Source organism: Barbus barbus (assembly GCF_936440315.1).
Source record: "Barbus barbus genome assembly, chromosome: 20".
NCBI lineage: Eukaryota > Metazoa > Chordata > Actinopteri > Cypriniformes > Cyprinidae > Barbus > Barbus barbus.
The window spans coordinates 9,914,982-10,059,160 of NC_136748.1; the positions used below are offsets into that span (position 1 = coordinate 9,914,982).

The 144,179-nt window shown below is 36.4% G+C and overlaps 8 protein-coding genes and 1 long non-coding RNA gene across 15 annotated transcripts in view; 3 read left to right on the forward strand and 6 right to left on the reverse strand.

The window, feature by feature from the left end:
- The window catches only part of LOC306886233 (uncharacterized protein), a 30,121-nt gene extending 27,674 nt beyond the window's left edge, over positions 1-2,447 (forward strand). For both annotated transcript variants that reach the window (XM_079443182.1, XM_079443181.1), the window contains one exon: positions 1-2,447. This exon is cut by the window's left edge and continues 1,032 nt beyond it. The gene's annotated coding sequence lies outside the window, so the exon portion shown is untranslated.
- LOC306886234 (transmembrane protein 179-like) lies at positions 2,270-6,570 on the reverse strand. 2 transcript variants are annotated; one of them, XM_079443184.1, is made up of 4 exons: positions 6,208-6,570; positions 5,071-5,208; positions 4,662-4,740; positions 2,270-4,415 (listed from the first exon to the last, which is right to left on the reverse strand). In XM_079443184.1, exons 1-4 carry the CDS (start codon positions 6,507-6,509, stop codon positions 4,233-4,235), a joined length of 702 nt encoding a protein of 233 aa, XP_079299310.1. In that variant the 5' UTR covers positions 6,510-6,570; the 3' UTR covers positions 2,270-4,232. The 2 variants fall into 2 exon arrangements, with proteins under 2 accessions (XP_079299310.1, XP_079299309.1); XM_079443183.1 differs by having other exon boundaries at positions 4,662-4,758; positions 6,208-6,558.
- A 3,546-nt stretch (positions 6,571-10,116) lies between these two features.
- LOC306886364 (uncharacterized protein) lies at positions 10,117-15,999 on the reverse strand (the record flags this gene model as incomplete). Its single annotated transcript, XM_079443399.1, has 7 exons — positions 10,117-10,699; positions 11,836-12,008; positions 12,454-12,569; positions 12,954-13,044; positions 14,711-15,020; positions 15,128-15,296; positions 15,914-15,999. 7 exons carry the CDS (start codon positions 15,997-15,999, stop codon positions 10,190-10,192), a joined length of 1,455 nt encoding a protein of 484 aa, XP_079299525.1. The 3' UTR covers positions 10,117-10,189.
- A 410-nt stretch (positions 16,000-16,409) lies between these two features.
- On the reverse strand, positions 16,410-16,996 carry LOC306886104. Its single transcript, XR_013785606.1, has 3 exons — positions 16,860-16,996; positions 16,579-16,769; positions 16,410-16,474 (listed from the first exon to the last, which is right to left on the reverse strand). It is a non-coding gene; the product is annotated as an uncharacterized lncRNA (long non-coding RNA).
- An 8,878-nt stretch (positions 16,997-25,874) lies between these two features.
- On the forward strand, positions 25,875-31,776 carry LOC306886330 (photoreceptor outer segment membrane glycoprotein 2-like). 2 transcript variants are annotated; one of them, XM_079443368.1, is made up of 4 exons: positions 25,875-26,204; positions 26,474-27,466; positions 27,752-27,998; positions 29,170-31,776. In XM_079443368.1, exons 2-4 carry the CDS (start codon positions 26,886-26,888, stop codon positions 29,434-29,436), a joined length of 1,095 nt encoding a protein of 364 aa, XP_079299494.1. In that variant the 5' UTR covers positions 25,875-26,204; positions 26,474-26,885; the 3' UTR covers positions 29,437-31,776. The 2 variants fall into 2 exon arrangements, with proteins under 2 accessions (XP_079299494.1, XP_079299493.1); XM_079443367.1 differs by having other exon boundaries at positions 25,937-26,110; positions 29,170-30,682.
- LOC306886329 (E3 ubiquitin-protein ligase UBR1-like) lies at positions 26,335-75,584 on the reverse strand. Of its 4 annotated transcripts, XR_013785623.1 has the most exons (49): positions 75,530-75,579; positions 71,779-72,044; positions 70,411-70,489; positions 70,115-70,225; positions 66,768-66,895; positions 66,534-66,672; positions 66,392-66,454; positions 66,167-66,290; positions 62,866-62,973; positions 62,667-62,755; positions 62,483-62,581; positions 60,710-60,867; positions 60,524-60,623; positions 60,321-60,449; positions 56,678-56,858; positions 54,228-54,289; positions 54,028-54,138; positions 53,574-53,639; positions 53,352-53,453; positions 51,653-51,716; positions 51,387-51,511; positions 50,707-50,759; positions 50,481-50,583; positions 50,343-50,391; positions 49,850-50,004; positions 49,538-49,637; positions 48,430-48,533; positions 48,270-48,350; positions 48,002-48,183; positions 46,790-46,992; positions 46,493-46,586; positions 46,248-46,400; positions 46,060-46,157; positions 45,874-45,955; positions 44,481-44,629; positions 44,161-44,216; positions 43,982-44,078; positions 43,832-43,899; positions 42,317-42,464; positions 42,141-42,228; positions 41,928-42,061; positions 41,280-41,388; positions 40,224-40,280; positions 40,054-40,131; positions 39,778-39,948; positions 39,304-39,405; positions 34,552-34,736; positions 27,783-27,902; positions 26,335-27,477 (listed from the first exon to the last, which is right to left on the reverse strand). XR_013785623.1 is itself a non-coding variant. In XM_079443364.1 (47 exons), the coding sequence occupies exons 1-47, from the start codon at positions 75,563-75,565 to the stop codon at positions 34,595-34,597; spliced, it is 5,196 nt and encodes a 1,731-aa protein (XP_079299490.1). In that variant the 5' UTR covers positions 75,566-75,584; the 3' UTR covers positions 33,156-34,594. The 4 variants fall into 4 exon arrangements, 3 of the variants coding, with proteins under 3 accessions (XP_079299490.1, XP_079299492.1, XP_079299491.1); XM_079443364.1 differs by lacking the exons at positions 26,335-27,477; positions 27,783-27,902 and having other exon boundaries at positions 33,156-34,736; positions 75,530-75,584; XM_079443366.1 differs by lacking the exons at positions 26,335-27,477; positions 27,783-27,902 and having other exon boundaries at positions 33,156-34,736; positions 48,002-48,174.
- An 823-nt stretch (positions 75,585-76,407) lies between these two features.
- LOC306886331 (putative G-protein coupled receptor 132) lies at positions 76,408-82,145 on the forward strand. The gene is made up of 2 exons (XM_079443369.1): positions 76,408-76,506; positions 81,045-82,145. The coding sequence occupies exon 2, from the start codon at positions 81,058-81,060 to the stop codon at positions 82,015-82,017; it is 960 nt and encodes a 319-aa protein (XP_079299495.1). The 5' UTR covers positions 76,408-76,506; positions 81,045-81,057; the 3' UTR covers positions 82,018-82,145.
- Positions 82,146-86,076: 3,931 nt separating this feature from the next.
- Positions 86,077-90,936, reverse strand: LOC306885971 (uncharacterized protein). Its single transcript, XM_079442809.1, has 6 exons — positions 90,825-90,936; positions 89,272-89,773; positions 89,005-89,153; positions 88,060-88,201; positions 87,831-87,899; positions 86,077-86,839 (listed from the first exon to the last, which is right to left on the reverse strand). Exons 2-6 carry the CDS (start codon positions 89,476-89,478, stop codon positions 86,717-86,719), a joined length of 690 nt encoding a protein of 229 aa, XP_079298935.1. The 5' UTR covers positions 89,479-89,773; positions 90,825-90,936; the 3' UTR covers positions 86,077-86,716.
- A 2,436-nt stretch (positions 90,937-93,372) lies between these two features.
- LOC306886468 (bifunctional glutamate/proline--tRNA ligase-like) lies at positions 93,373-114,847 on the reverse strand. The gene is made up of 34 exons (XM_079443580.1): positions 114,696-114,847; positions 112,943-113,027; positions 112,759-112,858; positions 112,514-112,670; positions 112,296-112,429; positions 112,000-112,100; positions 111,748-111,874; positions 111,334-111,526; positions 111,078-111,249; positions 110,758-110,991; positions 110,580-110,664; positions 110,123-110,182; positions 105,173-105,283; positions 104,920-105,056; positions 103,326-103,533; positions 102,589-102,701; positions 102,371-102,488; positions 101,896-102,285; positions 100,929-101,141; positions 99,460-99,702; positions 99,122-99,373; positions 98,761-99,041; positions 98,416-98,467; positions 98,124-98,333; positions 97,067-97,139; positions 96,893-96,972; positions 96,707-96,808; positions 96,432-96,587; positions 94,827-95,024; positions 94,572-94,745; positions 94,330-94,490; positions 94,163-94,241; positions 94,011-94,075; positions 93,373-93,825 (listed from the first exon to the last, which is right to left on the reverse strand). Exons 1-34 carry the CDS (start codon positions 114,736-114,738, stop codon positions 93,675-93,677), a joined length of 5,058 nt encoding a protein of 1,685 aa, XP_079299706.1. The 5' UTR covers positions 114,739-114,847; the 3' UTR covers positions 93,373-93,674.
- Positions 114,848-144,179: the final 29,332 nt, after the last annotated feature.

A 144,179-nucleotide genomic window follows, 5' to 3' on the forward strand; every position in this document is an offset into this window, starting at 1 on the left:
CATGGCTGGATCATTTCCTGCTAGTGCTGTTCTTTGTGTTAATTTGCTTTATATAATATTTCGTTTTGTATCAAAAATGGTTGATTTCTGAAGCGCTATTTTTGTCTTAGGATATAAATAGCAATATAAGGGCTTTCTGATTCAAAGAGTGAATTTAGGAAACTGCTGAAATAATAAATTTACTGTATTACAAAAATAAAGACAGGATTGAGTTGGAAATATGTTTATCCTCAGACATATCCAAGAATGGATTTATTTTCATCCAGCTTCAAAACATCTTAATATTTTTATTTTGGTGCAACTATGTCATTTAATTTGAATTTAAATATTAAAGACATGATCCTCATTTTTATTGAGGATTCTCCTGAAATTTAAGTTATTTAATAATATATTTAAAATGTTATATTGTTATTAGTAAAATGTCATGTGGTGCAACTCCCCAAAAACTTAATTATAATTTACCAAATTTTATAAAAGATTATTTTCTTCTCTTTACCGTGAACACTCTTATGTCGTTGACTCATTCTTGGATCAGACCCAAAATCAGTCGGGCTTTACAGATTGTGCACACTTTATTCTCTATGAACCGATGTATCACATTATATGACAATTTTAATGTCAAATAATATTTCATTTATTCAATGCTTTATTTTTAATGCACTTGCTGTACATTATGTGGTTGAATGTGTCTGTGGAATGCAAGACAATGCTATTTATTTTACTAATAATCAAATAGGTTTAGAATACAAATATGCGTTTTATGCATTTATCAAACATGTAAATGACACTAATCATTGTTAAAGAATATAGTTCAATGTAAATGAGAAAAGAGAACTGGCACAATGACGTCACTTTTAGCATTTATCTACTTTACAAGAAACGAAGGGCAAAGCTGTTCTAAGCACAAATCTTTCCATTCTCTCAGAAAGAGATATAAGACTGTTGAAGGATGAGTTGGCCATATATTGTGTCATGCACTGCCTGATTTAACTGGCAAATGAAAGAATGCCATTTTAAATAGCTGAATGCGTTATGATACTCGCACTATTTAAGTTTATATTTTACATAAACCTGTACCAGGCTTAAGCCTAATAATGGTGCATTCATTTGTTTTACTGTGTTTTATAAGAATTTTATTTTACTGTTCTACTCAAGTTTTACTCCGTTAGTCTCTTAATCTTTCTTTAAAGCAGCAGCTGTTCAGTATCTATTTTTCTAGTTTTGGGCAAGCATTTTCTATCAAATTATATCAGCCTTTGGTTTCTAGTGTCAAAAATAGCTTATTTCCATTAGCACACAAGCTGGCATGCATTGCTTGAATTAAAGAGACAGTACACCCAAAATTGAAAACTCTGTCATCGTGAAGAGATATTACACACACACGTATATGTTTGGGGTCAGTTAGAATTTTTTTCTGAAATAAATGAATATTTCTATTCAGCATGGATGCAATAAATTGATCAAAAGGGACAATAGAGACATTTAAAATCTTACAACAGATTTCTATATCAAATTAATGCTGTTCTTTTGAACTTTCTATTCATTATCCTGAAAAAATATATATTATGTATGTATGTGTGTGTGTATATATATTTATTTTTTCTCATCATTGGTAAAAATCAGCAAATCAGCCTATTAGAATAATTTCTGAGTCATGTGACACAGAAGACAGGAGTAATGATGCTTTAATATCACAGGAATAAATTACATTTTCAAATATATTAAAATGTAAAACTGATATTTTACTGTATTTTGAATCAAATAAATTCAGCTTCGTCAAGAGCTTTCTTTAAAAATCTTACTGACCCCAAATATTTAATATTTATTAAAAATGCAGTTGAATTAATCTCCATCAATACAACTGATTAAGAGAAATAAGTTAAAGTTGCACAAATGATTAACAAAACTACCGTGACCTGCATCAAATCACTGTGAGTGAAAATGTCAAAACACAAAACAAATGTTTGATTATATCAGAATATTTTGTGCACTATATGTCTATTAAATGTATGCAACACATAATTAGCACACTTGCTTACTATACCCATTTCAGGGGAATTCGGATGACAAAAGGGAAATAAACTAAATATGTTGTACTGTTGAGCTAGCCATTCGCTGAAGCAATAAAATTGCCCCAGGACAAGTACACATTCTCTATGTTTAGTCTTTCTGTAATATGTATTTCAATAGAGGTGCTTTATGGCAGTATATTCACTGCATTTCTTTTGTTTCAAATACTCAAGACCAAAAAGAGCTCTAAATCATCACTATAGTTTAAAGACTGAATTTTATTTATTTCATGATCAGAAAAATCAACAATTGCTTTGTATTTTCATCATCATTGCTGTTTATACTGCTATTACTGCTTTTATTAAATAAAAAGCCCTATAATGTTGAAAGTTGCAGAGATGTGTTCACACTATTACACAATAAATAAAATGATGCACAAAACAATCTTATGCATAATGTTTTATACTCGGAAACGTGGGCCTGAGTGTGTTACAGAGTTACAGTGAATCACGACTCATGCTCACACATCATAAAACTAGCTAAACTAAAACAGAATCCTTTAGGGTCAGGAGGACTAGTTATCATAAGATGCTTGAACCAAAATAGCCATACATCAAATTTTATTGCAACATGCGCAACAATATTTCAGAACATGGTGAACTATGACATAATCTTTATATCACATATCTCATCAACTTATGAGGTTATATCCTGAAGACTGAAGATTAGTCACTTCAGTATTTTTAAAGAGCCTAGATTTCCTCTTCGTCTGTCTGAATTAATTAATAGCCTGTAATATGTATGTACATGCAAGCATGTTTTCAAGAGCAATCCCTTTACATAGGAAGGATACTACCACAGTCATAGTCATCATTATATATGTCTTACACATAGAGGCAGTACTGGAAGTAAAGAAAACCAGACATGGATCACACACACTTCAAATAGTGTTTAAAACAAGTATTACCTGAGCTACAATGTATGCACTAAGTCCAACTCCTCAGCTAATGTATAGAGCACTGATGGAATAGAGACTGACTGGAAGCTGTTGCTCTAGCGCTGCTTTAAATAGGCTTTAGAAGGAAAGAATCATTTAGTTGAGTAAAAACATAAATGGCAATAAGACGTTGATTGTATGTCACACAGGATTATTTATGCAGACTTCCTTAAATATCCCCATAAATAAATAATATCCCAAATATCCATATCGTTCCAAATTTGTCATTTTTTAATAAACCTGACAAATTTCCATCCCTCCAAGAAAAGTTAATTCCACCAAAAATGAAAAAAGATGCTCAAGTATGCTTGCACGAGAGCCAACGAGGTTTGTTCTTGCATGTGACTCAAGCATGTTTACAATATTTAATGTGCTCTGTGTATGTGCATTGATCAATGTCTATATTAATTCACATATGAAGTTACCATGTCTCTTCGGAAGACGTGGATTAAATCGCTCAATTCATACGGATTATTTACAATGTTATGAACTTTTGAAAGCTATTGTGGAATTGACTCATTGAAGGGACAGAAATTTAAGGAAGCTTGGGGAAAAAAACAGCGACTTGCAAGTTTGTATCTCATCATTTCTGTTCTAAACCTCGCAATAGCGCGTTTACATCTAGCGATTCTGAAATAGTTTGAATTGCAAGATACAAACTCAGAATTGCGAGAAATTAAGTCAGAGTTGCAAGATGTAACTTAAAATTACGAGATATGAACTCAGAATTGTGAGATATAAACTCGCAATTGCTATATTTAAACTCACAATTCTGTGAAGTCTGAATTGTGATATAAAAAGTCGCAATTTTTTTTATTCTGCGGTGGAAATGGGCTTCCATGGAAATCTCACAGGTTTCATTGAAAATATCTTCATTTTGTGATTTGAAGATGAATGAAATTCTTACAAGTTTGGGACAGCATGAAGTAGTAAAAGAAATCAATTTTTCTTAAACTATCCCTATAAGTTATTGATGTTCACTGTTTATCTTGTGTTTCAAGCTCAACACAAAAACTGTTGCGAGTAAATGATCTATGACCTCTGTCCGAACATTTGAGTGCACGTGAATGTCTATGTCGAATGTCAAATAAAATGTTATTCGGAAGCATTTGGTTCAGTTAAACTCAGTTTAGGTCAATCTAAAGTTGAGAAACACCAAATTTAGAAGCTTATTAACCCAATTTACTTGACAGTACATCTCAATGCGTTGAAAATGTTGAGTTGATCATATCATGCCACTTTTCTCATCTACCACATCAGAGCGCCGGCGTGACGAACGCCCAATTAGGAACTCTTTCTCGTGGATCAAGCTGTCAACCAGATCCTCTTGACGGTAGTTGTGATAGACCTTCAGAAAGGCCATGACGGTGATACCGAGCCAAGTCAGCCAGGCTGCCCACAATCCAAACTAGAGGAAGCAGAGGAGGATTGACTGTTATATTCATGATACAAACTGGTAATGAGCAGTGTGAAACAGAAACTAGAAAAGGAAAATTCAAGACAGAGTTTGAATGTTGTCTAATGTTGAAGGTTGGTAAAGTGCTGTAGGGCTGAAATTAGTTTTTTGGTTGAACTATCCCTTTAAGCCAACACAATGATTAATATAAAACACTCGTGTAGTTATCACACACACTTTTATTTTTAACTGACCAACCTGTGCTATGGAAAACTGGTCATAAAAAGCAGAGTTGTCCAACCCTAGTTCAAGATCAGTGTCCTGAAGATCCTCACAGCTAGAAATGAACAGCAGTCTGTTAGAAATGATTCACAGACTTTATCAAGTAGATATTGCTCATAAAAACTAAGAACAAAGCTGCTTATCAGACACATTCAGAGTTTATATTCAAACAATGTAGTAGTCTGTGGACACTTAAACAAGCCAAAAGCCTCTGGCTAATTTCAATGTCACCAAACCCTCTCTGACAGAGGAAAAAAGGCCTATCCAATTAAACGTGGCTCTTATAAAAGCAGTCTAAAAACAACAACTATCTGTCATAGTTTTCAGTTTCTTATATACATTGTAGTGTTTATATGCAAGTGGGATACCTGAGTGTCACGCTTACCTGCTGGGCATACTGCCTCCTTCTGTGATAGCATCACACCATAGATTGAAACCCACACTGACTATTGTGCTGGACAGGAACACAGCAAACACTACGAATGTGCTGATGAGCAAGTTCAGGAAGGCATTGAAGATTGAGCTGTATAAATAATAAAGACAATTTTACAGAAGTCACCATTTTCACTCTCCAGTTGTTCCAAACCCCTACTGTTTTCTTTCTTCTGTGGAACACAAAAGAAGATATATTGCAGAATGCTGAGCTGCTCTCTTCCATAAAATGACAAAGGACATTGATTCAATGTTTATCCTCCAAAACGCTGTGTATAGTTATCTGTGTAGTTTTTTTTTATTAATTAGGGATGCAAAGCTGGTTGAAAAGCAATACAAATATGTGACAGTTCACCTAAATCTAATTTTGTATAATAAAAAAAAAAGAGAGAAAATCGCATCACATTGTGAGTGGAGTAAATCGTTACGTCTCTATTATTAATATTTATTTCAGTTTTAGTTTGAATTATTTTAGTACATCGTTAAACTAAATTAAAATGAGTAATGAAATGAGTAATGAGGGATGAAATAACCCTTTTGAATGGTTTTCAAAATTATTCAAATAAAATTGTAGTTTCATAATACAAATAATTAAATAATAGCTGCCTATACTGCTTTTCATAGTGTCTTATCCTGAGAATTGGCTGATTTAGTTGCATACTAAATATTAAAAGAGTAGAATGTCTATTAAATGAAACTGGCCTTTGATTTCAGGCTGGACAGACTATAATCATAGAGCAATGATTAATAATCAATCTCATTATTCAAAATTCATTCCATGATTTCAAACTGTTCTAAACCCTTCAGTATAACCACTGATGCCAGCTGATTTATACTTTATATTAGGCCACATTCTTCTTTAAAACAATGAAACTACTTAATCACAAACTGTGTCACAGTTTATTGTAATTGAACATGTTTCCCATACAAAATCGAATTTAAAACTAAATATTTAACGAATATAGTAGCTCATCTGTGCTGCTGTATGACATAACTGCATCCATGAATCCCATCCACCGCACTGGCACGGGTCTAATGCATGTGAGGCATCAAATTCACAAGCAATACGATGAAAGAAGCAATCACTCACTCATCGTGGCCTTTGCAGATGAAGAGCAGCAGCCTCCAGGCTTGTACTGCGGACAGGATGAGCGACGCGATGCCGACAGCGGTGATGAAGCTGCAGGAGGTCTGTGGTCCCCACTCCTCAATGATGAAGCGCTGCTTAGACACCGTGATGTTCTCGTTCTGCCACATCCCCCGCGTAAAAAGCAGACATTTCCCGCGAAAATCCTCCGTGTTCTCCGACAGAGGTACTATAGCTATAAAGCCAAAAACGAAGGCTAAAAAATAAAGGATGCATTGCGCGAATATGAAATGATCCATAGGCATTTTGTCTGTGCTGCGCTGTCGCTGCGGCTCTCGCTCTCGCTGCAGATGCGCAGTCAGGCTCTGCAGCAGAGCACAGAAATACAGCTCAAGGCATTTATTCCTGGAAAAAAGCATCAGAAACCCACTACACTTAATTAGATGTAGTTTTATGGAAGGCTAATCCATACAAAAGCGGGTAACACTTTTAATTAGTAAGCCATTAGTTCATTAGTGGCAAATCTGATAAGAGTAGGGGAGAATATTCAGTCAAGTTTGTTGTATTTGGCTTTTAGGCCTAATATTCTTTTATATATATATATATATATATATACACACACACACACATATACATATATATATTTCTCTCCTGATTCAGACAAGACAACCTTTTCACTGGAGGAAGCAATATTATGACTTGAGGACTCATATTTTAGCCAAAAAGCAACAGTTTGAAGTTAAAAAAACATCTTAATGATGATTTGTTTCTTATAAACACACAGCTTTTCACTTTGCATGATGTTAATTGGTGGACTGTAGTCATGTGGATTACTTGAGGATTATTGTGATATCTTTATCAGCTGTTTGGACTCTCATTCTGACGGCACCCATTCACTGCAAAGGATTCATTAGTGAGAAACGAATTAATGCTAAAGTTCTCAAAATCTCTTCAGATGAAGAAACGAATTTATCTTAGGATGAGTCCATTTTCAATAATTTTTTGGCTGAACTATTCCTTTAAAATAAAAATGTCAACACTGTGGTATGTGAATATATGTGTAAAAATATATAAAAAATATATGTGTCTTTTCTGTTATGCATGCAGCAGCTCATTTGAGGTATAAAAAAAATGAATATGCGTGTAAATTTAAGGAAGTGTTTCCAGGAAAGATATACTCTGGTCAAGTTCAAGCACTTATAACTTTAATCTGCATAACAGGTTTACATAACTTCCAGCTTGAAGTTATTGAAATATGACAGAATTCATCAAATCCACTGATAATACTTACTCATGTTTGTTGATGCCCCTCTAAAAAATGATGTTGCCTCCTACATGATGATAGGATTGGCTTTTGTTAGTTATAGAGACAGAATGGATAACAGAGTTGAATAATGGGATGAAAAGTGATATTGGTGACATAAGAAAACCTTGATTCAGTTAAAACAGATTTCAAAAGAAAACATTTTGGTCTGAAATGATCTGAAAACCTATTTTATTTCTAAATACGCATCCAGGCTTTTTTTATTATTATTAAAAGTAGGCAAAATGGCGATAACTGACTCAAAGATGAAAAGTCATTAAATTTATGTTATATTATTAATAATAATATTTTATCCAAGACAGGAAAATGTACTGCATAACAGTACATACTGTACATAAAGCTTTCTAAAGTGCAGAAGGAAATCCATTGAGCTGCTTGCTCAGCATTTAGGAGTCATTCAGCACTACATACCGTACACGCTTCAGCTATTTTCTGCGAAGTGGTTTTGTGAGGCGCAGAGCAGCCAAGAAACCATTCTTACGGAACGGCAACAAGCCGAGGAAATTACAGTATGTGGGTCCATTTACCTTTGAGTAACAACCAGTGCCAGAAAGTCCATTGAAGCAATGAGTGCACATTTGAAACAGTTGGTTACAAAGACGCCTTCTGTAAAGCAGCCTCTGTCATGACCTGTACAGCAGGTGCATCATAACACAACCGATATTGTGTTAGATAACTTGGACAAGACAAGACGTGATCATATTATATAGTGTTTTATAAATAACAATAGCAAAAACATGAAAATCTCGAGTTTTCAAATACCTTGCATTGAACAGCAGAGCCATCATTCTCATAACATTTGTAATTCCAAGCATAGAAACTCTATTTATAATTTTAACTGTGTGTGTGTATGCATGTGTGTACATAATGTTTTATACATTAATTTATTGTGATCTACTATAACTACCTTTTAACTAATTTATAATATGCTGATGATTACAACTCGCCATGTTACAACACTCATTTTGTCTTCTATATATGCTAAATGTATTTTTGTTTAAGCTCATTTGGTTCGTTTACTCTTTTTTCCTTGACGTCCTCGATGTGAAGTTGATCCGTGATCCATCTGATTAATGGTCACTTTAAGAGATCCTCTCTGGCCTGAGAAGTCACCCTTCACAGCCTGAACACAAAAAAAAGCACATAAAATAACATTAAATTAAATTTACATAAAATAAAATAATATAGCTGTTTTTAAATTATATGGATAGAATGAGAGAATCAATATCCTCGTACCATTAATCAGTGCATGAAGTAATAGGATAAAAGCAGCTGATAAAGGCTATAATTAAATGTCTATGACAGGTTTTTCGCCATTCTCATTTGTCACAACAAAAAATGGTCCAGGTGGAAGAAAAAAAGGTTATACATTATTTGGCATAACCTTCATACTGTATGTGTATTCACTTAACAGTTCCAAGAAGAACAAATATCATAGTTCTTGAATAAATTGAGAGACAAGTGCTGGCTTGGCCACAATTAATGATGGAACCATTGTATGGTCACTGAAATACTGAGAACATTTACATTTACTCATTTAGCTGATGCTTTTATCCAAAGCGACTTACAATTGCTATATATGTCAGAGGTCGCACGCCTCTGGAGCAACTAGGGGTTAAGTGTCTTGCTCAGGGACACATTGGTGTCTCACAGTGGATTCGAACCCGGGTCTCTCACACCAAAGGCATGTGTCTTATCCACTGCGCCATCACCACCCGAGAAGTCATATACGGTATCAAAAATGCCCCTTTGTGGACTGATTATGTAGAATAAAATATTGACTTTTACAGAAACTGAGAGCATGTTTGAAGTTGCATAATAACCACAGAGCATGGTATATTAATTGCATTAAATAAGATGATATTGTGAAACTGATTAGTAAAGCTCTCACCAACTTTCACTGTTTGTACAGCAGCAAACCATTTAAACCAAGTTCTTGTGAAAAGCCTCCATGTGTCCATTTATAGCAGTCTAAATTCTACGGGCAGCTTTTACCATCAATCGATGGTGCTGAAATGATTCTGCAATGCAAAAATCAGCTCGCTTTCCTGATGCAATACTGCCCCTGTGTGGTCAGAAGTCTAGGCTGTATTCTATATATTCATTTAAACAAATCATAGGTAAATATGCATACCTGTTTGACCTCTCGTTTTTCCACTCTTGGATTGGATGGAGGATCTAAGAAGCTTCCAAGGACATGAGGTTGGGGACGTCGTGGGACAGGGGATGTCCGTTTTTCTGTAGAGGAAGCTAAGAGGATTGGTTATTAAATCAGTGGATTGATTTATCCACATGGACCAGAGAAATTAAAAACACTGCAAAGTTGGATAACTAATAGCAACCATTGTTTATTGATTGTTACATTTGCCTACATTGTTAAACATTCATTTTATGAACAGTTTTACGTAATTCTATTTATTGGTCAATATTTAATTAAAAAAAAAAATATATATATATTTATACTGTTTTTCTCATCACAATAACATTGAATGTTCCACTAAAATTTGACAACTAAAAGTGTCTAAAAAATATTTTTTTCAACAGTATATGTAATGTTTAATTGTAATTTTTTTTGTAATTAATTTTTTGTAAAATGTTTTGAAATTGTTTTTGTGTGTGAGCTATCAATCCTATTGTAAATATTATAAGGCTTGATACTCTTTAGGTCACAGTACATGTCTTACCTTGTGTGACGGGAGAGACCTGCTCTAAAGCAGGAAGCAGCCCGCTTGAAGCCCTTCGAGTTTCCAGCGCCTGTTTCCACCAGCTGCCCAGCTTACAGTGACCCACCCGGTCTGAGGTGGTCCGGAAACACACCGCTTCTTTTGTGCTGGTGACCCTGGACTCACTGGAGGACCGGTGTCTGGTCTGCTGAGAGACACTGAGCTGCTGGCTGTGGACGGGGCTGGAGCGGGAGCTGATAGGATTCTGGAGCTGACGGGATCGTTGGGAAAGGTGGATGAGGCTGAGGTCCATGATGGAGCTTTTAAGGGCACTTAAGGAACAGGCCTGGTAGAGTTTTCGGTCAGTGTGTTGGAGATGATCCAGGAGGTCGTGCATGGTATCCGTGAGGGTGCAGGAAGTGAGGATTTCTGGCTGGTCTACAGCATCCTCAGAGTCATGGCAGAAGTCTTCCTGACATTCCTCCACCCGTGAAGGAGAAAACGCACGCTTGACACAAGACCGACAGTCAGAGATCAGTCAAAGAGGCAAAACGGTTATGGTATATCCATCTGTTATATACAGTTTAAACATACATACATACAAAAACAGAATCTGATACAAATCCCATTTGTTGATGCTGTAATACATGGCCATTATGAATACTGCTATAAGATATATTTTTAAACAGTATTGTATATTAAGAATATTATAAGAATTCTATCAATATACAAATAGATAAATAAGAACATTTCATTAACTTGTTCATATTAAATAAATGAATGAATTAATAAACTAACTTAATTGATCATTTCATGAAACCTGGTGCTCATATTGAATGAATGATGTAATAAATTAAATGAGCTAATCAATTAATTAATCAATCCAATTTACATCAGTTGGTGCTGCAATACATGGCCATGTTTTATGAATGCCATTTTATGAATAAGAATATCACAATTAAGAATATTTTAAGAATAATAGAAATTAATGAATGAATAAGCATTTCATGAAACCTGGTGTTCATATAAAATTAATGAATTAATTAAATTAATTAATCATTTCCTGAAACCATATTGAAAAAAATAATGAATAAATTAAATCAACTAATCAATTAATCGATCCAAATCATGTTGCAATTCATTTGAATTAATTCAATTGTTGGGGATATTTCAGAAACACTAAAGCTGATGTTTATATTAAATTAATAAACATACAAATAAATATTTTTTATAACTAAATCCAAATCACATTTATTGATGCTGCAGGATTTTATGAATACTATTCATAATATATATTTATAACAATATCATATTTTCTTTATATCCTATATCACATAAAAATATAATATTTTAAGAATACAATCAGTCAGTCAACCAATCAATCAATCAATAAATTAAGCATTTTAAGAGAAATAAATAAATACATAATTTTTTTAAGCACCTGATCAAATTCACATTATTGATGCTGCAATACACAATCAGAATTTTATGAGTACATTTGTTTTATTTTTTTTTTTATTTTTTTTTTTACAATATATAAGGTATGCCATCAATGCATACTGTATTTTAAATTTAAGGGGTTAGAGGTGAAGTTGGCAATCTAAACTTCAAACTAAAATCTGCAATATGGTCAGTATCACTCACCCTTAAAGGCTTTAGCTGCAGAAAGCTGGAGGTTCCTGACGCCTCAGAATCCTGCAGGCGAACAAACTCTGTTTTTGGCTCACGGGGTGAAATGATCCACTCTTCAGTCTCAGTCAGATTCTTGGGCTTGATGCTAACAGCATCCTCCACTGTTTTATAGTAAGTAAACTTCTCTGTGAAAAAAAAGTGTGATCAGTGTCATCCCACAGTAGTTGCGTTACTATATGTGTTTTGTAAGTATTAAGTAAATCTATACAGCATATCTTGTATTATTTAGACTTTGAGACATTGAGTGTTTGAGAAAATATAAATCCATATTAAAATCTCTGACTTTTGATTACGCAGGTGAGTTTGTGAAATTGAGATGATCTCTGAAACTATAGGTCATAACATAAGATGCTATTGTGGGAAAAAAAAAAATCTCAGATGCTGAAAACTAAGAAAAAGTCTCCACTTGCACTCAATCTCACTGCTGTCAAAGGGGAAACGATTCAGATGTTATATCTTCTGTGATTAACCTGTCCTGTGGGCCGAGTATTCCTCTTTAACTAGATTCTAAATTACGAGGAAAAACTCAGCTGATTAGAAAACTACCAGTCATAAATGTTATTGACTCACCATGATTGGGTGATAAAAAGTTATGACTCTCCGCCGGGATCTCGGGAATTGAGCACACTGATTGATTGTCCTCATTACTGTAGCAGTTAGGGTGAAGGTTAAGTGTGCGCAAGAGCCTAAAACAGCAAAATAACTGTAGAGTACTAATAATAATACTACTGTAGAGCATGACTATATACAGTGCTATAAAACGTACAAAACAGAATGTTTAAACCATAACCAACTGACAAAATCATCCCAAAATTACCTGAATGACAATTCTAGTAACATGAAATCATCCCAACTCAACAGAGCGACAAAATTAATGTCTATCATGATTTTATGACCATTTTAACTGTAATGTAAAACGACCTAGTGTTTACTTTCACTTCACATTTTTCTAGTCAGTGATGAGCATTTCATTAAAGTTAATGTTCATATTTGTTTATAAACCCATCTGTCCAGGTTCCTTAAAATGCTGTTCATTTTCAGAGTTTGATGTGCGATGAATAGTGGCTCACCTCCTCTCTGCATGTGTAGCTTCTACTGCGTCGCCCTCAGCTGAGTGTGAGATGATTCCAGATACCACACTAGGTAAGATCTTCTTTATAACTACGGTATATAAAAGAGGTGCTATTAACGTTAAGCATATCATAACAGTATGGAAGCTTTATTTTGCATCACAAGATAAATAAATAATAGAAAAAAGTCAGAATTGCAAGATATAACTTAGTATCTAGCAGTTGTGAGTTTACATCTTACAATTCTGTGTAAACTCAGTTGTGAGAAGAGAAGTCAAGACTTGTGAGATATGAACTCACAATTGTGAGAAAAAAAAAGAATGCAAAAGACCTTTTTTCAGAATTGCGAGATGTAAATTTCGAGAAAAAAAAATTTGAATTGTGAGATGTAAAAATTTAGAGGGAAAAAATTGCTCGAAAAAAGTATTGCAAATTGCATGTTAACTCAGAATTGTGAGGGAAAATAAAGAATTGTGTGATGTAAAGAATTGTGAGGCAAAGTCATAATTGTGATATGTAAACTCAGAATTGCAAGAAAAAAGTCAAGATCGCCTTATGTAAACTCAGAATTGTGAGGAAAAAGTCAAAATTGTGAGATGTAAACTCAGAATTGCACGAAAAAAAGTTATGATTATGTGATGTACACTCAGAATTTAAATGAAAAAAATCAGTATTGCGTGATGTAAACTCGGAATTAAGAGAAAAATTAAGAACTGCATAATGTAATCTCAGAATTGCGAGATGTAAACTCGGAATTTAGAGAAAATACATAAGAACTGCGTAAAGTAAACTCAGAATTTAGAGAAAAATTTGAATTCTGTAAACTCAGAATTGCGAGAAAAAAATGAGAATTGCGAGATGTACGTAAACTCAGAATTTACTGTAGAATAAAAAATCTGAATTGCAAAATGTAAACATAATTTAGAGGAAAAAAATAAGAATTGCGTAATGTAAACTAAAAATTGTGAGAAAAAAGTAAGAATTGCAAGATGTAAAGTAAATTTAGAGAAGAAAAATAAGAATTGTAAGATGTTCAGTCTTGCAAGAATTGCAATATGTTAGGAATTGCGAGAAAAGTCAGAATTGCATAATGTAAGCTCAGAATTTAGAGAAAAAAAATAATTGTGAGATCTAAACTCAAAATTAAAAGAAAAATAAGAATTGCGTAATGTAAACTCAGAATTGCGAGAGAAAAAATGAGAATTGCAAGATGTAAACTCAGAATGTACTGTAGACGAAAAAACCTGAATTGCAAAATGTTAAGTCTTGCAAGAATTGCGATATATTAAGAATTGCGAGAAAAGTCAGAATTGCATAATGTAAGCTCAGAATTTAGAGAAAAAAAATAAGAATTGCGTAATGTAAACTAAAAATTGTGAAGAAAAATGTAAGAATTGCAAGATGTAAAGTGAATTTAGAGACGAAAAATAAGAATTGCAAGATGTTAAGTCTTGCAAGAATTGCAATATGTTAAGAATTGCGAGATGTGCAACATGTTAAGAATTGCGAGAAAAGTCAGAATTGCATAATGTAAGCTCAGAATTTAGAGAAAAAAAATAATTGTGAGATCTAAACTCAAAAAGTGAAGGGAAAAAGTCTTATTTCCGAGTTTATTATCCCATAATTCAGATTTTGAATTTGAATTATAAAAATAAGTCTCAGTTACCTTTTTATATTTCTTCCTGTGACAGAAACGGGTTTCCATATTACAGAATTATTACTATGAAATAATTCGATTCAGCAGTCTACAATCTCACCTACGCTTTCCCTGCTCAGGCTGTTGATGGATAGTGCCTCTGTTGTGCCTTCTAGAGTGAGAGTTAGATCAGGACAGCCAGAGATCATGTCTGCAGAGGTTTTGTCCTCATATGTGACGTGGTCTTCCTCTTCTTCAGGCACAGCAGAAGAGTTATTCTGCTTCAGGAGGATAGGTTCCTGTGCAGAGGGGGCTTCAGAGTAGACAGCTGATGGTGAAGAGCAGGCAGATGTGAAGAAGCCAACAGACTCCATGCTGTCAGGAGATGTGGAGCGAGAGGAGAACACTGGCAGTGAATCACACATCTCCTCCTGTGTGGACGGATGGATAGAAACAATGATTACTAGCTTGATGGATAGATGGATGGATGCTGCATACATTGTAAATGAACATGGTTGTTATCTGTGAGTCAGTGCACCTCTGGCTGCAGAGGCAGGTCTTCCTCACGCTCTTCCTCATCAGCGCTTTGCTTGAACTTACAATGAATGTCAACTGATATGCTGTTAGCAACATGACATAAGGCCTGGGATGAGAGCTGTGCACTATTTACACTGTTCTCCATGTACTTTGGCAGCAGCAGCAGCACCCTAAAAAGCAGAAAATAAACAACAGTAAATCCAGTCTTCTTTTACAAATAGCATAATGCTATTCAAAAGTTGTATTATTATTTTTAAGAATTTTTTTTTTTTTTCAGCAAGGATGCATTAAACTGATAAAAAGTGACAGTAAAGGCATGCATAGTAATATAAGATTTCTATTTAATTTTTTAAAAATAATTTTATATAAAAAACTGGAATTTACATTATAAACAATATAAATATAAATATTTATGGATTTTAATGATAATTTGTAAATTGTTGTTTATAATAACAACATTATTATTATTAACAAAAAACAACCACAACAATAATAATAATAATAATAAATGCTTCTTGAGCAGCAAATCAGCATATTAGAATGATTTCTGAAGGATCATGTGACACTGAAGACTGGAGTAATAGCTGCTGAAAAGTCTGCTTTGCCATGTCAGGAATAAATTACATTTGAAAAAAAATAAATAATAATAAAATAATAATATTTTTTAAAACATTGTTTTTACTGTATTTTTGATCAAATGAAACATTACAATTTTTTTTTTTTTTTTATTGACAGCACACTTATGAATGATGATGGATGGATGCTAAAAGGTGAGTCTGTTTCTTACCTTCTTTTCTTTGGTAGTGGACATATCTCAGAAATAGTTTGCCTGAGGATCTTAACAAAATCTCTTGGAGCCAATGGGTCATCCATGTGGTACAGCCATGCAGACAGTGGATGGGGAGTTTGTCCTTCATGTCCATCACCCACACAGTGAAATCACATAGTTTATATAGAACCTGAGGACTATATAATTTCAGCTAACATGTATGTTTGAGATGAATGCAGCTGTAGTTTACCTGCTTCAGTTCTTGGCTGGTGACCTGCTGTTTCTTGCATTAGCATTTGTTCCTCATTGGACTCCATATTTTTGCTTTCTATCAGCTGGAGATGAGCCATACCCTGCCACAAAAAATAAATGGATGACAGAGAACAAATTTGTTTATTCCATAATTTTTCCAATTATGCCAGGGAGAAAATCATTACAGCATCTAGAATCACCTCGCATAGAGAGGCCAACATATTTCTACAAATCCCACGATTCTCACAGACATGAATGAAGTGTTTGAACAGGTGAACATCTTCAGTTTGGAGTCCTCTAATACAAGCCCAGGCCTCAGATATACATCTGAAACATAAACCATAACCCATAATTATAACTGTATACTCCGGTATATGACAATTACAAAAACACCAAATAACTTAAGATTCCTCAGAAAGATTGTAATTTACTTGTTGTTTATTAAGATATCCACACGGAGTTTGATGTCTTGAATGTTCTCCATTGCTGGTGTGATGCTGTACAGATACTTCAGTGCTGCTCGATTCGCTCCTGTCTTCAATAACGTCTTCAGAACAGCACAGTGGTGCCATGACAGTGTTGTAGAACAAGTTCTTGGACTCAATAAGACATTCATTGATTCCTGGGAATAAAAATGTTCAGAGCTCAATTGGTTTAGACCAATGAAATAAGATACCATACAATTTGTGTGATGGTATTGAAAACATCTCACTGTTACTAATCCGTGATCTAGAAGCCAGAATCCATAAATCTGTTGAGAAAATGAAGATGGGATACTGAAAACATTACAGAATGACTGCAGGAGATCGTCTTTCCAGTGCAGGAAGATAGACACATCCAGTACAAAGTACATTATCTGGAGAGGATTTGTTAAAGAGAGTTATCCTCCAACCACAAGAGAGCAACCAAAGCTAAGAATGTAAATTATTTGCAAATCATTATATATTATATACACATATATATATATATATATATAAATCCACACACATACACACACATTACAGTTCAAATTCAAATGTTTGGTTGGTGTCATTATGATTTTTCATGCTTTTGAAAGAAGTATCAATAAAAGAATATTATTGTTAAATATTAATAAAGTTTAAAATAACCGTTTATCCATAAAAACTAAATTTATTTATATATCTTTTTTTTCTTTTTGGCAACATTATTATGGAAGACGATTAGGGCCAAGCAATAATAAAAAAATAAAATAAAACCATCCCGAGATTTAAGTCATTATAATGCAAGATTTAACTCGTTTAATTTTGAGAAATATGTTGAAATAAAATGTTGAGAATAAAATTGTTAAATTACGAGAAAAAAAGTTGTTGTGTTTTGAGAAAAAAAAACATAAAATTTCAAGTAAAAATATCCAGATAAAATGTTGAGAAAAAAGTCATACTTTGACAATGAACTCATTGTGTTTCGAGAAAAAACTTCAAGATAAAATAAAATGCTGAGAATACATTTTTGAAAAATAAAATGAATGAGAAATAAACATCTCACTGACCCCAAACTTCTGAATATTAGAATGAAATATACCCTTAGTATTTAAATTGTATTAAGGCTATTTAATAGCTCTCTCTCTCTCTATATATATATATATAGGAAATAACTGGAAAAATCGGCAGTGTATTAAATACTTATTTGCCCCATTGTATGTATATATATATATATATATATATAGATAGATAGATAGATAGATAGATAGATAGATAGATAGATAGATAGATAGATAGATAGATAGATAGATAGATAGATAGATAGATAGATAGATAGATAGATAGATAGATAGATAGATAGATAGATAGATAGATAGATAGATAGATAGATAGATAGATAGATAGATTTACATACAGTGGGGCAAATAAGTATTTAATACACTGCCGATTTTTCCAGTTTTCCCACTTACAAAGAATGGAGAGATCTGTCATTTTCATCGTAGGTACACCTCAACTGTGAGACAGAATATAAAAAAAAATCCAGAAAATCACATTGTATGATTTTTGAATAATTAATTTCCATTTTATTGCATGAAATAAGTATTTAAACACCTACCAACCAGCAAGAATTCTGGCTCTCACAGACCTGTTAGTTTGTCTTTAAGAAGCCCTCCTATCCTCCACTCATTACCTGTATTAATTGCACCTGTTTGAACTCGTTACCTGTATAAAAGACACCTGTTCACACACTCAATCAATCAGACTCCAACCGCTCCACTATGTGCAAGACCAAAGAGCTTGTCTAAGGACACTAGAAACAAAATTGTAGACCTGCACAAGGCTGGGATGGGCTACAGGACAATAGGCAAACAGCTTGGTGAGAAGGCAACAACTGTTGGTGCAATTATTAGAAAATGGAAGAAATTCAAGATGACTGTCAATCTCCCTCGGACTGGGGCTCCATGCAAGATCTCACCTCGTGGAGTATCAATGATCCTGAGAAAGGTGAGAGATCAGCCTAGAACTACACGGGAGGACCTGGTCAATGACCTGAAGAGAGCTGGGACCGCAGTCTCAACGGTTACCATTAGTAACACACTACACCTTCATGGATTAAAATCCTGCAGTGCGCGCAAGGTCCGCCTGCTCAAGCCATGTCCAGGGCCATCTGAAGTTTGCCAAAGACCATCTGGATGATCCAGAGGAGGCATGGGAGAAGTTCATGTGGTCAGATGAGACCAAAATATAACTTTTTGGTATAAACTCCTCTCGCCGTGTTTGGAGGAAGGAGGAGGATGAGTACAATCTCAAGAACACCATCCAAACCGTGAAGCATGGGGGTGGAAACATCATGCTTTGGTGGTGCTTTTCTGCAAAGGGGACAGGACGACTGCACAATATTGAGGGGAGGATGGATGGGTCCATATATCGTGAGATTTTGGGCAACAACCTCCTTCCCTCTGTAAGAGCATTGAAGATGGGTCGTGGCTGGGTCTTCCAGCATGACAATGTCCCCAAACACACAGCAAGGGCAACTAAGGAGTGGCTCTGTAAGAAGCATTTCAAGGTCCTGGAGTGGCCTAGCCAGTCTCCAGACCTGAACCCAATAGAAAATCTATGGAGGGAGCTGGAACTCCGTGTTGCCCAGCGACAGCCCCAAAAGCTGAAAGATCTGGAGAAGACCTGTATGGAGGAGTGGGCCAAAATCCCTGCTGAAGTGTGCAAACCTGGTCAAGAACTACAAGAAACTGTCTGACCTCTGTAATTGTAAACATAGGTTTCTGTACCAAATATTAAGTTCTATTTTTCTATTGTATCAAATGGAAATTAATTATTCAAAAATCATACAATGTGATTTTCTGGATTTTATTTTTTTATTCTGTCTCTCACAGTTGAGGTGTACCTACGATGAAAATTACAGATCTCTCCATTCTTTGTAAGTGGGAAAACTTGAAAAATCAGCAGTGTATCAAAAACTTATTTGCCCCACTGTATGTATATATGTATATATGTATGTGTGTGTGTATACATATATACACACACACACACACAAATATATATTTAACCATTATACTGGGATATTATTCTGGAACTTAAATGTACATTAATGAATAACATAACATGAAATAAGTGTACAAAAATAAATATATATAAACAACTATAATAATAGAAATAAGGAGGATACAATGGCTTGGGCAGACAGGATGTCAATATTAGGCAGCAGCACTAGCTTTAGCAAAGCTTCTAGAGATGGTGGTGGGTATGTCTGATAGGCACAATCTTCTGAAACCCATATAGGTCCATAGTCTTTGTCCATATGAGCTACCATGCCCTGAATAAGGGAGCTCCACCGGTACTTATCCTCAGCATAATCACTGATGATAGAATATTAGTTATTAATATTTCAAATTATCATTAAATATGAATAAAAATACAGGTGCATCTAAAACAATTAGAATATTGTGTAAAAGTTCATTTTTTCTTGTAACTTGTTTCAAAAAGTGAAACTTACATATATTTTAGATTCATTACATGTAAAGTAAAACATTTCAAAAGTTGTTTTTGTTTGATGATTAGAGCTTACAGCTCATGAAAGTCAAAAATCAGTATCTCAAAATATTGGAATATTTACTTTTGAGTTTCAATAAATGACCATCCATACAGTATACTTCCCTACATCCCTATTTCCGGGTATCTCTTGTTCTTTGAAACCACAATAATGGGGAAGACTGCTGACTTGGCACTGGTCCAGAAGACAATCATTAGCCCCTTTCACACAGTAATACCAGTAAATTGCCGTAAAATGACCGGAACGACTTTAGTCAGTCTTTTTGTTGATTTAATTTTTGTTTCAAACTTTTGCATTCATGCAGCTGCTTTTGTCCCAGAGACATCGTAATAGACGACTACAAACCAGTGCCCGGAACAAAGCGGGGTGATGGATCCGGCATGTGGTTAGAGGAGGGAGAGGTAACGGAGCATTCAGCCGATTACATTGGTGGGCAGCTTAAGTGATTAACAGCCTGCATCAGTTGCTTTTATTCAATTTTGAAAACAGCAATTCCCAGGCCTGGGGGAAAAAAATACTCAAAAATAATGAAATGTTATTTCTAATTTTAGTTATAATTAATCATGTCCAGAATTTTTGTGGATTGTGTGTATATTACATAGTTTTACTCATCCCCGCAGCTTTCAAGTTTATAATGAGGGAAATTCCTGCAAACATTTATTCAAGATAGCAAGTAGGTTATATGAGTAAATAAAAACTCACAAACACAAACAGATTAAATCAGTAATTTGAAAACAGCGTGAGTGATTGAACGCGTCTTCTCTCCTTCACTTTATCAAAGCGGCTTCACATCAGCGTATCTCGTCTGCAACAAGCTGCTGCACACCGATCCAAGACTTTCGCTCAGATGTCGGGACAGTTGACAAAATTGTAACTTGCTTAATCGGGTCATTGTTGCATCGTCACAAAAATGTATAATTTGCACGTCTTTTTAAGCCAATCGGTACTCGCGCGGCCCAGAGGCTGTTTCAAGGCTGAGTGCTCACAGTCACGTCCAAAGCCGTCTAGCGTGTATCATATTGAGTTATTTTACGTAGTTTGTTGTTGTACTTAAGTGGCCAAATACACACAAAATTACGCAAAAATGGCCGTCCTGGCGAGTATCCAGGTTTCCAAGTAAATGTGAACAGATGAAAAAAAAAAAACAGTTATGTTACACAAATGCAGAAGTCTGTGCGACGGACATGGGCGGATACATGGGAAAGTGTGGAGTGAATGCGTCATCTGTGTCAGTGTGTTATGATTGGCCCGGAGTAGAGTCTTACGTCAGCGCGTTCTGAACGTGTACGTGCTCATACCGGTAATTTTCCTTCTGCGTTCACACACAGCAGAATTCCGGCAATTTTTGTATTTTTTGAAAAGGTCCTGTTCACACATGATCTCTTTACGGCAATTTGCCGGTAATTTTCCGGAAAAGTCTGTATGTGTGAAAAGGCTTATTGACACCCTCCACAAAAAGGGTCATTACTGAAAGGTGTGGCTGTTCACAAAGTGGTGTATCAAAGCATATTAAATGAAAAGTTGACTGGAAGGAAGAAACTGGGTAGGAAAAGGTGCACAAGCAACAGGGATGACCGCAAGCTTGAGAATACTGTCAAGCAAAGCTGATTCAAACACTTGGGAGAGCTTCACAAGGAGTGGACTGAAGCTGGAGTCAGTGCATCAAGAGTCACCACGCTCAGACGTCTTCAGGAAAAGGGCTACCAAGCCACTTCTGAAACAGAAACAACATCAGAAGCATCTTACCTGGGCTAAAGAGAAAAAGATCTGGACTGTTGCTCAGTGGTCCAAAGTCCTCTTTTCAGATAAAAGTAAATTTTGCATTTCGTTTGGAAATCAAGGTCTAAAGTCTGGAGGAAGACTGGAGAGGCACAGAATCCAAGCTGCTTGAAGTCCAGTGTGACGTTTCCGAAGTTAGTGATGATTTGGGGTGCTGTGACGTCTACTGGTGTTGGTCCATTGTGTTTTATCAAGTCCAAAGTCAATGCAGCTGTCTACCAGGAGATTTTGGAGTACTTTATGCTTCCATCTGCTGACAAGCTTTATGGAAATGCTGATTTCCTTTTAGCTTTAGCACCTGCCCACAGTGCCAAAACCACTTCCAAGTAGTTTGCTGACCATGATATTACTGTGCTTGATTGGCCAACCAACATGTCTGACCTGAACTCCATATGGAATCTATGGGATATTTTCAAGAGAAAGATGAGAAACAGTGGATCCAACAATCCAGACGAGCTGAAGGCTCAATAGTGCCTCAGCAGAGCCACAGGCTGATCGCTTCCATGCCATTCCTCACTGATGCTGGAATTTGTGCTAAAGGAGCCCCAACCAAGAACGTTTCTGTTTTGCAAATCCTTTTTTTGATTGATCTTAGGAAATATTCTAATATTTTGAGATACTGGATTTTTGACTTTCATGAGCTGTAAGCTCTAATCACCAAAATTAAAACAAAAAAAACTTTTGAAATGTTTTACTTTACATGTAATGAATGTAAAAGATATGAAAGTTTCACTTTTTGAAATGTTACCAAAAAAAATAAATAATAATAATTCACAATATTCAAATTTTGAGATGCACCTGTATATGTTACTGTCAGCTAGAGTGGAAAAGGTGGTGGTTACCTTAACTCCAGACATGTTCTCCTGTGTTTCTGGTCCATCTCACACCACATCTGAGATATCCTCTTCATCTCATGGGCTTCTGGAAAAAAAAAAAAAAATGAGGACATAATTAATTACAGTGTACTTTGCATTTGATTTTAGCATTCACAAGTGAAATTATCAGTTTCTTTCTTCTTTTTCCATTTTAATAGCTCATAAGACCATATCACCTCACCGGGGTATTTGGGCAGAAGTCCTGTGATGCTCCACCACTGCACCAGGCGGCCCAGCAGGACGTGTTGCCTGATGGCATGGTGGTCTTGTTTCCAACAACCCCATATATATGAAGCCCTGCTTCCTAGTGTGCACACCACATTGGACACCCATGAACAGAGATCAAAAAACATACATAAATATTTTTTTGTTACTTAATGTTAAGGAATGGTTGCAATTGCTATGCATATTTCTTCATATTTGGTTGTGGTCCAGTGGACCAAACCACAAGTGCAATCAATCATTTACATTTACATTTAGTCATTTAGCAGATGCTTTGTCCAAAGCGACTTACAAATGAGGACAATGATAGCAATCAAAAGCAACAAAAGAGTAACAACATGCAACTGTTATGACAAGTCTCGGTTAGCCTAATGCAGTACACGTAGTAAGTTGTTTTGTTTTTTTTAAGAAAACGTGTAGAGAGTGCTAGAGTTAGAGGGTCAAATAAATATGGAAGAGATGTGTTTTTAGCCGTTTCTTGAAGATGGCTAAGGATTCAGCTGCTCGGATTGAGTTGGGCGGGTCATTCCACCAGATGGGAACAGTTAATGAAAAAGTCTGAGAAAGTGATTTTGTGCCTCTTTCGGATGGCACAATAATGTGTCATTCACTTGCAGAACGCAAGCTTCTAGAGGGCATATAGGTTTGAAGAACTGAATTTAGGTAAAGGGGTGCAGAGCCAGAGGTGGTTTTGTAAGCAAGCATTAATGCCTTTAATATAATGCGAGCAGCTATTGGTAGCCAGTGCAAATTGATGAACAGAGGTGTGACGTGCTTTCTTTTCGGCTCATTAAAGATTAATCTTGCAGCGGCATTTTGGATTAAGTGTAGAGGTTTAATAGAATTGGCTGGAAGACCTGCCAAGAGAGCATTGCAATAGTCAAGTCTGGACAGAACAAGAGCTTGAACAAGGAGTTGTGTTGCAAGTTCTGAAAGAAAGGGCCTGATCTTCCTAATCTTCTATAAAGCAAATCTGCAGGACCGGGCAGTTTTAGCAATGTGGTCTGAGAAATTCAGCTTATCATCAATGACAACTCCAAGGTTTCTGGCTGTTGTATTGAAGGAGTTATGGTTGATGAGCCTAACTGGAAGGTGAAGTTGTGATGAAGTGATGGGTTTGCTGAAATCAATCAATCAATTAATCAATCAAACAAACAATCAATTGATCAATCAATATTTTGCAAGCAAATGCAAAGTTGTCCAGGGAAACAATGCTTTTGCAAGAGAATGCAAATATTTTGCAAGGGTGACGCAGAGTTTTTAGGTGAACAGAATATGTTTGTCAGAGAACTCAAATATTAAAATATAATTTTTCTTCCCATCCTCATATATTTCCCATCACTATATCCCTTTAGGGGCTCCTTAGAAAAGAGACTCCAAATATGACAATATTCTCCAAACTGACCATGTTTAGAGTACAGACCATCACTGTGTTTCTGTATTAGGTGGACCAGAGAAAGCAAGTTCTTCAGCTTGAGGAGCAGTTTATGGACCAGTGCAAAAGAGTTTTCATCCAAACACATCCACAAGCCTTTACATCGACCGAAACCTACAATCATATAAGAGCCAGGTGAGCTTTATCTGAATACCCCAAACAAAAACGGTAAACCTCAATGTTTAATAAGATTTCACCTACTCACAGAGCATTAACAGATCCTTCTTGGCCAGTTCTACTGATCTCCGAAGCCAGCAGTTAAAACTGACCACACGTTCACTCGCATTCCCTTCACCTACGGAGAAACAGCACATCAGTCAATTTATTTGTCACATCATTGTGATCCATATTGGACTGAGAGTATGCATTGAAGCATTGAAGTCTTACCATCAGCATAGAGGTCTCGCATGCAGCCAATGAGGCCTTTGATATTGTTGTCTGTTAAAGCTTTATTCCATGAGACTTCTGTGTTTAGAATCATCCTTAAAGTACCTTCAAATAAACCTTAAAGACAACTACTACCCAATAACAGAAATCTTAGCTTTACAAGTAAGGCCTTGGTTGAAACATTCAAAGAAAAGAAAATTAAACGTTAAATAGTCATCTTGTAACAGTCATTTATCTTACAGTACAATAAGTTACAGTAAGTTGTCCATGATTTGGTCAATACTCATAAACATTGTGGTAACCAGTACTCACCAGACAAAGCCCCTTTCATCCAGTAGTGGTCCTATATGGGCGCCCTGCATTCAGATCTGCTGACTAGTTTATATGCACTTTCCCCTGACTCAATCCCCTTTAGGTCTGAATAATCCTTTGGATTTCATTGGCTGTCAGTGCATGTGGTATTACATGAAATATGCATATTAAAACAGGAGTCGTTATATAAAGAATGCCCATGGTATACAAGACAGTAAACAGAGTCAGGAGACTGTTTATTTATAAATGGGAATTTTAATTAATAAAAAAAATATATATATATTTTTTAATCCCAAAAAGACTTACCTGTACTTTTATATTTTGTTTTGTCTTGCCTTTGTTTTGATTTGTGTTTTGTTTTATTTTGCTTTGTTCTGTTTTGACTTCGTTTTTTGTTTCGTTTTGTTTGATTGATTATTGGGTTTTATTTGTTTATTTTACACACTTGATAAATGTTTATTTATTCATTTGTTTGATTTATTTCAAAATATTTTAATTTAATTTTAGAAGACAAAATACAGTATTGTGCAAACTGTGTGAAGCATTAGATTGTGTTTTATATACGTCACATGGTTTTGGTACACATAAATATTACTTCTGTTTTGGTAGAAGGGGCAAATCCCAATGTTATTTATTTAATTAAACTATGTGACTTTTAGTAGCTCTTTCCCCTTCTTCATTCTCTAACTTACACACACACACACACACACACACATCCCAGTCAGTGAGATTTGTGCAGGTGGCAGAAGGGCTGCTTACTGATTAGGAGGAATTATAAGAGAGGTCACAGCTGAGTCTGCGGCAGACATTAACAGACATGCACACATATCAGTTTTCATCAGCAAACAATGCAATCAGATTGTTTCACAAAAACTGAAGACATCTGATGGAGAGAAAGAGAAAAAATCACTTGGAATAGGCCAGGATGTTATTGAGTGTTGGGTGAGTAATAAGCTGTTTATTACTACCCTTATGCTGGGGTCATCTCACTCACCACGCCTGGTTAAGGACAAGCCCTGTGCCTGTGTATTCAGAGGTATTTATTTAGTTTTGTCTGCTATTTTGAGTTTTCCACACTCAGAGGAGGAGTATTATTAGCTTTTTAAAAACAAAATTATATGGCTAAAAGTATTTGCATGATAAAAAATAAACACTAACCCAAAAATGTACTGAAAGACCTGAATTAATTTCTTTTAATATGACTGAGTCTGTATCCATATTTTTATCAGACAATCATGTTCTTCTCAAAAGCCACCCAGCGTCTCGGCTGTTGCTAAGTACTTTTTCTCTGTTTTTGCCTCTTAGGTGTACATTTGCAAAAATGGAAATAATTTCAGTTTTACTGTGTTTGTAAAGGAACATCACATGGCATCTCCAAACAGTTTGACAGAGCCAAAATGGTTTAGATTTGCCCAAAAGCTCTTTTGTATAAGTCCCTTTTTTAATGATATCCAGTTTTTCTCACAACTTATGAATAAGCTCCATGAATACTTTGTGGAGATTGTGTTTCAAGGCCTTTCCATTGATTGACACTCACTAAGTTAGCTTAAGAAGCTAATTGCTAAGAAGCATTAGTCCATTCATGTCATTTTCCGTAGGAACCTTGTACACCTCATTGACTTGCATCTAAAACTAATTTATTTGATTTTTGAGCTAGGAACTTCAGTAGACTTCCACTAGATCAATTAAATCAAATTTTCTCTGAAATTTTGGTAAAATGGCTGTGCTGCCAATAAAATTTACCAAAACCAAGAGAGACAAACTGGCCCAGGTTTTGTGGGTACTAAACTGGATATCCATTGTAACGGGTATCATCCTATTTAGCTTGGGCATCTTTCTAAAAGTTGAAATTAACAAGCGGCAGGATCTAATGGCTGAGAGTCAGCTCCAGTCTGTGCCAAACATGCTAATTGCCGTGGGACTCATAGCCTGCATGATTAACTTTTTGGGAGGAAAGATCTGCTATGACTGTGTGGACACCAATAAGTTCCTACGCTGGAAGTTGGTGATGCTCCCATACATCATTTGCACGTTTTTCTTCACTCTGTGCGTGCTCGTGGGCGCCTTGATGTGCTACAGCATGCATGGACAGCTGGAGGAAGCACTAACATTGGGGCTACGGGAGGCTATGCGTTACTATAAGGACACAGACACACCAGGCCGCTGCTTTTTGAAGCGCACAGTGGACCAGCTGCAGATCCAGTTCCAATGCTGTGGGAACGAGGGCTACAGAGACTGGTTCCAGATCCAGTGGGTCAGCAACCGATATTTGGATATGTCCCAACGGGAAGTGGTAGAGTAAGTTGGGTCTGGAAAATAGTTATTTAAATAGTTAATATTATTTAATTTGTTAATAGCTATTAAAATATTTAGAGGATTCCTAATATATATATATATATATATATATATATATATAAAATAATAAAATACATTTCTTCTAAATGTCTACTGATTTTGGTGCAGATACCCTTTATTAGCATTTAAAGTATCAGCAACACAGTTGCAGTTATAATATGACCAATAGTTGCATTAATAATAATGGAATTTTCAAACTTTTACAATTTCAATTTTTTTTCTTACTAGCCGTCTGCGAAACAACGTTGATGGAAAATACCTAATGGATGGAGTTCCCTTCAGCTGCTGCAATGTCAACTCTCCTCGGCCATGCATTCAGTATCAAATCACCAATAACTCCGCCCACTTTAATTACGACTACCAGACAGAGGAGCTCAACCTGTGGATGAAAGGATGTCGTCAGGCTCTGCTAGATTATTACACCAACATCACGCATTCTGTCGGCCTCACGGTTCTGATCATCTGGCTCTTTGAGGTTGGTTGTGTCTATTGCTTTGGCAAAATGTAGGGAAGTACTGAATATGTATTCAATACTATTCAGTACTCTCATATTCGGTCGTCAAATAGATCCACCTAGTAATTCCAAAAAATCATTGCCATTTTATAAAACCTATAAATTCGATTAATGCTATATGATGTCTTAAACACGTAAATATGACCATGGATATCTTAAATTATATGTTACATATAATGGTAATTCAGTTCCTTAACTGCTCAGCACACTAGCATACGTCTTGCCTCAAATATGCAAATAGGAAATAAATAACATTTTAATATATACCCATAAAAAGATCAATACAGCATGCAGTAATGCTAACACACAATTAAGGTGCAATATGTTTGCAAAACTTTGTGGGCATCAAGCATCGCTCACAATTAAGTTATTTTAAAAACCAAGCAGCTTTCTGTTGTAACAAATTTGCACAAATCTAAGAGTGAAATTTGCGTGCGAAATCTTTCACCCACTTGAATTCCTGTTTGTGTAGATTCCAGACTAGTCTTCACCTGAAATATTTAGTTGAACAATGTTACTTCGGAATATTTAAGTTTAATAATTCCTATAATAGGCTACTGTTAATATATTAATAATAATCGCTGGAAATAAACTAAAGACATACATTGTATATTAATAACACAAATTCATTTTGCTGTTAATAGCCGTGCCATTGAAACGCATAATTCCTAGTTCATGAACGTTCACGAACAACTCCAAGTAGAATGATTATAGAATGGCCGGTCTGTTTATATATGCATCAGACCCATTTAAAGTTGCTTGACAACGCTCAAAGACTTGCTACGATTTGCATTTTTTGTTCTTTTACTGGCAGAGAAAAACATATACTGACTCAAGTTTGTCTGAAACATTGTTTTAGCAATTGTACTAGGAAACTCTACACTAATAAAAAGCAAGTAACTCACTATCTTTGTAAAAATCTGATCTGGTTTGCGTGACCTAATCCGATTGTACATTCACTTTACAATCTGCTCCATGCACCAATCACTCCCATCCCTCAGCGTCCTATGTAAAGCACATGACAGCTTTACAAAGGATGACGTGAAGCTTCAGTAAGAATTGTCTGGACCAAATTTTTTTGCTATCGGTGAAAACTACCTCATGACTAAGGCATAATTTTCTTCTCTGACAGCTCTCTGTGTTAACGGGGGTGCGTTACCTCCAAACATCTCTGGAAAACATGCTGCGGCAGGGGGACCCTGAGTGTGAGTCAAACGGGTGGCTCCTGGAGAACAGCTTTGTGGAGACGGCTCGCTCTAATTTCAACATAATCAAACACCTGGGCAAGTTCAATCAGATCAACATATCAAGCAATGGAGATCCAAACATTGACAAACCACCTACAGCACACTATGGTCCAGACAATGTGCCTCCAAAGCCTCTTCCAACAGCCAGTTAGGTCTTCAGAATGCTTCTTCTGGCCAGAAACATTACATAAGCCACAGAGGACTGGACTCAGATGCTGTATGACTAAAAATGATGAAAATGATTCAGTAAAAATTGAGATGGCATTGTAAAGCAAGAACAGAGTGATATTACAACATAAGACATACTTGAGGTCTGTTGTAAATTAACATGTAAGAACTTAACCAAGTACTGTTTGGGGCCTTCAGAGTCTTAAAATGTATAAACTGCCTCTCATTAAGAATACAACCGCTTAATTATTTTGTGTTTTAGAAATCCTTGTGTGAATAGTGTGATTACTGAAGAGTAGGCCGACCTATCACTGAATTTGCTTAGAGCTAAACTGTAGGTTTTTCATTAGTGAGTAATTAAAGCAACTGTATGTTTTTTTTTTCAGTTCCAAAATCATTCTTATGTAGGCTGCACTGACTTCTAATAAGGCAAATAGCTTTTGTTTCTTTCTATATGCTCTGAAACTTCTCTTCTAGCAGAGTGTAAGTTTGTTGAGGACGGGTACGAAATTCCGCGAAAATGGCGATTTGCTTTACGGCAGCAAACAAATGCACATGTGTGTGCAACTGTTCACGTAGTTACGACAGTGATAAGACATCGGACTGTAGAGGGCTCCAAAATCGCAAATATACACAAAACTACGTACTGTTGCTTTAAAGTTCATCTCTCTCAATATTAATTAAATCAAACTGTCAGGTTACCCATTACAAGCCACCAGAAATTCTTATTTCTTGCCTTGGTCTCGTGCCTAAAGCCAGGTATTGTAATCACTGCTGCAAACATGATACCAACAGCCTCTAAAACACATTTTCCAAAGATATATATTTCATAAACATTTTTATTTTTTTACAAAGCCCACCCATGTCTAAAATATCATGAATATGTAACGACAATTAATGCAACGTACATTTAATTAATGCATTATTAAAGAGCTTTAAGTGTTGGTTCCAACGTTACTGCAGTTCATTGAATCACTTTTATTAATGAATTATATGCTCCCTCCTTTACTGTAAAAAAAAATTAAAAAAAAAATTGTTCCAAAGGGAGGTTTTCAGTGATTTTTGTGTTCCTCAAAGAACATTTCAGTGAAAAGTTCTTGAAAGAACCGAATATTTCTTAGTGTCTAGTGTGAAGAACATTTTAATAATCTAATGAACATTTAAAGGACAATAAAGGACCATTGAAAGGTTCCTTGGATGTCAAAGGTTCTTTATGCCAATAAAGAAACTTTATTTATTTATTTTATCTATTTGTATGGTTATAAGTAAAGCAAGATGAAAACCCATCCTAAAGGAACAAAACTGATTTGAATTTCACAAAAATGTTGTGGTAACACTGTATTTGAAGCATGTATGTATACAGAATGCATTGTAAAGGTACATCGGTGCCTTATTATGCTCGTGCATTATATGTAATGTATTATATTTAATCAGTTGTAATACCTATTCATAGTTACAGCTTTAAAGAGTATAATGCATTATAGAAACGGGTGCTGATGAAGTGTTATATTGCATTATACAAAAGTTTAAAGTGTAGTTAAAGTGTTTTTTTAGAGCCCGTGCAGCAGGGCAACTGGGTGACTGTGAGGCGGCCTAGTCACGGGTCAAAACACCACTCTTCCGTTCTGATCCGTGCTCTAGTTATTGACGATTCTATTGTACGGAAAGGGAAAATAGAGACACCAGCCACCATAGGCCAATGTTTACCGGGAGCCAGAGCGCATGACATCTTGGCAAATTTAAAAGTGCTGGCTAATGCTAAACGTAAATTCAGTAAGATTGTTATTCATGTTGGCGCAAATGATGTTCAACATCGCCAGTCGGAGATCACTAAAAATAATGTTAAAGACGTGTGAACTTGCAAGTACGATGTCAGACACTGTAATATGCTCTGGTCCGCTCCCTGCTTACCGGGGTGATGAGATACATAGCAGACTGTCATCACTCAATGGCTGGATATCTAAGTGGTGCCTGCAGAATAACATAGGTTTTATAGACAATTGGACAAGTTTTTTGGGGCAGACCTGACCTGTTGAAAAGAGATGGTATTCATCCCTCTTGGGGTGGTGCCGCTCTTCTCTCTAGAAATATGGCACATAGTCTTAGAGTTCGTACTTGACTAACTGGGGCCCAGGTCAGGAAGAAGACAGACTGGCTAAACCGACCGTCTGCTAGCCGCCTCACGTCACAGAAGTCAGTTAATTCTCAGCACATAGAGACTATTTCACCTAGATATCACACTACAGAGACTGTGTCTGTTCCCTGAACTAGAAAATACAGAAAACATCCAAACCAAAGAAAGAGAAACTATTTAACTGATGTTCAACAAATAAAAAACAGATATAATACAGATAAACAAATGATAAAGCTTGGCTTATTGAATATTAGATCCCTTTCTACAAAAGCACTTTTTGTAAATGATATGATCACTGACCATAAACTAGATGTGCTTTGTTTGACAGAAACCTGGCTAAAACCAGAAGACTACATTACTTTAAACGAGTCTAACCCCCAAGAATGCAGTTACAAACATGAACCGTGTCCAAAAGGTAAAGGAGGAGGAGGTGTTGCCACAATTTAAAGCAATATTTTCAGTATTTCTCAGAGGTCGGGTTTCAAGTATAATTTGTTCGAAGTAATGGTGCTTCATTTAACGTTATCCAAAGAAACAAGTGTTAATGATAAATCCCCTGTGATGTTTGTACTGGCTACTGTATACTGGCCACCAGGGCACCATACAGACTTTATTAAAGAATTTGCTGATTTTCTATCTGAGGTAGTGCTGGCTGCAGATAAAGTCCTGATTGCTGTTGATTTTAATATCCATGTTGATAATGAAAGAGATTCTTTGGGATCAGCATTTATAGACATTCTAACCTCCATTGGTGTTAAACAACACGTTTCAGGACCTACTCTTTGTCGAAATCATACTCTACATTTAATACTGTCATATGGAATTGATGCCAGTGGCGTTGAAATATTGCAGCAGAGCGATGATAGCTCAGATCATTATCTAGTTTCGTGTATACTCCATATAGCTAAAGCTGTAGAGCCAACTCCTTGTTACAAATATGGTAGAACCATCACTTCTATCACAAAAGACTACTTTATAAATAATCTTCCTGACTTAAGAGAGCAGCCTGGAAAATGGAGCGCAGCTGGAGAAAAACAAAATTAGAGGTATTTCGAAAAAAGCATTAAAAACGGCTAGATCTGCTTACTTTACATCTCTTTTAGAAAACAAACAAACACAACCCCAAGTATTTATTTAATAGAGTGGCTAAATTATCAAATCAAAACTTCTACTTAGCGCTTGCTCCATTTCTGCAAATCAGTTTTTGTAAATGAATGACTTGATCCACATATGGCCTTCATCAACAGGGACAAGACCACAGGAACCAGGTGAGTCCTTTGCACAATCTGATTCCGCTTTAGCCTAGATTTAAACTGCTGATTTTGTCTGGCCAGAGGAGAATGACACTATTTCAACAAACTATTTCCCGTCTAAATACTGTAAAGCTGATATAAAGCCACCCAGCTTTATATCAAGCAGATGTAAAACTGCTTTGACACAATTTGCATTGTTAAAAGCGCTATACAAATAACATAGACTTGACGACTACAGTGATTTAACAGGACTACAGAATGTGAGGTGAAAGAGATCCATCAGAATAAAGATATCACTCAATAGTTTATCGCATGTACATAAGAAGTTTAAAGCCAAGTGCAAATTAAAAGCTCGTACATCTTGAACCAGATCATGAGTGGAATAAAAAAGAAAAAAAAATGACAAATCTGGACTTGGACTGACTTGTGTTTGATTTACTATATATTGACAAGTGGAGTAAACTTGAATTTACATTGTTGCATGTGATTATGTGATTGCCATTTTGTTTCTTAATTTAAATCACAACTGCGTTCTTATAGTAAAATAGCATCATCTAATTATACATTATTGTTTATTTACATGTTCATGTGACATCTATAGCATGAGTGAATCTCATGAAACATGTCAAGAATATGCCAGGGTAATATTTCATCCCAAAATCAAATGAAATAAGAAAATTAGCTTAAATTAAATGATCCCCATTATTAGGAATATTAACATCATTTGCATCGAGATTATTTTCCACCATATTCATTACTGTAACAAATATCATTGTCACTGTAAGAAAATTTTTTATTATATTTTACTATTTTTTTTATGTTAATTTGTTGTCTTTTTGGCTTCATGCTGATTTAATTTTTAAAAAATTATATAGTAATTTTACTGCAATAATGAGAATTTTAAAATAAATTAAATTTTAATGAAAAACTATTTTTATGAAAAATATGACTTATTTTTTAGGCATAGCATGTGACCCGGACATGTTTTTATGAGATTCACCTGAGAACATAATTTGCAAAACAGCTTTTTACTCAGAAACACTGAATATGGGTAGTTGAAAAATAAAAATTGGACTGTGTCCTATGGTGTGACATAGCAAAAATGTAGAAAATAAAAAACAAAACTTAACATACAAATAACATGAGAAAAATGTATCTTCATTTTTAGTTACACATATCATGAGAGGTTTGTCTTCAATGTTAAAGGTTTTTATTTTTTAATTTTCCGTCACACCATAGGCCACATTGATACGTCAACTACCCATATACTTTTTTATGTTGATGTCAGCTTTACATGATAATGTAGTACAGAGATATATTATATTCACATGAATACATTTCCCACACAGATGAAAGAAAGAGCAAAAAGGCTGTAGCAGGTTGAGAGGACCAGCATTTCACATTAAAAAAATGTAGCATTTCCAAAAAAAAAAACAAAAAAAAAAAGTTTAGGTTTTGTAGAAACACAAGCCTGCAATAAATCTTTACACCTTGAAAACAAATGCAAAAACACCACAAGGAGCCAAGAAAACAAAGCTGAAGTGCTAAAACAAGTGTAGATCTGAAACCCAAACTAAATAATTAAATAGCCGAGAGAACACATTCACTTCTTTAACAGCTTCTATGGGCCTGTTAAGTGTGACTACCCATAATGCACTGGGCTGCTGGAAAGCACAGACAGCAGTACGTAGAGAAGTGAGGGAGTTTATTACTCGTAGTCGGCGTGTTGTGCACTTCCTCTGGCCACCTCGGAGCTCAAAGCATCTGCCACTCAAAGGGGAACATGATGTTGAGGACCTCCAGACTGCGGGCGATTTCCTCCAGGACGCAGTGCTGCTGCCACATATGAAGCAACTTGCGGTAGCGCTCTGGACACAAGTGCAGTGGGTTCCCACGTCTAGCAAAGCACAAACAAATACAGCTCAGCATTACTGCATTACTTCCATCTCATGAACAATCAACAATAAACGTGGAACACACAACTATAATACATTATCCATTCACTACACACTTAGTATTATTACTTTCTCATTTCTAATTTGCACATACTTGACCTGTACATAGTTGTCTATATTATATATTGTGTTTTTGCTGCTTTGTACATTGCCTATTTGGATATTTGTGTATTATTCTTTTAATATCTGTGTCCTGTCCTGTTACTGTCTTTCTGTTGCACTGTGGAGCTTCTGTCACTACAACAAATTCCTTGTACGTGTAAACATACTTGGCCAATAAAGCTCATTCTGATTCTGCTAATAAAGAAGAAACTGACAATGCACATGCTAAATGATGCTACAGTGTTTCCATCAGAATTGCATTTTCAGCATTTTGATCATATTTAATATCTTTATGTTTTGGATGTGAATTATGATTCCCTCAGCCATCCAATCAGAGGAATGGTAATTTTGACAAACCAGTCATTGTTGCAAGTAGATTAAAACTGAATTAGTGCCGGGCAACGATTAATCACAATTTATCGCATCCAAAATAAAAGTTTGTGTGTACATGACATACAGTATGTGTGTGTACTGTGTACATTTATGATATATATAAATACACATACATGCACGTATATATTTAAGAAAAATATGTTGTTTATATTATATTTATATATATATATATAATACATTATATGAATATAAATACATGTAAATATTTAAAAAATATATACTGTATGTGTGTGTCTTTATATATACACAAAAGTACACACATATTATAGAAACAAAAACTTTTATTTTGGATGTGATTAATCGCGATTAATCGTAAATTAACAAGAATAAATTACATTTTAAAATATATTGAAATACTGTATAAAATACTGGTTTTAATTGTAATAATATTTAGCAATATTATTGTTTTTATTGTATTTTTGATCAAATAAATGCAGCCTTGGTCAGCATAAGAGTCTCCAATTAACAGTAGTGTTTATTTGCTTGATATGCATTAATATAACAATATAGTAAAATACACAATATTTAATTGCCAGTGTTGGGGGTAACACTACAAGTAATCAGATTACTTTTTTAAATAGTAAAGTAAATGCATTCCTTTAAAATTTACAACAAAATATACAAATAAGTAATGCAAGCTACTTTGTTTTCCCATTTATTCACATTTTTTAAATTATTAATTAATTAATTTATTTTGTGTGTGAAAGGGCCTTCACTGCCCTCTACCACATGAATGTACTTCCGAGACTGTTATACCTCTTCCAATCACTTCCTGTGGAAATACCACCTAAACAGTTTCAAGAATGGGATAAACAAATCTCTAGATTCATATGGAATGGAAGCAAACCAAGAACTAGATATAAAACATTGGATAAAAATAAGGCTGGTATGTCACTCCCCAATTTGAAAGATTAGTATTATGCCGTTCATCTGAGACTATTGGTGTGTTGGTGTGATTTACAGTTGGAGACAAAGTGGAAGGAAATAGAAAGCGATTTTCAAGGGGTACCGGTTCAAGCTCTAATAGGTAAAAAAAAAAATCCCAATAACCCAATAACTCAATTTACTTTGAAAATTTGGTTTATAATTGTTAAAGGAACTCCACTTGGAGAAACAAATTCAGATTTTGAACTGGGTGGCGTACAACTCAGATTTCAAACCAGGGACAGGGACAAATAGGTTTACACAATGGATTTACTTAGGGATTTCTGTACTCTGCACAATCATAAACAATGGTGACAATAGAGAGCTTTCAAGCTTTAAAAGACGAGCTTGGTCTTGTAAAATTTGTCAGTATTATTTGAAAGAAATAAAGAACAATGATGAGATTAATCAGATCGTGCAGGTTATTATACAGGCATAAAACAAAGGCACGAGTAAGACTGTATCCAAATTATCTAAAGGTATTTGAGGAATCATTCAATAGAATATATAAGATTAAAAATGGGAAAAAGAGGTTGGCATTTCCTTGTTACCCGATCAATGGAATATAATCTGTACTATCCCACATACCTTAACGAGCTCAAGAATGTGGCGTGAGTTTTGTTGGAAAAATTTGATTCGCATTTTAATCACACTAATAATTAAAGGGGTGGTTGACTGTTTTTCTAGGCTTGATTGTGTTTATGGGGTGCAGTCTAACATGTGTTAATGGTAATTAATTTTTTTTTAAATGCAGTATTTTTCACATAATTTACCTTTATTCCACACCGCTCTGTCCCTTCTCTGATAAACGTGCTGATCATTTCCTGCTTTTATGAAGCCCCTCCCTCAGAAATACGCGATTGGTCCTAGTGTGTTGTGATTGGCTAAATCGCCTCTAGTGCACGTCTAAACGTCACCCCCCTCAGCTCAGCGGCACGTGCTCCAGTTGTATTGTAAACAATGGCGTCGTCTATATTTCTTATCAATTTGAGCCCGATTGAGACGCAGAGGATATTAGTGAAGAGGATCGCGCAGAATCTGTGCAAGCACGGCTCTTAATGGTATGTTTGTTTGTTGTTGTCTCATACTTTGATACGCTGTTTTTGTAAATGCTACTGCTTCTGTTAGCTTTTAATATACAGATTCACTGAGCTGATGATCTGAATGTGAGCGAGAGAGAGATGCAGAGCAGGAGGATACGAGGAACAGGATTGAGAACCGTTGCTTTAGAACATTGATTTTGAAACTTGTGAACCCATTAGAATCGTTAGAAGACAGAATTGCGATTCATATATGAATAGATTTTTACATGCACCCCTAGTGTTCTTCCTCTTCTCTAAGGCCCCGTTTACACTAGTGCGTTTTCTTTTTAAAACGGCGTTTTAGAATGAAAATGATCAACGTTTACACTGATGTTTCCTCTGCGTTTCAGAAACGATCTCCGTTTACACTACACAACCGAAAACGCGACATGACCATTCATGCAGGTACAACCATAGATATGTATAGGTAGATTCTCTATTATTTAGATGGCGGACGCATCTGCGTGCTTGGAGCGGTCAAATGGGGAATCTACCCATACGTATCTATGGGTACAATAACGAGCATGATGTTATTGTTTACACTGTCGTCAAGGATATGCAGTGCTAATGTGGGCAGCCACGCCATCCTTTTCAAAAGTCTCCGTTTTGGTCCGATTACACTGAAACGCAACCCCGGAGTTTTCAAACTAAAACGGGGTCTGCAACGCTTTCAAAAGTCTCCGTTTTTGACCTTGAAAACGCCGGAGTAGTGTAAACGATAGACGTAACCGTAGCAAAAGTTACGCATTTTAAAACGAAAACGCACTAATGTAAACGGAGCCTAAAGCAGCGCAGCATGGCCTCGCCCCCTTCGTTGCATGTTCCTGGAGGCAGGGTTTATCTGGGTTCGTGACATAACGGACCTGGGAAGTAACTCGTTGTAGTCCCGTTTTTGTAGGCATTAAAGTGCCAGAATTTTAAAAGACGATATCTCAGTTTGCATTGAACTTTCAGCGCTGCAGCTTTGCAGATATTGTTTATGCTCAAACAGCTACATTACACACTAACTAACTTTAAAAAAGTGAAATAGCAAACAACCACCACTTTAAGGAATTACAAACAAGAACCTCCTACCCATGCTGGAGGAAATGTGGTGTAGAAAAAGCCCATCATACACATATTTTTTGGCATTGTTCAAAAGTGACTAGTTTTTGGGAGATCGTACGGTCTATTATTAATAGTATTTTCACTCTACATATGCCAAAATAATTTTTATGTTCTTTACTTGGGAGATATCCCAGATGAGGTTAAACATTTTTTATTTTATTGGCAACAAGTAAAAAGGCGATAACCCGGAAATGTACAAGGAAGACCCACCTACGAGAAAAGACTGGTTCCAAATAGCAACAGAGGTTAAAGAAATGTAAAGACACATATACACTTCGGCTGCAAATGCAAATCTTTGAGAACAAATGGAGGAAATGGTTAACAAGCTCCTAGGTGGTCTAGATGTTTGCATTTGTAAATGTATATAATTGTTTACTGAAATAATGTATTGGTGAAATGACTAAAGGGTTATTTGTAACATGAGACAATCTTTTGTTATTTCTGAAAGTTTATATGTAATGTGTGGCAACCTTCGTTAAACTTTAATTTATTTTATTTGTTGAATTATTTAATTTTCCTTGTTTTTGTTATGTAAAGTGTTCTTTTGTTCTCAACCAAAAAAAAAATAAAAAAATAAAAAGTAACTATTAAAAAAAACAAAGAAAGGGCCTTCCCTGCCAAAAATAAAACTTCTGGGTTTTTTGTTATTAAAACACAAATAAGCAAGCCCACTCCAGGTGATAAAAAGTAATGTATTACTTTTCATAAAAAGTAACAATTAGTTACTTTTTCATGGAGTAATGCAATATTGTAGCGCATTACATTTTTAAGTAACTCTTCCCAACACCGTTAATTACTTCTTTTTTTTTTACCGTATGCAGAAATGGCTCTCCAAAATGAATGAAACATCCAAACTCTATTACAAGTTGCTGGTGTAAAAATCGACAACATTGAACTTTACCCAAGCTGAGGATCTGTTTCTCCATAGTCGTCAAGGTAAGGTGCTGAATAGGGACTGCCCCGTGTCTTACTGGCCATCAAGATGATTTCACACTCTCGAACCCTGTTCAGAAAGACACAAACAAGATCATTATTATCAATAATTATTTGTATTTATTTATTTACATCTTTTACATATTTCTTTTGTAGAATAAGATACACATTGGCTGCGTCTGAAATGGCTTACTGAGCAGGTACTTCATTTGAATAAGTAATTACGTCACCACCGCTAAAAAGTATGTTCTATATAGTATAAATTAAATGTATGACGTTGATATTGTCATGTGACCCTACTGACCGCACTAGTAGGTGATCCAGCTACTTTTTGCCTTCTGTGAATTGAAACATACTATATAGCAAGGAAGTATGTGATTTCAGATACAGCCACGGTATAAATGCTAGAGGTTCAGCTGCTTTTCTCTAGTCTTCCTCTCACCTGAGAAACATTCCCACTCCAGCCCCACAGATGGCAGCGTGAGCCGTACACGCACCCACTTCCTCCCCGTTCAACTGCTCATGGCAGCAGGGGCTCTGTGCACACAGCATGACCCCGCACAGAAGACACAGAGTCGGGTGCTTTCGCTCGTCATCTGATGAGTTTGGGCATCTACGGGCAAAGAGAGAGCGTCACAGGAAACTTCGGATTTATCTGCACAAAATATTAAATTCACACAATGGACATTATAGGCAATCTTTTATTAACAGTACTTACTTAAAGTGACTAGCTTGATTGAGCAACACACTATAGTCCTCTGGAAGATCTATTAGCCTGTTTCTCTTACGAGGATACCTGAACAACAGGTGGGAAATTCCATAAAATATTGTTTTTAATAAAAAAGGAAGCGAGTATATAAACAGAGGAAAACTTAAGTGGCGTCTAACCTGATGATTTGCATTTCACCTTTGAGGGCTTTGGATATGGCTGTATTCTCACACCACCTGACACACAGAAACACAGCAATGCTTATAATCAATGTGACCAGATACATAAATATACTGTACAGAATTAGGAATTTAGAAATATACTGTTTTAAAGAAAACAATAAGCCATGAGAGGCCATACAATTCAGTGCATTGACCATGAGAAAGGGGAGTTCTTAATATTATAAGACACAATAAATATATTAACATTAATGAAAATATATTTACATATGTAGTGTAATACTGATAAGTATCTTTCTACTAGTAATAAATAATTAAAATTATTAATAATTGTTTATTGATTAATATAAATAAAATTGTACGTGTTTTTTTTTAAATATAAATCTTCTACATAAAATAAGCTATTGCTTTAGCTCTTTTTTATCGTTGATGTGTGAATTATGTATAATTATGAAATTTAAAATCCAAAAATACATTCATTGAGGATTATCGTTATTTTTAAACAATAACAACAACATATATAATAATAAATTGTACATTTAAGTTTAATTTAAAAATATTATTGTTTAATATTTTATAAACAAAACAATGAATACTTATTATTAATAGGTACTATAATATAATAGTGATAAAAAATTAAGTAAATAATATAATACTTATATTAAAAAGTATAATGTAAATACATAAACAACACAAAGTATTAATAATAGTTGTTTTAATATTGTAATTATAATATAATAGTTCAAAATAAATACAATATTTATATTAAACAGAATATAAATAATTCAACAAAAAATATTATAATAATCCTTATTATTAGTAACAAGAACAATTAAACAGCAGCAACAATAATATAATGACAATAATACTGTTAATAATAAACAACAAAACAGCAACAACAATACTGTTATTATTTTGTTTATTATTTATTTGTTTATATTTTTGTTTATTACTACTATTATTATAATTATACCAGGCACAATTGTAGCTGATATTGTAGATATTTAGGCATGGCGCATTTATATAAGAAATGTTTTGTGAGTATATGATTTGTACCTCTTTATTAAGGTGGTTACAACATCCCTGTGGTCCTGAAACAGTTGAAACAGGTTGGAGGGCAAAGAGAGGTAACTACACAACAGATGCAGCTGACTTTCAGGTGACTCTGCATAGAAGAATAATTATGGTTAATAACTGCTAGCTTTATATGCATACAGTACTCTGCAGCGTTGCTATGTGTACAATGACAGAAAATTACACATTTACTTGGCATTATACAGCCTGGATGATATAGTCATTTGAACCAACAACCATCTATTTATTCAAATGTTTTTATGTAATAGCAGTGGGGCATGTTTAAACTAGTGCTGTCAAACGATTAATCGCATCCAAAATAAAAGTTTTTGTTGACATAATATATGTGTGTGTGTATTGTGTATATTTATTATGTATATATAAATACACACATACAGCATATCTTTTGAAAATATTTCCATGTATATATTTATATTCATATATAAATATATTTAATATATAAACGTAACATTTTTCTTAAATATATACATGCATGTGTGTGTATTTATACATAATAAATATACACAGTACACACACATATATTATGTAAACAAAACTTTTATTTTGGATGCGATTAATCGTTTGACAGTCACAGCACTAGTTTAAACACAACATATGAAGTGTAGTGACCTGCAGTACCGGACAGCTCCTCTGGAGGGGGCACTCCTGTTAGGCAATTAAAGAACAGTGCAGCACAGCGCAGGAAGGGAAGCACACCTCTCTTTACACCCTCTACACAGAAACCAGTCACACCAGCCCTCAACCTGAGAAAGAGAGAGACGATGAGAGACAGCAAGAGAAAAACTGGGAGCCTTTCCTGATATGCCACATGTATAAACTCACCTGTCTGTGTGTTGAGACACAATAGAGAAGAGTTCGGCTGCAGCCTGGGCCTCATCGCCCTCTCCTGACCCTCCTATTACAGCACAATCTACACACAATATTATTGAAAATAAGTGTTGTGCATAAAATGTTATACTTCAGTGTTTGCTTCTGATTCTGGCAGTGTGTGTGTTTACCGTGTGAGGCCAGCAGGACCTGCAGCATGTGTGCCATAGTGAGCAGGTGCAGCAGGTAGAGGTGATTGTACGCTGTGCTGACTGCTGAAGGGTGCAGGTCTACAGCCTCTTCCTGATACAACGCTGGGATGGACAGAACCAACCCCACCTGATCTCACACACACAGTCCCACAAATGAAGAAATCTTCAATCAATTTCTTCTGACTTAACTAGCTGCTTGAAAATGATTGCTTGAAACTAAGTGCATTAAAAAGGTTGCTTGAAGACAGATTTTTAAGTTTTTTACATTTTTTAGTGGCAAAACTTTTAGTGGCGTTTAGCCATGCACAAGTCACAATCATAATGCTAGGTTGCAATATACATTTATTTAAAAAATAAATAAATCCGCTAAATATACAAAAGGGTCATTCCGGTGGTTTCCAGATATCCCTACTTAGATAAAAGTCTATGAGCCTTTTTTGTTTTCTCATGTGTCAGGCAGAAATCATTTAGTCTTGCATTCATTTAGCATTTTATTTATTTAGCAGATGCTTATATTTAGATTTTTTACTTATTATAATTTTTTCTTGTTATATCATAATTTAGCCTTTCGGTTAATTTAAGTGATCGGAAAGGAAATATGTGGAGAAAAAAATAATTACAAATGATCCCAAGCATACAGCCTCATCTGTAAAGCATGGTGGAGATGGTGTCATGGCATGGGCATGCATGGCTGCCTCTGGAATAGGCCCTCTCATCTTTACTGATGACTTAATGTATGATGACAGTAGCAGAATGAATTTGGAAGGGTACAAAACCATCTTGGCTACCAACATTCAAGAAAATGCCACCAGATTCATTGGGAAGTGCTTCATATTGCATCAGGACAATGACCCTGCCAGTTCTAAAGGCAGAAACTCCACAAAACAAGCAACAGTTGGAACTGGCTTCATTAAAGGCTGGGAAAAGTATTTCAAAGGATGAGACCAAGAGTCTGGTGATGTCTATGGGTCACAGACTCACTGCTGTGATTGTGCACAAGGGATCTGCAACTAAATAATAGCCTTTAATCTTTTATATCTGCCTTATGTTCAACTGTCCCAATACTTATGCTCACATCAATGAGTGGGATGAACTCTAAAAGTGCTGTTCTTTTTATTTGGTAAAACATATATGTGTTGAAACGGCTAATAATAAAATGTGACATTCTGTAGTTTTGTCTCATATTCATCTTTTAATCATATTTGCAAATGTCTTGACTATACAGCAAATAAAGCAATTTTGTCATTACTGTCCTAAGACTTATGGAGGGCACTGTATATTTACCATTTGTATTTGGAATGAGTTGGAATGCGCACACATTAACGTTAAAAAATGTTATGTTAATAAATGTTAAAAAAGTCTAGATTGACTAGGCTAAATTATGATATAAGCATCTGTCTATACCTCACATACATGCATGCATACATATACATGTGTAAGTATAAAATCACATCTTTTATTTTAATAATGCCCAGTAAAAAGTAAGACACTCACCAGTAGGTGAAACAAGTCCACTTCTAATATTGATGGTGTGTTTTCTACATTAGAAACAGGTACCAGGACTAGAAAGAGACAGAGAATTGAGAGAATTGCTGCATGAACAAAACCAGCAAACATATCCATCCTCTCCTAAATATGACATACCTGTTAACATATCAGCAAAATGCTTCTGTATGACAGCTTGCCTGCTCTTCAGCCTCTGAGCAGCTGAAAACTGCACTAATGCTTTGAGTCCAGACAGCTGAAGAAGAAAATCAATTTAGAAATCAATCCCACATTAAATGGTGTGCAGTATGATCTATATCTGTAGAGTCCAACCAGACCTGTCTGTTCTGGAGGGATCCAAAAAGAGGTTTTCCTTCTTCCTGTAACACATTCTCTAGAGCGAGAGAGAGAGAGAGAGAGAAATCAGATGAGGCAGCACAAAACAAAATTTCAATACTGGCTACATTCACACAGCACCAAAATACTGTTCACATGAATTATGCTAGATAGGACAATTTGAGAGGGACACCTGTTGGTAAATATGGGTGATGTATCCCAACACTGACTGTGTGAACATATCCACCAATTTAAAGTGCTCTACAGACAACAGTGTCTGACAGATACCTCAAGTGAGCAAGTCAAAGGAGTAGAGCATTACCGATGGCCTGGATGGTGTAGGCACATGTGTTCCAGGACATGACAGGCACGTACGGGCACAGGTCATTGGGAGCGGTCTGCAGTCCCACCCTGTGCACTGTGGTCGCACAGACACCTAACATCTCTGTGACACTGGGAGAGAACTTCGGCCTGATCACAAGCAGAGTTTACATCATATTTAGAAATAATAATAATCGTCACATTACAGCAGTTTTACACAAGTGACAAAAACTTTTCACAGTACTGTAGCTTTGCAGACATTTGCCACAGGTCTTCTGGATTTAGTCTGTCTGTATATATATATATATATATATATATATATATATATATATATATATATATATATATATATATATATATATATATATATATATATATATATATATATATATATATATATATACACATATATATATATATTTTTTTTTTTTTTTTTTTTTTTTTATTCGTTGATGTGATATATTGTGCACTATAGAACCAGAATAGGGGTGGGCGATATGACTAAAATTTATATCATGATAGGAGCACTTTTATTTCTCGGTAACGATATAACGGTATCACAATATAGTTATTTTTGCTTTAAATAAGGCCTTTATGATATGAAAAACTGACTAGCCTAAATAAAAAAAATTAAAATAAAACATACAAGCGACTACATAAGAATAAGAAACTAATTCCAAGCAGTAGGACAAAAAAAAAAAAAAAAAAAACCTACACTAGAACAAAAATAAGAAATGCTACATTGTAAAGTAATCAAATGGATAAAAACACTGCATATTACTCACCGTGTAAATTACATATATATTTCTTCTTATTAAAGTTACAAAAGTAATTTAGTCAAGAACAGTAAGAGATTTTCTCTCTTGTGTTGTTTGATTAACATGAATGACAGACAACAGGAATATTAGAATGCTGTCACTTTAAGTGCAACCCGGATCCAATATAATGTTACACATATTTTCTTTCTCACCTGTTTGCATTCACTTAAGACCTTACTTTGTTTACGAGGATACTTTCAAAGACGGGCATTTTGACATACAAGTGTGTGTATTTAACCGTTCAAGGCCTATAAAGGTGCGAAAATTACTACGTTCAATACCCCCGCTTAATGAGCAGGGTCTTCACGTGGGTGTGCCTCTCTGACAGCACTCTCTCAGGCAGCATGCGATGCAATGTTTAAAAGTGAGTGCAAATGGTATATTTTCATGACCATGTAGCACAGCAACGTCACATGAGTGCGTAACCGCGATAAAGACAATAGTCCAAAACCTCTACCGGTCTACAAATTTCTACCAGTCAATAGTGTCTATCGCCCACCCTTAGACCAGAAGCATATATTTTAAAATTAAATTTTATAATGACTTAAATAAGGATTTGTCTGTTTAGAGACTCACGGCTCTTGAACTCCAAAACTGAGAATGGATCTGAATTCAGCTTGACACTCATCAAAAAGTGCCGCTTCCTCACTGTTACTGCCTGTAAACACACACACACACACACACACACACACACAAATCAATCTGAATTAAAGAGAGAGTATCTTGACACTGAAATTCAGGAAGTACATATGTGACTCTCACCTGTTTCCCATGTACCCCTCAGCCCTCTGATCCGAGAAGACATAATCTGAATCCAGCGCTCCAGAGTGAGATGCTGACCAACTAACTCAGCACTCTCACTGACAAGGAGACAAAAAATATATAAATTTGACTTATCCCAGTGTAAGCACCTGAAATTGAACATAATAAGGTTAGTAATGGTGCCGTACTAATTAAGCTTGCTGGGCTCCACAGGGATCAGAGGGATGACTGTGTTACAGAGGGACTTGCAGAGTGGACACATGTACTCGCCGTTCTCCAGGTCTATGATCAGATCTGCATGCAGCCGATTCCGAGTGGTATTCTGCACAGCCTCAAAGTACCTACAAACAGCCAAAATACATGAAGATATAAAGGCTGAGTGGATCTGTTTGGTTAAAGCATCCAAAACTTAACTATTTAAGCATTAACTGACTTTTGCCAGCAGGTGGCGTGCATCACATGCCCACAGCTGCCGGTGTGTGTTCCCACAGCCAGATCAGAGGGCATGAACAGGGGAAAGCTGTCAACTGTTTTACAAAAAATAAAAATAAACAAAAAAAGAGAGAGAAAAGAGTCTGATTCTGCATCACATTAGCAGAATTCCTGTCGGTAATGCTTAAATCATAATAAATCATAACGTGCAAGGAATTCATATATGTTTAGTGTCAACACTTCCTGCTTGTCATTACAAAAAAGGTACTTGAGAGGTAAAGTATGAGGCATCATTCACCTTTAGGGCAGAGTGTCTTTCCACGGTTCTGGGTGAGAACAGTAGATCGTTGTACACATGCTGTGAGGACCATGGCTGGTGCCTGAGCCTGAACCTCCTGCTCCTCCTGACACAGGATGCAGATCTGAGCCTCCCAGCCTGCAGAACAAACGCCCTGCTGAGGCCCCACAGCCACCCTGCTCTCATCCACATCCATCCTGAAGCTGCGCGCACACACAAACACTTCACTTAGACATACAGACATTTGAAGGGTGTTCGCAGAAATTGTTTTACTGTAGATGACTGTGATAGTCAGCCTTTGAGGGACAAAAGAGCAAAAGAATGAAATAGCGTGAATAATGTAAAAAAGTTCAAATGCAAAAGAAAGAAAAGTGAAAGGAACTAAAGAGCAAAAGAGACATTAGAAAATTGACAGGTCCAAAAAACTGGAGTAAAATAAGAGTAAAAGATGAATAAAAGAGAAATAAGGAAAAAAGAGAGCTCAGAGAAATAACATGGGTATAAGAATGAAAGAACAAAAGAAAACTAAAAAAGAAAGTGAAAGTATAAATGCAATGAACTGAAAGAAAAAAAGTGAAAGGCACAAAAAAGTGAAAGTGAAACAATGACTGAAAAAAGAACGAGTAAAAAATAAAGGAAGGAGCAAAAAAAAAGGCAAAAGGAGAAGGAAAGTGTTAAAAACAACAAATGGAAGTGAAAAAGTGCAATAACAAGACCAAAAGAAAAAACGTAAAAAGAAAAAATGTGAAAGTGAAAGAAATTGAAGAGAAAGTAAAACCAACTGAAACAAATGAAAACATGGTAAAAAAATAAAAAAAGAACAGGCAATGGAGTGAAAATAAGAAGCAAAAAGAAAGAAAGAAAGAAGGAAAAGACCACATCAATAAAAGGCTAAAAGTAAAATAAAGCGAAAAATTTAAAGAAAGCTAAAGAAACTGGCAAATGGGACAAATGAAAGAACAAAAAGGGAAAAATGAAACTAAATTACGGTACAAAGAACAAAGAAACGAGAACAAAGATAAATAAGAACAAAATTATATTACAACAGAACATAAAAAAAATAAAAATAACAGTAAGAGTATATGAATGAATAAATGCAAAAATGGAGTGAAAGTGCAAAAGAATGAAAAGCGTTGACAAAGTAAAAGTGAAAGTACAAGAGAAAGTGAAAGAAACCAAAAGCAAGAGAGAAAGACAGAAGAAAGTGGTGACCTGTCCACAGATGCGGCGGTGTCACTCTGACTCGAGCTCTCGGGCACGTTGTCATAAAGCATCTTGTTGGACTCTATAAAGTTCTTCTGCATAGCCGACATCTGAGCCATGATCTTCTGCCTGTGAGCTTTAGCAGCTTCAGCTTTCCTCTTGCGCTCGGCCTTCTCTTTATCCTGAACACTCTGAGCAGAGACGACACACATTAAACACCTCGAAGACATGGAAGCATTATGACCGAGACCCTCTGTGTTTGAATCTGTGTCATTACCTCCTCCAACTTGCTGTGATCCACAGAAAATGAAGCTACAGGACCAGATTTCTCCCGAAGACACTTCACCACCTCAAACATCTTGCAGGAGAGACATATAGATCTTAAATATCAAATCAATGAATGAAACAATCAAAAACACATCAAATCACCTTCATACCTGTAAGTTCCACATGATCATGTCATTCTGAGCTTTCAGAGAAGGTAAAGACTTTATTTTGGTCAGGAAGTGGAACAAAGATTTGCCGTGTTCTGAACCAGTTTCTGAAAATACAAAACACATCTGGATCTATCAGCAGCTACATAAACAGCAAAGTACTAATAGCAGGGCTGCATGATATATCGAAATAAATTAAAAACGGTGATCTGGCTTAGAAAGGTACAATTAAACTTATGCATAGGTACATGCAAGTAACCTATTCTCGCTGAAACCAATTACAGGATGTGAGGCCAACGTCAAAAGAAAGTGAAAGTGAAAAGACAAAAATGAAAGTGAAAGTAGGACAGAAAGTGAAACAAACCAAAGAGAATGAGTGGAAAAATTAAATAACTGGAGAAAGAGTAACAAAGATGAAGTGAAAAGAAAGATAAAGGAATAAAGAAGAGAACAGGAGGAAAAGTAAAAAAGGAAGATAAAAAGAGAACACTAAAAGAAACCAAGAAATTGAAAATGTGAGAACAAATAAAAAGTGAAAGTGAAAGAGCAAAACAGAATGAAAGATCAAAAAAGGAAAGGACAAAATGAGATAAGAGATTTAAAAAACTGATATAATACAATATTATTAATAAAAAACTAAACAAACAAACAAAAGTGAAAGTAAAAATCAGTGTAGCAATTAATAGGCAAAAAAGTAACTGAAAAGGCAAAAACTAAGTGAAAGTATTAGAGAAAAGCAAAAGGACTGAAAAAATTAAGTGAATCACTGAAAGAGCAAATGAATGAAATGAAAAAAGGCTAAGAAACCAAAAGACAAGTATTCTAATTCATAGCTTTTATTTGTCATGTCAATGATTGCCTATAAAATGCTGAATATGAACTGAAATCAACTCCCAATACTGCATATTTTGCATGCCTCCTATTGTAAACCATAAACTTAGCATACTGTATTCTGCTGGATAGCATTACTATTTGTTGCATACAAATTCATCCATGAGATTTCTGAATCCATGAAATCTGAACTTTGACTATGTGATTAAGTGGACCAATGAAACTAGCAGCAGGATGGGGTCTGCACTATTTCAGAAACAAAAAAAGGGTGAGATCTTACTCTGTGCTTTCAGACTAAAGTCAAAGGTCACTTCCTCAGTACTGCTGCTTTCCAACTGCGTTTTTTCCTCCAGTAGAGCCTGGCCTACAAGGTGCAGGGCCTAAAGCCATACAAGCGTGTTAAAAATCACATTTATCAAATCTCACTTCAAACAAATTCACCATGAAAACAGCAACAGCCAATAATTGTCTATGTAATTGAATTATGTTCTTAAACATGCAAATGCAATGTTTAAATAATAACTACATTTGTGTTACTAAAACAGAGCAAAAACGGTGAGAAATGATGTAGGCAGAGAAGTAAGAGTCATACCCTCTGGATCATGGGTTCAGTCCATCGGTTGGAACGGTCCTCCGCTGCTTTCTGGAAGATTCTTTTCAGAATATGGATGAAGATGTCACAGCAGAGCAGGTACACTATGCTTGAGAATGCTGGACAGAAGGGAGGAGGCACTGGGGGACAGAGGGCTAAAACAGAGTGGCATCACATCACACCAGATGCATTAATATCATCTACTAGTGACATTTTTGGTAAAAAATGTTTAGCCCTGGGTTTTAATCAAACAATTCAACATTCCAGAGCAAACAAATCCATAATTGTAAAAGCTGTAATTTATTTTCATATAATTGCAACAAATTATTTGAGTTATTTTATGCATTCAAAATCACATCAATGCATTTTTGTTTAGCATTTAACACATTTTCCAGAATATAAGTCTTTTTTTTTTAATCATCTGAAACGTGCAGCAACTCATATTCAAAACAGACTTAAATATATAATTTAACATTAGTACAGATCAGCATACCTTTATCACTGCCCTCTCGGGTTCTCCTCTTCTTCTGAGCCTCTTCTGCCTACAAATAAACATTTATTTTTGTTTAAAGATTAATCTGTATTTTATTAAGAATGAGATAATGAGTGAGACAATTGGTGCACCATGTACCTTACTATGCTGTGGTCTGGAATAATGATAGAAGAAGGGGTTAAACTCTTTCAGACATTCCTTCTTCAGTTCATACAAGCCATGGCCTGACACTCCTGGTTTCCTAAACAACATTTAATAAAGATTTTGGAGTACATTTTGCATGTCATAGAGATGTGAGTGTAACAACTGTGTAATAACTGTGCAATAACTTGTCTAAACAACTAAATTAGTGAAATGTACTTACTTGAAAATGGCAACCTTAGAGATGACAGTTTCAAGCCCTGTTTCATGGCTTTCCTGTGATGCAATAAAAAAAGGTTCATAAAGTATAAAAGAATGTTTATAGTTCAGTTACACGTATATATTGTTTATAGTTAAATTACACATAGTCAGATAATGTACTTTATAAGTCGAGGCCTAATGGTTAGAGAGTCGGACTCGTAATCCAAAGGTTGTGGGCTCGAGTCTCGGGCCGGCAGGTGGGACGAGTGAATGTCCAGCGCTCTCTCCACCCTCAATACCACGACTGAGGTGCCCTTGAGCAAGGCACCAAACCCCCAACTGCTCCCCGGGCGCCGCAGCATAAATGGCTGCCCACTGCTCTGGGTGTGTGTTCACGGTGTGTGTGTGTTCACTGCTGTGTGTGTGCACTTTCGATGGGTTAAATACAGAGCACGAATTCCGAGTATTCGTCACCATATTTGGCCGTATGTCACGTCACTTTCGCTTTTTACTTAAACTGGTCAGTTAATGTACGTAAATCTCGGCTGCCCCAATTTTACAGCAAAATAAAACAAAATAAAACACACAGAAACAAAACAAAACAAACATCAAACAACACACAAAAACAAAAACAACAACACACAAAAACAAAAACAACACACAAAAACCAAAACAACACAAAACACAAAACAAAACTCTTACATTATCAGGCAGGCTTTTAACCAGGTTGCTATGAGCCATGGATTCAATACAAAGCAGATGGATGACCTCCCTCATAGTCAAGTCCTCCTTAGTCACATGACTGATTCCAGGCACATACCGTTCACCTGCATAGTTCACATGCAAAATATATATCAGAGGCAAAACAAAGGCAGTGTCCCCAGTCAACCCATTTACATAAAACAACATAACACATCGACTAAGGGCAGCAAAAGACAAAAATAAAAAGTCAATATGTGAGAACTTACCTACAATGATGATCATCAGGTAAAGCATCTCCTCTGTTAACCTATTCCACTGTTTCAGTACTTCCTGTGTGATGAAAAAAGGTACAGAAACCAATCAAAATCCATAATCAATGACAAAAAGTATAAATTATTTATTATTTACGTATACATTATTAGGCATGTATTGATCAGTTTTGGAGAAGCTGCTACAGAACTTTATATATTAGGGAGGCACGATATCGGATTTCTGCCGATATCCGATATTTCAATATTTTCCAACTAATTTTGCCCGATACCGATACATTTCCTTTTGATTTTAAACAACACCAAGTCTCTTCTGTGCAGAAATTATAAGCAATTTTTTTTTTTTTTTTGGTTAGTTTTTAACAAGAACTTATTTGTTAGAATTAAATAAACAATAATGAAGGTTTTTTGACAGTACAAATTGCAAAAATTGCACAATGAATAAATCAGTATATATACAATTATTTAATTTACAAGTGTCATGTTTGTAATTTATTTTTATTATTATTACTTTTTTTAATGTAAGCTATAGCTTCTGACCTTTAAAATCAAAACATACTCATTATTTTATGACGTCAATTACTGCTCATTTAATCAGAAACACTGTCTAAATGTTATTTGTGTAGGCCATTTTACTTTTAATTTATTAGAAGGCCAACGGCGCCCCCTACAGATTAAAACTCCTTACTGAGCAGGCATTAGGACCCGGGGGAGGCTGTCACTGCTGCCTCTGCACGTGCTATTACTGTTTACTTTATCACACACCAAACGCGTCATTCATACCTGCTTTCACAGATTAAATGCAGCGATCCAAAAGAGTGAGTCTAATCAACATAGGGCTGGGCGATAAAACGATAACGATATGTATCGCGATAGACACGTGAACGATATCAATAAAAAATGTGTTTGATAAAACGTTCGATATTTTTTATTCTTCGTCGGAAGAAAACAAAGGCTGCGAAGCAAGTTTGGTTGCATTAACAAAGACACTCGCTCTCTGGTAACCTAGCAACGTAGGGAGTGACACGCTAACAGCCAATCATGTAACAGTATCATGTTTGGTTGCACCATATCGCTGTCTCGTGTCTAAGTGCGCACGCGCAAAAAAAAAAAAAAAAAAGTGCGCACGCGCGGCTGAGAGTGCACGTCTGCAGCCAGACCCTATTGGCTGGTCTGCTGGATTCCTCTTCATAAGCAGAAAATGAGTGCCGCAGCGAGCGATGAAATTGTAAATAAAAGAGAAAGTCAGCTCCCAGTTTTTGGATATTATAAGTCTGACCGTAGTCAGACCAAATGTCGTCTGCAAATTATGCAAGACCGTCGTCCCCGCCAAGACTGGTAATACCACGAACTTGATGTAAGTTACCACCTTAAAAAAAATATCAATAATTATCGATATCGACCGATATGAAACACTGATATCGTGATACAGTTTTCAGCCATATCGCCCAGCCCTAAATCAACATTCTGACAAAACTTTGCTTCAAGAATACTTCTAATCACTAGCAGACCCTGAGCACATGCGAGTTAATGTATTCCTCTTATCGGCATGATATATCTGCATAATTTTTCATATCGGCCCGATGCCGATATTTACATTTAAAGCCATTATCGGCTGATTCCGATATCTGTTCAATAATATCGTGCATCCCTATTACATATTCCACTTGATCTCACCTCACCTTCTCTTACTCACCTGATCTTTACTGGAGGAGTTGCCATTAAAAACATCAAAAAGTTCAAATCTCAAAAGAACAAGCATGAGGAAATGATTGGAGTCCATTTTGGAAGCAGCAATCTGTGGTTGTTAAGAAAATGTAATTAATTGAATGAATACATTTTTTATTTAATAATTATATTATTTATTTTATATTCTTATTTTTATATTTCATACACATTTATGATTTTAAGGACATACCTGCAACATGATAACATCCTTATCAAACATTTCATCCCTGCACTTAACATCCTGATAGTAATACACCTAAAACATCAGCAAAAGTTAGAATAAGTTCATGATGTAACACAACATCTACATTCATGCATTTAAATTCTGTTACATATTTGCATTTTTTCCCTTTTCTCCCCTCCAATATACAACACATATGTTAATTCAAAAGAAATACAATTTAGACAGCATCAATAACCTTCAAAGGCTATGTCATGCCACATACAGATGTACAAGATGTTAAAATGAAACAATGGATGTTTTCGAAATATCAGTTGATGATCCATCAGCTTTTATTTGGAGATTTTAAACATTCAGGTTTTTCCAGAGAATGACTAATTATTGTATTTACAAGTATTCTCTGCTTTCATGTTTTTAGTGATTTTTTTAACAAATAATAAAAAACAATTGGTGGCTCTCTCACCTGGCTGACGAGAGACAGGCCGTTTCTGCGCCACATGTCAGCACACACCTGAGCCGCCAGCACAACACAGCGCAGAGGCTGCTCTGCCAGCTCAGTGAAGTTCAGCTGCACCTGAAACACACACAAATACACACCTGTAAACCACAGTGCTGGACATTCACACATTACAGCATCATTTTATTGATTAAAGATATACTCACAGGATCCACAAAATCAGGGAGGTATTGAATTGCTCCAGTCTGGCACAGCAGCACATATAAACCTGAGAGCAGATACAGACAGAGTATTGCAGTGACCACCAAAACGTAATTAAATAAAATAATAAAACAGCCACTATCATTGGTACACTTTCAAGAGTTCTAATAATTTACAGATCTTTACCTGTTTTGAAAGAAAATAATACTTCTATTCAAGGCTGAATTAAACTGATCAAAAGTAATAGTAAACGGTTTTATAAAAGATTTTACAAAAATATGCTACAAAATATTTCTATTTTAAATAAATGCAGTTCTTTTGAATTTTTGATTCAAATAATTATTTTAAAAAGTACAGCTGTCACAAAAATATTAAGCAGTACAACAGCTTTCAAAAACGATAAGATTTTTTCCCCCTTTTTTTTTTGAGCAACAGATTATTAGAACGATTTCTGAAGGATCATTTGACACTGAAGACCGGATTAATTCAAATTTGTCATCACAGGAAATATATTATACAGGTGCATCTCAATAAATTAGAATGTCGTGAAAAAGAAAATTTTTTCTTGTAAGTTATTTCAAAAAGTGAAACTTTCATATATTTAGATTCATTGCATGTAAAGTAAAACATTGTTTAATTTTGATAATTTTAATTTACAGCTCGTGAAAGTCAAAAATCAGTATCTCAAAATATTAGAATATTTACATTTGAGTTTCAATTAATGACCATCCATACAGTATAAATTCAGGGTATCTCTTGTTCTTTGAAACCACAATAATGGAGAAGACTTCTGACCTGGCAATGATCCAGAAGACGAACATTGACGCCCTCCACAAAGAGGGTAAATCACAGAGGGTCATTACTGAAAAGTGTGGCTGTATACAGAGTGCTGTATCAAAGCATATTAAATGCAAAGTTGACTGGAAGGAAGAATTTGGGTAGGAAAAGATGCATAAGCAACAGGGATGAACACAAGCTTGAGAATTCTGTCAAGCAAAGCTGATTCAAACACTTGGGAGAGTTTCACAAGGAGTGGACTGAAGCTGGAGTCAGTGCATCAAGAGTCACCACGCTCAGACGTCTTCAGGAAAAGGGCTACCAAGCCACTTCTGAACCAGAGACAACATCAGAAGCATCTTACCTGGACTGTGAGGAAAAAGGACTGGACTGTTGCTCAGTTGTCCAAAGTCCTCTTTTCAGATGAAAGTAAATTTTGCATTTCGTTTGGAAATCAAGGTCCCAGAGTCTGGAGGAAGAGTGGAGAGGCACAGAATCCGTGTTGCTTGAAGTCCAGTGTGAAGTTTCCACAGTCAGTGATGATTTGGGCTGCCATGTCATCTGCTGGTGTTGGTCCACTGTGTTTTCTGAAGTCCACAGTCAACGCAGGCATCTACCAGGAAATTTTAGAGCACTTCATGCTCCCTTCTGCTGACAAGCTTTATGGAGATGCTGATTTCATTTTCCAGCAGGACTTGGCACCTGCCCACACTGCCAAAGGTACCAAAAGCTGGTTCAATGACCATGGTGTTACTGTGCTTGATTGGCCAGCAAACTCGCCTGACCTGAACCCCATATAGAATCTATGGGGTATTGTCAAGAGGAAGATGAGAGACACCAGACCCAACAATGCAGATGACCTGAAGGCCGCTATCAAAGCAACCTGGGCTTCCATACCACCTCAGCAGTGCCACAAACTGATCAACTCCATGCCACACCGAATTGAAGCAGTAATTAAAGCAAAAGGAGACCCTACCAAGTATTGAGTACATATACAGTAAATGAACATCCTTTCCAGAAGGCCAACAATTCACTAAAAACGTGAAGTATGAAGCAATCTAATTTGTTGAGATAGTGAATTGGTGGGTTTTTGTTAAATGTGAGCTTAAATCATCACAATTAAAAGAACCAAAGACTTAAACTACTTCAGTCTGTGTGCATAGAATTTATGTAATACACGAGTTTCACAATTTGAATTGAATTACTGAAATAAATGAACTTTTCCACGACATTCTAATTTATTGAGATGCACCTGTATATTCAATTTAAAATAACCATTTTCTAGTATAGGAACCATTCTTGCTATTAACTAGTTGCTTATTAGCATACATTTTATAAATATATTGGCTGCTTATTAATGCTTATAAAACACATATTCTGCTTGACCATTATCTACATCCCTAATCTTGCCCAATACATAAACTTAACAACTACTTTACTAATTATTAATAAGCAGCAAATTAGGAGTTTATTGAGGCTTGTTAATAGCAAGAACTGAACCGTAAAATAAAGTGTGACCCAATGTTCACTTTTGGAAAAAAATAAAAAGAATGTTAGTGGGGAAAAATCATGTAACACCCCATTTTTGACATTACTTCCTGTGTCATTTTAAAACGTCACCAGTTAGAAACCCTCAAAAGTCTGACTTCTGATACAGGGATTCAAAAATTGTGCTAACCGGCCAGGACTCTGGTGATGGGCAGATGGATGGAGACGGGCTCCTGGGAGACTTTATATGGGCATGTGTGGAGGATCTGCTTGCACATGTAGCTGTCTGTCGGCTCGCTGCGGAAGGGCTGGTTGGTGCAGGACATTAGAACTCTGTGACACTCCTGAAAGGCCAACAACAGAACCCTCTCCTGTGGGTAAATAACACAACACACACACACAGTGTCACATTTCCAGGTCATTCATTAACCAGTGTATAAACAAGATTTGTAAGCTAATCAGTCAAGCAACAGCAATGGCTTTAAAAGTAGACTGTGGTTAATTTAAGTGCTTTGTCTCAGCATTAGGTTTACATTCTGTAACCTGAAGTTGATTTTTACTTGATTTTGGGAAAATTATGTATTTTCTGATTATAAAACAATGTCTGGTAATAAAGCAGATGTTGTTTTAGTAGAGTTTTGTATAACTAACAAAAGTAGAATGGTTTGATTTATGTGGGCAGTGTGTTTTCATTTCAACAGATCACAGCATTCACATTAGGTGTTTGCCATGTGGCGTCACATCCCATTCACTAAAATGAAAACGCTCCTCTCATGGATGTTTGAATTTACTCACCAAATTTTATAAATGCATAATAATAGATGTTTATTTGAAACAAGACCATCCTCTAATTGCCCCATTTCGGGAAACAAGACATCATTTAATACATTTTGAGTATATGAGTAAAGTGTGAGTTACCAGTTTGCATGCAATGTCAAAATTTAGAAAGACTGATATATAGACTACATAGACTGGACCTTGGCATATTTTAGTCAATTTGCAAATGTCCAAATTTACCTTTATTAAGCAGTTATTAAATTAACTACACTGTAAAAAAGAAAAGTTGAGCCAACTTAAAATTAAGGCAAACAGCTTCAACAGCTTTTTTAGTTCTCAACTTGTTGTTTTAAGCTTATACAACAAAAAGTTGAGAATCTCCTACAAAAATAAGTTGAGAGAACTCAAAAATCTGCTGAAGCTGGTTGCCTTAATTTTAGGTTGGCTCAACTTTGTTTCTTTTCTTTTTTTTACAGTGTAGTTATGACTCAAATGTATATCTTTTTAAAAACAAATTATTATATTACAGCTGTACCAGTTCACCGGGTCTTAAATTTCTTATATTTTCTGTATACGTTCAAATCTTAAAACAGAGTAAAACACCCAATTTGGGATATTCTGAAATCAAGATGCAACTTAACCATGGTCTGTACAGATATTGTGGGAAATAATAATAATAATGTCCATTTAACATGTTACAAAAAAGTATGGTGTCAGTAAGATTTAATTTTTTAATTAATTTAATACTTTTACTCAGCAAGGATTAATTAAATTGATTAAAAAAAAAAATAATAATAAATAATAATAATCATAATCATAATAATAATAATAATAATAATATATATAATTATTATTTTATTTATTTTTTTAATCAATTTAATTCGTCCTTGCCGAGTAAAAGTATTAATTTAATAAAAAAATTAAATCTTACTGACACCATACATACCATGCAGAAGAAATAATGTGCCTCGCGCACACAAAAATGAGTTGGGAAGCCTTGATTGAATGCCACAGTAAAAGGGAAAGAATAGCAATGCTCGGGCAAACCGCTATAGAGCTGATGTCAGGACAGAGTAAGAAACGGTGAATTGTGGTTTACAGGTTTCATAGAAAGAGAACGATGCACCAAATGAGTCGCTGTAGAAACTGAATACTTCAATGTTGTGGTGCGCTCAACACGTGAGACAACGCAAACGCAATGACATGAAATAAAACGTCCTCGTGTATTAAAGAAGAGTGGCTTGATTAAGTGCTGGAAATAGCGGCGGATGGGCAAAGAACGGGAACAAAACTCTGATACATGTTCAGTAACACACAAGAGTATTGTACAAACTGCACTTCATAACGATGTTTAGACAGCTATAGAAGAATTCATATGTTCACTTTTTTATATTTAACTTAGATCTCAGCTTAAGTTTTGCTTCAGTTTGGATTCTATTCTATTCTATTGTTTTGATAATATATTATGTTAGAGCAATATTATAAACCTGATAAATAATTGACCTTGTTTTTGAGTCTTTGACTTTGAGTCTCTTGCTCATCAAGGCTGTATTCATTTCAAAAATACAGAAATAAACAGTGATATAGTGAAATATTATTGCAATTTCTAATATTGGTTTCCTATTTTAATACACTTTAAAATAGTATTTATTCCTGTGATCAAAGCTGAATTTTCAGCATCATTACTCTAGGCTTCAGTGTCCCATGATCCTTCAGAAATCATTCTAATATGCTGATTTATTATCAGTGTTGAAACTGTTGTGCTGCTTCATATTTATTTGGAACCTGTTTCTTTTTTCTTTGATTAATAAAAAGTTTAAAAGAACAGCATTTATTCAAAATAGAAATATTTTCTAACAATAGAAGTCTTTACTATCTATTTTATCCATTTAACACATCCTTGCTGAATAAAGCTTATTTAACTTTCTTTAAACTTTTTATGAAGTATCTTTAAAAAAGAAAGAAAAAAAATTCTGACCCCCAAACGTTTGAAGTTTATATTGTAACAAAATCTCTATTTTGATAAAGGATCATGTGACTCTGAAAATACTGCTTCGCTTCACAGGAATTCATTACATTTTAAAGTATATTAAAATAGAAAACATTTATTTGAAATTGCAATAATATTTCACAATATTATTTTGTCAAATAATATTCAGTATTTTTTATCAAATAGATACAGCCTTGATGGGCATAAGAAACGTCTTTAAAAAAACTTTATTGATCCAAACTTTTGAACTGCAGTGTATTGTACAGTAAAAATGTTTTCTCAGGGGTAACCTAAAATCTGCATCATTTAGTTACATCAAGGGTCAAATCAAATATAAATAGCACATTAAAGTTAAAAGTTACACACTTTTTTGTGTGCGTGCTGTACAGGTCTGGTGTAAAGAAAGCTTTTGCTCAGGTGACCGAAATGTCCGCCCAATAGAGAAAAGTTTTGCTCAGCAAGAAAAACACATTGCTCCCATGGGTCCTTAAATTTGATACAACTAAACTGAAGAGTTTTTAAGGCCTTAGACAGTTTTAAATACATTCAATGGTATTAGAAATCATTTTTCAAATTGCCTTAAATAGATTTTTAAGAATTCTGCAGATACCTTGTAAATAGTCAAATAAAACTCTTTCCTTGATATTCGTTGATATTCGTGTATTGAAAATGATTTTGATTGACATTTATGGTCTTTATTTTATTTGGGCTAGTTAAATTAATTTCCGGGCTACCAAAATCTGAAGAGTACCTGCCCGAAGGGCTACCAGGGATTTTGAAATTTTGCGAGCCCTGATGCTGAAAATTCAGCTTTGACATCACAGGAAAAAGTAAAATTTTTAAATATATTCAGATTTTTAAAAAATAAGTTATTTTACATTTTTGGTACGCAGCCTTGATAAGCATTAAAATAAAATAAAATAAATATTTTCAACAGAAGTATATTCATTTTATATATTCATATATCATATTTGATTAATTTTCCATAATCATCAATTTCTTATGCATGTATTTTACCCCAAAAAAGAAATACAGAAAAGCAAGATCCTGACTAGCCGTGACTCACGTCAGAAGAACACCAGTCCTGAAACATGGCGAGAATGTGGCGCAGCTGCATCTGGAGGGTAAATCCCGCCTCCCACTCGGGCTCCACCTCAACATGCTGACCAAGCTGCCTCTTCACCTCCTCCATCCCCTGCCAAAGAATGACATTCAATTAAGCTACAGATCAAACCAAATTAAAATCATTTTGCCAGGAGAAAGCATTACCTGCATACAACTTAAGAAATGAAGAAAGACGTGTAAACCTTCGAGGAACTTCACCCTCAACGTCTCAGTCCACACGGTGGGCTTACTGATTAGAATGTACCTGATAACATCAAAATAAAACCAATCAACATTGAGCCAACTAATGAGATGTTTTTATTTTCCATAATTCAAGGGTTGTGTGTAGACCTGAGGTCATGAAAGATAACTTGAACCCGGAAGAACTTGTCAGGGTTGTGGCCCTGGAATTGGAAGCGGTCGTTGCTGTCCAGATGTGCCCTCATCATATCCATTACAGTGTCTATAATGACCTTGATGACGTTGCCCTCCTCTATTAACTGCCTGGCCTGAGAAAAAGACAGGGATGGAAAGCTTTACATTTACCTTCAACCTTTAAAGTGACTTTTAGAGTTAGTTCCCTGAATATCAGTTCCCATTGTTTACTTGCATCATACAATTCCATTTCCAGTTTCATGGAACACAAAAGGAAATATTATGACTAGTATTATTTTTCATATTATTTTTCATGCTATTGCAATGAATGGGTGCTCAAGATTTTAGAACGCCAAAAAGGATTCTAAATCTCCATAAAGGCAAATGCAAGAGCAACATCTGGCTCATGAATCAACAATTGACACCAGTTTTGCGAGCTAGATCAATTGATTCATTCATTAACCCTTTTTGACATTTTAGAGCATGATGTGAGCCACAGTTCACATTTACTTTCATTATATTGAAAGAAAACCACAGGATATTCTTTCAAAATTCTTTTGTGCTCCACTGAAAGAAAGTCATCCAGATTTTATATGAGGGTGAGTAAATGATGATTGGATCCTTTTTGGGTGAACTCTTTGAGTTGATTGATTATAAGCAGTAGCTACAGTACAGTAAAGTCAAAGCATATGCTACACAAGAATAAAAGCACAAATGCTTTTACAAAGGTACAAAAGTTTTGTATAAAGGTGCAAAAGTTATCCTGTTCCAAAATGTGCCAGAATACAGTCCATAATGTATAAATACGTTATAAAATCAGTTAAATTTTTTTCCAAATTTCATTTTTTTCTATTTCTATTTTAATTTTTCTGGATTTGTTTTTTTTTTTTTCTAGACTATTTTAAGGGTTGAATTCAATTTCATTAACTCAAAATCATGTCAAATTTATTGAAATCATGAATCTTGCACAATTTAACAGCAATTTATTAAAAATTAAACATTTAAACATTTAAGGCACCATGAAATACCTTTTTCAAATTTAATTTATTACCAAATTCTGTTTTCTTTTCTTTCTTTTTTTTTTTGAAATACCGTGTTGTGTGTTTCTAGTAAATATTCCTAAGAAATAATAATATAATAATGAAAATAATAAAAAAATATTTGTAATAATGATTTTATTATTAGTAGCAGTACTATCATTACATTAAGTGATATATTTGTCACGGTTTCTTCAAGTTAAACTGAACTTTTATTTTGATGGGTTGCTGAGACGGCCCTATAAGTTCTCTTTTTATATGATATGACAATAGTTTTTCTCACAAGAAATGGTCAAATGCTCATGAAGCGACTGTCAGAGCAGTTCTGGAGATTATCATGTACTCGTATATTGAGGCGGCAGAGGCTGAAAGCACTGCAAGCGTCACGCAAGCTTCAATATGTGTGTTGTAAACGAAACCGCGCATCTGCTCCATTCATTCACACAGAGACACTCAGAACATGCAGGATTCATATTTAAAATAGTATTTTGCTGCTTAATATTCACAGACAGTAGTCTAAATCACATTTTGATTTAACTGCGCTGACCTAATTTTGTTTTATTCGTTCAAAAAAAGAACAGTATCTGACTGATAAATATATGATGATCAATGCATATTTAGTTATAATAAGAAGAAATTATTATGTATATAGAAAGATGCTAGACTTTACAGAAACATGCTTGATGTTATTTCTACTAGGTGTTCATCATACCAAAGTGGGAACAGTGAAGATCTGCACAGATAAGGCTGTGACTGAGATGTTCCTCTGATGGTCATCGCTGATAAAGTCTTCCTGAAGTTGCTTGTAGTGCTGAAACATGACATACACCGGTTAGTACTCAAACATTACAATGATGTATAAATATGTGAAATGACATGCAGCTGTAAAATTATACCTCGGTGAATTTCATGGCAAACTGCCTCTTGAATTCTGTGTCCATCAGTAAACTACTGAAAATTAACTCATGGACAACCTTGCGAGCTCCTGAGGAGAGGAACAGGAACATCAGGTTTCGATACAGCACTAAGAATACTGAAAAATGTCTGCAGGGTATTAAAAGTGCATAATCTAATGGTAGAGATTGAAATATTGACCTTTATAAAGTTTGGCGTCGTGCAGCATGAGTTGACTGAGCAGGCAGAGTTTATTGTTGTCAGCGGCCGGCTCCAAAGCCACCTGGCAGAACACCTCCCTGAGGCCAACTACAGAGCGATAAAACCTTATACATATTATGTTTTTATAAGACACATCTTATGTTCAACAACAATGCATTTATTTGATCAGTAAAAACAGCATTTCAATATAAAATAACTACTTTGATATGTAATTTGTTGCTGGAAAAACTGAACTTTCCTTGTTTCTTATCATACTACCTTTTAAAAGTTTAGAGTAAGATATATATAACTTTATTCAGCAAGGACATCAAATGAATCAACAGTTACAGTAAAGATATTTATAATGTTACAACACATTTCGATTTCAAATAAATACTGTTCATTGAACTTTCTATTCATCAAAGCATCCTTTAAAAAAAAGTAAGTTTCCACAAAAACATTAAGCAGCAAAATCTTTTTGTAATATTGATAATAAGAACCATTACTACTAATTGAGCACCGATAATATCCGATATAGTGCCCTATATAGCGCAAAGGCGGCTTTGAAAATAAATCTGTATTGTTTATCCTTTTGAGCTTTCATTAAAAAAAAAAAAAAAAAAAAAAATCACAACATTCAAACCTATCATTGAAGTAAAACAATTGAAAGTGGGGAGAAAATCTCATTGTGAAATAAATGCTTTCTCTAGTTCACGTTGGCCACAATTATTGGCACCCAATTATTGCAACGCTCTTTTCCATAGATAACAGCTCTGAGTTTTCTCCTATAATGCCTGAAGTGTTTGTAGAGCACCTGATAAGAGATCAGAGACCATTCTCTTCATACAGAATCTCTCCAGATCCTTCAGATTCCCAGCTCCATGTTAGTGCTTCTTCTCTTCAGTTCACCTCACTCATTTTCTACAGGGTTCAGGTCAGAGGACTGGAATGGCCATGGCAGAAGCTTCATTTTGTGCTCAGTGACACATTTTTGTGTTGATTTTGATGTTTGTTTTGGATTGTTGTCCTGATGGAAGATCCAAACACGTCCCATTATAAGATTTATAACAGAGGAAGTCAGGTTTAGATTTTTTATCTGTCGGTACTTGATTGAATCCATGATGACATGTATCTGAACAAGATGTCCAGAACCTCCGGCAGAAAAACAGGCCCACAACATTATAGATCCAGCAGTATATCCCTGTTTGCACCAAACGCATCTGGTGGGTTTGCTGCCAATAAGCTCATTTTTTAGTTTCATCTGACCATAGAAGTAGGTGCCATTTGAAGTTCCAGTCGTGTCTGACAACTGAATATGCTGGAGTTTGTTTTTGGATGACCGAGAGGAATGTTTCTTGAAACCCTCCCGAACAACATGTGGAGATGTAGGGGCTGTTTCATATATATTTACACACAGACACAGACACACATGTTGGTTTTTGTGGTTTATGGGGACTCTCCATAAGCGTAATGGTTTTTATACTGAACAAACTGTGTGTGCTATTGCCCTACACCTAAACTTAGCCCTCACAGGAGACTTTGTGCATTTTTAGATTTTCAAAAAAACACCATTTAGTATGTTTTTTAAGCCTTTTGAATTCCGGGGACATAGGCAGTGTCCTCATAAACCACCTTCATATTGTAATACCTCTGTCATACCCATGTCATTATACAAATTTGTGTCCTCATAAATCACATAAACATGCACGCACACTTTAGGTTTCTGACCCCAAGACTCAACTAATCTCTACAATTCTCCAGCCGTGATCCTTGTAGAGTCTTTGGCCACTCAAACTCTCCTCCTCACCATGCATTCCGTTATAGACACATGTCCTCATCCAGGCAGTTTTTTAACATCTTTAGTTGATTGGAAACTCTTAATTATTACCCTGATGGTGGAAATGGGGATTTTCAATGCTCTAGCTCTTTTCTTGCAGCCGCTTTCTATTTTGTGAAGCTCAACAATCTTGTTCTGCGCATCAGAACTATATTCTTATATTCCTATATTCGTGATGGGTGATTAAGGGAATTTGGCCTTTGTTCCTCATATTTATAATCCTGTGGAACAGGAAGTCATGGCTGGACAAATTCATGCTTAGTCACCCTGGTGTGCTAAAAAATGTAAATATGAATGGGAATATACTTCAGAGATGTTTTACTCATAAGAATTTCATGGGGTGCCAATAAGTGTGGACAACATGCATTGGAGAAAAACATTTATTTCATCATGAGATTTTCTCCCCACTTTCAATTTTTACTTCAGTAATAGGTTAGAATTTTGTGAATGAAAGATCAAAAAGGATAAACAATGCAGATTTATTTTCACAGCCACCTTTGCCTTCGCCTTATATGTGTGCGTGTGTGTGTGTGTGTTTCCGACAGGATTTTGTGAGATTTGTGGTGGCAGGTGACGTCACATAATAATTTGCATATTTATGACTTCATTCAGACAAGTTTTGGCACTTCAGATCTGTTCTACTCTATGAACTGTCACATACTGTAATACAACTGAATGCCCAATAAAGCTGTTCACATTCACATATTTTCTGTTGTCATACATAAAACAAGTATAAATAGTGACTAAACATGATCCATTAATACTACGTTAACCCGGAATCACTCTCACTATACTCCTTAAATCCTGATTTATAATTGCGACATCATCTGATAAAACCAACATATATCTACTCTAAAAAGCGACTATATGCTGTGGTTTTGGCTATATTACTGTTTTGTCTCATTCAGCACATCGCCTGCGTCAGAGTAACAAACTATGAGCATATTAACAGACGAATTATGTTCATATTTAAAAGTCCAAACGGTCAGTAAGTGACAAGTGCTTGGAAACGCTGTTTTGTAAATGATTTATTGACGAGTCTGCTGCCTTACGGCCAACTGAATGCGCTGTTTCTTTGCTGCTCACTGCACAGAACAGACACAGAGAGAGGGCGACACTGTACTGGGAAAGTCAGATATATATATATATACAAGTTGTGCTATATATGAAGTTAAACAAAGTTGTCCTAAAACCAAAAAAACTTTGAACTTTTTTGATCCACTTCAAATGTTGACTACTGTAATAATAAAATAATTTGTTTATTTAAAAAAAAAAAAATAATTATAAAAATAACTGTTTAATTCATTTGGTAATCGGACTATACTTATGTTTGCACTAGTGTTATTTTAGTACGGTCATAAAACATTTTTATTTTTAAATGATTCTGTACTGTATTGTTTTAAAAATGGAACGGTTATAGATAAAAACCAGTTCTCGATTGACATTTTGCTCCTGATCATCTACCTGAGTAGCCAATGATCTTCTGGAACCATGCACCAAGTCTGAGGGCGAAGGTCTGATGAGCCATTACAGCAGTGTGAAGGATCTCCACCCGCAAAGGTATCTGGATAATGTGCTCTGAGTTACGCTGCAGAGGAAATGCAAAGATGGTTAAGTTAGTCATCTACATACACCCTACATGAAGCATATAAAACGTGTGTGATGGAGGAGTTTAGCATGCATGTTTACCCTGATATTGTCCTTGGCTTGTTGACAGGATCCCAGAGTACCTCTCTTCACTGCTTTCCGCCCCTGAAATCATGATAACATGAGGTATAAAAAGTCTATACGGTGAGCATGTAAGACTATGTGGAATACTCAGAATACTCACTTCCTTGTCAACAAGTGCAGTGTAGATTTGGGCCAGATTCTGGTCACAGGCGATCGCACGCTGAAGTGTGTAGATGACGTGATCATATGAGTGATGTTCATCGTTGTAGAGCACACAGAAGTAGGTGTCTTCCTTCACTCTGAACACAACATTAAACAACATTAACTTTTTCAAATTAAGGTGGAGCCCATTTTGGACTTTCCAGCTAGAGGCTTTAGTAACTGTATATCTCACTTTGGCTTCAGCTCCTCCGATAGCTCACTGGTTTCTTCCCAAACCAGCATGTCTGTCGTGTACTGCAGCAGCAGGTGGAACAGCATCTGAGCCCTTTCTTGAAGGCCTGGATCCATCACACACTCATCCTGTGACATACATAACAGCAGCTGTCACTGAGAGTCATTTCATTTTTAATTGTACACAGAATGATTTTACTTGAATGTCTCACATACAAACATCTACCTATTAATTCACCCAAAAGTAGATATTTAGTGAAATGTCCAAGCTGCTCATTTTCATGTGATAAAAGTAAATAAGGGCTGGAACTGTTGAGATCCAAAACTGATGATGATGATGATGATGATGATGATGATGATGATGATGATGATGATAATGATAATAATAACAAAAAAGTGATAAATCATCAAGATTAAGCATTAGGTTTGACATCAATGATGATTTTACGAGATCTAATGACTAGGGTTCAGTCTGCATTAAGGCTGCATTTATTTACTAATAATACAAAAAATTGAAACAGGAATATGAAATATTATTGTAATTTAAAATAAATAAATATGATATTGTATGTATGCATGTATGTGTGTGTGTGTGTGTGTGTCTATATATATATATATATATATATATATATATATATATATATATATATATATATATATATATATATATAATAACTTTAATTTCATCAATGTTGAAAACAATTGTGCGGCCGCTCCATAATATAAACAGAGTACGTGTGATAGCGAATCTCGAAAGTGAAAGTAAAACACGATCGTGCATTCCAAAGCAGTTTCAGTGTCCAGCATATTAATAGCGGCTCCCCAATGCCTGCATTTTATTTACAGTATAATTACCCAACGATATAACTGCGCAAGAAAGTATTGAAATATATATTTTCCCTGTGTTTCCTTCCTGTGAGCTACTGAAATGAGCCGCACTGTGAAACAGCCAATCAGAGCAGAGCTCAACATTATTATTCATGACCCTTCCACCGTTTCAATTTGGGGAGAAATTTTAGGGTTGTAAATCGACATGTAAAACTGTTCCTGGAGAATTGTTTCCCTTACCTAAGCCACATATCTTCTATGTAGATATTTAAGTTTTATTCAAAAGGATGTGTTAAAGGGGACCTATTATGCAAAAATCCCCTTTATAAGGTGTTTGAACACAGTTGTGTGGCCACAGTGTGTGAAAACAACCAGGCTATAATGGTAAAAATCCACCCACTCATTTTTTTATAATCTAAAAAAAAAAATCATAAACAGTCTCTCAGAACGAGCCGTTTCAGATTCTCCCTCTGTTCACATCACCGAGGGGAAAAAGTCCCGCCCATTTGTGACGCTGCCCTATAAGCATAAACACAGCCCTGAGTGAGAAGCTGTGGTCCGCCTCTGCCATTACTGATAACTTGCTGTAGCTGCTGGAGATATACAATGTCAGCGCCAAAGAGGCATTTCAAGTGTTGTGTTTTGGGATGCCCTAACGAACATAGGAGTCTCCATAGAATCCCTCCATCTGAGCCGCTGAGGACACTGTGGTCAAGTTTCATTGTCTATGGAAATGTCCCAGAAAAAATCAGTAAAGTGCCCAATACGTGTAGAGATCAATACCAGCGTTTCGTGCGTGAAAGTCAGCTCCAGACAAAGTAAGTATCACACGTTTGTTTACAAATTGCCTTTCTGAAAGAGCTTCTTGGCACTCTGTAAGGCTAATGATGCTAAAGCTACCATTGGCTCTGTCTGTTTTCACTGATGCGGTCTTCATGAATGATCGTGAATAGGAATGTGGTGGTTAAAAGTTGCATATGAAAGCAATGCGAGTCGATCGCTTGAGTTTGTTGAGCTCATAATCACGAGTGGGTCTTATAAAGTTTGTGATAGCATGCCATGCACCATGAGACCAGCTATGTTATTTTTATCCCACCGTGCTCCCGTCTGTGTAATTCATAAACGCGAATTTATTATGCACAGTACAATCAGATGATTGACTTTTAAACAGAGTATGTTTTCTGTAAAGATAACAGGCTTGTACTAATTGCGGAATATTTATTTGCAAAGGCTAGCACTGCTAATGCGGGAACTTGAGCTCTTGAAGCTCTGCCCTCTTCTCCGGGAGCACCAGCTCATTTGCATTAAAGCAACATACTCAAATACAGACCGTTTTGGCTCATACCCTAAAAGTGGCAATTTTAACAAGCTATAAAAAATTATCTGTGGGGATATCAGAGACTTATTTTAAGATACCTTTATTTTTGTTTATTGAGCTAGACAGCTCAAGTCCCCTTCACTGTATGAAAAAGAGCAACTTGGACATTCTGCTAAACATCTCCTTTTGTGTTTCACAGAAAAAAAGAAGGAAAAAAGTCAAAAGGTTTTGAAATGACAAATGATTTGAGAATTTCAATGTTTGAGAATTTCAAATTATTCTTTAACAATCCTTTAAATGGCTTTATTATTATTATTATTATTTTAGGGAGAGTAGGCTTGCATAGAGATGAGCACAAAAACACAACATCACAAGCACTCACTGCTGTTTATTATCACGTATATATTTGTTTATTATTTGGCAGAATTCAAGCTCCATCTCCATCTCCTTAAAGCCAGTCACACCAGAAATAGTGACTAACTACTGAAAGAGCTCAGATAATTTGACTGTACAAGCAGCAAAAAGAAAAAACGACAGGCCCTTTGAGCAGGATATGATGTTTGCTGATTTGGTTGAAATGTCCATCTGTCATGTTCATTACATATATGTTTAGATCTCGCCAGAGGGTGTCAAACAGAAAAAGGCACCTGCTGTTTTCCGACAAAGGTGAGGACGCTGTAAGTGGCCATGAGTGAGTGTGGATCTGGAGCCTGATCTTATCACGGTGGATCTATTGAGTTATCAGAACACTGAAGCAGACCATCTGCTCTCCAGGCCAAAATCCAGGCACACAGCAAGAAATCAGGCCATATCAGTACATCCTCGCTCTTTATGGAATACTGGGATTTTAGATTAATTATTTTGCCCTTGAATACCCAAAATCTACAACTGATAGTCTTTCATTTTCATTTCATTCTAACTATTTCATACGTTCATTTCCTTGTACAACAAACCCTCTTACTAAAGACTTAACTTTTTCTTCTACTCCTGCAGTCCCTGCTTTTTTTTTTTCTAGATGGTTTTGCATCACAGGCCTGCTGCGTGTCACTTTCCCACACACTTTGTGTTTTCCCACAGAGGGAGGGTTGCGGTTAGCAAACGCACAGACAGAACGGCTTCTCTGACCTCAAGGCAGGAAGTTAGTTCAACAATAGAGTTCATGGAAAAAAATCTTAGCATCGGTAAGAGAAAATAAACTGTACCATTTCCATAGTAACTGAAGTGCCAGGGTCGTGTTGGGAGCAGCAGGGTCCGGTCTTCCAAGCCTCCAAATCTCCACAGTCGCAGAAACCTCCTCCGGCTGAGGCATGCATCTGCGGTAGCAATGCAAATTGTAAATATAAAATAAATAATAGAAAGTAATAAAAATAATCATTTAAATGGTGGTAATTTGTAATACAATTTTCAAAATTTAAACTTGTAGAACAAGGTTGAGATTTTGGGAAAGGAAAACAAATGATTTAGTAAGAAAATTAATTATTAGTAAGAGTGCATATACCTTGTAGCGATGACTTTTGTGCACACTCTTCTGGAAGCATTCTATGCAGAGTACACAGGTGGGATCTATTGCGCAATCCCTGGAAATACATAGAAGAATTCAGCATAAAAACTTCATAGAAGTATGGTGAATGGGGTTGTGTTGATATATACTTCCAGGCAAAAATAGATAAATAAAAATAAGATTTGGACACACCTACAAATTCTTTATTATTACTATTTTAATGGGATGGGATTGGATTGGATGGGATGGGATGGGATGGGATGGGATTGGAATGGGATGGGATGGGATGGGATAGGATAGGATAGGATAGGATAGGATAGGATGGGATGGGATGGGAAGGGATGGGATAGGATAGGATAGGATAGGATAGGATGGGATGGGATGGGATTGGATTGGATTGGATTGGATGGATGGGATGGGATGGGATTGGATGGAGGGATGGATATACAACTTTAAACCCTAAATAGTAAAACTTTAAAATTTAATAATATTTATTTATTTGTTTGTTTTACTATATTATATGGAATAACTTTAAGTATTCTTTTAATGCTATTATGTAATGTTGGTGGCATTAGCGTTTAAAATATGTTGGGTTAAATATAGTAAATGAATGAATGAATGAACAAAACAAACAAATGAATTAATAAAAAAACATCTAAACCTTTTAATCGTGTTCACGAGAAACCTACATTCACTTAAGTGTAATTTTTCACTGAAAGTAAATACAGTACATAATATGCTAGCAAAGATTTACAGAAAATATGAACATTTAATTATGCAGTATTACCTCAATTTACATTTAGCTGATGCTTTTATCCAAAGCGACTTACAAATGAGGACAATGGCAGCAATCAAAATCAACAAAAGAGCAATGATATGCAAGTGCTATAACAAGTCTCAGTTAGCTTAACGCAGTACACGTAGCAAGGTTTTTTTTATTATATAATAAAAAGAAAATATAGAATAGAAAAAGAATAGAGCACGCTAGTGTTAGAGGCCTTTTATTAATTGATTGTTAATTGTATAATAAATAAAAAAACAAACAGAATACAAAAAGATTAGAAAAAGCTAGTGTTTGTATTTTTAAGAATAGAATTAGAATAGAGAGTGCTAGAGTTAGAGGGTCAAATAAAGATGGAAGAGATGTGTTTTTAGCCAAAAAATAAAAACTAATACGCTTATAATTTCTATAAATAATTTGACTAATACACTCAAATGACTTAAATAAACGAAATGTGCATTATCCACTGACAAGGCTGTCCAATGAACAATCCGCACTGAGATGCTGGCTCATCAATCAGTCCTGCTGATGTTCTCCTATAGGAGTTGATGACTGTAGATATTATCAAGGGGCTCTGGTCTAACCTGCAGGAGTAGACGGTCTCGCCCTCTTTAAAGACACGTCCACATTGCTGAGCTGATGAGCTGCTGTTGTATTGCTGTAGCTTCTCCAGGCCGATACAGGGGTCTTCTCCAAAAAGGAAGCACTCCAGAGGATACAGGAGGCGTTGCTCAACCTTTTGCTCCTCCTCCCCTTGTTGTGGCTCTGTCTCCAGACAGTAAATTATAGGGACTTGCTGACCTAAATAGCTGAGTATGGCAGCCCCTCTGTTTGAAGCCTCCTGCCATTTCTGGTAGCAAATGAGAAAGGGCATAGATTATATAACAAACTAACCAAATACATTAATGGGTCATATGTGACCCTGGACCACAAAACCAGTCATAAAGCAGCACAGGGTCAAAAGTTTCGAATTTTTCTTTTATGCCAAAAATCATTAGGATATTAAGTAAAGATCATGTTTCATTAAGATATTTTTTAAATTTCCTACCGTAAATATCTAAAAAAAAAAAAAAAGGTTAGTAATATGCATTGCTAAGAACTTCATTTGGACAACTTTAAGGAAATTTTCTCAATATTTTGATTTTTTTTTTGCACCCTCAGATTCCAAATTTTCAAATAGTTGTATCTCAGCCAAATATTGTCCTAACAAACCATACATCAATGGAATGATAGATTCAGATGGTGTATAGATCTCAATTTAAAAAAATGTACTCATGACTGGTTTTGTGGTCCAGGGTCACATATATGCAAGTTATTTTTGTACATTTTGAAATAAATGTGCTCAAAACTTTTATTTTAGTCATAATCTAAAAGACCATTTAAGAGTAAGATGTAAGAAAGCTTTAGTTCTTTGTAACGGCATGGAAAAGAGCGACCCCTAGCAATCATAATCCAAACCGATTCCTATTCATGCCAATAAAACTGAATGTTTGAAATAAATTCTACTCTTCTCTGAATGAATTAACCTCATTGTATGCAGCAAGAAGGACCAAGGGTCAGTCCTGACACTTAGTTTCAAAGTGCTGGTTATTTTCTGTGTCAACTGACTAACGAATAAGGCTGCGTTCAGCAATGCAATATTAAACAGGCAACTATGGCAGAATGCATTATGATACATTACAAAAGCAGATTTATGTTCTGTCTCAGAATATCAACAGGAGGAGATACATTTCAACATCACTATGAGTTCCCACTTCAGAGAAATGTGGAAATCTACATCCTGAACTATCTTGAGGTTGAGAAAGCATGAGGAATATATTTTCCATCTCTGTTATGTCTATGCAAATTTAAACACTTATACCAGCGTTTCAAATCTTGCTCATCTTTCAAATTTTTATTTTTTACTGCGTCAGTCTACATTCTGTAGTAGCAAATATAAATAAATAAATAAAAAAACAACAGTTTATTCTGATTCTGTGTACTAAAATATATGTATAGAAGGGGCTGCATGAAAAGGTGAAAACAAATACACAAAGTCAAATACCTAGTGTAAAATTACAAATGGCTTGCTTCTTGCGTCAGACCAAGGCTGCATCTCATTGCTAGTATTACTTGATCTTAGTGCTGCATTCGACACTATCGACCATGACATACTCATAGATCGATTACAAAACTATACTGGTATTCAAGGGCAGGCTTTAAGATGGTTTAGATCCTACCTGTCCGATCGCTACCACTTTGTTCATTTAAAAGGGAAGTCATCTCAATTATCACCAGTAAAGTATGGAGTACCACAAGGATCTGTCCTAGGTCCTCTGCTATTTTCAATATACATGTTGCCCCTTGGTAATATTATTAGAAAATACGGGAATAGTTTTCATTGTTATGCTGATGATACTCAACTATATATCTCAACAAGACCAGATGAAACTTCTAAACTATCTAAGCTAATAGATTGTGTAAAAAATGTAAAAGATTGGATGACCAATAATTTCCTCCTATTAAATTCAGATAAGACAGAGATATTACTTATTGGACCAAAAAACATTTCACAGAATCTCTTGGATTACAATTTGCAACTAGACGGATGCACTGTCACATCCTCTAAAGTCAAAAATCTGGGTGTTATATTAGACAGCAACTTGTCCTTTGACAATCATATTTCCCATGCTACAAAAACAGCATTCTTCCATCTTAGAAACATTGCCAAGCTTCGAAACATGCTACCTGTTTCTGATGCAGAAAAGCTAGTTCAGGCATTCATGACCTCTAGACTGGACTATTGTAATGCACTGCTAGCTGGTTGTCCTGCATCTTCAATAAACAAGCTACAGTCCAAAATGCAGCGGCTAGAGTTCTTACCAGGTCAAGAAAATATGATCATATTACCCCAATTTTACAGTCTCTGCACTGGCTACCTATTCAGTTCCGTATCATTTACAAAATATTATTACTTGCCTATAAGGCCCTAAATCAGGGATGGGCAACTTCGGTCCTGGAGGGCCGGTGTCCTGCAGAGTTTAGCTCCAACCCTAATCAAACACACCTGAAGAAGCTAATTAATGTCTTCAAGATCACTAGAAAGTTACAGACAGGTGTGTTTGATTAGGGTTGAGCTAAACTCTGCAGGACACCGGCCCTCCAGGATTGAAGTTGCCCATCCCTGCCCTAAATGGTTTAGCTCCTGCGTACCTAACTCATCTTCTACCACGCTACAATCCAACCCGCTCCCTAAGGTCGCAAAACTCTGGACTTTTGGTAGTACCTAGGATAGCAAAGTCCACTAAAGGAGGTAGAGCTTTTTCACATTTGGCTCCCAAACTCTGGAATAGTCTTCCTGATAACATTCGGGGTTCAGACACACTCTCTCTGTTTAAATCTAGATTAAAGACACATCTCTTTAGCCAAGCATTCACATAATGCATCTTATAATCTTGTACTGCAGTTATATCTGATCAAATGTACATTTATTATTATTCTTTAGCTTGGGTTGAACAAATAATTTTTGCTTAGATGGAACAGCAGCTACGCTAATTATGTCTCTATTTGTTTCTCTGATTAACATCCCGTGGTAACTAGGAATTACAGAAGCTTCAGTCTGGATCCAACCCTTAAATGATCTGAGATGACCGAACACCTGAGAAAAGATAATGCCAACCCCTCAGAGGACTTCGGAGGATGCCAACACTCAGACAACATACAGAATTACCTAATTTTGCCATACGTTAAATATATTAAGGTTCTGCAATATATAAATATATTGTGGAAACTTAATTTCCCGTAGAGCTGGTTTGCAACGATTTGTATGGGAAAAGGCGCTATACAAATGAACTTGAACTTGAACTAGTGACATTTTGTCGTATTCAACCCAATCTACATAAAAATGAAAATGAAAGATTTTATAGTTTCGTAAACAAACCCAACTTTCAAAAGCACCACCTCGAAAATTACATACAAAACTGCTCGTTTCATCTGCAGTAACTTACAAGACACTATTCAGGCTAATACAAAATAATAACAGCTCATATTGCGAATAAAACAAGAAGAAAACACAACGTACTGAATGCTATTAAAATGCGCGAGGTAGGATAAAGAGCAGTTAAAGAGGGTGTTAAATGTGCTCGTGTCTGCATGCTGGATCACAAGCAACAATCATGTAAACAAAATGCTCTCTCTGACCAATATGTCCATCATTAAATCGTAGATAACACAGAATCTATAGGTTTACCACGCATACTCAGCATATATATTTCCGTGCTGAAAGCATAATATATTGCAAAACGCGTGACATGCGACTGAATTTATGTATTAAATGGTTAAAAGGCAAATATTTACCGTGCTCAACTGTACACCGTTCAGCGACTCCGCCATGATCCAAATGCCGTAAAGCGTCACTACAGCAACAGAACTAGGCCGGATTTGCAACAGTTTAAAAGTCTTTTTGGTGAATTGAATTCAACAGCATAAGTTCAGTATACAACACAAATTGTGGGCAAACTGTAAAAGCATGTGCATAGACACATACATTCATAACATGAGTTATAGCATATATAAACCCAAACACGTCTAAATGATTGAATCGAGGTCCTTTCATTATTTTAAGCTACATAAATACCGTCCACGATAGTTAACTATGCAGAAAGTAATGCAGGACAAATGAGCAGCAAAAGAGTAACACTTCAGCTACTAATACAGAAACAAGATTAACAAGTAATAGCGAATTAGATCATTTATATCAAGTAATCAACAATTACTGAATGTTAGTTGAGCAATTATTAACAGTGAAGAGGGAAGCTATAACCATAGACAATGTTGTGATTTGGACTTGTTTTGTGGTTAAAGAAGATCATGATCAGTTCCTCAGGACTGAATTATGACAGAATTGTAGTTTTGCCTAAAATATATTTCCAATGTTTAGCCCTACATCGCCCTCTGGAGGAAATCGCTTTTTTTGTTTTATGATGGAACCTCATTAACAAGTCCAACGTCAAACAAACAAACAAAACTGCAGCAGGAAGGGAGATTTGAAACAAGCACCACAACACACAGACAAAAGTCAAACCCTAAAGATGAAAATTACAGCCACCCATGACAATGTGAAATCAAATTTCCATCACTCTGTAAATGGTAGTCAGAATGTCTTGCTATATCAAACATAACTGTTATTTCCTCTCTGCCTGCTGTATTAAAGTCACCGCGTGCGCATCATCACTTCCTTCACTTCAGCTACAGCTGCATGTTTATTACCAAGTGCGCTGGGATGAAGAAAAGGAGAGTTTGGGCTGATTTGACTAAAAGAAACGGAATAAGAGGTAACTCTTTTATTCGTGTTATTATGTTAACGTACATCATGGGGGTAGAATCAAAACTTACAAGTTGTTGAGTTGTAAAGTAAATTGACCATGATTTTTCTATAGTGAAAATGTAGGATTACCATTTGTATAACCACAGTTTTACTACAACTATGGTTAGTGAAGCAAAACCATGGCTAAATTGTGGTTACTAACTATATTAACCATGTTTTGTTTTTCTTTGGTTAATTTGTAGTAAAAGCATAATTTGTTGTTACCATGGTTTAACTATATTAACCATGTTTTTTGGTTTTATTTGTAGTTATTTAAGTTTAAGGGAATCTGGTAGTAACCTAATATTTAAGCGAGCAAGTCTATAAATGAAAAACATAATATTATACTGATATGGTAACAATTTACAACAAGATCCGGTTAGTTAATGCATTAACATTAACTATAATGAGCAATAATTTTGTTATAGTTTTGTTATTAGAAGTATTTTATTGTTGGTTCATGTTAACAAATACTGTAAAATGTTACATATATTGTAGCCTACACAAAATTTATGTGTAGAATGTTATGAATGTGCAGAGGTTTATGATTTTGACAAAAACATGCAAATACACTCACACCAGTTTCCAATCACATCAGCAGCTTAATAAAGCGGTTGGTGTCAGTTCGCCTCATATGGTTGTCGTCATATTTAGCTCACATAACTAGCTTAGTCAGCTTTAAAAATTACATTTCAAATGAATGATAAAATAAATCCCAATGTTCACTTAATTGTAATCTTAAATTTCCATCTACAATTGTTAATTTAGTTAATTTATCCAACATAGCAATAGGCTATGTGATAATATGAAAACGTCCTGCAAACTAGAAATCACCCGTGAGGTCAGTGGTGTAGTGGAGGGTATACGCAGGTATACGGCGTACCCACTTCTTTATCAGTTGGGTTTGCGTATACCCACTTCTAAATCCCTTCTGATGCGCAACATTCAGTATAGTGTCCTGACTCCTGCATTAACCAAAATCATGACAGTCCACCACACGAATAGCTAATCCAGTCGCATGTGAATAAATGCTAATATTCTCTAAAAACGCCTAGTAAAGACGGTCAGGACCGTGGCGCCGCGGTTTGCTTTGGTTGCGCCCGCCCGCCGCACCCGCTCCCGAGAGAATGCCGACAGAGACATGCTGCCTGTTCATGCGCGAGAGGTCCGCAGAGTGGTAAAATAATAATTAATTATTGACTAATTTGAATCAGTACATTATAACGAAAACAATATCTTAAAATGAAAAGAAGGTTTTAACGATCAGAAATTTCTTAAACTGATGATCTCCTGTTAACGTTTCAGTCAAGGATCCAGTATACGAATGCATTCAAACAGTAAGTTCAAAACAGCTCTAATACAGATAAAATCTACTGAAAGTAGCCTAAAACAACGCGCCAGGTGAGGCTCGCGCAGCCGGTAGGAGAGAATATTGTTGAGAAATCAAAACAAATTAACATAACTGCACAAAGATGAAACATATACTGCAGTAAAAAGACAGGTTTTTTTATGTATAACATATGATGCCTAGTTAAGCAACACGAGAGTTAATTTTTCCCCCTGAAAACCAATACAATTGCAAATGTGACATTGCTTTTATGCAAGAGTTCAAATGAGTAGTTAACGTTAAGTGCTGTATAATTTAGACCAGGGTTCCTCAAATCTTACCCTGGAGGTCCAATCTGCTGCAGAGTTTAGCTCCAACCCTGATCAAACTCACTGCAGGGCCTGTACTAGACATTAGGAGGCCCTATAGGCAAAATTCATGTTATAGGCCCCCCACCCCCAATAAAAAGCACTTGAAACAAATATGATTCCTAACCTTTTTATTTATACAACATTTCATTTTATATTTGTATATTTTTACTTAGTAACAAAGTTTGAACACATTACTATTTTTAATGTTTTTGAAAGTCACTTATGATCATCAAGTCTTCATTTATTTGATCAGAAATACAGAAAGAACGATAATATTGTGAAACTTTAAATAATGGTGTTCTATTTTTGCCATTCTTTAAAATATTTATTTCTATGAGTCATAGCTGAATTTTCAGCATCATTTGTGGCCTAATGTTTAGAGAGTCTGACTCGTAACCAAAAGCTTGCGAGTTCGAGTCTCGGGCCGGCAGGGATTGTAGGTGGGGGAGTGAATGTCCAGCGCTCTCTCCACCCTCAATACCACGACTGAGGTGCCCTTGAGAAAGTCACCGAACCCCCAACTGTTCCCCGGGCACCACAGCATAAATGGCTGCCCACTGCTCTGGGTGTGTGTTCACGGTGTGTGTGTTCACTGCTGTGTGTTAGTGCACTTAGGATGGGTTAAATGAAGAGCACAAATTCCGAGTATGGGTAACCGTACTTGGCCACACATCACTTTCACTTTTTCACTTTCATTTTAACACATCCTTATGAATTTCTTTGAAAAAAAAATAAAATACTGACCCATTGAATTCCAAACTTTTGAATGGTATTGTTACAACAGATTTCTATTTTAAATAAATGCTCTTATTTATTTATTTTTTACTTTTCTATTGCACAATATTTTATTTTTTATTTCTTTTTTTGCTGTATTTTTTTATCAAATAGGCTTGATGAGCATAAGCTTATTTCAAAAACATGATAAACTGTAATGTGTCCAAACTTTTGACCAGTAGCCTACTGTATGTACATATTAATCAAACTTTATCTAAGGTAATCTTTTTTGTTTGTTTGTTGAGGATGTTATTATAGCCATGATAAAATTATGATTATTTTGCAGTAAGTTTTTCAGTAATTTATTCACAGTTCCTGAATACCACTTCAGTAAATGAACATCAGTGCTTTTATATTTTTTTTACTTGCTGGGTATGGACAGGGTTTCTCCCTCCCATTTAACCAATATTAACTATGATATTGTCATATTATTAATATTAATATGATTTTAGCCTATCTATTGCATTGCCACCTTAAATAGCCTATACATCAGCACACTTTAGAAGTTTCACACATCTGAGGTACTGTTTTGAAACATTAAAAAATGGTCTAGTGTGTTTGCTTTTTGAATTTGAATTAGTGCTGTCAAATAATTCATGGAGATTAATCGCATTCAAAATAAAAGTTTTTGTTTACATAATATATGTGTGTGTACTGTGTATATTTATAGTGTATATATAAATACAAGCAATTATGCGATTAATCGTTTAACAGCACTAATTTGAATACAAAGTGCTTTGTTTTAACTTTTGTAGCTATTTTGCTAGTCAGCTCCCAACACGAATTCAAAGCTTTGTGTTTGGTAGCATCAGTGCAGCGGCGCTCACGCTCTTTTAAACTCGAAATAAATTGGTGAATGATCGGTCCAGAAAGACTGAGGCCCTAGGCAATCGCCTGCTCTGCCTATAGCTAGCACCGGCCCTGACTACCTGTGATTTTCTAATAATCTTGAAGACTCTGATTTGCATGCTCAGGTGTGTTTGATAAGGGTTAGAGCTAAACTCTGCAGGAATGGTCCAGGTTTGAGGATCCCTGATTTAGACAGTCAATGTTGACCATTTCTACTCGATTTGGTTAGCCTAACAAAAAAAATACAAATAGTTCCAAACAAAGATCACAGCAGAACAGTTGCGCAACTCAGAGCAACACACTTTACTGAATTAATCATTTGAGTCATTGATTCAATAAACCATTCATAGAGGGGGTGCTTCATTCTTGAATGAATTAGTCATCTGATCAAATCATTTGAATAAATAACTCAATGGCTCACCTGCTGCCACCTACTGGCGGTTTACTTTCATATTTAAAAGTAGCTTACTGTATTTTCCCCAACATATTTGTATATTAAAAAAAAATAATTTTAAAACACATAGCATTATTTATGCAGTTGTAATTTTGGAAAAAGCATTCATGTTACATTTCAGTATCATTCAACTGTGTAAATGCAAATAAATGCTATTGACTTCTGCTTCTTCCATTTTATTCATGTCGTATTATATTAACTGGATTTTTTTATGAAACAAAGGTTGATGACACATTTAATAAGGTTAAGAAAAAAAAAACTGCCCTTTATATAAAACCTTTATTTATGTTGCTGATGTTTTTTGGCTAGTAGAAGTTGTTAATGGCCGGTAACTTAAAAATGTATTTGCAAAATTGTATGGTGAGTGAAAAAGTTAATTTCAAACCCTGTTGCAGACCCCTGGTATAGTAGCATGTACAGGCAAGTCAAGGCAACAGGTTTAGTTGGCGTTTCCTTGGGGGATGGGAGAGTATACCCACTTCTTCAGGCACCACTACACCACCGGTTATAATATTTGACTTAGCTGTGGGAAGTAGCTTAATCTGAGAGGAAATGAGAACAATATACTTCTATAAATGTATTAAAGTAGCACATGAGGATTTTTCCCCCAGCATTGCTGTTGACATTAGCTTTGTTTTTCATAGTCCTTTCTTTTTTTTTTTCATTTCAACCCCATGCTTTTTAAATGAAATTCTGTTTTTGTCCCCCATCATTTTTGTTCCCACTCTTAGCTTTCCAGTGACCATGAACATAACCGGTCCAACAAACCACACAAACAGCTGTGAGCCACCTTATGAGGAAGAAAACCCACTTCCACTTGTGGTTCTCTACAGCACAGTCCTCACATTAGGCCTGCCTGCTAACCTGATCACAGTCTTCCTCACGTTCCTTAAAGTGTGCCAGAAGAACATCCTAGGAGTCTACCTCTTCAGCCTGTCAGTGTGTGATCTGATGTATCTTGGTACACTTCCACTCTGGGCCATTTACATCAACAGAGGTCATCACTGGGAGTGGGGCTCTCTGACCTGTAAGGTCACCGGCTATGTGTTCTTCAACAACATGTACATCAGTATCTTCTTGATGTGCTGTGTTTCCGCGGACCGCTTTGTCGCGGTGGTCTACGCCATGGAGTCTCGAGGTCTGAGAAAGATGAGGCATGCTGTGATCATCAGCGGTGTGATTGTGGTGGTCGTTGCTGTGGGACACGTGCCGGTTTTCACCATGACAGAGGGCGACTCTGAGAAAATGAAGGAGAAGCGGTGCTTCGAGCCAAGCGACCCATCTGTCGTAGTGACGGGACTCAACTATGCCCGTTTTTTCATCGGTTTCTTCATCCCGCTGTGCATTTTAATAGTCACCAACTTGGCCATCATTGCTAAAGTTCAGGCTAGCACGGGTTTGAAACCACGGGCCAAAGTCAGAATTCGTAACCTGGCCTTAGCCGTCATCTTGTTCTTTTTAGTCTGCTTCACGCCGTACCATGTGATCATTTTGCTACGTGCCATAAATTTCCACTTCTCGAATGGGAAATGTGACTTTGAAAGAAGTGTCTACACACCCTATACGATCTCTCTGGGTCTGTCGACCATCAACAGTGCTATAAACCCTGTTTTCTATGTGCTTAGCAACAACAGTGTTCATAAGAAGATCCACAAAGGCTTGCAAGGGTTACGTAGCAACTCAAGATCTTCTTCTTTTGCTTGATTTCTTTTGTTTTCTCAACTGGGACTTATTTAGCTTTTTTTGTAGCCTGTGAAATATTTCAGTGTTTTGAATTTAAATATGAAATGTCTCTGTTAGGCTTGTTCATTAAAATGAAATGTAGATGATTCATCTGTGTGTATGTTTACATTTTTTTGCCCTTGTAATTTTTAATCAAAATGTCATAATCTTCCGACTTTTCTCTAGTGACGTATGGCGAATTTCTCCAGGAACTGCATCTGGGTCATTCCATGTCAAATCTGCCAAATTTCAGAAACCTCCCCAGCTCAAATGTTTGTTTTTGCTAATATTTTTTTTCCTGAATAAAGATAAACATGTATAGTGATGAAAGACAAAGCATTAAATGTCATGGATGCATGTTTACTGAGTAATCCACTATTTTGGGGGTCAAAATGGCTATTTTCACCTGACATTCAGAGCCAAGTTTCAGGGGGTTAAAACTTTAGAAAGATGGCAGCATCGTGATTTGATTTTTACACTGAGATTAGGAGGTCTGTTAGTAAAATATGTTGACTTTAGCGATCTTTGTTGCATTATGTGCCAATGGTGACCGTTCAAAAAATAGGGACAAGAGCACTTTTTAAGTTTTTTTCAAAGTTTGCATGCTTGTAACTCAAAAAGTATTACAGATATCTTAATGCCATTTTAGATATTGGGTCATAACGAACTTCCCTTTTAGCATCTTCGTTTTGCTATTTTACTAACAGACCTACTAATGCAAAAATAAAATTGTGATGCTGCCATCTTTCTGAAGTCATTTTTAACCCCCTGTAATTTGGCTCTGAATCTCAGATGAAAATTGCTGTTTTGACCCCCTCTACAAAATAGTGGATTACTTAGTAAATATTCATCCTTGACATTTAATATTTTGTCTTTCATCACTATACATATTTATTTTTCTTCAGAAATAATATTAGCAAAACAAAAATTTGAGCCAGGGACCACTGACTGAGTTGACACACAGAATGACCCATCTGCATAAACCCCTCTTCTTTCGTGCAGTTGGCTGTAAACTCACATTCACATCTACCTCCATCTAATCAACCGGATCTATTAATTAATTCAAGAATGCATTTAAAATGCACTTCTAAACATACTTTAAGATCACATTAGCGGAATGTTGGCAAACTTTCACTGGCAAATAAAGTCTGTTGTCAATAGTGTAGATGTACTGTAAGCTCAACTCACAAAGAGGTCACTCTCAAACCACACAGCTTTCTATTGGCTGTTTCATTGTAAAATCTGCATTGTGAAATTGTTCACACTCACACAAAACTCTAGATTGCATGGATTCCTTGTGAAATGACTGAATGATTTTGCATGCAAAAATTCATAGACCAGTATATGTGCCAGCCTAACCCTTTACCTATGTGAAATGAAAACCTAGATATTATTATTTGAAAAATATTTTTCAGCCAAAGTAAAGTGGTGTGATTAATATAAAGCAAGAAACAGAAAAAGAACCTCACAACAAATCAAGATGTCTTGAAATGTAAGCTAATTTGACCTTTTTATTGAAGTGTAAAATGTCATGCGGTGCAACTTAAACATAATGTGTATGACTTAATGGAATTAATGCGTGATATTTCTTTTAACCTTTTTTGGAAATAATGAAAATAAGTTATTACTTTTTACTGATGAGACAGTTATTATTATATATGAGCCAATTATCTTTTAGAGACAATTATTTTAAAGTGAATACCTGACGGTTTTTTTTTTCATCAGTACTATTTGCCATTTTATATACAGTATCTCACAGAAGTAAGTACACCCCTCACATTTTTGTAAATATTTTATTATATCTTTTCATGTGACAACAATGAAGAAAGGACACTTTGCTACAATGTAAAGTAGTGAGTGTACAGCTTGTATAACAGTGTAAATTTGCTGTCCCCTCAAAATAACTCCACACAGCCATTAATGTCTAAACTGCTGGCCACAAAAGTGAGTACATCCCTAAGTGAAAATGTCCAAATTGGGCCCAAAGTGTCAATATTTTGTGTGGCCACCATTATTTTCCAGCACTGCCTTAACCCTCTTGGGCATGGAGTTCACCAGAGCTTTACAGGTTGCCACTGGAGTCCTCTTCCACTGCTCCATGACGACATCACGGAGCTGGTGGATGTTAGAGTTCTTGCACTCCTCCACCTTGCATTTGAGGATGCCCCACAGATGCTCAATAGGGTTTAGGTCTGGAGACATGCTTGGCCAGTCCATCACCTTTACCCTCAGCTTCTTTAGCAAGGCAGTGGTCATCTTGGAGGTGTGTTTGGGGTCGTTATCATGTTGGAATACTGCCCTGCGGCCCGGTCTCTGCTTCAGTATGTCACAGTACATGTTGGCATTCATGGTTCCCTCAATGAACTGTAGCTCCCCAGTGCCGGCAGAACTCATGCAGCCCCAGACCATGACACTCCCACCACCATGCTTGACTGTAGGCAAGACACACTTGTCTTTGTACTCCTCACCTGGTTGCCTGCCGCCACACACACTTGACACCATCTGAACCAAATAAGTTTATCTTGGTCTCATCAGACCACAGGACATGGTGCCAGTAATCCATGTCCTTAGTCTGCTTGTCTTCGGCAAACTGTTTGCGAGCTTTCTTGTGCATCATCTTTAGAAGAGGCTTCCTTCTGGGACGACAGCCATGCAGACCAGTTTGATGCAGTGTGCGGCCACGGCGAGGCCTATTCTGAGTGGAAACTGTCCTGTTAAACCGCTGTATGGTCCTGCCCACCGTGCTGCAGCTCAGTTTCAGGGTCTTGGCAATCTTCTTATAGCCTATGTCATCTTTATGTAGAGCAACAATTATTTTTTTCAGATCCTCAGAGAGTTCTTTGCCATGAGGTGCCATGTTGAACTTCCAGTCACCAGTATGAGAGAGTGAGAGCAATAACACCAAATTTAACACACCTGCTCGCTATTCACACCTGAGACCTTGTAACACTAACATGACACATGGACACACCGGGGAGAGAAAATGGCTAATTGGGGCCAATTTGGACATTTTCACTTAGGGGTGTTCTCACTTTTGTGGCCAGCGGTTTAGACATTAATGGCTGTGTGTTGAGTTATTTTGAGGGGACAGCAAATTTACACTGTTATACAAGCTGTACACTCACTACTTTAAATTGTAGCAAAGTGTCCTTTCTTCATTGTTGTCACATGAAAAGATATAACATATTTACAAAAATGTGAGGGGTGTACTCACTTCTGTGAGATACTGTAGATCTTAGCAAAGTCCAAATGTGAAATCAGTAGACGTTTTTGAGTTTGCTGTGAATTGATGCATGAAGCCACAGACACGTAATGAGGAAATGGTTAGAGGTTAAGGAGCTGATGTGCAGAAAAAGAGGATGTCTTTATATTTGCAGGTAACAAATATAAGTATTTTTCTTTGTTTTACGACATAGACAGTAAACTTTCATCTGTTACCCCTCATTAATTGATTACATATCAAAGGTGAACAAATACATCAGTGTGATGAGTAATGTCTCTTTTAAACTACTAGAAGTTTATGCAGTTGGATGATTACGGTGCATTTACAATACATTTGATCAGTTTATGTTCCCTGAGAAATAAAAGCACAACTTTGCCATTGTTATCGACATGCTCTGCCTGTTGAGCTTCAGGAATGTATAACTCTACTTTAAAAAAATAACATCTTTTGGTATTACAAATGTAAAACAAACAACATATGATCACCGTCTTGATAAAAGGGGGAATAAATGTGGTTACACCACACAGCTCTTCATGTTCTAAATGCAAATCACAGCAAAATGTTCACAAACCAGGACTGCCACACAAAGCTAAATGTCCCAGTCTTGATGTTTTCAAGTGGAAGGCGTATGAAGGCAGACTAAAACAGGAAAACAGCTTAAACTGAAAAACATTAAACGACTAATTTGGTGACAAATTGTTGATGTTTTTAAATGGTCTTGATAGATAGCTTAAAGTAATAAGATCACTTTATACTTACATTAAAAATTGTGATTGACAACAACAAAAAACTGTTTATAACTAATCTTTTTTTTTTTTAATTGCATATACAACAGAAGCCATAAGAGACAAACAAATAAAACAAAACATGCTGTTGAAGAGCTTTAAACTTCTCTTTTTATTACAGACAAGCTGCTCTAAAGTGCAGGACACAAACTATTAGAGCTGTATATTCATATATTCTTTTTTTAAATATTAAATATGTCCAATATAAATACACCAAATACATTCAAAGATTTCAGAAGTCAGTTTACAATAAACAAATAGTGTAGCTTTAAGAACAGTAAGCCATGAGCTTAGGCAGCAGCAGACAGTGGAATATTTAATCAAGTAAATGGCTGCATTAACATCCAGTGATTTTGTTCTTTTTAGGCACTTGTTAGTTCTCTTCTGTTGTTTATGTGAAAAGCCTCCTTTGTATGTTAAATCTGTTGCAAAGTGTCAAGTAAGTTTGGAATTCTTTCCTGAGCTAGTGTGCATACAGTAGTAGTACTTTTGTCAAGCACTCTTTGTAACAGGCTTGGATTTTTTATAAGTAGTGCTTGGAAAACTTCAGCTGTGCTTGTTTCCGCACACATTAATGAATGTAGGCAGTAGTGCGTAGTTTGTTTAAAGGTTCAGTTTTCTGATGTAGTGTGTGTCAGTGCAACTGTAAGAGTGTGTGTGCATGTGATGTTGATTATTGCAGAGGATCTTTCTTGTTCTGGTAGGGCAGCAGGTTCGTGTTGTACTGGCTGAGCCACTGGCGTGAGATCTGATAAAAGAATCCTGGTGCTTTCCGACATTGTGATGATGGCATCAACTACAAAAAAACAACAACAGAAACACTTCATCACAAATGAAAAGTTCATTCACTGTTATGAGTTTGTTTGTTAGTCCATTACATGAATAAAAAAAATAAAATGAGTAAAAAGTAAACAAAAAAAAGATTGCAATAATTTCATATTCAATCTTCAAATTAATGTAGAAACAAAGACAGCATATTTTTTTTTAATATTTGCTTAATGGCATCTTTTTTATGACTGAAGGCCAGTATCACTGATATCAATATTACATGTCTCTAGGAAATTTTTTTTTTCCCTCAATATTTAATCATTGACTGTAGCCATTGAACATAACAGTATAATTGAGAGCTATCAATTTTAACATTTATTAGACTTAAAAAAAACAAAAAAAACTTTTAAGTGAACTTAATCATCACATAAACCCATTATAATAAATGTCATATTTACCTGTGCCCTTCAGCAAGTAGGAAATATACAGAAATTGAATAAAGCTATCAAACTCTAAATTAAATATAGATAAATCCGTACAGCTCCAAAAGTTATTGATTTCCTCTTTTTTCTTTTGTTCTTTGATTAACAGATATCCCAGCAGCTGGGTTATTTGGCTGCTATTACTTTAAGAGCTGCCGTTGCTGAACGTGATGCCGATCTTACACGCATGCTCGTAGTTTCATTCGCACTTAGTTTTTACCGACAACATCTCATCTGACCGAAGCTCTCTGCTGAAGCTCCTCGTCACCTGTACAGTTTCTGCGCTTGTTTGACTTGCGCCTGTCACTGAGGCGAAGATGTAAAGATGTTATAAGTCTAAATAAATGCAATTCTTGTCAAGAAAAGAGAGACAGAAGTGAGTGGGGTGGCCAACCCTAGCCCTGCCCCTGCGTTAACTGCGCTAAATATTTTTAACGCTGTTAAACTGGAAAAATGAATCGACTTTGTTAATGCGCAAAGTTATATAACACATCCTCAAAGTTAATATATATAGCACATATACACACACACACCAACCTTGGTTTGAATAAGTGCACCAGGAGGGTCTTGCGGATCTTCTAGTTCAAGATCAAGAAGAGTAGTGGTCTAAAAAAAAAAAAAGTTTCTTTATTTTAGTAGCACCACAAAAGTCAGAATGTGTATCAGCACACCTCTCACCTCAACAAGCCACATGAGCTAACAAAGTACCACAAAGGGTGTACCAATGTGCCAGGTTTGAAGATTTTAACACTTGGCCTGTACTCACCTGTGAGTCAGCGCTTGCATCAGGCTGTATGAGCTGGAGGGTTTTGAGCAATCCTTCATGGGAGTGTAGTTTGGGTTTGGGACCTGATAGTCTGAGAATTTTGGACCCAGACTGTAGATGACACCAGAAATTTGCTGCTTCGCTGATGAAAAAAAACCCAAAAAAGAGTGCAAAGACTTTTGACAATGACAGACACTCTATTGATACTTTATCGGACTACATACGGATAAAAAAAAAATGTATAGCCTGAATATACTGTAAGTCGCTTTGGATAAAAGCGTCTGCTAAATGCATAAATGTAAATGTTATCGATTAAACAGTCTTGAGCGCAGAGATTGAATTATAAACCACAATATTTTACTGTGCAAACTTGTTTGAGTGCACTTCAATCAGGGAAAATATTGACAATGTCCACATACTGGAGGTTCTTACCCTCATCTTACACTGTTCGGTTAAAGAGTCAATGACGAATAAGAGTGACTAAGATAAAGAAAAGGGAAAATCTATTAATCTGATCTAGTGTTCTTAGAAATGCACCTGCGTATTCATATTGTTTTCAATAAAAGTTTAATAAAAAAAATAAAGTATTACTACTACTACTACTAAAAAACAATTATTAATAATTTACAAAAAAAAAGTCAAACATTCATAATGCTTTAACAAAACTACTTCACCTTCACATTTCTTCTTCTAAGAAATAATCATAAAATAATAAAACATTAGGGCAAGTCATAGAAAATGAATATTCAAGTCATTTTATGTATAAATTGCATTCTTAATTAATTTTAGGAAAATATTAATAGATTGAGAAACAGTCATTACCAAGATGGCTGCTCAATGAACCAGCTACTCCAGATATAAATATACTGGCTATATGCAATGCATCTCATTGCAACCGCCTTCATTGTTTCATAATGAATAGTAACAAAAGCCATAGACCAGTACCTTGATATTGCTGCAGACTGAGGGGGCTTGTCTAATGTGCTCTGCTGTAGCACAGACAATGTAGGGATTTCCATCACGACAGGATCTTTCTCAGCCCCCTCAACTTGAAAGCAGTCTTTAAAGATGAACCAGGGATTCCCCTTTTCAGTCTGTGAAACACAAGCATCAAATACCACAATAACACTTCACCACAGGTGCAACAGTTTGAAAGTATGTCACTTTTAGAAGCAACCACACAATTTGTTTTTGCAAAACTACAGAACATACATTTTCAGGAAACTCGGAAGTTCCTGCTTCTAGGGTTGATGATTCCTCTTTCCTGGTATTGTCCTGGAACGCACCCCAGTCTGAAAACCCACTGTCATCTTGCTGGGGTTCTGTCCAGTCTGCAGAACTGAACGTGGACCAATCATCAAAGCCTTCACAACTCTGAAAACCATCTTCACCATAACGGTCCAACATACACTCCCCCATTCCACACAGCAACGTTATCCAGTTCCACCTGAGAGTCTACTACTGTTCTGTCTACTGTACATCTACCTGTTCAATCGAGCTATAGCAGGATCAGCAGGGTCACCATGCCTTTATCCCTATTGACCTAAATTCTGTTGTTGTCGTCTTTGTCGCTACACTTTTGGCAGTGAGCAGTTTGTTCTCTGGTGTCCCACAGGAGGCAGGGAGTTCCCATTGTGTTTCAGAGGCAGATACACATGCTTCCTTCCAAACACATTTCCTTAGTTGCTTTACTCTGATTACCAGGAAGAGGAATCTGGGAGGGAGAAACAAATGGAAAATATTAAAGTTACATGAACATTTTATTTTATTTAGACACTATCCATCCATCCATCAATGAATAAATAAATCGAATTTAAAAATTAAATAGAAAAGAATAAAACAAAATAAAAATTAACAGAACTATTTAGATATGCAAACTGCAATTTTATTTCACATGATCCACACCTTCAAATATTTAAACTTATGTGTTTTCTAACTTGTCAATTTTACATAACCAATCTTTCATAGCAGTAATTATGTAAAAAATTCAAAGCAAAAGGTTGTTTTTCGGTGACACGTACGCGTTTCATAAGGTTTCAAAGATGTGTACCCACTTTTTGGTCAACACCGTCAGACATTTATTAAAATGTAATAAAATCAGGGAATATCAGGGGCAGCTGTCACTCTAAAGGACCCCCTAGCCACAATCCTCCTCTGCAGAGTACATTAGTGTCAGACAGACTCTGCTAACTTTTATCATTTTACAATATTTTAAATCCTAATGTTAATATTTCCTGGTCACAACCATGATATGTCAACACCATCTTCCAATTTCTGAGGAAATTATTTAGATCATTGTATTCTCCTGAAGCAGGTTCCATTAACATCAGCAGAAAAAATGGCTACTACATGAACTCCATTTGTTTTATGAAAGAAATGCCAAATTTGTTAACACCATCAGATGTCACCACCCTCAGAGTTTGTGTTCCTAAAATAAATACTTAAATGTGACTCTTGAATAAAAGCTTTATGAACAATAACATACTCGCTGCTGTTGTGTTTGTTTTAGTACAGTAATTGATTGATCCAATGTATTTGATAGTTAAAATGACTACAAATTCAGCTTTTCTTCAACTCCTTCAGAGGAATATTTTGATAATATTTCATTATGATATTTTATATTTGTTGAGGAATTGTTGGTCACATCTGAAAGGGTAATCTGTCTTCTAACATGAGAATGTGTTTTGAAATGTAAAAAAAACATCTTGAATGCTGTTAAAGATAAAATTAGAATTATATTACACAGTCCAATATATCCCACTTACCGTCATAAAGAAATCTCATCAGGTGTAATGAAACGCTGATAGCCTAAAATAGGTTTTTCCACGTATTGCTTCCGCAGTTTTCTGTCGAGAATCTGACGTCACACGAACAGGCGGAGCGCGCGGGGCGCACCTGTGCTTTGACAACACGCCCAGCACGCGCTCTCGTGACGGTCACCATAGTGAGAAACTCTCGCGAGATTCACAGGGACTTGAGTCGCGCAAAAACAAAAATAATTTCTCATTCATAAATGCAAGATTACTAACAAAAATAAAGCTACTTTATGATATGCTTACTGAGATACGATGGTATATGGACAATACTTATATTAGAGAATCTTTGAATAAGAAAGCTATAAGACTTTACAAGTTTGTGAGCTTTACAAAATATTTATTTGATATTTTTAATACCCATATCCTTTTTTTTTTACATTACTACCACCAAGCACTTTTTAATTTAGTACTTGTTTTACTTTTCAATTGGCATCAAGCATAATTTATCAATATTTGCATTTGAACTAATGTGCATGCATGTTAGTGCTTATTCAGTATTTTTTGTTTTTTATGCTTTATGCTTGTAAAAATACCTTAAAAGTGATGAATTAGCTGTTTGACCAAAAACATTGATATATATATATATATATATATATATATATATATATATATATATAACAATATATATAACAATATATATAATAATTATTATTATTATATATATAGTGCCCTCCAAAAGTATCGGAACAGTAAAGACAAAATTGCTCTGTTGGCTGTGGAGTCAAGACATTTACAAATATGATTAAAAGATGAATATGAGACAAAACTACAGAATGTCACATTTTATTATTGGGTGATTCAACACATAGATGTTTTACCAGCTAAGAAGTTCAGCACTTTTAGAGTTTCATCCCTCTATCTGATGTGAGCATAAGTATTGGAACAGTTGCCTCACAGGTCTTTCTAAGTGATCAGCTGTGTCCTGTTGCATTATTTCTTCAGATATTAAAAGCAGGGAATGTGTCGTATCAGTTATATCCATTACTTCTGTATTCTGAATCTTGCATTCAATGATGACACACACAAACCAGGATGAAGACGAGGGAGCTGACTTTGAGAGAAAAGCAAGCGATTTGGATGCTAAAAGAAAAGAGGAAGTCAATTAGAGCTATAGTAAAAACACAGGGCATGGAGAAATCAAGAGTTTGGAAACCACCAGCGACACCAGCAACCAACAACTACCTGATCGGCTGAGAAAACAACAGTAGTTGATGACAGACAAATCATAAAAGCTTTGAAAATGAAACCAAAAAGACGTGTCTGTAAAATCACCAACAACTTCCAGAAAGCTGGGGTGATGCTCTGACAATCTACTGTCCTCAGGAGACTTTGACTTACAAAGAATTACAGATGCTACACAGCAAGATGCAAACCTCTGACCAGCACCAAAAATAGAAAGGCAAGATTAGAGTTTGCAAAAAAAGCACAAAGGTGAGCCAGAAGAGTTTTGGAACTGTGTTTATGGACCAATGAGACAAAGATGAACCTTTATCTAAGTGATGGGAGAGCAAAAATGTGGAGGAAAAAAGGGAACTGCAATGATCCCAAGCATACAGCCTCATCTGTAAAGCATGGTGGAGGTGGTGTCATGGCATGGGCATGCATGGCTGTCTCTGGAACAGGCCCTCTCAACTTTACTGATGACTTATTGTATGATGACAGTAGCAGAATGAATTTGGAAGGGTACAAAACAATCTTGCCTACCAATATTCAAGAAAATGCCACCAGATTCATTGGGAAGTGCTTCATATTGCATCAGGGCAATGACCCAAAACACCCTGCCAGTTCAGTCAAGGAATTTATAAGGGCAAAGAAATGGAAAGGTTTAGATTGTCCAAGTCCATCTCCAGATTTAAATCAGATTGAACATGAATTTCACCAGCTGTAGAGGAGAGTAAAGGCAGAAACTCCCCAAAACAAGCAACAATTGGAATTGGCTGCATTAAAGGCTGGGAAAAGCATTTCAAAAGATGAGACCAAGAGTCTGGTGATGTCTATGGGTCACAGACTCACTGCTGTGATTGTGTGCAAGGGATCTGCAACTAAATAATAGCTTTTAATCTTTTATATCCGACTTATGTTCAACTGTCCCAATACTTATGCTCACATCAATGAGTGGGATGAACTCTAAAAGTGCTGTTCTTTTTATTTGGTAAAACATATATGTGTTGAAACGGCTAATAATAAAATGTGACATTCTGTAGTTTTGTCTCATATTCATCTTTTAATCATATTTGCAAATGTCTCGACCCCACAGCCAACAGAGCAATTTTGTCTTTACTGTTCCAATACTTATGGAGCGCACTGTATATAAAATTCTGAACTAATATATATATATATATATATATATATATATATATATATATATATATATATATGAAATACAAATCTAGTAAAATGCCTTGGTGTGTGGAGAGTGTTACATAATTTTAGAAAACACAATCTCTGATCCCCATGAACACAAACCAGATACAACAGTCATGACAAGCACAAAAAAAAAGACAGAAATTTAGAATCCCTTTATTACAGATAATGTTTAGTTCATTACAATTGTCAGACATTTATTTAGGACAAAGATGTGCAAAGGTTTAGTATGGCCGCATAGAACATCCAATCTCAGCCTAAAACTCTCTCTGCCTGTCAGCTAGTAAACCCGTGACCAGAAAAACAGAGGGGACTCCTCTAAAATATAGTAAAAAAGCAGAATTTTGAGTGGTTAGAGATGACAGAGTTATTCTGCAAGTGCATTTGACAAGAAGCGGAGAAGGTGAGTCATTATTTTAGGGATGAAAATCTGTCTCAGTAACTGCGACCAAACAGCGTGTAGAACTGCGCAAGCTCTTTGCCGCTGACACACATCTGACCGGCTTGCAGGGCCTTCAAGGGCTCGAAGGGTATACACAGACTCTTGGCTCCCATTGAAGGTGCACCAGGCTCCAGGTCTTGATCCCTGAGGAAAAATTCAGGGAAACCGAATGTTAATGGTAACCACATCTCCCAAGAAATTCCCATGAAAAATTTAATTCTTGAGGGATTTAGAGGTCCCTGGAATTGAAATTTAAAAAATGTAGTATCGGGTATCAGAATACTGGTTATCAAGGAATAACAACCCAAAAGCATGGACTGATCTCTTACTTGGCCGTTGTCTTCTTAATCCAGTCCTCACACTCAATGCCTCCACAGAAGGGAATCTGCACAATCTGTGAGAAATTATATGAATTAGGCAAATTTCTAGTTTTGATGAAAAAAAGTGACCAAAACGCTCTGGATCCACATTGTTTACTTACTCTTCCCTGGTCCAGATCTTTCTGGAATTGCTCCATCGTATCAGCCACAACCATGTGTTTGTGCAAATCATCAGAGGCCCTGTGACAAGTTAACAAATCCTAAGTCATTCTGCATCTGATGGAATTGAGCTCTAATGTGGTGATACCAGGTCAGCAGGTGTTTGTACCGTTTAAAGAGGTTGTTCTGGATCTCTTCCAGAAGGTTTAGGATTTTCTTATCAGCGTCAGCCTCTGGCACAGTGAGCTTTTCTCCCGTGTCTCTTCTTACTGCTACAAACTGACCCTGTTTTAAGTCCTTTGGCCCAACCTCCAACCTTATGGGCACACCCTGCATTCAGAAAACAGGAAGTCAGACATAAAGCCTTTGTGTTCTTTGTTATGATTATGCAGCGAGAGAGAACCTCCATACCTTCAGCTCCCAATGATTGAACTTCCAGCCAGGTGAATAATTATCACGCAGGTCTGCCTTGACTCTGATGTCGGCCTTCTGTAGTCTAGAAAGATATTTGGAGCATTGGGCCAACAGAAGCTCTTTCTCTGTTTCTGGGAGAGTGGCTGTGATGCCACAAGGAATGATGACGACCTGCGAATCACAGTGCAAGTTTGAATACAACGCTATGATCCATTATAAACAGGAAGAAGAAATGACGGATCTCCAACGTACCTGTAGACATGCTACTCTGGGTGGCAGCACCAGGCCCATGTTGTCTCCATGAACCATTGTCAGGACTCCGATGGTTCGTGTGGTGATGCCCCAGGAGTTCTGGTAGGCCAGCTGCTTCTCACCTGGTTTCTTAGGGTCCTCAAAGACGATCTCAAACATCCTGGAGAAGTTCTGGCCCAGGTGATGAGATGTGGCACCCTGGGAGAGTGATGAGGAGAGTTTCAGATCTTACTGCAGTAATTTTATGCTGCTACAATAAATGCTAAATGCTAACAAGGTAATGATAAAATGATTGATACAATCAAATGTAACCATCTCTCTGCAGCAGTAGAGGTATGTCTAACTCAAGAGATCTTTTTCATTGTTTTTCTAAGTGTGCTAGATGTACAACTTTGACCATTACAGTCTGTCATCATGTCATATTCAGAAATGTATAAGCTTTTTAAAATTTCTAATTAAAAAAAATGTAATAAGAAGTAGAATAAGACAAGCAAGAAGAACACAAAAGTGGCTTGTAGGTAAATTTTCAGATCTTTAATGAGGCTCAGAGGTGGCATGAGTGCAATTAAATCCATAAATTCATCTTGAGATTAAGGTTTTAAATATAACATTTTGAACATAGAAATATGAAATGTTTTAAATAACTGAAAATATATGTTAAAAATGCAACTCAATCTGCCAGCAGGTGGCAGAAAGTCACTGATCTGATCACTGAATCATTCATTCAGTTGATTCGTTCGATCATCTGATTCATTCAGGAATGAAGCAAGTGACTGTTTATGAACAGGTAATCATGAATCGCTGACTCACTAGATTTGTTCAAAAACGCACTTTCAAAAAAAACAATACGAATAAAATAGAGTAGTAATTGAATGGAATAGGTAATTGCCATAAATCTTCCAATTTGATATTATAACGATATTTAGCTGCCGTTTCAATATGTATTTCAATTATCTTTCGTTTATTGTAATACATTTAATATTTTATACATTTTAATGATGTCCTGAATGTTGATTTTTTGCTTTACAACTTGAAAATATTTATGTAAAAAAAAAAAAAAAAGTAATTATAAAAGCGCTGTTTAAAATAATACACAGATTGTAATTGTAATACAATTTAATTATTTTGTTTAATTGTATGTAATACAATTTAATTGTAATACAATTAATATTAATTTAAAACTTCAATTAATACTAATTTAAAAGTGTTTTTCAAATTCAGTGTTTCCGCTACATTCATTCAAGCTGCAGCCATGGTGGGGATGATTTTTGGTGTGGTGGCCATTTCTAAATAAATATTTAAACATAGTTCACCCAAAAATAAAAATTGACAAAAAAAATTCAACTCACTCCTGATTGACAAAAATAGTATTTTTGTTTTCTTTGCGCACAAAGAGTATTCTCGTAGCTTCATAAAATGATGGTTGAGCCCCTGATGTCACATGGACTATTTTAACAATGTCTTTAATACGTTTCTAGGAACGACATGAGTAATTAATAACATAATTTAGATTTTTGGGTGAACTATCCCTTTAAAGTAGTTAAACAGACCAAACAAAGATTGTAAATTAAGAGTATCTGGAGGTTTTGCAAATTAAAGGCTAACCTGAATAGCTCTGCCGCTTGCTGAGATGTAAGCCTCCACAGTGGTGGTGTAGTCTCCTCCTGCAAACTTCTCCTTCTCTGTTTTCCTGCCCTTGACCACAGGGATGGCCATCAGCTCCTCGTACACTCGAGCATACAGGTCCAGAATCTGCAGAACCTGCACACATGACAGATGAAAGAGTAAGAGGGTCAGAATTTAGAAACATGGTACAAATTACTTCTGGATCTGCATGTAAATAGTAAACTGTGAGCGAGGTGTGGCAGATCACATCTTACCTCCTCTACGGCTTCCTCTTTGGTGGCAAACGCCGTGTGTCCCTCCTGCCAAAGGAACTCTCTGGTCCTCAGGAAGGGCTGGGGGTGTTTGAACTCCCAACGCTGAGAAAAGCAAAAAGTGGAGTGAAGACACAGCCCTTAATTTATATTTGTTTGCAAAACTGTACGACTGAGGTTGAAACTGACCACGACGTTGCACCACTGGTTGAGTTTGATTGGCAGGTCTCTGTGTGACTGAACCCACTTGGCATAGGCAGGATACATGACTGCATTAATGAAAGAAGGGGTTGAATGAATTATTAAATAAATAATAAAAAGATGATAATACAGTCCATGTAAGATACAGTTGCAGTTGCTCACCTGTCTCACTAGTGGGACGCACAGCAATGGGCTCTGCCAGCTCTGTCTTTCCTGATCTTGTCACCCAAGCAACCTTAAAGACATTTGCAGATAAAACACACAAATCTGAGTTGAAGTTCCATACACTGATAAGCCCAAATATTACATTATACTGCATGATCCACCATAATATCTCACTCCAATTATCCATTATATACACATATATATATATAAACATTTAATCAAAAATGCTGTAAAGACAATAATATTGTGAAATATCATAATTTAAAATAACTGTTTTCTATTGTAAGATATTTTAAAATCATTCTAATAGCAAGATTTGATATTCAAATAAAACATTTTTATTATCAGTATTTAAAAAATTGTGCTGCTTATTTGTTTGTGAAAATGTGATACTTTTCCATTTTAAATGTCTTTGCAGTCATTTTTAAATCAACTTATATATTCGTTATTAATATTATTTAGCAAGGATGCAATAAGTACTATATCAGACCTATGTGCCCTCTAGAAGATTGCATTCTGCAAGTGAACAACGCATTATTGTGCCATCCCATAGAGGCACAGAATCACTTTCACAGACTTTTTCATTAACTGTTCCCTCATGGTGGAATGACCTAAATGGCTAAAAACACATCTTTTCCATCTTTATTTGACCCTCTAACTCTAGCACTCTCTATTCTAATTCTATTTTATCTATCTGTCTTTTTATAATAATAATAAAAAAAAAACCTACACACTTGACCCCCTATCAATTGCATATTTATTCTCTAACTGCTAGCTTCTCTCGAAAAACTAACACTAGCTTTTTTTGTATATTCGTTTTACTCGTTTTACAAAAAATAAATCTTGCTACGTGTACTGCATTAGGACTACTAACCGAGACTTGTCATAACACTTGCATGTTGTTGCTCTTTTGTTGGTTTTGATTCCTTCTATTGTCCTCATTTGGAAGTCGCTTTGGATAAAAGCGTCTGCTAAATGACTAAATGTAAATGTAAACGTAATAAGTATTAAATGTTGCTCATATCCTTTCATTCCTTTATTTCCATCTCCTCACCTCTGGAGCAAAATCTGCAATGTGAGTCTTCTCTTTCTCCAGGGCAGCCTGGGAGACAAACATGGGGAAGTAGCAGTTCTCCACACCCAGCTTCTTGATCTCCCGGTCAAAGAATTCTTTGATTGCCTCCCAGATAGCATAAGACCAGGGCCTCAACACGTAACAGCCACTGACGTCGTAATACTCGATCATCTCAGCCTTGGTGATCACCTGAAAATAGCAAAAACTATTATTTTAGTAAAAAACAAAAAGGTTCACCTACAGCTTACAAAATTATGTGTACAAAGTGTACCTGTGAGTACCAATCAGCCAGGTTTTCCTCTTTCTTTGCCTCTAGTCCCAGCCTACATTTGAGAAACAAAGCAAGTAAATGAGTTTACTGTTCCTGCTTGCAAATGCCACATTCCCTTAAAGTATTTCAGTGAAGTGTTCATAAACACAGCTTAAAGTCTAAAAAAAAAGACATTCAGACAGAACAGACTGTGCTTAGGGTTTAGTCTTGGAGGACGAAACCAGTTGTGGCAGTACTAAAAAAAACGGCAAAACTTTCTCAAGTCTCCATTCAAATAGTTATCAACATCTTGTGGAACGACATAAAGGGTATCTGACAGCTCAGTGTTGTGATTTTGTCTTTCACCGTGTCTGTTTCTTTGGCCCCTGGCCGTCTCCAGCTCCTCCTGCTCCAGAGTCTTGACTTTGTTGAGGTTTCTCTCCTCCTTTCTGCTGTTTACGTCCTCCTCCTCCTCCTCCTCCTCCCTGCTTCTCAGACTTGTTCTCCCGCTCCTTACGGCTCTTATCTTCTCCTCCCGTGTTCCCTGAGGTTCCTGGAGTAGTCACAGGCTTGTGCTCCTCTCCAGTGAGGGCTTTATACTGACCCTTCAGTTCAAGCAGAGTCTTCACTGCTTTATCAACTTGCTCCTAAAAACAGATTAGAATCACATGAGCACAAAAATAAAGCCACATTAATAATTACATATTGCAAACAGATGCAAACCAACCTTGGGAGCTTTCTCCGCTTTAAGCCGTCTCACTTGCTCCCCCTGCTGGGCTATGTCTGCAAACAGTGCTTGAGCCTGAGGGGAGGAGCTGGATTGAGGCTGGGAGGAGCTAGATTGGGATGGGGCAGGGCTGGATTGTACAGAGGCGGGGCCTGAGGATGGAGGCACGCCTGGTTTGTACTCTTGTCCAGTTTGCTGCTTGTACTCGGCTTTAAGACTCAGCAACTCCTTCACTGCAGCATCTATCTGATCCTGTAAAAATATGAGTAATTGTTGAATACAATCGCTTTAAACGCAGATACTTAAAAATTCTGAGCAAAACTGAAATAAGTCAAAACCTTGGGTGCCTTTTCTGTTTTCAATTTCCTCACAAGGTCTCCTTGTTGAGAGACAAGATCGTAAATAGCCTTAGGAGAGCTGTCAGAGGAGTCAGATACAGCAGGGGTGGTGGCGGCAGGCTGAGCTGGAGCTGATGGAGCAGCTCCAGTGGGGGGAACTCCGGGTTTGTATTCCTGCCCTGACACCTGCTTATATTCTGCCTTCAGAGCCAAAAGCTGCTTTATTGCTGCATCAACCTGGTCCTGGGGAGAAAAGAAAAAAAATCATGCTGCTTTACTAGGTGTGCGCGATACTGACAAAAAATAATGTCGAAATTTTCTGCGATTTTATCGATAACGATAATTAGACAATATTTTGCTGAGTGTGTTATTGTGCTGGTATTACAATGATATTCTTCATATTTTGTGTGGTGGTCAGTTCACACTGATAGAAATTAATCTTTTCCAATAAGTTTAAGTTGATTTTTACATTTTATGGCCATTTTTACCTTTATAAAGCCATTTTTTTGTAAAGGTGTCTATTATCTTTTGAGTCAAATTCTTACATTTAATCAGTGAATTATGAAATCAGTTTCAACACAATTCATCTTTGCATTGCAGAGGAAACACAGCTGCATCTGAAGTGGCATTTCGATGTTTTTACACACTGTTTAATGCAGGACATGAATGCAGTTAACCTGCAATTACAAATGCATAAATAACTTTTTGATATATTAAACAAATTGTTGAACACTAATATTTGAAATTATTTAAATAATAAATTAAAACCGCCAGTAGGTGGCAGCACAGTTAATAAGTGAGTGATTGTGATTGAACCGAATCATTCAAACGGGTGATTCATTCAGGAACGAAAGACCATCATGTTGCTCAGAGCGTTGTGGCTCTGTTTGGAATTATTTTTGTTGACGAAAGAGCGCAAAAACTGGAAATACGCTAAACTATTGTTTATTGAACTGTTGTAAAAATAAAAATAAAAATCATCACCATATTTGTAATCATTAATTTTTTTGGGAAAAAAAAACAGCACACTTCATGTGAAATTAACTATATGAAATGGTATAAATGTATACATTTTCTGCCCCCATGTCTTAAATTTGGGATCAGTCTAAATGGATTTTAATAGACTGACAAATGCAGTGAAAGAACACACTCTAAATGCGTACGCGCGCTAGTCTCTAGACTTCACGTAATGTATGTGCAATCTGTAGGGGTGTTTTGAAAGTTTTTTGCAAAATACTCAATGTTAAATCTCACATCACTAAAATAACAATTACGATATTATCACAGCCGATATATATTGCACACCCCTATGCTTTACTAACAATTACACACTGTTTCCTGGAATCAGCACAGCAAAATATTTGTGACTATTATTTATAACTTTTTTGATAATAACACTAGTCATCATATAGAATAAGTTATATTTTAAGAATTATAATATTATGTCAATGGAAAAGAAATGGTCTCACTTTTGGTGCTTTCTCTGATTTCAGCTTTCTGACCAGCTCCCCTTGATCGGACACACGTCCATATATGGCAGCAGGGGAGAAGTCAGATGAAGGGGTGGATTGTGGGGGAGATGCTGTGGGAGGAGCCATGCCTGGTTTGTAGTCTTGACCAGTGAGCTGTTTAAACTCAGCTTTGAGAGCCAAGAGCTGTTTTATTGCAGCATCAACTTGCTCCTGTAAAATGAGGAAGACATGTTCAGTTTCACTATTTACCACAGTTATAGGCAGACATGACGTCTGATGTCATGATGCCCTGCTATACTACTTATACCTTTTAAAGGTGCAGACACATTTACAGATGCTCTGCAAAATAGCGTGGCAAAATCAATCACTTCAATAGGAAACTGTGTGATCAAAAGTTTTTTGTGAGGGCGAAAAAGTTCCCCACACTGATTTCACTTGTTCAAGTTTGTCACAAAAATTCCTGATGAAGAGAAAGCAGCTTGCTTTGAAAGTTACTTCTATGTGACACTACAAAGAAGATGCTAGACTATTAAACAGACAGCTCACCCAAAAATAAAATTCTGTTGTTCCAAACCTGTATGAATTTCTTTCTTCTGCTGAACAAAAATTAAGATATTTTGAAAAATGCTGGTAACCAAACAATTGCTGGTCCCCACTGACTTCCATAGTATTTTTATTTTTCCAAACTATGGAAGAAAGTGAGGGCCAACAACTATTTGGTTACCAATATTCTTCAAAATATTTTGTGTTCTAAAGAAGGAGGAAACTGATACAAAATTGGAACAACTTTAGGGTTGTAACTGCCACTTTAGGCTATAGCCTTTTTTGGCCGCAATAATTTTGAGAATGTATCCACACCTTAAGACAGCATCCCGATGAAGCAGACTGAAAATGCTTAGAATGCAGAAGTGTGGCTAGAAAATACTGTCTAGGTAGACAGATTGCAACAGCAATGGAAACAGACCTTGGGTGCTTTTTCAGCCTTCAGTTTTCTGACCACCTCTCCCTGCTCAGCAACACGAGTGAATGGACAACCGGTGGAGGCAGGGCTTGGACTTCCTGCTGCAGGGGTGGGGGCGGAGCTCTTCGGTGCTGGGGCAGATGTAGGTGGAGCTATGCCAGGTTTGTAATCCTGTCCGGTCAGTTGTTTAAACTCAGATTTCAAAGCCAAGAGCTGCTTTATAGCAGCGTCCACTTGTTCTTTAGGGGCCTTGTCTGCTTTGAGCTGCCTGACCAGGTCTCCCTGAGCTGCAATGCTGGAGAATAAGGCGGAAGAGTCTCCTGGTGCAGCTGGCGCTGGGCTGGAGACAGGAGCCTGTTTGGCTTTGCTCAAAGAAACAGGCTCTGCCTTCACCTGAACAATATGAATAGAGTGATCATTTTCTTCAAAATTTGAAAGTAATTAAGAGAATGAATAGATGATCCAATTTTGTGCTCACAGGTTTAGCAGCTGTCTGGCTCTTGCTCTTGTCCTTGGAGCCAGCAGTGGGCATCTCTTTTGTGTGTCCGTCTGGGATGTAGAGCAGGACACATGGACTCTCCTTGCAGCTGTGAGGGCTAAACAAAGAGGTCAAAATTATAAACTGAACACAAAACCAGACAGTTAAAACAGTTTATTATTCATAAGACTGTGTGTTGAATGGATTAGAGGTGTAACCTGATTGGCTCATAAGGCTGATCACAGATGTAGAAACCCCGTCTCTGCAGCTGTATGATGTCACCTTTCTTCAAGTCTTTCAGGCAAGGGTCTCCTAACATCATCTCCTCTATCTGGAAACAAAGTATTCACGTTAATACACATCAACATTAAAACAATATATGCACAAGTGTTTAGAAATTAATACTTCTTATTTTTCATTGTTCTTCTACTCAAAGAATTCTAAAAATATATTATGGTTTCCACAAAAATATCAAGCATCACAACTGTTTTTAACATCGATTATAATAATAAATTATCTTGAGCACCAAATCAGCATATTAAAATAGTTTCTGAAGGATCATGTGACACTAAAGTCTGGAGTAATAAATTAATTTTAAATATATTAAAAGAGAAATCAGAAAAAAAAAACATCACAAATTTTCTACTGTATTTCTGGCCAAATAAATGTAGCCTTGGTGAGCATAAGCTACTTCTGAATGGTATTGTATTTTTGCACTTACTAGTGTCATGTAGTGCCATTCATTTATGTTATGCAAATCAAGTGTGTAATTATGATGAACACAGTTAGGCTCGCTCATATAATTCTGTCTATTCATCACATTGCAAAAAGCCATTTATGTATTTATTTTGCACAAAAGGAGCCCAGAACAGAACTGAGTGTGAAAGAATGAGATTTATGTGCATGTGTTACCACAGAAACACAGACAACACCCAAACAGACTTGAGTACCACACCTTGCTGTTCTTGTTGATATAAGCCTTGAAATCGTCATCCTTGCCCAAAACCGGTTTGGTAATGAGGTGATGGTAGTTGACACAGACAGTGGGCACAAATGGAGCACGGCTAGACTCAGCGAGCCATGTGATCTTAGTGGTCTTCTTATAATCAGTGTTCTCCAGGTTCAGGCGACCATCTAGTGACGTGACCGCTCCACTGGCATCCCTGCAGACACCAAGACAAAATTTAATCAAAAGTTTGGGATCAGCATTTTTTAAAAATACCTTTATACAGCAACGACACAATAAAACTGAGCTAAAATTAGGGCTGAACGATTTTGTAAAATCTAATTGCTTTTGGACCAATATTGCGATTTAATATGCAATTATTTTTTAAAGCTCTTTATGTTCTGTATTATTCAACAAAGACAAGCAATAAATCATTGTATAGTATGACCAACACAATATTAGATAGATTAAATATAAATGTTCTTTTCTGTAGGCCAGGCCTATATGTTACGATGAAATTAGGTGATGCATGAATTGATATGAATGATATTTTTATTTAACAACTACAATCACAGTAGTACATTGACTGATTTATTGAACTTCCAGCCTTGTAAGCATGTAATAATTATGACAACATACAGCACTGACAAATAAGTAGATTGCAGAAATATAAAAACAAATCTGTTGCTTTACCACACTCAGTATTTAGGTAATTCAAAGTCACTGTAATAAACATAATGTAAACATGTGGATTGCACATTACACTGTCTGTAAACTTTAGACAGACTTTAAATAAATAAGAGGTAAAATATAAAAATATATTACCTTATTACATAGCCTATATTATCTTAACCTCTTAAGATCCGAGAAAAAAGTTTTAGGAAAAAAATATTTTTTTTCATGTCTTTAAATTGTTTAGAGCATTTAGAATAATGCAAAAATATATATATATATTTCCATTTATTTCATTATTTTCATTCCAAGTTATGCCATGTTCTCATTAGAGGACATCGGGACTCAGTTTCTTTAAAAATTAAAAAGACATGAATGAACATGCATAGGCAAAAACAATAGATTTTTTACATAAACGATACATTTTAAGTTTATAAGATTTTTAAAATTTTTTAACCAAACTTTGTAAAAAAGATGATTCTTAACTATGTTATAACAGTATGATTCGATATACCTTTTTTCTTTCTGCAAAATGTGTAAAATGTCCATTCTCATTATCTAAACTAATTTGCATATTAATGTGTTTTTGAGGCAACATATAATGAAAAGTGTAATAATGGGAGTAATAATTGACAAGATTTTCATAATAATATGTAATATTTCATAGAATATTGAAATATAATATCTTTCCCTATTAATTTGTTGTATCTCCCAAAATGCGTAATAAACATGCTTTTAGTCCCGGTGTCCTCATATGAGGACATGTATGAAATCAACGTCCTGATTCATAACAGAAAGTCATATTTTGATTTGAAACCCCATGACATTTTCCTGAGATGTTGATTTAAGAGACACAAAATTGTGTTTCATTCACCTTAATACACATTTAATTCTATGCATGTCTGCTGTAAACATTTTTTGAGAGTTTTACCTGTGAATTTTGGTGATGATGATGTTTCCCCAGTTGATGAAGGTGACGGTCTCACCCTCTGTGAAAGTTTCTGCGTCCCCACCCTCAATAAAGACCTTTGGCCCGTACCACACTGGCTTCATTCCCACATCTGCATTCTGCAGATAGGATGTGACTCACGTAATATGTCTCTCAATGACTGTGACAGTTACTAAAAATATTTTTTATGGCACAGACAAGTTCCTTAGATGTGTGCGATTGCTGTTTTTATTACCTTGGGATGTTTGGCAACCTCTTTCATCTCCTCCTTGGCCTCAGAAATGCAGATTGTAATGACCTGGGAGCTTAGTAGGGCAGTGTATCTTGGGGCTATTGGGTCAATGACCTATACAGGGAGGGCGAGAGAAAGGGGAGAAAATGATTCTTTAGATAAGAGCCCACATAAAACCACCAGCTTCTTCGCTCTCACACTGCTCTGTATGGATCGACAGCTGAAACCGGATGAGTGAGGACAGGTAGAGAAGAGTGAAATGATGAGCAGGGGAAGCCAAACACTGCACCAAACAGACTGTTACAGCCATAGAGGTGCATAATTGATGCCCATGACTGCTTGCAGCCTATATTTCGGTAGGTTTACAACATCAACAGCGTAAGTATTTATTTTCTCTAACTGGGAAATGAGGGAGTTAGCCACCATTAACAGGGTTTCAGAGAGAAATCAAAAGCAAAAGGTTTGAAACATGTCACCGGGAATGCCAAAGCTAAATTAAATTTCAACTGAGCAACATGAAATGTTCTAAATGTATTTTCACTTTCTATAGAATCTGCCAGAAGCTGTATGAGAGGAGGAAATGAGCAATAGCACAAACACAGACACAAGCTGCATATGTGAGGAAGTCAGAAGGGGAAAAAACAAGAAATTTGTGATTTCATAAATGATTTCAAGGTGCATGATTACAGACCAGGCTGTCCAACAGGACATGCATGAGAGACAACCTTGAAATCCTGGATTTCAAGCTATGCTGTGTCATATTCACAGTATGTACTGTATGTAAAATGAACCTTTATTTAATAAATTATGATTCTCAGTGCAGACAGACCTACCGCACTAGTGAGTGAGCTTTTTTTCTGTAAGGTCAATCTTTTGTTTAATGCTAAGACAGCGAAATATTTGTGTTCCACAGAATAAAGAAAATCTTAAGGTTTAGAATGACTAGACGAGATTTTTCATTTTTTGAGCCAAGGACCCATGCCAGAATAAATATTCTGCCAGATGAATATTCTAGCCTTTTGTGAAAGCCATAGATCAGGGAACAGAAAGTTAGAGGGAAACGAGGAACAGACAATGCAGCGGGCAGGGGAAACTTGAGGAAGAGGAACAAGAGGAAGAGGAGTAGGAGTACCTTTTTACAGCTAACTGGCAGCTTGTAAACAGAAGAGTGAGATGCACTTTAATGTAGAGCAGGGGACACAGAGCTCAGAGACAGACAGAACGCAAAGGTTTTCAAAGTGATATCACAATCACCTAAAGCAGGCCACTTTGACCACTTTGTTTTGTCAAGGGAACTCCATTAGAAGAAACTTAAACCAATGGCTATAATGTCTCTGAACAATTTAAGAGGCTTTAGATCCTAGCTACAAAAACAACATTCCTGCTCTTAGACAAATTAGTACCAAGGGTTGATGGTGCTAAATGGATAGTTCAACCAAAAATAAGAACAGTTATGATTTACTAACCCTCATGTCATTCCAAGCCCGCAAATTTTTTTGTTCATTTTTAAAATAATCAAACCTCATTCCTGAACCTCCACTGGAAGTCCATTCCGCCACAACTTTCAAGCTTCAAAAAGTACATAAAGACATTGTCGAAGAAATCCATATGAATGAGCAGTTTAATCCAAGTCTCCTGATGATACACGATCAACTCGTATGACAAAAATATCCAAATTCGGCTTTTACTCACAGATGAACAACACTGATCAACACGCATATGTACAGATCATCAAATATGGTCAACGGAAGTTGTACCGTACTTGTGTGACAAGTAAAAAATAGTGCTGTCAAACGATTAATCGCTTCCAAAATAAAAGTTTTTAATACATAATATGTTTGTACCACTGATCTATAATAGACAACTGGAAAGTGAAGCCGCCTCACCGACATATTGGCATTCCCTACTGTTCCCATACATTCCATTGAATTAATAAAAAAACTGTACAAATTTAATGAGAAAACATCACCTAACTAGTCAGCGTTTTAAAATCTGAAGTATCCCTGTACCTTCTTACAGTGCAAACACCTTAGGCATGTAAACGGTTTTTTTTTTTTAATGTCGGGAATTTCCCCTGCTTATTAAAAAGTTATGTTCATTATAGAGTAGCGAACATCAGATGAACATGATAAACATCAGACGGACAGGGCCTCAACATGTACAGGTACATCTAAAAAAATTTGAATATCGTGAAAAAGGTCAATATTTTTTGTCACTCATTTCAGAAAGTGAAACCCATATATTATATAGATTCATGACACGGAGTAAAATATTTCAAGCCTTTATTTCTTGAAATTTTGATGATTATGGCTTCAGTCCACTTCTTGTGAATCTTGTGAAGTGTTTGAATCAGCTTTGCTTGACAGTATTCTCAAGCTTGTGGTCATCCCTGTTACTTGTGCACCTTTTCCTACCCAATTTCTTCCTACCAGTCAACTTTGCATTTAATATGCTTTGATACAGCACTCCGTAAACAGCCACACTTTTCAGTAATAACTCTCTGTGACTTACCCTCTTTGTGGAGGGCGTCAATGTTCATCTTCTGGATCATTGCCAAGTCAGCAGTCTTCTCCATTATTGTGGTTTCAAAGAACAAGAGATACCCGGAATTTATACTGTATGGATGGCCATTTATTGAAACTCAAATGTAAATATTCTAATATTTTGAGATACTGATTTTTGACTTTCATGAGCTGTAAATTCTAATCATCAAAATTAAAAAAAAACTTTTGAAATGTTTTACTTTACATGTAATGAATCTAAAATATATGAAGGTTTCACTTTTTGAAATAAGTTACAAGAAAAAAAGTAACTTTTTCACGATATTATAATTTTTTGAGATGTACCTGTACACAGTATAACAAATGACAAAGTGCTCATTCTGAAATATGAAGAAAGATTTATGCTTTGTATACACATATAGCCTACCTTCATTCGCCTAATCGCCTTGTACAGTTATTCATTGTAAATTTTGTTATAGTGTTTTTAATCGTACAGTAGGCTAACTTAACTGCAAATATTTCAACAATGATTTTGTTAACAGCATTCGTTTTGAAGCAGGTAATGATTTAAACGGTGGTTAAATAATTTATTAATAGCATACATCACATTTTACATGGAAATGGTAATTCTAGTAAACATGTGCGCGATGTTGGAAAGTCTGAAATAGATGTTGCTCAATGAGGACATTAAAAATATACACATCATAATTTATTCATAGACATAACTGACTACATACAGTAGGGATTTTAAAGACATGAAGCATTCAAGATGATGCATGGTAAGATGATTTTAATTTCAGTACAACATAGTAATATTGTATTATTCATTGTATATTCAAATTAATTTCTGATACTAATACGTTCGTGTTTAATATTTCCTGAATAATTACATAGCCTACATAAAGAAATAGGCTATATTTTGTATTGGATCAGTTTCCTGTGTCGGCAGTGCGCAGTGTAACACCCACCTAAACGATTTAAATATATGCTTATCCTGCCCAAAAAAACACCATAAACACTGCAGATAACATCTGAAGTAAAAATAAATTTACATACACGTAATATAAAAATTAATGCCGTGTGACTGATTTGCTTCAAATTGGGTGATTTTAGGTCAGCGGTTTGCATGTGACTCAATGGTGCTCTCAGCTGGTGGGGAATAGTAAGATGGCGTATCGAACGAACACTTCTGGTGGCTTCACTGCCTGTCGGCAGTTTAGAACACCGTGAGCGATCCAGTCATATATATAGATCAGTGGTTTGTACTGTGTATATTTATTATGTATATATAACTAGGTTTTGTATACATTACGATTATATATATTTATATATTATATAATTTATGATTATGAATATATACATGTATAAACACATGTAAATATTTTCTAAATATATGCTGTATGTGTGTCTTTATATATACACATGATAAATATACACAGTACACACATATATATTATGTAAACAAAAACTTTTATTTTGGATGCGATTAATCGTTTGACATCACCAGTAACATATTTCATGTGAACTGTGTTTGTGTGTTGATCAATGTCTCTGTGAATAAAATGAAATTATTTATGACAAAGTAATTGGGTCTCGATTAAACCACTTGATTCATATTATTTAATCAGATTATTTTTACAATATCTTCAAGAACTTTTTATACATAAAAGTGGAATGGGCTTTCATTGTAGGGGAATAACTTTCTCATGTTTCATTAAAAATATCTGTTTCGAAAAAGAAAAAGTCTTGGGGTTGGGTTTGGAAAGATGCTTTTTCGTACGGTCATTTTTGGGTGAAAAATCCCTTTAAAAGGAATCGCACACCCAAAACTTAAAATGAAAATAATGACAGAATTTTCCAGAAAAGGATGAGAAAATTAATGGTGCCAAACCAAGAAAAGAAGAGAAGGCTGAAGATTGCAGTAATGAGCAGAGTGTTAAAGAGCTCTGGACATGCTTGACGCAAGAAATGAAGTGCAGATGATCCGTGTCAGATGCGGACTTACAAAGATGAGTGCAGCTTTTGAAAGATGATGGTTATATGACTTGAATAAACACGAAAGCACAATTAAAAGCAACACAGAAACAGTGGTTCCTGTTAAATTAAATACATTTTTAAGAAAATAATATCCATTTTTTCTGACTTTAAAAAACAAATAAATGCAAGTGCAATTAGGCAAGTTAGTCACAGAGAATGAGAAAAGTGGGAGAGAAAGAGACGTGCAAATGTAAAAGGGCAAGACGCACTGAGAGGCTGGTGAGCTTGGAGGCTTAAGTCTTGAAAATTAACTTCAAAATAAAGTTTTGCTTGACAGAATATCACTGGGAAAGTGCAGAGATGTTAGCCAGCTGTTCAGTTTAAGGTTTTTAATCTAGTGAATGAATGGGATGACAAGGACCACCTGGAGATCAGGTGCAGCCACGATGAACCCTGGCAAGGTTTTAATATTTACCTTTTTGTTGAATGCCCAGATCTTGTCCCACTCCATATTGACTACAGATCGCGAGCCTCCCTGTGACAGAGAGGAACGGGCAGAAAACAAAAAAAGAATGTGAATCAAACTGAATTTGATTAAATAAACAAACCTGAAGTATAAAGACTGCACATGTGGATAAAACTATAAATTTATCTACTATTTTTTTTTTTTAAATATTAACTAATTTACACAGCAGAAAATATGCATTTTTTAATATAATAATTAATTAAAATGGTTAAACATAACGGTTTATGGTGATATAAAATTGCTGTCAGTACTGTTTATAAAAAGTGTGATTTATGGTGGATTCACTAGTGCCATGCCAAAGAACAGCGCTTACTACGGAAAAATCAGTGAGCAACACAACCTTATTGCATAAGGATTTTGAATTCTGTCCCAAAAGTCATTTTAAAAATGTGAGAAAAACTCATACCTGAGCAGCAATAAATTGTTTGAGTCCCTCGACAGTCATTCCTCTACGTAGCACACCTCTGACTGTTGGGAAACGAGGGTCATCCCTGCAGGAAGGAAAGATAAGGAAAGAGAAGTTTAACCATGTAATCCAAAAAAGCTCTTTTATATAAAGTCAAGACAGCAAATGTGATACAAACCAGCCATCCACATAGCCCTGGTCGACAAACCAAGTGAGCTTCCTCTTGGAGAGCACAGTGTTGTTAAGATTGAGTCGGGCGTACTCCCAGATGTACGGTTTACGCAAACCAAGGGCATTTATTACCCAGTAGAACTGCTCGTCTCTGTCGTGGTACTCAGTGGTACGCAAGGCGTGCGTCACCCCCTCAACACTGTCCACAATGGGGCACGCAAAATCGTATGTGGGATACACTCTGGATGGAGGACGTGAAAAAGAAGAGGAACATCAGCCATCATTGGCATCATTCAGTAGCATGCCACATGTGTGATGTTCACTCACTTGTAAGTGCTGCCGGTGCGAGGATGAGGAGCGTTCTTGCAGCGGAAGAGTGTGGGGTCACGCATGCAGCCGTTGTTGCAATTCATGTCGATCTTTGCTCTCATGCAGCAGGTCTGGCCAAACTCTGTGCCTTTCTTCATCTCCTCCCACATCTGCAGGTTCTTCTCCACAGCTGTTGAGATAGACAACATGTTCAGTACAAATCACATTTCCTGTGATGAAGACAAATAATAAGATCAGTACTGGTGATGCTCACAGTTGTTGCGGTTGCGAGACTCGGCCCTTTGCTCTCTTTCTTGTTTCATGACATCTGGAGGAGTGTCATCTATGTAGGCCTTGCCCTCCTGTAGAAGTTTCTCTCCCATGCGCAGGATGGTGGGAAAGTGATCGCTTGTGTAGGTGAACTGGTCTGGTTTGATCTGCAGCATGGCCACGTCCTCCAAAATGACCTGAACCAAAAGGTGTTAGCTTAGCCAAAGGATAATTGGATACTGTGCATGTTGTAGACATGTATTGAGGCTTCATGCTCATCCCAGAAATGCTGGTTCAAATATGGTTTTCAGTCACAATTAGTGAAAGGAAAACCATTGCTTTCGATTTTTGGAGGTAATGGGTCACTTATAGAGAACAAAGACCATAATTCTGTATGAAAGAGGGCAAAATATCATACCTTCTCAAAGTCCTCTTTCTCCTTCTCAGGGTTGGTATCATCAAAGCGCATGATGAGCTTGCCCTTGAAATTGAGCTGGTAGTGCTGGTTGAGCAGAGCTGCCTTGGCATGACCGATGTGCAGGTATCTGAGGAGTTGTAAAGATAAATTCTTTAAATTACTTCATTCTGGATCAAATAAATGCAGCCTTGGTGAACATAAGAGACTATGTATATGGTGACTGACCTTCATTGTATAGACAAGGCAACTTACCCACTAGCCTCAGGAGGGAAACGCACCACTACTTTTCCCATCTCAGCACCAGGGAGCTCCACAAACTTTCCCAAATCCTGCTTTTTTTCCTTGTCCACAGGCTAAAAACATAGTTTGGGACTAATTAAGAACATAAGGCATGTTCAATGTTCAACATTTTGCCAGGTTAACTTTAATTTTAACTGAAAAAATAATGTCAAACTTTAAAATTCTAACTTTTTTCTCCTTAACAGAACACATGAAACTGCAATAGCCTGTCAGAAAGCCAACTGTATTTACAGAGGTAATATACTCACAGTGCCTTTGATGGCAGAGATCTTGCTGGCCCATTTACTGCCCACTGAACTGAATGGCACCTGAGAGCTCAGGAACGAAAACCACCGGCACAGATGAGGGTAAGAGTTTGGCTTGGCCTGTGACTCACCATTTCCTGTCGATGAAGCACCAAATTGACTTTTGAGAACTATTTATGTTTAAAACTTCTTCTAATTGCTCTTAAACCCAAATGACTGACCTTTGAGAGCAGCCCAGACACAGAGGTCAGCCAGGGTCACACTGCGACCCACCAGGAAGGTTCTCAGTGCCAGAGCTTTATCCAGATCCCCCAGAGCAGAAGAGAGATCTGCCTGAGCACAGAGACGACGGGCACTGAACTCCAGCCAGTGATCAACCTGCAAGTCGTCAAAATAAACCAATGAAATATTTGTCATTTGTTATAGAGCGATAGTGAAAACACAGTAAATGATTCCCAAATCTAACCTCAGTTTGCTCCATCATGTTAGAACCATAGAGTCCCAACGCCGGAACCACTCGTGCAAGATAACGCGCGATGGAGTTGACGTCACTAAACTGCACCTGACTGAAAAAGACACAGAATAGCAGCAATGGGAAATAAGACAGAACGTATATGCATATAAATATGTATACAAGGCCATATACTTACTCAGAGACATGGAGCATGGTGTCCTTGCCCTCCTCCACAGAGAGATTGACACTGCCCTTCACATGTTCAGCAGTCAACAGTGCCCCTGCAGGCAGAGAGGTGAATTACAGAGAAAAATGTCAGTGCAAATCTAATACTGTACCTGCTATATGCAAAGTCATGTATGCAAACAACTCTAAAATGAAAACTACATGTTCCTGCATTTGGCCATTTATTTCCAAAACCCTTAATAGTATATTGTACATAATTCACAACTGCAAAAATAACCTTCAACTACTCTGTTGTGTGTACAACTTTGCCTAATGCTTTGGATAAATAAAATGCATGCCAACAAATACTCCTTAAACTGGAGTAACCCAACTGTCACAATAATAAATTAAATAGTGAACTTGGGGCGAGGTCGAGCAAATAAAAGTAAAGAGCCCAACCTAAAATGAAACAAAAAAGATGTGCTTTTATCACACTATGAGATGGCATCGAAACAAAAGCAATCTGCTCAAACTGGTCCATCTAGACTCTATGCTTATTATTTACTTTGCAAACCTTTTATGTGGTTTATCTACTTCAGTGTCTCTGAAGAAACCTTTATGAACATTTACTTTATTTTTAGTCAGCTAAATGTATAAAAGTCAAATTATGCATAGGCCTATATATTTTTGCACTTGTCTAAACAGTCAACCGTTTATATGATGCGTTAAATTCATTCAATTTTGAGATTTTCTAGGGTTTTAAAATTATTAAATTTTTCCTTCAGCATTTAATTCTTTAAAAAAAAAAAAAAGCACATTCCACTTGTTTAAGGCTGTGTTAAATGTTTATTTTGAATTTGATATGATTAAACACAATATATTTGACATTAAATGCATATACTCTGTGTCTATTATTATCTGTATCAACAACATTAACATGAAGGAAATAATAATTTCACATTAACACTTAATTGGATAATATCAATAAGCACTGTTTACAGAATTTATTAATATAGATTTATTGAAATTGAATATACGGAGAAACCTCCATACAGCTTTTACATAAATTGCCTTTTTCTGCTTTATGCATAAATGCAAGTTCTCAGAATTTCATTTAGGATGAAAAATCATAAACATTTGAAACATTTCTGAGTTTTTGACCAAAAAGTTTGCTGTGTTCCCACTGGTTTTGCACACATTAGTAAGCAAAGCCACTTAATTTATCATATGAGCCCATAATAATGATTACACACATATACAAACAAATATATCTGACAAAAGATTTGCATGACAGGTGTGGGCTAAACGGACTCAGATCTTTCAAATGGCTTGCATCAGCCAGTGACATGCTTTCCCAGCACTGGATGGCGCACTTCAATTCATCTGACCAACAATAAATGTCATTCAGCAGCTTTATTAGCATTTTTGTATCTTAAATACATGATGAAACGCCTCTGAAATCAACATAAATCAAAGAAGCTCAAACGCATTCTTCGTTTTTCCCTGTACGTGTCTGCAAATCTTTAAAACTCCGCCATAATCATGAAAACGCACAAAATATACTTCTGATGCCCTTTTACTGAAGCAGTAGCAAACTACTACTACTGTCATCGATGAACAATTAAAGCATTTGAAGTCAATGAAACGGTGGGAAAGGAAGACAGATGATTTTAGATGTGCCACGATGGCACGAGGATACTCTGCATGTCAGTCCATCGAGCTCAGCTGCAACATGCATTGCAGTTTAGAGTAAGTTATATTAAACACATCACAAGTGTACTTACCTAGAGGTGGGTTGCTGCTATTGATAGTCAAGTTTAGTGCCATGTCGTTCTTCCTGGTCTGCTCGGAATGGCCCTGTCACACTTCCAGCATTAAACTACAAGCCACAAAGCTGCTCAGCTCCGCCTGCTGTGAGAGAGAGCAGCGCTAGAATGAGCCGGAAACACTGAACCCTGGAACTATGGTTCCGGACATTTTCCAACGCTGCTGTGTTTATTATAAAGTAGAAAAATCATAAGATACAATATTACAATTATAGGGTAACGTTCTGTAAAATTTTTCAGGCACTTTTCGATTTTATTACATGGGAAATACGCAATGTGTGTGAATGAAGAGTCCTTTTTGTAATACAGGGTTGTAATATATATATATATATATATATATATATATATATATATATATATATATATATATATTTTACAGTCTATTAAATTAAATAATAATAAAAAAAAATCAAATCTTAAATATGATAGGAATGGTCACATTTGTGAGATATACAAATTTGCAATTATGAGAATTTCATGTAAATCAATGTGCTTCCTAAAGGAGGCGCTATAAGCCTTCATAATGCATCGATCGATTTTAAGCTGTCAATAAACTGAAAGCATATGTGTATTTTTATGTAAAGATGTTTTGTAAAAATGTTAATATTTACTGTAAGTATTTGATAAATTTGTGTAGCCAGATTCTACTGATAATTAGCTACAAAACAATGTCAGCCACACACCAATAATTTGATTTCACTTTCACTTTTAGGCACTGGATTGATGCAGCTTTACTTATACAAATGTAATATACCTTATAATTTGAATCACCTACACACTGAGAAATAAATCAATTCCTTATCCTGAAGCCAGATGTTTGACTGCTTTTATTCTAGTGTCAGAAATTATAAGTAAAATTAAATATATAGCTCTGTGTGTGTGTGTGTGTGTGTGTGTGTGTGTGTGTGTGTGAAAAAATCAATTATGATATAACTGTCATATACTATAATAAACATATAAAAAATAATATAATGATAATATATGATAATTTTATGTATATATATGTATATGTATCATGTATATATGTGTGTGTGTATATATATATATGTATATAATGCAATGCAGTATATTGATGATTTAGAGATCAAATCATATTTGATACTTAGCTACATTTTAGCATTTGTTTTGCTTCAGTCCAGTAAATCTTGAAATATAACTGTCAATATAAATACAAAAGTTACATAAATAAATAAATAAAAATAAAAATCAGTATCCACGTTATTTATATTTACTACCTGACCTATTTTTTTTGTTTTTCTAAATGGCCTTTTACTTGCTAAAAAAGTAGGAACTATCACTGTGACTATGAGCAAAGTTTTGATCATGATGTTGATCATGTAGCGGCTCTGAAATATGATCTGAGAGTTTTCAGGTTTTGTTCATAAATAATGTGCAAAGTAACAAATAAGATTCAATATGTTTTGCCGAAAAGCATTCCATCTCCACAACTTTTTTGTTTTTTGGTTACTTTTGTTTTCAGCCTCTATTGATTTTGCCTTAATAGTTATGAAGACATAATGACCCTGAGCTTAGTTTCTAGATACAGCTGACAGAAAACAGCACTCCGTGACGCTGAACCTCTATCCAGCTGATACCATAACTACCTGATTTGTTTTCATCCACGGTCATTAATCTACCTGACAGTGCAATAACTCCTCAGACCAGCTCTCATACTTCTTTCGTCCATCATGACGGATTTGTCTGAGAATTTATGTGGTAAATTGACGTTATTTTCCCATGTTTTTTGGTTAAAGATTAATGAGATAAAGACATAAAGTGCTCTTCATGCAAGTGGGTAAGTCAGTTCCATCAATGAAAGTGTCTCTCCTACACTGTACTTCATTAGAGCCCATCCAGCACATGCTCTACTCCCACCATCAAAGCTCTAACAGGTTGGAAGCACATTTGCATTCACCCCTAATGAGACTCTGGTGGTGATATGCAACATCAGATTTATTTTTTTCCAAAAGCCAGAGACATAAAATCCCAATAATGCCTGATGCCATGGCAGGTAGGCTACAGCACAGACTGATGAAATATGGAAATATGACTTGTTTGTTCAGTCAGGTCTGCAGTCGCAGCTGACATTTTCACACATAAAGCCAGTGTAAGCTTATTAATCTCCTGACTGATTCCATATGTGAAATCATAGAAGCGGTAGAGAGGAAAAAATCCTCTCTGAATTGCGAAAGACTGCTGCATAATAAATGCAAATCTAAGAGCTTCAAGACAAGCGTCTTATTCACAGACACTGACCACAAATGTACTTTTTGTACTGCACATGCTTAAAAATAAGGTTCATAATCAGCATCAGTGCATGGTTTCATGAATAACCTTTAACACTCATAGAACATTTTAACTGCACAAAAGATACTTTATTTAATTCAATTCAGTTCAATTCAAGTTTATTTGTATAGTGCTTTTCAAGAGATAAATCATTGCAAAGCAGATTTACAGAAAATTCTACCTTACAGAACTTTTACCTTATATGTGACTGTAAATTGAGATTTATACATCATATATTTACAGTAGGAAATTTACAAAATATCTTCATGGAACATGATCTTTATTTAATTTCCTAATGATTTTTGGCATAAAAGAAAAATCAATAGTTTTGACCCATACAATGTATTTTTGACTTTTGCTACAAATATACCCCAGCGACTTAAGACTGGTTTTGTGGTCCAGGGTCACATACAGTGGGGAAAAAAATTATTTGAGCCCCTGATCCTGTATGTTTGCCCACTGACAAAGAAATGATCAGTCTATAATTTTAATGCTTGGTTTATTTGAACAGTGAGAGACAGAATAACAACAAAAAAGTATAGAAAAACGCATTTCAAAAAAGTAATAAATTGCATTTTAATGAGTGAAATAATATTTGACCCCTTCATAAAACAAGACTTAGTACTTGGTGGCAAAACCCTTGTTGGCAATCACAGAGGTCAGATGTTTCTTGTAGTTGGCCACCAGGTTTGCACACATCTCAGGATTTTGTCCCACTCCTCTTTGCAGATCCTCTCCAAGTCATTAAGGTTTTGAGGCTGATGTTTGGCAACTCAAACCTTCAGCTCCCTCCACAGACATTCTATGGGATTAAGCTCTGGAGACTGGCTAGGCCACTCCAGGACCTTAATGTGCTTCTTTTTGAGCCACTTCTTTGTTGCCTTGGCCGTGTGTTTTGGGTCATTGTCATGCTGGAATACCCATCCACGACCCATTTTCAATGCCCTGGCCCTGACGGAACATGGCCCCGTCCGTTGTCGCTTTGATGCGGTGCAGTTATCCTGTCCCCTTAGCAGAAAAACACCCCCAAAGCATAATGTTTCCATCTCCATGTTTGACGGTGGGGATGGTGTTCTTGGGGTCATAGACAGCATTCCTCTTCCTCCAAACACGGCGAGTTGAGTTGATGCCAAAGAGCTCGATTTTGGTTTTCAGTCCTTCATGGCCTAGTGTGTTACCAATTGTTTTCTTGGTGACTATGGTCCCAGCTGCCTTGAGATCATTGACAAGATCCTCCCATGTAGTTCTGGGCTGATTTCTCACCGTTCTCATGATCATTGAAACTCCACGAGGTGAGATCTTGCATGGAACCCCATTCCGATTGAGATTGACAGTTATTTTGTGTCTCTTCCATTTGCGAATAATCGCACCAACTGTTGTCACCTTCTCACCAAGCTGCTTGGCGATGGTCTTGTAGCCCATTCCAGCCTTGTGTAGGTCTACAATCTTGTCCCTGACGTCCTTGGACAGCTCTTTGGTCTTGGCCATGGTGGTGAGTTTGGAATCTGATTGATTGATTGCTTCTGTGGACAGGTGTCTTTTATACAGGTAACAAACTGAGATTAGGAATACCCCCTTTAAGAGAGTGCTCCTAATCTCAGCTCCTTACCTGTATAAATGATACCTGGTAGCCAGAAATCTTGCTGATTGATAGGGGATCAAATGCTTATTTGACTCATTAAAATGCAAATCAATTTATAACTTTTTTGAAATGTGTTTTTTTCCGGATTTTGTTGTTGTTGTTGTTATTCTCTCTCACAGTTCAAATAAACCTACCATTAAAATTATAGACTGATCATTTCTTTGTCAGTGGGCAAACGTACAAAATCAGCAGGGGATCAAATAATCCCCCCCCACTATATTTAGTAGTAGTTTCTCAGTGGTGACTATGTCAAGTTGATGTCCATATGGCAGAAATGTAAAGAAAAAGTCATGCAGTTGGTCAATGACATACAGTATAATCAGTCAAACGGTGAACACTATTAACAGCAATGATGTGTTCGGTCATCTCAGATCTTTGTAAAGGTTGTATCCAGATTGAAGCTTTTGCCATTCCTAGTTGCCTGCAAGGATGCCAATCTCGTGGCTGAAACAGAGAAGCAAATAGTGACAAAATTAGCGTAGCTACTGTTCCAACCAAGCAAAAATTATGTGTTCAACCCAAGCAAAATAATTTGTGTGTCTGAACCCCGGACATTATCAGGAAAGCTATTCCAGATAAATATGATCATATTTTCTTGACCTGGTAAGGACTCCAGCAGCTGCATTTTGGACTACCTGTAGCTTGTTTATTGAAGATGCAGGACAACCCCCTAGCAGTGCATTTCAATAGTCCAGTCTTGAAGTCATGAAAGCATGAACTAGCTTTACTGCATCAAAAACAAGTAGCATGTTCCGTAGCTTGACAACGTTTTGTAGCAAAAAAAAAGGGAAATGTAGATAAATAATTAAATTATTTATGATTAATTACAATTATTTATATCAGCCACCAGTAGTAACTGTAGCAGAATTAAATTGTCATCAACTAATCTGTTCGTCCAGCGAACATTCAGTGTAAGTTCATATCAACTGTAGGAAAGGATATTTTCATGGCCACAGAAAATACTTTCCTAAGTATTAATGCATTAGAGCATGTAGTAAGGATCAAAAATCGTAAAGGGAAATTAATTTGCAAGGCAGAATCAGAAACTCATGTAATTTGTGCACAAGAGTTTTATTAACTAAACATTAACACAAACTAGTCTAACCAACAAACAAACATACAATCACTCATACATGGGGAAAGGGCAAATGAGAGTTGATGGATGAAACCATCAGGAAACCAGAGAATGAAGCTATGAAAAGAGTCAGTTAACCACCTTAGTAAAACCATCAGCACCATTTATAACGGGGTCTATAGCTTATACTAAACCTCTGTTTCGTTTAGTTAAATGTACGATACTAGCATTGCCTTGGTTGTTGACCGAGTGTCTGGATGCAGTCTTGATGGTTTCAAGATTTTGGACTTCTGATCATCGTTCTTCCTGGTTTGAAGAGTGATGCATTCCAAAGATGTTCTGACTCGATGGTGATTGGGAGTTTCTTCCCAGGTGAAAAGGGAAGAAGAGTTATGAGACATCAGCTGAGATCCGAGGATTTTTGGTTGAATGGAAAGACAAGGCCGCAAGGCCTGGCACAAAAACTTAAAGGTCCAGAAGAGTTCTAGCTCACATCCTCATCTTCTCAGAATCTAAAAGATCTGCAGACTGGTAGGCGGTTCACTGATGTGAGAGCTTTATCTAATATAAAGGTCACACCTCTGGGGTGTCCTCTATATTAGGAGACCAATGGTGTCTTGAACTTTTGGAGGGAAAGTTTACGACTCTTTGTCTCTGAACGTGGTAATTTGCATATGTAATTCGCCTGGGTTAATGCACAAACTACTAAAGATTCTTAGGACACTAATATGTTGCATAGGTATCAAAATGTAATATTCACTCTCAATTAGATCATCCGAGACAAATTGATAGAGACTAAACATGATACAGCTAGAGTGATATTAACTAGTGATCTATCATAAGCATGCATAAAACAGTATACAATACACAAGAACATATACAAGAACAGTAGTAATATACACAATGACCTGAAGATATGTGTGTTCATTCAAAGAAAGGTTTTTCTATTAATTAATTAGAGAAGAGTCCATTTTTATGGCATAAATACACATCCAGCACCTGTACGATCAGCACTGGAGCTCCTCAGGGCTGTGTTCTCTCCCCACTGCTCTTCTCCCTCTACACCAACGACTGCACAGCTAAAGACCCCTTTGTCAAGCTCCTACAGTTTGCAGATGACACCACAGTCATCGGCCTCATCCAGGAGCAGCTGAATCCTATCTTCAAGAAACGGCAAAAAACACATCTTGTCCATCTTAATTTGACCCTCTAACTGTAGCACTCTCTATTCTAATTCTATTTGATCTATCTGTCTTCTTTTTATTTAAACACACACACACACACACACACACACACACACACACACACACACATGTTGGTTTTTGTGGTTTATGGGGACTCTCCATAGGCGTAATGGTTTTTATACTGAACAAACTGTGTGTGCTATTGCCCTACATCAACCCTACACCTAAACTTAGCCCTCACAGGAGACTTTGTGCATTTTTAGATTTTCAAAAAAACACCATTTAGTATGTTTTTTAAGCCTTTTGAATCACGGGGACATAGGCAGTGTCCTCATAAACCATCTTCATATTGTAATACCTCTGTCATACCCATGTCATTATACAAATTTGTGTCCTCATAAACCACACACACACACACACACATACACACTTGACCCTCTATCAATTGCATATTTATTCTCTAACTGTTAGCTTTTCTTGAAAAACTAACACTAACTTTCTTTTTTCTATTCTATCTACTCATTTTCTTAAAATTAAAACAAAAAACAAAAACAATACGTGTACTGCGTAAGGCTAACCGAGACTTGTCATAGCACTTGCATGTTGCTCTTTTGTTGGTTTTGATTGCTTCTATTGTCCTCATTTGTAAGTCGCTTTGGATAAAAGTGTCTGCTAAATGACTAAATGTAATGTAAATGTAAAAGACAGCTGTATTTTAGAAGTGAGACAGAAAAAGAAATTGTGGGAGGAGTTTCTTTCTTCCTTTCCCAGTTAACTACATTGCAAACTTGACAACATCTTCATTAGACCTCATATCAAGTATGTAATTACAGAAGAAGTGAAGAGCCTATTGAAAGATCAGTCTTGGCGCCGTAATTGTCTTGTCATCTCATTCAGATGGGAGGTCCGTGTGAGAGAAGAGAGAAATTGCTTTGTCAGCTACACTTTGTCATTTTCTCATCTGGTAATAATAGAGTCACTTGAAGACATTAATGCACTTGTTCATTTTCAGGTTTTTTAGAAAGATTGAGCACAAGGTTTCAGTCTTGTTGTAATAGGCCTACCTGAAATACTCAAACGTGAACAGCAGATGGAGATGTGTGACTTTTGGTTGGATGGCTGTTGGCTTTCGCCAATCGCCATACTTTTCCACACTGAAACAAAGGACCGTACGTGTACACACACACACACACACACACACACACACACACACACACACACACACACACACACACAACAAATACAGTTTCCTAAAAACTATAGTTGAGAATGTAAAATATTACTCCTAAAACATTACTAATTGGCCTAAAAAACATATTTTTGTGTTCTTCTTTAAGTTTTTATCCATCTGAACTACAGTAATCCAATTTCTAGCACAGTAAAATTGACTTTACAGGTTACATGACCTTTATTTGACTGGGATACAGCTTTTAAACTTAAATTTTGTCTGACGGCGAGGTGTTAAGAGACTCGCATTGAGTTTGTACAGTCGCCTACAGCAGGGTTTAACACAAAAATGCAGCCCCAGCAGTGGCAATATCACATGAGCCCTGGATTTCAGTCTGCTGCTTAAAAGATCTCTTCACTTTTCTTGGCACAGACAATAGAGACTTTCTCCAGTTCACTGGGGTTACATCTGCTGTTTAGTGAGGAGACTGAAATTTAAAATCATGATATTACATTTCAGTATTCATTCATGAGCTAGATTTGGATGGTTAGCATGGACCAGTCAGCCTGTGCTGGTAAATACACCGTTATGGGGCAAAATAATCAACTGATGGCCATGTATTCAGACAAAAAAACAAACAAAAAAACGAAATAAAAATAAATACATAAAATTAAATAAAAAAAATGCGAGCACCATATTACATATATTTTTTATTTATATGTTTTACCAGTGCCTTACTGATTCTTGGGGGGCTTTTAATATTGAAGGGCATTGTATAAAATTGGTATTTTTCACATCGCAGTTCAGTAATGTTGCTATTGAAGAAACGTGTGACTTGTGGTGCCATCAGCCAATCAGATTTGTCATGACATCACTGGTCTAAGTGATTAGTCACATGGTATTTACACCTCAGATTCGCAGATTAATTTGCCGGTTTTCACTTTCATGCGATTTTAAACCGCAAGAAGAACAAATGAAAGAGAACTTAATTCGTTATTTATGCACTGTTCTCACACAAAACTGAAAGAGTGGAAATACCAAGTTGATTCCTCTTTCAAGTCTCCCCGCGTGCATTTAAGGTACATACACATACAATTATGTCAAAAACCCCTTCTCGGCATTCTCATTCTCTGCTTTAAATATATTTTTTTTGTTGCTTATATGAAAAATCATCCGATCTGTGACTCAGAAACTACAATATAATTTGTTGAACCACTGTGTGTGTGTGTGTGTGTGTGTGTGTGTGTGTGTGTGTGTATATATATATATATATATATAACATTTAAAAAAAAAAAAAAAAGATTTGCACATCAGGTGTTTTTTTTGTGTGTGCTTTTTTATGTTTTTATCCAAATTATGAAAGTTATGTAAATTAAATCTTTATATACTCTATGTTCTATGTAGGCACTGTATAATATCATGGTATTTTGTACATGCAAATGAACAAAAAATTTGTAATAATTTAAACACATTTACGGTTAATACAAATATGTTTTCTTGCTGACATGCCCCCAACTGGGAAACTCTGGGCTTAAAGAAAGTTTTCCAATCATAATTACAACTTTGTCGTGCCGGTCATGTGCATTTAACTCATAAATATAATATTTTTGACACTTGAACCATAAGAGCAAAGATGTATGCGGATTGCATAGTTAAAGGCTGTGTCAGCCAAGCAACTGCCATTGAGACATTGAAATGAATGGGAGATGAATTCTAAGTGATAGAATTCTTCATGTGTTAGACCTCCTTTGTCTCAAACTCTTGTTTTGTTGGGAAGTGTTAACTCAGTAGAGTTTATTGGCATTTTTGCATTTTTCCATTTCACTGCACTATTGTTTTGCCATGCAAACCAGCAAAGACAGTCATGTTTGACCGATGCGTTTGCGTCTTGTGTCTTTTTGAGGGTTTTGCACATGACACAGCATTTCTCATTGCACACCTGTTCTTAAATGCAAAAATGCATTCTGTGTGAATGGCTTCTTATATGCATTTCAGTGTGATGTAGGTAGAGGAAAATAGTCCACAGACTTTCAATTGCGCAATTGGCAGATATACACAAGATTCACTCAATGAAGAAAAATCACCAATGAAATCTCTCATGTCTCTATTGTGCCAGCATAAGATTAAATGGAGAACAAGTGGAACAAATGATTTGCGTAAATCTGCCTCTCATACTTTTCTCCTGAGAAAAAGACTCACCTTTAGAGTTAGAGAGAAGATCGATATTGTCTCACACTGTGCTCAGATTTGCCAAGATACTGAGACTGCTCTCAAAAGCTGCTACGTTTCTTATCAGATTCCTCTGCTGCTTAATCAGCTCTATAGTCTTACTGTATGTCAACAATAGTCTCATTTGAGTCTATTTTTATTTCTCCAATGGCATTTTAGCAGAAACATCTCAGACAGTCGATACTTTAAATAAACATAATTGGGATTGTACTAATTCTCCTGAGCTGCATAAAAGCAAAGTCTAAGAAATACAGTTTTCCTCTGCGTTGTTCAAAATAGTCAGAGCTGAAGATCCCCAGGTAGATAACTGTGCTGTTGTTCATACAACATATATTATTTTCATAGTAATGCTGTTTGATGAATGCATGAGGAATTTACCACATTGTTAGATTAAAGTTTTTCAGATGCTTTAAAGTATTTGCATATTTATGCAAATATGTTTTCATAGTTATCTCTTTTGTTCTTCTTTACTCATTAGCCTCAAATATTTTTCAGTCACAAACTTTTTAGCAACCTGCATATGCAAGACTGATCTGTGTCACTTTGACTGCCTCTGTGTTGAGTATGAAAAATACTATTTAATTAAGCTGTCTGTCACCTTTGCTTGTGCAACTATTCAGATGCCACACTGTATTATGTCTCGAGTATTTTTAGGTTTATGTGATCTGTATATGTCAGTGATGTTCACGTAAAGTAACCATAAATATAAGCAACTCTCTAGGGTCTCATTTTTAAATGTACTGTTGTGTGTGTCATTAAATGACTTGGCTGTTGACACGCATGCGATTCCCCCATTAATAGTGTTTGGCTGTATATATTTCTCCAGTAGGATAACAGCAGACATGCAGCCGCGTGTTCATCAGTGACTCTGCAGCAATAATTTGCCATTTTCTTCTTCCGCTGTCTAACTTTATCTTCATCATGCTCCAGAAAGGGTAAAAGGACGTGGGAAACATCCACAAAGAAAAATGGAGCAGCTTATGTTTGCAAAATTCATTTAAATCAAAGCTGGATCCAAGAGCTGTTCTGAGCCTGGACTTTCTGTTGCTTTTAAAGTTTGTTGGTGTATTGTATTTAACAATGATTCTTGAGATACACACCAGCTGTGGCATTTAATATATGCACAATATGCAAAATATGGTTATTTTATCAGTACCATCAGATTTTCTTCAATAGCTGGAGCAATTGTGAACCCGTATATTCTCAATTCATTCATCACCAAAGTTTGAATTTGTTGATATCTTTAGTAAGTATTTTGTGTATCTATTCTGGCAATGTTGACACATAATGAGAATAGGTAATGAGGAAATGAAAGAAGCAGATGACAGTAGTCTGTTTTGTTGACTGTATCAAATATCTGTTCTAACTAAATAAAAGATATTACCATTATCGTTTACCTTAATCAATTTATTTACAGTATCATTTATTCTCTTATCTACCATGCTTTCAGCTAATTGCTATTTAAGCATATGGCGTTAATTAACCCAATGAAAATGACAATATACTGATTGCACTTTGCAGACTTCTTGGAGTAACCTAGGGTTAAATGAGTGCGAAGGGCACAGTGGTGATGGAGAAAGATTGTGATCTCATTAACTTCAGTCCTGGGTTCACACCAATTTGGGGCTGAACTTATAACCTCTTTGTTAAAGCCCAGCACCCAGAACAATTAGCATACCAACATCATTAGACTAATGTCACTCTTTCAGGCAGCACATTTCTCCTTTCACAATCAGCAGACAGCTCAGGGACTTCTCATTGTTTCTATCACTCTTCTTGACTGGTTGTTTTCAGACAGACTGTATTTTTCGGGAGGTACCATTAATATGGCAGTAGGTGTCTTTCAAAGTGATTGAGATTACTCAAACTGGTTCATTCATCACTAAAACATGCGACTGAATCACTCATTTAACTGACTTATTCAAAAACAGTTGCATTAATCTCTGAAACAAGCTACTGTTTTTATGAGTGAATCACTCACTCAACCAATTAGTTCAAAAACACTAATTTATTCATCTGTCAAACTCGCTACTATTTTTCTGTGTGAGCCACCTGAATTACTCACTCGACTGATTACTTCAAAACAGATTCATCAATGAAACAAACTACTGTTTTTATGAGTGAACCACTGAATTATTCACTCAACCGATTTGTTAAAAAATACTGATTCCTTCATCAATGCAACAAACTAAATTTATGAGGAAGGCATTGAATTACTTAGCCACTTAGTTACAAAACACTGATTCGTTCATCAGTGAATAAGCTACCATTTTTATGAATAAAAGCCTTTCCACAACTGAGCACGGAAAAGCGAAAAACGAATATCAGACGCGATGACGCGCTGGAATAAAACAATAGATTTCTATGGGTACTTCCACATAGACCGCGGACATTTGCACACCAAAAATGCAAATGTTTTTTTTTCGCACTAGTCTGACAGAATATACAGAATAATATTTCTAATAATTCTGCACTGAATCATATGATCTCTAGAGCACCATCCGTTTTCTTCCACGTGCGCAATTGTTATGAGTCAGAGTTCATTCACTCTCTAGTCTAGATCTTCCGTATTAAAAAAAACAAAATCTAGTGAAACATTTTTCTACACATGAAATATGAAAGTAAATAGACATGATTATGATGATATATTTTCTGTATGTGTTTTGTATGCAGCTCATGCATTGTTGGCCGGCGCCACCTAGTGTGCAGGCATGAATTAGCAGAAGGCAAACAATCGTTTCACACTTGGTGTGAAAGCACCGTTTGTCGGCGATTCGCCTCACTTTTTCACATCACGCTCAGTGTGGAAAGGCCTTAAGTCATTGAATCCCTCACTCAAGTGATTAGTTTAAAACACTGATTCATCAATCTTTTTATGAGTGAGTCATTGAAACATTCTCTAAACCTATTTCTTCAAAAACACTGATTCTTTTTATCAATGAAACAAATAACTCTTTTATGAGTGAGTCATTGAATCACTCGCTCAACTGATTAGTTCAAAACCCTGATTCTTTTATCAATGAAAAAAACTACTGTTTTTAAGAATGAGTAATTTAATTGCTCGCTCAACTGACCCAAATTTGACCTCAAATTGACCCATCCATCAGCTTTTGTTTTGTTTTTTGTTAGTGTCACAAAAATGTAATGGACTGGCAATATTGGGTCTAAAATGTAAGTTACTCATTGTTTACACGAATTGTTGTATAAAAGCTCCATGCTGCAGGTGAGCATAGCCTTTCTGATTTTAAGATGCACAGCATGATTGCGAGTGTGAGATTTCTTAAATGCATGGCTACTTGATGTATAATTATTCACACCCACAAATGTCTGTACAGAACACATTAAGAAAAAAAGTGGAAAATATATGTAGATTTTGAAATCAGTAATTTGTGTCCATCTATAAATAATGCAGATGGTTTCACAGGCAACACAAAAAAGGTGTAATACAGAGATCTTCTTATGGATATCTAGTTTACCTGCTGCAACACAACTCTGAATATGTTTCAGAGATTTGATACCTCTAATCTGGCAAACAAAGTTCAGTCACAATGATTTCCAATTAGTGTGTGTGAGCAACAGAAGAGGTGTGACAATTAATACTGTGACATGTGCGTTTTCAAAAGGTAAAAAGGCAATGCTAAAATTGTAAGTACATCTGTTACAAAACAACACGTGAAAGAACATGCAAAAACAAACAAATTAAGTGAAAAAAGACAGAATGCAGGTCTCAACATGAACAAAACACACACCTCACATTTGATGTTATATTCCACAGAAGTGCGTACATGCTCAATGTTTTCAGATACTTTCAAATTGACAGAATCAGCTGTTTTGTGAAACTCATCCAAATCTCAAACTGTCACTGTCAACTTCATGGAGTTGGGTAATTTGTGGCAGGGCTGCCATTTGGCAAACTGCTTACATTTAAATCTAAAGAAGAAAATCACATTGCCCAGTATGGTGTGATGTGTCATCTTTTCTCCACCATGAAGGGTTTATGTTTGAGGACAGCCAAAGAATGCTGTCGGTTCACATCTGTTGCCAACCGCTAAACCTGCTGGGGGATCTGCAATGGCACATGCAGCATTCTCACAGGAAGAATTTGGTTTGAAGATTGCTATACATTGTAGATGAATATTTAGGAAGATGAAGTAATTTTACTGAACCAGGCACATATGATTCAAACGATGTTCCTTTGTGGGTTTTCATATATTCTAGGATGAGCATGAATAGCCATTTTCTTCTAAAAAGGTCAATATTGCACTAAATAAAAAAAAACGGCATATTCTTGTCATGATGTCTTTCTTATGAATAATTCATAAAACAACAATAAAAACAAATCTATAATTTCATTCATGTATGCACATTTCAACCTTGGTGCGCCACATCATATTCATTTAGGTGTTATTTAGAACCAGTGCTACACCATGTCAATTCTCATTTTCACCACATGAGAGAAATGTCGAGCTTTGCTAAATCATAACATGGTCACACATGGTCATAACTACGACATAAAAAGTAAAAATTATGAGATAAGTCAAAAATAACACAAGTCAAGATTATGTCATTCTAAGTCAAATTCAAATTCAAATTCAAATTCAAAGTCACAAGATAAAAAGTTGAAATTATGATATGACATTATGACATGAGGTGAAATTATAAGTTATAATTATGACAGCAGTTATACATTATAAAATAAAAAAGAAATATGACCAAAAAGTCATAATGACATTACGACATAAGTTGTTAAAAGTTATGTAAAAATTCATAATTATGACAACAGTCAAAATGTGACTTTATACAAATAATTTTATTTTAATAATTTAGACCTTTTAATACCATAATTTCAAGTTAAATTATGATTATTATTTACCAAAGCTTTATTTAAATACATTTGCATACAGTTCTTCAAACAAAGCTATGAGATCCAAAACGTTGACTAAAACAAAATAACAAAAACAACAGAAAACATTTTCCCAAACTAAACAAAACCAGTCTGAAAAACTTGTAAATTCAAAAACGATATAAAAAATATGCGGTTTCGTCAGATATCACCTTGTGTGCAAGGTGCCGTTATTTAAATCTTTCATGAGTTATCTCAAATGATTCACAAATTGTTCTCACACTTGTTTGTACTTTTGCTGTTTGAATCAGACTCTCTCAGTCAGTGCAACGTTCAGAGCTGTTCAGAGCGAGAAGGAGTCATTTAGAATGACGATACAGAAAAAGAGTCATGTGAGTAATTCAGTGATTCAAAAATTAACCCGGGAACTGTTACTGTGATGTTTATTTTAGGTTTGTGAGATTTCAGTTTATTTACTGACTCACATGACAGTGTGCAATTAACATTTGTTCAAAAACAATTTATTTTTGTTCCTCATTTGAAACGAGTCACACAGAATGATGACACAAGGAGTCATGCGAGTCATTTTTTCAGTTATGTCTGAATTAAAATGAACCAGGAACTGTTACTGTGATGTATATTTTAGGTTTGTGAGATTTAAGTCTATTTACTGACTCATATGTCAGCGTCAGCGTGTAATTAACATTTGTTGAAAATAGCTTGATTTGTGTCTTACAAATAAAAGGAGTCAAAACAATGGCAAAACAATTATTTTCTTTCTTTTTTGGTGAACTAGCCTTTTAATTTCTGCGCTTTATATCAATTATTTTCTGCAGTATACCACTTAGTCAAATGCATAAAAAAAAAAACTTGCATTGAGTTTCTTCATTTAAGAGATTGTTCTATGCGGACGCTTGGCTCTATATGAAGTCCTTCATTGCAGGTCCTCAAGGTCTCCTGAATGCTCTATCCTCAATCAGTCTTTTGTAATAAGCCACTTTTTTGGTTCTGGGTAAATGAAGCAGACAGTTTCACTGACATTTGCACTTTTCCTCTACTGTTCCAGCTCAACCTACATAATCAGCATCCCCACGCTCCACCTCCAGAACCGGCTGTCGATCATGTCAGACAGATAGATAAAACAAGAGAGAATAAAGGTGAAGTTAAGGAGAAGTGGACAGAAAGTGCTAGAGAAAGTCAGGAAGAGAGTTTTAATGTTGAGATGGGCAGCTATTTTCTCTTCAGCCTTTTTCAAGTTTCTACAGTTGATTTAGGATTCAGTCATCAGAACCTGAACATACTTTTAATTAACCTGCTTAATGAACTCTCATTCCTCTCCTGTGGTTAAAGGGGTTATATGAGAAATCTAATCTTCCTTGATCTTTTGAGATAAAAGAACTTGACTCGCTATGAAAACATATTGTAACTTTCAGAGCTCCAAGTGTCCTCCAAGGCTCTCTCAAAAAGTGAATTGAAAGACGGCGTCTATTTTTACACTAAGTAAAATTAGCATATTTACACTAAGTAACGATGATATTTACACAAAGCAAATAAAGATACTATGTAAAAATAGCATTTTCTTTGCAATCAATGTAGTTGGATGCTATTTGTACTTAGAGAAAACAATGGCAGATATTTGCACCTCAGTATTGTAGTAGGCTACATTATAAAATAGTATGCAATAATAACATATTGAGTGTGAATTATTATATTTACAAAATTATGAAATGGGTGCCGCCTTATACTGGGACAATAAAGCCCTCCCTACACCTATACCTCTTACCCTACTCGACAAACACTTTGGGCCAGATTTACTAAACAGGGCAGATTAGCGTTAGAGAGCAATTCCATAAAAGCGTTAATGAGAGGGGAAAATTCTGCAGGTGATTTACTGACAATGTGCACAATAAAGAACACAGACACAGCCAGATCATTTCCATAATGACCAGCGCAATCTAACAAAACACCTTACACCCTACGCCATTATTGCTTTATTTTGACGGGCATCTTTTTTAATGTTGTCTTCGCAACTAGACATTGGTGGGCGGAGCTAGTGTAAATAGCCTCTGCTAACAAGGTGGGCTATTTACTAAGCAGCAAAACTTACTCTGGTCTTCTGTAAATTTGTAACATCACATATCCATGTTATTGGGTGATCATAAATTTGTCATGTCATGATGAGCAAATAAAAAGAAATATGTAAAAACAGTTTTTTCAGTATTCACCACATGTAGAACATACAGCTCTGTAAATTAATTTAGCTAATAATGATAACAAACTTTCAAGAGCCCTTAAAAAGGAATCAGCCATGGTAGAACATCAGTTAAGTAAATATTATCTGAATGTTGCTTGCAAAAATATTTATTTAGTCAGGCTACACAACTAAATTTGAATGTATGTCGATGGGAAAAGATGCTTTTTAGAACCAAATAGTTACAGACAACTACCTGCCGTGCTAATGGGTTAAACTGGCTAAACAGACCATGACCCTTTGGTGGAAACTGCTCATAAAAACCTAAAAGATGACACTTTGGACTTTTTAACGCAATCAATTTTCCCCAAAACCAATCTTAAAAAAGAATGTAACTATTTTAATTATAACGTCATGTAATTATGATATTTTGAAAGAAAATTAAGCATGGCTTCAGCTGGCTGTAATTTATAAATGTATATTTATTGTAGGGAGTGAAATTATTTCCTTTATGAAATTAACTCCTCATCACAGATGCCATGCAATAAAACCATATAACTAATCTGGACAAGAGATCTCCAAAGAGAACGTAGGGGGGCTTTGATCAAGCCAGTCACTCAGGAACTCTTACAATGCAAATGTCATGCCACGAAACAATAAACTCTTCAATCAGGCTGTGATTTCATCAGACAAGAAGATCTGAGAGAAAGACCATTTGATCCACCCATCCTCCCCTCCCCTGGGCTCATAGTCCTGGTCACTGAAAGTTGACAAAGGAATGCCAAGAATTCAAGTTACTACTCTTACATAAAATATTTACTATATCTTTAGAATTCTAGAGTGTAAACTTTGTAAACTTGTTTGGTATCATTTTAAAGGTCTCTATGCAATTGGTATATTGGTCTCAATTTCACATTAGTTACTTGTATTATGAGAAAGACTGAAAACTTTTGTAGAATTGTGTTCTGCTGCTGAGGGGTGTGTGCCCCTTTAGGGGTCTGCGAGAATGGTTATCTATCTCCAGCCAGGTCCGACTCTGGAGCACGGGAACCAAAACCCCAAAAGGTCTTTTATGTTTTTACAACTGATTTAAAGATTTCTTTGTTTTTGTTCTGGTAGTATTTAAAGGAAAGTTGCAAATCAGTCAGGGTGCGATTCTGTAGCCAGATCAGCCCATTGTGTGGAGTGTATTTCATATGTTCCATACTATGTATTTTTCTGAAGTCAGGTATACATTTTTACTCTTAGATTCATTTTTAAACAACTGATGTTATGTATTTTCTTATTTTTGAATTGGCTTCTTATTGTTTAATTATATAATGACACGTTTTTTACCTGACTAATAATACATTGTTACATTTGATCTATTCTGATCTCTTCTGAAAGTGTATTTTTTGCTATAACCAGGAAAGTAGATTAGTAGATTAATGTGTAGTGGTATTTCCGCAAATGTGCGTTCAGAACAGATCACACCAAAGCACCCATGTATTAACCCCTGGGGAACACCATGAGGGAGACTTTTGATTTCTGACTGTCACTGGCTTAACACGGTGTAGCTCTCCTGGTTATAGGAAAAAATACACTTTTTGTTATGAGTATGCAGGCGCAGCTCACTTAAAGGTATGATAACCACTCTGCACCCTCTGAGTAAATTCAGAACTGACGAGTCTGTGTCCGTGGATTCACTATCGGCCGAAGTGTAATTCATGTGCGATACCTGATCCCTAATGAACGAAGAATTGAAAGTATGGGATTTCTAAAATAATCAAATATCTAAATTAATATACCATCGGTGTCTGTGATCAATTTTTTATTATAAATATTGTCTAAATTTAACGATCACTTGAAATTGGAGTCAGATCAAGCATGGAGCTAGATTAAAATTGAAACTAAATCCAGATTATTTCAGAGGTGCAAGTAAAAGACCGAACATGCATTAAACCTTCAACCAGGCCGCTGGACTCCGCTATTTGGACGGGTGGATCCTTACATTATAATTGACCATCAATTTGCCAAAATGCTAAATAGTTACAAACTGCTATAAGAATATGATAAACTTTTTTAACATTGCAAGTAGATCACAGAAGGAACAAGTATTTGACCCCTCAAACCTAATGCTGGAACATAGATCCACACTCCCTAAAAAGAAACACTCAATACTTAATTTCACTTCAAGTCATGTAGTGATACAGAAAAGCAACCAGGAAAACTTAGCAATGACAACACAACCCAGAAATGCAGCCACTTTAAATTCTTTGAATTGCAGCGTTCATCAGATTCACATTCAGTTCCAAGTTCTTTTGTATTGCTGATACCCTATTTTCTTTCTGTCATTCCTCACAGTAAAGATTCAGTCATCAACGCTCAGCTTACGTGATGAAATAAAGGTATGCTCCCATGTGTAACAAGCACAACATGAAAAGATCAAAGCAACGTCTCCAGGGCTCACATGCGGAGGCGCAGAAGCATTGGGATGGAACACAATTATCACAAAGGACAACTGACAGCCTCACTGTTGTGTGCTTAAGGAATGCTATAACAAAAAAGCCAAGATGCGCTGGCATTGTATTCATGCATTGTATTCGTCTTGCTCATTTGAAAATGCCATTTCAAGAATGAAAGAGCGACTGAGAGTGTCTTTAACTTGGAGACTGCAAAACTTGAGCTAGGTGCAATGCTCATTTCCACCTTGAAGGTTTCTCTGCTATAAACCATAGTCACGGTTGTAAAATATTGAATTTTTGACAGGAATTATAACAAGGCTTTTAAAGGCAGAAATACAGTGCATTCAGTGGATTTTACTTTTGTTTACCAACATGCCAATAATTCAGCTGAAGAAACATGTTTCAGCGAGAGAGAAAGAAAAAATAAATAAATAAATTATATATATATAATAATTATTATTATTATTATTCACATCTTTTTTCCACCAGTGAAATGGATCAAACGTGACAGTGAATAGTTTTACTTTATGAAAAAATCCTATTTTAAATAAATGCTGTTTTTTGTTTTGTGCACAACTGTTTTCAACATTGATAATAAGAAATTTTTCTAGAGCACCAAATTTGCTAAAATAAGCTTTGTTACCAGAAATATGTGTGTGTGTGTGTGTGTGTGCGTGTGTGTGTACATTATATTTTGACTTTTTCCATCATGACATTATCATTATGACAATTAAGCAGGTTTTAACTGAATTGTAACTGCACAAATTTCAGAATAATTAGATTTTATTCAAATCAGCATATGGCAATACAAGGAGTGCTACCATTTTACAGTTTAAATAATATGTCATTCATTTTTTACATAACAGCAATGAAAATTATTCTTTTTTCAGCTTTATGGTAATGAGAACTGAGGTGAAAATTTGCTAAATTGAATAACGTTGCGTGAAATACACCTTGAAAGGTTTCACTTATCTGAGATATCTCATAATTCTATGATAACTGAAAGCTGGAAACAGAGACAAATGTGGGTCTGTTTTGGTGATGGCAGGGGAGGACTTCTAGATGCGTGTCGTGAGAGAAGCACATGCCAGGGATAGCAAACAGCTCTGCCACAGTGGGGTTTCTCTCTGGATACATGCCTGCAGGGATGGTTGAGCTTTTAATATCAAGTTGGCGGAGGAAGTGTGTCATTCCCTCAGAGACAATCTGAAAGCTCTGTCTAAAATCAAGGGAGGCTGAGCAGATGATTCAGATGGAGGGGATTCAGTGTGCTTGAGTTTCAATGCGAGCGATTGAGAAGGATGCACTTATGTAGATGTAATTGGTTGCATCTTCAGCAACTTTACATTACTTTCATTGCATTTAAAAAATAATGATATATAATTTACAATCTAAAATATTTTTTTCATTATGCTACATATATTTGAACACTATCATGTAAATATAATAACACCATTGCTCAAATTTGGTCAGTAATATATATATATATATATATATATATATATTGTTACAACTCTGCCCGGGAGCACGAAGACACGGAGACCAGGAGACGAGGAATTCACAAACACGAGAATCTTTAATCCAACTAGGAGCATGGGAGGCACAGGAAACACATCACGGACAGGGATGACAATTCAACGACCGACAAAACTAACTGAAAGGACTGGGGCTTATAAACACAGGATAACGAGGGACCTAAGGAGACACACCTGGGATCAAATTAACAATTAACATGAGGGAGAAACTGGGTCACAGAACACATGGGGAGCAAAACACAACAAAAACAGGTCCAAGATCCTGACATATCGCCCCCCTCCCGGAAGGTGCGTCCTCGCACCATAGAAACATCCAAAGGGGAGGGGCGGGTGGGAACTTGGGAGGCGGTTCAGGAGGAGGACGGATACCCGGGAGGGGGCCGGCAGACAGAGGCCAAGGCGGTGACGAAGGAGGGAGGAGCCAGGGAAGAGACAGGAGGGACCCGGAGCAGGAGGCGCTCAGCTGGACCCAGACCACAGCCGTGAAAATGGCCCAAGGTGGAGCCGACGGAGGGAGGAGCCATGGAGGAGGGATGGCCGCCGACTCCAGGGGGCCGACCAACGGCGGCGGAGCAGGTGGTAGAGGAGCCCGAGGCGGAGACGGAGAGCCAACGAGCCAGGGTGATGCCGAGGATCCGGGGGGACAGGGTGGAGCCGAGGGCTCTGGTGACCGAGGTGGAGGCGGAGACCCGGAGATCCGCGGCGGAGCCGGAGCGACTGAGGACCAAGGTGGAGCTGGAGGGAGGAAGGAGCCCAACGGAGCCGGTGGGACGGAGCGACGAGGCGCAGCTAGAGGAGAGGAGTCCAGAGGCGAAGGCGGGTCGACGCCCGACCAAGGCGGAGCCGGAGGGACGAGGGAGCCCGGTGGAGCTGGTGGATCGAGGAGTGACGGTGGAGGCGAGGGAGCTAGGAGCCGAGGTGGAGCCACTGGGTCTACGGACCGAGGCAGAGTCCGGGCCTCGGAGGCTGGAGGCGGAGGTAAGGGATACTCCAGCCCCGGCAACGCTGGAGGATGGCAGACCCACGGGGCTCGCACCGTACCGATAGAGGGCTGAGGGCGAGCGGGGGGGCTGCCAGACGACAGCGGTGGAGGAGGCAGGAGTGGGTGGGAGGGTGGGGATCTTCGAGGAGCAGGCACTGGAGGGCACGTGCGTGGAGCCGGCACTGGAGGGCACGTGCGTGGAGCCGGCACTGGAGGGCACGTGCGTGGAGCCGGCACTGGAGGGCGCTCTGGAAGCGCGGACACTTGGGGGCGCTCGGGAAGAGCTGAGCTGGACGGGACCAGTGGAGACGCAGGAGAGCTGGGCGGGACCAGCGGGGACGCAGGAGAGCTGGGCGGGACCAGCGGGAACTCAGGAGAGCTGGGCGGGACCAGCGGGAACTCAGGAGGGCTGGACGGAACCAGCGGGAACTCAGGAGGGCTGGACGGAACCAGCGGGAACTCAGGAGGGCTGGACGGAACCAGCGGGAACTCAGGAGGGCTGGACGGAACCAGCGGGAACTCAGGAGGGCTGGACGGAACCAGCGGGAACTCAGGAGGGCTGGACGGAACCAGCGGGACTTCAGGACGGCTGGGCGGAACCAGCGGGACTTCAGGACGGCTGGGCGGAACCAGCGGGACTTCAGGACGGCTGGGCGGAACCAGCGGGACTTCAGGACGGCTGGAGGGAGCCGGCACGGGAAAGTCGGACGCCCCCTCTCTGTCCAGCAGTCCCAGATTTCTCCTCAGCTCACCCTCAGCCGCGGTGCAGGGGGCGGAGCTCCACTCCGCGCTCACACCGTCCACGGCTTGCTCCCTCGTGATGAACACTGACGCCGGCTCTCGCACCTGGTCTGACGGGTTGGGCTCTACTTCCGGGACGATCATCCGCTCAGTCGCTCGGCTTCGCGCTGGCTCGCAGATCGCGGCGGGAAATGGCTCTCCGTCATCGGTGGGCTCGGGCTGGTGCTCCGCACCGTGGGGAGATGGTGGGCTGGGCTCTGGGTCTGGAGTGGTTCTGGCGAGATCATCCTCTGAGGAGACTGTGAGAGGCGATCCGTTTCTCACCAGAATCCACTCCACAAAAGCGGCGAAATCCTCTCGAGGACCATCTTCGGACGACAGCGCTCTGCACGCGGTGTTCAGGCTTCCATAATAGAAAGAGCAGAGCACGTCGTCCGGGTAGCTGGTGGCGTTAGCTAACATGAGGAACAGTCTTGTATGGTCCTCGAGAGATCGGTCCCCCTGCTCCAGCAGGAGGAGGAGGAATTCGGGCCAGACATAGGGATCCATGGGTCACAACGGAAAGAAAAACACTGGGTAAGACGGAAAACAAAACGGAAGGTAAAAGTAGAGGTATCTGTTTTAGGTCGGTCGTTCTGTTACAACTCTGCCCGGGAGCACGAAGACACGGAGACCAGGAGACGAGGAATTCACAAACACGAGAATCTTTAATCCAACTAGGAGCATGGGAGGCACAGGAAACACATCACGGACAGGGATGACAATTCAACGACCGACAAAACTAACTGAAAGGACTGGGGCTTATAAACACAGGATAACGAGGGACCTAAGGAGACACACCTGGGATCAAATTAACAATTAACATGAGGGAGAAACTGGGTCACAGAACACATGGGGAGCAAAACACAACAAAAACAGGTCCAAGATCCTGACATATATATATATATATATATATATATATATATATATATATATATATATATATATATATATATATATATATATATATATATATATATATATACTCTGTGTGTATATGTATATTTATATATATATATACACTGTAAAAAAAAAGTTTCAAAAAGTAGTTTCAATTTAAAATACTTTGTTACCCCCGCTGACTTAAATTTTTTTGTTTAGTCAACTTGAAATTTTAAGATACTCAATGTTAATTTACGGGACAGCTGGAATATTTTAGTTGACTAGTCAGCGGGGTAACAAACTATTTTAAGATGAAACAACATTTTTTTTTTTTTTACAGTGATTACAGCAGTTAGCTACAGCCCCCAAATTCGGCATTCAAGGAGTGCTGATATTTGCCCCAAACACAATGAATTATTTAACTTTTGTGAAACTTTGCTTGTTTTAGTCTGGTTGAGTCTGCGTGCTGCTTGATGACACACAATATTTCATAAATAGGCTTCTTATCACCGTTAAAAGTGATAAGATGACTTAATTAAAAAATAATTGAGGAAAGAACATTCATCAAAGAATACTGAAAAACTGTATCATGTTTTCCAGAACCGTTTCAATGTTGATATTAAGAAATGTTACTTAAACACCAATTCAGCATATTAAGATGTTTCTGAAGGATCATGTGACACTAAAAACTGCTTAAAATTCATTTTTGACATCATAGAAATAAATGTAATTTTTAAATATGTTTAAACAGAAAACAGTTATTTGAAATTGTAGTAATATTTCACAATATTACTGTTTTTGGTATAATTTGATTAAAAAAGTGTTTTGCAATGCCACATATATAATCAAGTGCTTTATTAATAAAAAAATGAAGTTTTAATAAAACGTCCAGACAAATAATAATTTGCTAATAAAATAAAGACATATTTTAATCATAAAAATAAAGACAGTCTAGAAAAGAGAGAATAAATAAATAAATATGGATCTCATTGCATTAGATGACAAAATATCAAACCAAGTGATTTTATTATTTTTGTTGTTGTTGCCATTATTGTTATTATTATATAGGGGAATTTTCAATCAAAGCATTTAAAAAATATACATTGTTTAAATGAGGACAAACACTATTTGTTAACTTTTTGATTGTCAAATTGAAGCAGAACTTAGTGGAATAAAGTTCATTTGAACATCTTCATTTGTACGTTTTTGTAGTTGTTACTTATAGATAAATGTTCAAGCACCTGCGTGAACTCATGGGGAACTGACATTCTCAATCACCTTCTGTCACATTCACAATCAGATTTCCAACATGTGGTTAAATGCACAGGCAGCTGGATCAGCATGTTTTGGCAGGGGTCAGATTAGGCTGACAAACTGTAAAATCCTGCAGGGAACAGGCCATGGTTTATTTTGCATGGAAAGCTAAGAGATTAGTGTCAAGGGGAACGCTCTTCATCCTCATGATGGGACAGCTTTGCATATTTCCCTGTCATCCCTTCAGGGTCAGTTCCATATGACCAGCCGTACTCATTCCAATCCAGCGAATACCAGTCTAGCATCCCACAGACACATTACATGTACATTTTCAGGGGCTTTACAATATCCACCCTGCACATTTTGCGATGGTCCATTTTAACAGAGCCCTTTATCTGTAAAGCCCAAAGACTTGTGAAGTAAAGAGCTTAAATGCACCGACCGCTCTCATCCTGAGAATAGTGAAAGATAAGAATGCGTATGAAAATGGCAGGCGTGACGACATATAGGAATTGACTCTGATCATCAATTTCCAACAATGCATCCGAAATCCCATGCAAAAAAAACAACCAAAAAAAACCTTAACACACACTGACCCAAGTCTTTTTTTTTTTTTTTTTTTAAGTTAATCTGTAAGATTTTCTTTTCCTGTTGAAAACTCTCTAACTCCTACTCAAATGTTTTATCAAAATGTTTATGTCAAAATCTTGAACTGAATTAAATTCAGTTATAATAATAATACACAGTGGGTGGTTACAATTGCATTTATAATATTACGAGATTAAAGTTTTAAATCTAAAATATTAAATATAGAAATATGAAATTATGGGGCAAAAATGAAACTACAACTGCCAGGTGGCAACAAGTCATTGTCACAATGAGTCTTTGAATTATCATTCAACAATATAGGCCTAAGTGATTGTCTTTATGTATAAGTCATTGTATTGTTCACTTAACTGATTTAAATACATATAATATTGACAAATACTGCATCTAAAATGTAAGTCACATAGTTACCCTGTTGTTTATTGAACTGTTGTATAATATCAAAATCACATATGCAATTGTGTTGATACGGGCCATTTGTTTTACCCCTCTGTTTTTTTTTTTTTATTACCTTTGGTGGCATTTTGTACCGAGCCTTCATACATTTTATAACCTGAAATTACTGACATTACATGTCTTCATTTAGCAGATGCTTTTATTAAAACCAGGAAAACACAATATATAGGTAATATTTTACCAGTTTCCTCTCATTTACTTCCAAATAATATAATTCATATAACCCAGAACTGCAGGCTGTTATCTGTTGCAAGGCAACAGATATCTTTCTTCAGGTATTACACCTTGGGTCTCAATTTAGCCAGATGAAGTGAGCTTGACTTTAATAAACCTCACCGACTGACTTTTTTTTTTCCCTGAGAGGAGTTTGCAGACCATTTCCTTTAATGCAATTTTATCAAGGAGGGATTTCTGACACCCAATTGATTTAGCGTCTGGCTTAATGGGGTTGAGTGTAGTACCTTTATCTTTTAATGTAGACGTGTCATCAGCATGATCAATGTTAGCACAGTGGAAATGGCAGGAGACAAGTCTGTAACCACTTCAGCATGGCCGTAAATAGCACGTAACAGACGAAAGTGGAAGATGCATTTGAGATCATCTGTGCAGGTATCTGTTGTGAATGCAAGTGTGAGAGTGTTTGAGAACAATAGTTTCAGCCACACAAATGAGTTTCTTTCTGTCACTATGTGTGAACGTCGAAGGATTTTATGTGACTGTAGAAGGCATGTGACTTGGGGTGATAGCAGCGCACCATGCCAACTGATTAGGCCAACTTCCAGCTTCACTCTTCCAAGAGCTCCTGTAGGGACTCAGCTCTATTACAGCACCATTACATCGGGACGCATGAAGAATGCACCCAGCATTCAGACAAACCAACTCTCCTATCTCTCCTAAATCCCTAAAGACTACATTGCAAATGCTGGGAGAGAGACCGAACATGAGTTTGCTGTGCTCTAATGATCTCAGCTATAATGTCTCTCCTTATAATTTAGCAATACACAGTAAGTCAGACCAGGCAATGGCTCAGTTCCAGAACTTAACGAGCTGTCATTGGCATCCTTACCATCATGAACACTTTGTTGAATACTCAACATAGGCAGAAGAAACACTCCACATGGAAGGCACATGGTGTTAGCATGCTAAATTCATTGCATGATACTCAAAACAGCATAGTTCAAATAAACCTCTACTATGCTGTTTGAGCAAGATAGCAACTTCATTACTGTAATTTCAGTTGATTTTATAAGCGATAATAGAGTTATTGGTGCGAAACTCTAATAGAGTGCAATGGTCAGATTCTGGAAGTAAAATCCCATTCATGTTTTTCCACCAGGGGATTGATTTTTAACAATAAACCATTAACTCTTTCCCCGCCATTGACAGAATTTTCCATCATTTATGAGACAACGCTTCTCTCTCATTGACAGAATTTTCCATCATTTATAAGACAACGCTTCTCTCTCATTGACAGAATTTTGCGGCTTTCTGTGTTTTCACTGGTGTACAGTAGGAGGCGCTATTATGAATATTCTGAAAGGATATTAAACATCTGGATCAAAACACGGCGAAGCAGAAACAATCGCGTAAGTAAGCAGATGCATATGTAAAATAACGCAATCATCAAGCAATAAACAGCATATAAATAAAAACTGCTTAACATTACTGAATGAAATGTTGATCCAGAGAGTGGTATAGGACCGTGCAAGCTTTGAATGTGTTGATGGAAGCAATCTATAATTCCATCTATGTTTTGATCATCGTTCAAATCTGATCCAGACAGAGTCTTTTACAAAAACACAATTTCCTTATAGCTTTTTATTCAAAATATTGCTTTTTTTCATGAAACCTAACCACATACATAAAAAAAAGATTGCATGAAGATAGAATAAAGCACTGAGGTTGGTAATAGATTTTGGAAAAGCCATCAGCCTGCATTATTTCAACTTATTTATTTTTTATTTTTAAATTTTAAAAATAATTTTTAAATAAACACTCTTTCCTTGCGTTCTCAACCTAAATGCAAAGTTCTGTCATGAAACTATAGATGGATCATTATTCACATGATGCTGCTGATTGAATTCTTTTTCGCATCAGCAGGCAATGTGCTTGCTGCTTTAAGATATCAGAGACTGAATAAGAAAAATGTAAGATGCATCAGAACATTGAAACCTGAGAAGCTGAGATTCCAGAAAGAGGGGGGCCTCAAAGCTGTAACAGGACAACGTCATAAATCGGATTCCTGGCTCCAACTAGCTGAAGCAAGCCTAACCAGCAAGCCTCTTTCACAAAACAGCTTTCAACATTGAGACAAAAGAACACATTGATAATTCCAATTCAGGAAAGAGACCGTCAATTTTGTTGCAAATAATCAAGACTGATTGTCAAAGAGATGGTCATCATGTGGTCCAAGATTGCATTCACGAGCTTCCTTATACTGACTTCTCCCCCACATAGAAGACAGTTCAAATCAAAATTCCATTGTCTAAAGAACATGCCTTCGTTCTCCATAGAACTATACAAAGACTTTCTTTTTCATATGCACATAAAATCATCCTAAAAGGACATTTCTATGCAGAACCCTATATTATGTTGGTAACCCACACATTTGACTATCCATTGTTTTAATCAAATATTATGTATGTCTTTGCAATCACTATTGAATAGCTAAAGGATTCAGATGCATGTGTGGTATGTATGAGTTTGAAAATTCATGCTTTAAATGTTTCTTCCAATCAATTCTTTGTCAAAGGCATCATAGTCTTGTTATAGAAATCATGCTCAAAAGTATACTTTGCAAGAGCCTGTATAGTTCGGACCTCTGACTGAACAGATAACAACGATTTATTAGTGGGGTGGAGAAACAAAGCAATACCCCAAGCAAGGACAGTATCTAATTGGTCAAGACGTCCAGATGGGACGGTCTGAAAGCCGAGTTTAAAAACTCAGGACACCATCAAACTTTCTCTTACTCTCTTACTCTTCTTCGTAAAAATGCTCGATTAGTCCCTCTTACTCTCTTACGCCCTCTTCTCTTTTGCCACCGCGTGCTGCTCTTTGAGTGTGCTCTGGCCCACGTGCCAGCTGCTACCATAATGAGAAGAAAGCCACCTAGTCTCATTACCTCCTTTTATTTTTATTCTTTTACTTTAGTTTCTTTTCTTTCCGTGGAGTTTCGTGTTCTAATGTAAGTTTGCTACAAAGTCCAGCTCCGACTGCACTCGCTTCAAACTTTGACCAGACCAACTCCGCATCCTCAGCCAACGCCCAAGACATCACTTCAAAGACTATTGAACTCTCAACCAATCAGACACTTCGGGGAACCCCCTGTCTGCAACGACGACACAAAGGAAACCCCTTAACACAGGCAATGCAAGCAAGTAACGCCTCCAAGTTCTAACTAAATTGGTGACTTTAATACAAATTTTAGCCTCATTGAGAAACTCAAAGCGAGGGTTAAATAAGTGATTGATGGTTGTTCAGGTGTATGCAATTGAACATATTGCTGTAAACTTGGGATTTCATATTTTCATTCTCTTACACTCATCCTTTCCTCACTCTTTCTGCAATGTGCAAATGCTTGTGTTCTTGTGTTAGATTAGTTTATGTCTTAGGTTTATATAAATAAAATCTGATGTATATTGAAAAGAGAAGTATCTTGTGTTTTGTGCTAACAGGTTAATGTCTTAATCTGCCGATTTTGTTACTGTGCTGTTTAATAGTGTTTTCACTATATTTTGGATTTTAATATCCAGTGCAGAGTTTGTTATACGGCTCGTTCAGTGATTCTGTTCAAATTCCTATAAAATCATAAATGATTCCCTTTGAGCTAAATTAAACTATTGCTTTAAATTACATATTAATATTACTTTTATTACGTTACAC

Excerpts from the sequence above, each read along its gene's own strand:
- LOC306886234 (XM_079443183.1), bottom strand. The coding sequence starts at position 6,509 with ATGCCTATGGATCATTTCATATTCGCGCAATGCATCCTTTATTTTTTA. Across the intron at positions 4,759-5,070 it reads GGAGGCAGTATGCCCAGCAG|ACTGCTGTTCATTTCTAGCT; the intron begins GTAAGCGTGACA and ends CATTTCTAACAG. Across the intron at positions 4,416-4,661 it reads ACCAGTTTTCCATAGCACAG|TTTGGATTGTGGGCAGCCTG; the intron begins GTTGGTCAGTTA and ends TGCTTCCTCTAG.
- LOC306886330 (XM_079443368.1), top strand. The coding sequence starts at position 26,886 with ATGGCTGTGCTGCCAATAAAATTTACCAAAACCAAGAGAGACAAACTG. Across the intron at positions 27,467-27,751 it reads TCCCAACGGGAAGTGGTAGA|CCGTCTGCGAAACAACGTTG; the intron begins GTAAGTTGGGTC and ends TTTTCTTACTAG. Across the intron at positions 27,999-29,169 it reads TGATCATCTGGCTCTTTGAG|CTCTCTGTGTTAACGGGGGT; the intron begins GTTGGTTGTGTC and ends CTTCTCTGACAG.
- LOC306886329 (XM_079443364.1), bottom strand. The coding sequence starts at position 75,565 with ATGGCGGAGTCGCTGAACGGTGTACAGTTGAGCACG. Across the intron at positions 44,079-44,160 it reads GATCCCTCCAGAACAGACAG|CTGTCTGGACTCAAAGCATT; the intron begins GTCTGGTTGGAC and ends TTTCTTCTTCAG. Across the intron at positions 43,900-43,981 it reads TTTTGCTGATATGTTAACAG|TCCTGGTACCTGTTTCTAAT; the intron begins GTATGTCATATT and ends GTCTCTTTCTAG.
- LOC306886331 (XM_079443369.1), top strand. The coding sequence starts at position 81,058 with ATGAACATAACCGGTCCAACAAACCACACAAACAGCTGTGAGCCACCT.
- LOC306885971 (XM_079442809.1), bottom strand. The coding sequence starts at position 89,478 with ATGGGGGAGTGTATGTTGGACCGTTATGGTGAAGATGGTTTTCAGAGT. Across the intron at positions 88,202-89,004 it reads CAGTCTGCAGCAATATCAAG|CGAAGCAGCAAATTTCTGGT; the intron begins GTACTGGTCTAT and ends TTTTTTCATCAG. Across the intron at positions 86,840-87,830 it reads GTGCACTTATTCAAACCAAG|TTGATGCCATCATCACAATG; the intron begins GTTGGTGTGTGT and ends GTTTTTTTGTAG.
- LOC306886468 (XM_079443580.1), bottom strand. The coding sequence starts at position 114,738 with ATGGCACTAAACTTGACTATCAATAGCAGCAACCCACCTCTAG. Across the intron at positions 110,992-111,077 it reads CGCACCGGCAGCACTTACAA|AGTGTATCCCACATACGATT; the intron begins GTGAGTGAACAT and ends TCCTCCATCCAG. Across the intron at positions 98,334-98,415 it reads TGGCTGATTGGTACTCACAG|GTGATCACCAAGGCTGAGAT; the intron begins GTACACTTTGTA and ends TGCTATTTTCAG.